Raw genomic sequence first — 144,179 nt, 5'->3', positions numbered from 1 at the left:
TAATACGGTATCCTTGCACAATTCCATGTAGGGTTTGTCCTGTGCAGGCTAGGTGTCTTATGTTGTTTATATCTGTGAATCAGTATGGACATGGACAGTTATTGCGAATAACATTTTTCATACTAAGGAAGTGTTGTACTGAAAGCATGTACTTGTGTGCCACTCATCAACTGGCCTAGCTGAGGCCTTGGCAAAGACTATGGCACTGGGACTGTTGCATGCAAGTGAGCCATTCGCACTTGTTGCTCCAGTGCAGGAATTGGTCAGCAGTGCCCATCCCCAGGAACCATGGTGAGTGCTACAGAAGTGCCATAGATATACACCCAAGTGTAACTGAGGTGAATTGCAGATATTTGCACTCGGGCTGGAGGCCAGGCTCTGAAATTATGTGAGGGGAGATGGCTCTCTGAGCCAGAGTTCCACCCGACCCATACATCTACCCTGCAATTTTTCACACCATAGCCTGTGCCCTGCGAGCCCAAGTCAACTGTATCAGGCCAGCTATGGCCATGCAGCACATCTTTTATTGCAGTGTAGATGTACTCTAAGGTTGGGTATAACACAGTCTGCCACATGGTACTGCCTTCGCAGCACATCAGTCATGGGATGTGGCCACCGGTTCAAATCCAGCCAGGCTTGGCAGTGAATAGCAGGCACTATTATTGAATGGCAGTTTGGTGTCTGTTGTTGGGGAGAGGGAGTCATTCCATTTCCTTTAAGACAAATATCTGGATCCCAAAAACATACCATGTGCCAGCCTTGGCTGGTGGTTTCAGTTTCAGATGGCACATGAGCTTCCTTCTTACCCTACAGCCATCTCTCTAGGTCAGGATTCAATGGGGCATGTGAGAATGTGTGTGTGGAGGAGGAGTTCAGTGCTGCTATACCTATCTGGTGAGTTAAAAAGAGCTTGTCGGTATCCGGGGCTGCCAATCTCAGTTCCTGTCACAAGAACCATGAGAATCCTTTTTTGAAAAAGTAAATTATCTTGGTCAAAGATGAGAGATTTATTTTCCCAGAGAGAGAGGAAGAGTGGGAATGACCTCCTCTTGGAAGGAAAAGTTAACGTACTTTGAATAACTTCATGGTACCCTGGCAGTAGGTGACTGCACTTCTTTGAAAGCTGAGCAAGTATTTGCCCAGGAGTGGAGCAGTAAACTGAGTTGCTCTTTCCTTCTCTAGAGAGAGTTGGCTGATGAATGATGGATGTACTATGTTGGTCTTGCAGCAGAGGGGGAAGGGGTAACACCAGCTTGAATCAATGGATATCTTTAAGGAAGAAAAATTAGAAAGTGCTGGATGTCTTTAAGGAAGATTGATGCGAAACGACGGCATGTCTCCCGGGCATGTTCTGAGTCAGGCAGACATCTTTCTCTGAGAGGACCAAACAATAAGCCACTTGATGTCTGCAAGTGAAGCTGGCGTTAAATCAGCCGAGGTGTCCTGGGGAGATTAGTGATGAATTACTCTGCAGAGTCAATAGGGATTATTTATGTGTCCAGAGGGGATAGAGGGAGGGAAGCTAAATACCGTATTAGAAGCTATTTGGTAATTGTTCAGCTTTAATGCCACTAGGAGAAGCCACAAGCAGTTGGGTCTCCTTGCTCCATCACCATGCGGGGAGGGATGGGCAAGGAGAAGAGGGTGGGATTCCTTCCACTGCTCTTTAGGTCCTTTTCCATCTGACCAAGGCTGGGGCAGGATTGACTGCAGGTTTGGGCACTGTCTGCACTGTAGACGAAGCCTATTGTAACTGAAGAAGAGAGTGCTGCATTCCCTTTTAAGTCACATGTCACCAGCTGGGTTTGCGGCCAAGATCTTTGTTGTCAGTGAAGATATATGAAGCAGAGAGGACGCAGCTGGAATTACACATGCCATTTGGAGTCTGGAGGACTGTGGCAGTTGGATAAATAATCTTTGGCTCTGGAGACTTGGTAAGAAAGTCACTGATGTTGGAGAATAGCTCTCCAATGCTGAGCTGTAATTTCTACAGTGTCACTTTCTGGGCCATAAATACACTTTTTAATTTGGTGTCTGTACCACATGCCAGAGAAACCTCTATTCAGTCTTGAATGGAAAGATTTTACGCATCTGCTTTAGGTTCCTGTTTAATCAGTTCACCTGTTTCTGTTTAAATGCAACACATCTGTTTCATGTTACTGTTGGAGATTTTCAGATCTATTACAGGGCTGATTGGGAGTTTCGAAAATATAACGAGAATTGTTTGATTAACAACCCTTTGTGCCAGTTGTTTAGCTGGCTTCTAACTGTGGGAATCCATGTTTGTGCTGTTGACATTTCAAGAGTTACAAGCAGTTCCTGCTCCAACAGAAAAATAAACCCCATTTTGATGAGTCCCTTCTATCAGATTTAATAGGATCTGTAATAGTCTGGGATGCCCACTTGCAGTCTTCATGACCCCATTACAGGCTTGCAAGTGACCAAGCTCAACTGCCTCCCTGCAGATGAGTGGGCAAGCTTTATGGCACTCTCTAATATGGACTGGGTCAACCAAGCCAGATATTTTCCTGCTCATGGTTGGGCACAGATGCATCCAAAAAATCAGTGTTTGTGTAGCTGTCTGTCATTTTGGGGCTCTCAAATATTTTTGAACAAAAGATGCATGAAGTGATTTTGATGCTGGTGAAAGGTGCCAGGTGGATGGAGTTGGAAACTGAAGCCTTTGCCAATGTACCTCAAACCTGTCTGTTCAGTTTTTGGCCCCTTGTTGAAACTGATGCCAATTGGAGAGGATGATCTACATAATGAATGCAATGTTTTTCCATATCCTCTGAGCCTGAATTGTTTCTAGTTTAGGTCAGGGTGAAAATCAGAGTAAAGACAAAGTTAGATTTCCATGAGAGAGGACGGTGTGCATGTCTCCTCTGTAACAGTCTGCAGGATCTCTGCCTCACAATAGGGCACCTACCTCCTGCAGAGAGCAGTCTCCTAGAAATGTAAAGGTGCAGTCCCAAGAAAAACAAAACCATAACATTTATGTAGCCACAATGTGTACGCATCTGCTAGGAAGTAGGCAGAGACTTACAAATCATTTCACATTAGGCTCTTCAGCCATCAGATTGTAACAGGTATTGATCACTAGCAAGTTCATAGACTCCCAGATTTTAAGACTGATAGATTTTGAAAGCAGGAGGAGTCAGAGCATTAGATCATCTAGTCTGATCTCTAGTTTAATTCAGGCCATAGAATTTCACCCAGTTCCCCCTGTGTTGAGTTGAGCTCGAGTCAACCTGGTAACCTAGAAGTAAAATGTTTTTTTCCAACCTTTCATTTCCAAGCATTTTAATCCTCTCATCTCTTCTAACTGTGGCTCAACTGTATGCCTTGTATGGAAATCTAGTTTTCTTACCTTTTGTGCTGGCAGTTCGCCCTGTGCACCATTTCTACTGTAGCTTCATTTCTAAAACAGACTGGGTGAATAGTTGGGAACAGCATAGCTGAAGCTAGTTAGGAGGCATAATTTTTAAAAAGCTTTTGAATGTCTGCTGATTCATATTTTAGTTCCCAGCTGTTTATTATATTGGGCAACGTTAAAATGATTTAAATTTCTCAGATTTAGTAATATTTCCTGTCTGTAAAAATAAAGCATTTACATTTGCTTTTGCATAGTTCCAAAAACGTGATCCCATCCAAATGGCAATAGCAGCATGATATGTTACTGTGATGTTTCTCAGCATTGAAGACAAAAACATTCTGCTGCATTCACCAACCCCATGACTCATTTATTTTTTATTTTTTTTCCCCCTGCTAAATGTTAAGTAATGCGTTGATTGGAGAAAGTCCACGGAGACTGAAGGCCTTTCTGCACAAAAGCTTCTCCTCCCACCTCCCATTTTGCCTTGCCTTGTCTGTAGGCTTCATTCCTGATGTAGAGACTTTCTTTGGGAGTAAGATGGCAGTTCTCTTTATGGTCCGTTCCATCTTGAAACAGCCAATGAGGATGTCAAATGTGGTGTGTGGACTTTGTAATGTGGACAGCTGTTCACGAAGAACTGGATTGTGGACCACCAAGCCCATTTCAGACAAGCCAGCTGGCAGCCATTAGATGGTAACAAGTTTTGATTGCTGCTGGTCTGCATTGGATTTGAACTGGTGACCTAGAGGTGAAAAGACTCTTTGATCAATTCACTGAGCCCTGCTTGTTTTGCTGTAACTGATTGCCTCATTAACTGCAGACCTCTAAAGAAGAGGGCAGAGGCTGGAGAGAGGATGATGATAATTTTACCACCTTGTCAGTCTGGCACAGGAGCTCCTATCTTGACGTGGCTAGCACTGCTGAGGGGTGTAACTCGCTACCTGCCTAAATTCATGATGTCAATTCCCTTTTCAGCTATGAACGCTGGCACAGTGAATTTCTCAAGCAAAACCAATACACTTGCGCAAAACAAATCTATTTCCTGATCCAGAAGGGGAAGGTTCAGCACTATTACTCAGTGGCCTTGGAGATGCTTTAATATTCCCAGACGTGAAGCTTAGGTTCATAGTTGGATTCAATGGTGTGTAGATTCAGGGTGTGAAGAGTAAAAGTGTTTGAAAAGGAAGGTGTCTGTGAGGAGGCAAGATAAAAGGAATTCTGATCTATGAGGAGCCAATTGTTGTTCTCCTCCTCCTGATTTTGATGTGACTTTGATTAGCTGAAGTGTGGGGGGATGATCTGCAAAGTCTTTGTACACCAGAATTGATTAGATCATCTTAACAAAGGTGACTGACTTCTTTAGATAAGCAAAGCAGAAGTGGAGGGGAAGAGTGTCATAGGAGGCCCTGTGTTGAAGCTGTCAGTGTGGCCTTTTATGTCTTGTGCTATCTGGGGGGTTTTGGTATTCCTCAAATTACTAATGGGGCAATATTAACACTATTGAAAGGTTAAAGCTGTCAAATGACGAAATCAGACGGGCGATCTTGAAGATGGATGAACAAGAAGACTTGGCCAAAGATATGCTGGAGCAGGTGAGAAGAATCACAATTACTTCATACAGGATAATTACGTCTAAGGATAATGGGCCAGTTTCTCCTCTTGGAGCAGCTCATTGGGCCCATTTAAGATCTAGGATAAGTGGATGCAGCTTTAGTAGGTCTGAATTTGGCCCTGAGACATAATTGTGCTCATGTAAAAGAGAATTTTGCCCAGTGTGCCAAATGCATCCTTGGTGTAACTCCACTGATTTAGATGGAGTCACACCTGGAAGAGTTTGGTTCAGTAAGTTTTTCTAGTACATTATAACTTCAGTTCTCTGATCTAGAGAATATGCTGTTATGACTTTTTATCAGTAATAGTTTTTCTTTCTCTTAATTTCTACTTTGCCTCTACTTCTGCTCTCCTGTTCAACCCACTTCTTTTCTCTTTTTTTTGTTTTGTTTTGTTTTGCTGGCTATTCTCCTTTACTTCATTTCTGGTTTAGTGATTAGAGCAGCAAACTGGAGACCTTTTGGGTCTATTACCAATTCTGCTGTTGGGTCACTCTTTGCCTGAGTTTTCCCATCTGTGAAACGGGGGTAATGATGCTTACCCATATTTGGACAGTGCTTAGAGATCCTTGCATTTAAAAGTGCAAAGTCTTCATTGTCTTATTATTTTTTATTATTCTGACCCCTCCATAAGAGATGGTCCCTTTTTGTGCTCGATCGTAATGTTTAATTGTATACACAAAATTTTACAAGCCTGTTCTCAGCTCCCCTGATGTGTCAGAGAGATTCAGCTGCTCTGCGTCTCAATATCAAATTGTTGGTTTCTTTAGATAAAATCTAAGATCAATGATAAAAAGCAGATCCGCTGCTTGGTGTTTCTCGCAGGCAATGTAGGCCGAGGTATGCATGTGCCAATATTTATAACCAGATTGAAGCACGACTCCCACCAGATATGTCAAAAATCTGTCAAAGTATGAGCTTTTAAGGTCAGCACATGAATAGCAGCCAGTGTCAGGCGCACAAACAATATCTAAGCCACTGTATATTGTTTCTGCAGAGCAGGGCAGGAGAGGAGAGGGATAGTTGGGGCTTTGTGTGGTACTGTAGGGTGAGTGGAATAGATAATCTCCACTTGGAGGGGCAGATTCTACACTCATTTACATCAGTGTAAATCTGCTGTGGGAGTGCAAGAAGTTCTTTCTAGATTTACACTGGTGTAACTGAGAGCAGAATTCAATCACTTGAGGGAAGCAGAGCTGCTCTGCCTCACTCTCTTGCATGCGGGTCTCACTCTCCATCTGCGTGGGTGTATCTCTCTCTCGCTGGATCCCTCATGCTTCTTTTTGATTTGCGTCTGTGGTTCTAGCTGCTGAAGTTTGTTCCTGAGAAGAGTGATATCGACCTGCTGGAGGAACATAAACACGAAATTGACCGCATGGCCCGGGCTGATCGATTCCTCTATGAAATGAGCAGGTCTGTGTAACATATGCTGAGAAAATGCCCTGGGGGATTCTTGGGAGTTGCTGTAATTGTGATAGAAAATGGATAATGTGACATGGATGGAAAACAATCAAGATATTGTGGGCCAGATTCTGCACTGAATTACACCCTGGGGCTCCCAGTCATCCACAACATGAAGACATTTCAAGTCATTATACAAGCATTTCTCGGTGGTAAGAACTCTCTCTGGGTGCCATTTAGGGAAAATCTCTGAATTGACGAGAACGTATTTGTTCCATCCATCCAACACTGTTCACATACACAGATGTTCATATCTGGCTTTCAGCTGCTGGATATCCTGGTTGGGACTCATCACACAGTCTTTTTCCATCTGTCTGTCACATTTTCTCCCTCCTCCACCCCCCCCCCCACTGGGATCTGTCCCTTTCCCTATCCCAATCTGACACCTCTCCTAGGTGGGACTCCTTTTCCATTTACCCCATTTGAAGTCTGCTATAAAAATGCATCTTTCTAAAAGAGACTGGAAACTAACCATATTTCATGGGCGACTGGTAGAAGTACAAAGCCTGTGTCCTTATGCCACACTCCTTGGTCTGAGTAATAGCACTTACGTTGACCGACAGGCATTGGGAGCAATAGGCCTTTATATGCTGCAGGCTGCATCAGTAATCCCACCTCTGGATCAGTTTTGTGTATAAAATGAACTGTGCCTGTGCTGAATCTGTGTTTGAGCATTGCCTCCATAGGTAGTCCAAGCTTCATGATGTCCCCCTGCTTCCCCTTATGTAGGATCGATCACTACCAGCAGCGGCTGCAGGCGTTATTCTTTAAGAAGAAGTTCCCAGAGAGGCTGGCAGAATGCAAGCCTAAAGTGGAAGGTATGACAAAGGCCTCTGCAGGGAGTCGATGAGGGGCAGGGAATGTCTGAGTGATTTACCCACATGCTGTGTGTGTGAAGAGTCAATCAGTACAAGGCAAGACCACCAGCTAACGTTGTCATTAAATGCGAAGGGTTCAATAAAGTTGTTACTGCAGAATATGTCCTAACTGCTGCCCTCCACGGAGTCCCCAATGCTGTGTGCTCTTTTTCTAAAGGCACACTTTCTTCACAGCCCCAACGCCTGTAATTCCCCATCAGGTGTGGCTGTAACAGCAGATACACACAGTCCCTGGTGCTCTTCTGTAAATGTACTCTTTTTGAGGAGGGGAAGATAGGATTCATTCAGGTATTTAAACTGCTCCTAGGCCCCCTTCTTGGATATTACAGTGAGCATCTTCCATTTAGCATTTTCAAATGACATTGCCCTGGTTGAGGCCGTGATTGGCCCCAAGATTGGACGCTTTGAGACTGGGGATGCCTGGGGCTGTCCTTTGGAATGCTTCGAGTCGGAGGATAAATGCCTCCAGAAAAGCTGCTGTGATGTAACCTGGGCTCAACTTTTACTTCTTTTCAAGCCATTCTTCTGGCCTCCAAAGAACTCACCCGCAGCAAGCGCTTGAAGCAGCTCTTGGAGGTTGTCCTGGCTTTTGGCAATTACATGAACAAGGGCCAAAGGGGAAGTGCATATGGCTTCAAAGTCTCCAGCCTGAACAAAATTGCAGACACCAAATCCAGCATAGACAGGTAGGCTTGAAAGTCCCTAAGTAAATGAAAGCTACCATGCTGCATCTTGCTTCCTGTGGTGACACACTGTAGAGAATTTCAAATGATGTTTTACCTTTACATTTCAATGATGCTTTCACTCTGCAGGAACCTAAAGTGCTTTAGACGCAATTAATACAGCACTGCAATTCTGTCACATCTTGGGTGGAACTCGTCAGCTGTTTACCTGCATACAGCAACGCTGCCTGTATTTAATGTTCCACAGCTAATTGAAACTGCTTAATATCCTTTCTTTTGCAAAAAGAGTCATGGAATCTTTAGCAGCCACAAGAAGCCAGGGCCACAATTTTACATCTCATCCAAAGTGCAGTCCCTCCGACAGTACAGCATGTCTCCTGCCACCATTCCGGGGCGTAGGTTCTGTACTGACTCCGAGGAAAGAGTGTCATCTACTGAATCAGTAACACCCTGCAGCACTTTAGGTTCTCCTTGGATGTCTCCCATGCAGGTATTTACTAGGCTGTACCCCCTTTCCCCCACCCCTTTACCGGGATCTGATGAGACAACAGTTCTGAGGGGAATGGCTTCAGGCTGTCACAGAATGAGTAACTGCCATAAGAAGTCACTTGGAATTGATCCCTATCTTAAAGACATTAAACCAATAAACCTGAACTTTGTTTTAACTACTGCTATGTGCTTCCTGTATACACATCCTGAGGTTACTCATCCCCTATGTAGCGACTGCCTAGATAGTTTTTTTCCTTTGGCCTGGATGAGCCTGAATTTCCATATCTAGAATGTCCTCTGCAGATCTTATGGCATCCCTAAGTCCCAGCTCCCTTTAGTTCTTGGAAGGAATGATTCTTGGGAGAATAGTCTCTTTTAAATGGTGATATTTTCATTTCATTAACAGAGTTGCTGATTCATTATGTGAAGTTCACCTCATTTGACGTACCAGATTCCATCACCAAACCCTTTGCAATGGCTGGCATTACCTCCACCATCTTTCCTTTCTCATCTGTGTCCTTTTCATTTTAGGAATATTACACTGTTGCACTACTTAATTATGATCTTTGAGAAGAACTACACAGATATCCTAGACATGCAGTCTGAGCTGCAGCATCTTCCGGAAGCAGCAAAAGTCAAGTAAGTCCAATGCTACTGTCAGTCTTGCATCTTGATTCAAAGTCCGTTGAGGTCAAAGGAAAAATTTCCATTGACTTCAGTGGGCTTTCAATCAGGCATTTAGTTGCTTATAGATTTGCTCTGCTGCTGTATTCCCAAGTAAGGACTAGCTCCTCAGCTGGTGTTAATTGCCTTGGTTCCAGTGACAGCCATGCTGACTTACACCAGCTGAGAATCTGCCTCAGTCATTTGTAAAATCATTGAGAGTTTTATGCAAACATGTCCTGCTTGAGACTCCTGAATTAGTCACTGTAACTGGACTGTTTGTAATTCACTGCTTATGCTGTGTGATTGGTAACCTACATTATATTATAATGTTCTATGCTGCTCCATGCTGGATAGTTGGAGGTTGTTTTAAAAAAACATAAAAAAACAAAACAAAATCCAGCAAATAAGTCCTGGGCTGTTTAAGCCATCTTCAAGATGGCCATTCAAACCTTTGTACAGACACATTTTTGCACAAGGGTTTGGGACACTTTCATTTTTCACTAAAGTTTTTGTACGAACAAAAAAGTTCCTGTGGATATTTGTGGAAAGCGAATAAAAAGGTTTCAACTACCTTCAAAACTATTTTGGAGTTTTTCCAAAGTACTGTTCCAGAATACCAGTGTGCAGTATTTGCCCAGCCATTGTTCCTTGTATGAAGAGCTGGCTTGGTCTGGTGCTCCTGCAGCCTGTGAAAAGCAAGGGAAAAATGAATGCAGGTTATAAAGAGAGAAGTTCTGTGCTCTAAGCTCTCACATAGACATTAATTAGCACCAGTACTGTGTTTTCAGATGTGGACACTTCTTCACTAAGGAATTGTTGAGAGTTTGAGAAACAATTGTTCACTCACTAGTAACCTGCAACCAATTTCTATCCAGTGATTTAGAGGTGACAGACTTCATCTCCTAGTGGTAATGAAAAGTACTCTGACTTTTGTATGCTAAGGAGATATCCGGTACAACACTACAGTTTAGGAGTTTGTTCGTGATCTTTAGGGTAAGATTGTGCTAACCTAGGATGTTAGCTCATATGAGTTCCTATGTGGTGAAAAAGTCAACAACAGTATTTAGGTAGTGCATGATAAAAGGATAGGTGAGTAATAAGTTTGTCCCTAATGGAATTCTGTAGTTAAGTGGGGGAGAAAATGGGTGTGAAACTGATTTCAGACCGTTGTTATGTGTGTGCTGAAGCTGAGCTCGCTGCCTGTGAATCATACAATTATTACACACCAGCCCTGTGGCTAGCACTCCATGCTAGAGTGCTGGGTTGAGTTCATGGGCCCGGTATCTTGCATCCTGTGACAGATGTTCTGAGTTTAACCCTTTTTCTCCTCTCCATAAATACCATGGGATCTTTAATCTGACCACAAGCAGTTAGGACCTGGGTTTTACATCACATACAAAAGGCAGCACAGAGCCTTTCCCCCAGTCCCCAGCATCTGGCATGGCTGGTGCCGGAGGCAGGATCCCAGACTGGATGGACCAGTGGTCTGTTCTGCTACAGCAGTTCCTGTATTCCTGTGTAACACTGCCCTTTTTGTTTTAACTGCTGCGTCTCTGTCTCCCTTGCAGCCTGATGGAGCTGGAGAAGGAAGTTAACAACATAAAGACTGGATTGAAAGCCGTTGAGGTTGTAAGTATGTCAAGATTTCCAAATCTCCACACTAAAAATGTTCCACTTGGGATCTGGGGTACTATATTTTCTACGAGAGAAGAAGGGGGCTTTTCTTTTCTCATTAAGCACAATGCGTTCGCCGGGAGAAATAAATAAAAGCTGGTCCTGCAAAGCTTCTGCTGATGATCCTAGCAGACTTCGGCCTTAACAAAAGGCTCGTTTGATCTTGGTCCGCAGAGCGAGACACAGTTTGACAAATGGCGCAGACACCAAAAAATGAAATAAACTTCTTTGCTTTGTGTGGAGGAATCACTGGTTGCTTCGCAGGTGTCTCACATGCCCCCCGGGGCAGGAGTAAACAGGTGGGGAATACACTAAATGTTAGGCAATTATAACCTGCCCCATCTGCCAGCAAGACAAGCAGCTGCCTGGCTGAGAGAAGAAAGACATGGACTAGATAAAGGGGACCCAGGATGAAATGTTACCCAGAGAAGTTGTAAGACAACATGCAATGGCATTTCTTCCCACTGTTGCTGAAAGTCTCCAAAGCTGGACTTCTGCTACCTTTGTTTCCTCAGCTGTTGGTTAACTTTTGCAGAACACTCTTGCAAAACAGATTAATGCATGGTGGTGTATTTGGATGAAGCAGCCCTCCGACCCAAGGTATTTACATCATAGGAGCTAAAGCTGAGGCACTAGTGTAATGATCCCTGGGTTCAGCTTTTTATGTCAGCACGTGGTTCCTCCACCTAGAAATCTCCAAAAAAAAATAAACAATACCTACCCACCATGAGGGCATTTGCAGAATGAGTATAATTCAGAAGGCACCTAACAAGTGGTATTCATTGAGGTGGCATATTTATTAAGGAATGGGGAGGGAAGGATAAGGAGCTTGGGATTTGGAGGTTAGATAGAGTATACTGCAAAAAAGAAATAAAGGAATAATTCAACAATAAACCCAAATTACATAGTTGCAAATAACTCTCCATCAACAAGGGTCACTTTGCAAGGAAATCAGTGTGATTTAACATGAGCATCTTCAAATTCCTTATGGAGAAACCTGAGAGAGAGGCCATCCCTTTCATTTCAACTTGTAGAATTCTGTAGGATGGTTCAAAAAAGCTGTATAAAGGATCCCATTCTATATTCATTTCTGTAGGTTTGTAGAGTAATTTCTATAGAACCCGGTTTTTCATCAAAGCTAGCTTTGGTATGTCTGCAGTCACACCTTCCTATTGCAGTGTAGACATGCCCTCTGTCATCCTGAAGCAGCATGGTGTAGTGGGAGGTGGTGTGGTCTGTTGGACTGAGTTTAGGGCTTGGAGCCAGGGACTCCTGTTTTTTAATCTTGGCTCTGCCACTGACTTTCTGTGTGGCCTTCAACAAGTCACTTAACTTCTCTACCCCCCATCTGTGAAATGAGGATTATAACTCTTACCTACCACAGGGTGTTCGGAGGGTTAGCTAGCTAATGTTTGCATTGAGCTTTAAACATGTAAAGTCCTGTGTAAGTGCCAAGTCTTATTGTTGTTATATCCTCTCTTGCCTAAGTTCATCTAACAGCTGCATGGCTGCATATACCCCCTTCCTTCTCCCTGGATTTGCAAGCCATGAATTCTACACTGACTGTGTCCTCTGCTGACTGTGGGACATGAGGGCAATCATGGCATTAAATAGAGGTAAAAGACAGCATTTGAGATGTTTGAAACACAATGAGACCCTTGCTCTGTTTAGCTGTCAGTGACCTTTTCAGTCCTGGTTATAGGTGTAATGCTGGTTGGCGCTAACTTCCCACCCTTTTGGTGCCCTGTTATCTTTAGGATAAGGCACTTGGCTTTGTTTTATAATATTTCAGTGTAATGCTAGTGGAAGGTGCCAGACTAGCATCCTGGAGACCTAATGTAGCCACTCAACCGGTGCAATAATCAGCCACAGAAGTGCAAGCTGCTCCCACACGACCTTGCCTGTGTGCCTTCACCCTGACCTGTAGAGACCCTCCATCTCTAGTCATGAGAGCAGAGCTCAGTCTCCATTGTCAATTCATTTTTTGGTCTCTGAATTGAGATTGCCAACAAAAGGGCTAACTGGTGGCAAGCAGGATGTCTGTGATTCGGACATCTCTCTGGTAAGAACTTGAATGAGACCCATCTCTTATTTCTTATACATCATCAAACAGCCTGCAGAGGGTAATAACTTTTAGCCTCTTTTTCACCTGGGCTGGATTTGAACTGGAGATGAGAGAGGAGGAGGAGGGCTCTGTGTCCTATTACTGGTCCCCAGAGCCATCCTACTAACTTCAGTGAGTCGTCATCAGTTCCTCCTGGATTAAAAGCATCAGACCCAGTGTGGATTATTGGGTCAGGAGGAAGCACTAGTAACAGTGGCTGCTGCTATGGGTGGGTGTTCGGAGGTCAGAAGCGCCCACAAAAGGACATGGGATTCATGGTTTGAAGGGAACCCCACATATGGCTGACTTAGGCAATTCCCTCCTTGAAATGCAGGCACCTACTTTGGTTTTCTGTTTGTGGGTTGTTTGCCCTCTTGTCCTTCCATCCGCTTCTCTTCTGCTTTCTCGTATGTGGACTTCTGGGGCAAAATCCCTTCCCATTCAGTCACCATTGCCCTCCACCCCTTGCATGATGCTTTCAGTGTGGGCTGCCCGCACCTTCCAGTCTCACTCTTTTCACATTTTTTGGCACTTAAAATGCAACACTAAAGCAACAATAGAAGATTATTGTCAGGTGTGGGGGAGAAGGTGCAACTTTTGATCACCTTCCAAAGCGTTCTCACCACAATCCTGGCTCCACTGGTTGAGAAGGTTCTTCAAGGCCCCATAAGAATAGACTAAAAATAATTTCACAGTCAGCTGCTCTTAAAGGTACTTAACCCTTCGCTTCCCCAGGTTTGTGGTGTGGTTTAAAAACAGGACACAGCCCTTTATTGTTCAATCCAGCTTTTGGAAATCACACATCTGAAGACACAGCCAACCACTGCTTATCCTGCAGGATACATTGGAGATTAAAATTTTAAACTTCAATTGGCATTTCTGGGCCTCCATCAATTAGCAGTCGTGGTGCTGAAAAGGTGCCCAAGGGAGGTGGTATGTGTATGCAAACTCTTGTGCTGAAGACTGGAGATTGGTTTCCATCCAGCTGAAGTGATGGCTCAGGTATCGGAAGGAGAGCTTTCATGTCTAAGCATGTGCATTTTGATCAAATACTCTATAATTAAAAGTTTTTCTTCTGACTGTGAAACCAGTACCCCAGCTTTATGGGAAATGCTTCCCTGCTTCTGACACTGAGTTCCGCTCCCCTTGCTATTGGTGACACAGGATATAGCTGGATTGATCACATCCTTTATCTATCCATCCAAGAAACATATATGGCCCCCATCACTGTAGTGCCTGACCACCTCACGATCTTTAATATATTTATCTTCTCAATACCCCTGGGAGGCAAGGAAGTGCTATTATCTCCATTTTACAGCTGGGGAATTAAGGCACAGAGACTTGCTCAAGGTCACACAGGGAAGCCTGTGGCAGAGCAGGAACTTAAATGAGGATCTCCCAAGTCCTAGGCTAGTGTTCTAACCAGTGGGCCAGCAAGTTTCCTCGATCATTCTTTTGAGCAGATTTTTTTAAACAAAATCCTTCACCTCTGATGATAGAAATACTGCAGTATCCCAGAGTAAAAGCCCAAATCCTGGCACCTCGGTTGTGTTTTGTAAAACTTTTAAAAATAAGACCAAGGCAAACACCTAAGACTGTATTTACTCTACCACATGGCCAGACAACTCCATGTCTGAACACTAACAAGGCTTTGCTCTTCCATAACGTCTTTAATACAAAGATCTCAAAGTATTTTGCAAATATTAATTGGGGACAAATGCTGACAAGCCTCAAAATGCCCCTGTGAGCTAGGGGCAATGCAGCCCTTCCTCGCTGCTGTAGAACCAGTGTGGTTCAGCAGCTCTCTGGAAGATCCTTTCTGCCATCAGCCCAGTTCCAGAACAGGGCAGCTTCCTGAAAGGCTTTCCCTGTGATGCACAGTACCACTGCCCTATTAAATAAATCAGCATTTACTTGTCATTACCACACAGTGTTATCTGAATTCCAGTTATTTCCCATTCTAAGTATAAGTGTGTAGTGTCTCAGCTGTGTGGCACTTAGATAATAAAGGTGTCCTAGAAATACAATAAATTAGATGGATAGTAAGGAACTCTTTTTTGTTACTATTGCAGGATCCAGCAAACAGCAAGTAAGATTTGCCTCCATCTCATGGAGAGTCTGCCTTTGAGTAGGTGAAAGCAGAGGTTGGGGTGGTTCTGAACTGTAGTTGCTGATGGGTATATTGGAGGAGAGATTGTGCTCTGTGTTAACCCAAACAACTGGACTTACCCAGCCCCATTCTTCTCACTGAGGAGCCATTGCTGGCTGCCATGCAACACTTCTGACTTCTTCTCTTCCAGGAACTGGACTACCAGAAGAGACGCATGCGGGAAGCAGGAGACAGGTTTGTGCCTGTCATGAGTGACTTCATCACTGTGGCCAGTTTCAGCTTCTCGGAGCTAGAAGACCTTCTGAACGAGGCTAAGGACAAGGTAGGAAGCCCCTGAATGTGCTTGACTGGAACCTGCACCTTTCAGCCAGCAGCTTTCAGACCCACCTTCTGTGGCTCATTACTGACTCTAACAGCTAGGAAGCTCATCTCTTCTGCTTCCTTAGGATCCTAATGAGTGGGCTAAGTGAGAGTAAGGGGGAAACTGTGTACCCTGTATTTCTCTGTATAAGAGGAGGGAGGGAAACCCCCTAACCAGCAGACACAGCTACTTCTTTCCTTCTCCCATGTTGTGTATCTTTTTCCCAGTGAAAAGTACCAGAATGGCAGCCCTGGGGACTGAAGTCCTCTACTCCCTAGAGGTGGGTCATGGCGGTAGCACTCAGGCATGGGTGAAGTCTAGGCTAGGCCTCAGGTTCTGGATGAATCTGGGGCAGAGTCTGAACCTTGCAAGCTCTTGAGAGATTTTGGCCATCTTCAGTCAATACCTTCTGGAGAACAGAAACCTGCCTCTGGAGCTGAAATGGAAGCAGCTGATTAAGATGCTGGGACACTAACGAGAGGAGGGTGAGGCAGGAGGCAACATCCTGACATTCAAAGAGTTTCAGATTAAAGGTGGTGATTTTGGTGTCTCTATCCTATTCACTGAATGGATACAACCCAGATCCCCACCGAGGTTCTGCCCATTAAATCTTTTTCTTCTCTAGAGCTTATTGATGAGGATGGTGTGTATGGGGGAAAATGGCAATGGTGGTTTTTGTGACACGGTGTTAGGAAATGCTGTTATTGGGAGTGCTGTCTTTTGGGTGACATCAGAAGCACAATCTCCCTTGGTTCTTAAAGATCCCACAACATGTTTTTTTCAAGAATAGGGTTGTTAGATCTGGTATCCTGGCAAAACTTAGCTAAATTCTGCTGATGTAACGGCGGGAGATATATACATCTGCAAGAAATGTTGGGATCCTTCATGTTGAAAAGTACCATAAATGTATCAATATTCAGTTGTTATTGTCATCAGCTCGCATTTGCTTCTTTGAAAAAATCTAGTAAGGGAAGTGTGGACCTCTGAAGAGGTGCCAGCTCTTTGCTGATGACTAAAAGCTGGCATTAATCCCTCCGTCTTCTGGTTGAATGAGAAAGAACATGTACGAAAAGCTCACAAGGATATCAAAATATTTAAAAGAGAACAAGTCCTAAAATAAACAGCATGTAACGGCAAAGCAGTCCTGGTTGGCTAGTATATTAAAAGCAGTTGGCTGTCCAAAGCGAACAAGTTATTTCCTTTGGACCAGTTCATTTCCATTGCTGGTGTCAGAAGCTTGCAGTGAGAAATGTGAGGGTTCAAGCTGAACTGTGAATAAAATATTAGTAACTGGGTTGCCAGGCCTCCTGGTTTTCAGAGGACAAGCATGATGCTGGAGGAGGATCAGGACAATACAGTGTCCTGTCACCATGCTGTGCCATAGCTCTGACGTAACATTTCATCACAATGGGGATGACTTGGCTTTTCAAAGTTGCGGCGTTTGCCTCACAGCACACACCACAGAAATCACAACAAGAGCTGGTTGGTTGTTATGGCAAAAATTGAACAAAAGTCCTCATTTGGCTCTGATAGCAAGGGAAGGATGACTTATGTTCCAGACCCTCCACTTCTGTTGTAGTATGGCTTCCCTAAGAGAACTCCTATTCTGTGGGGTATTTTGGACCTCTGGCTTTTATTCTTGTCTGGGATCAAAAAGCTGCAGAGGTACAAAAGAGTGAAGAAAAGAGCTGCTGGGGGAAGGCAAGAGGTAAGCAGACATTTCAACCATCAAGACGACTCTGGTTCAGTTTAGTATAAATTTTGAGTATGAGTTTGGGGTTGGTTTCTACAGTATCCAAACCATTTTACCTATCATTATAAAAATGTCCTTTGTCCTCCCCTCTTATAGCTGCTGTAGCACAGAAGAAGTACATTCAGTTTACAAGCACTGACTGGCACAAGGCGGTTTATCTTGGGGTCAATAATGGGTTAAACACACAAAATCATTCACTCTGAGGCACCAATATATTTCCTTGATCAGGCCAGGGCAGGAAAAAGGGGATCCTGTTGCTTTAAGGATAATTGGAGTGTCTCCCCACAGCCGGACCAATATGTCTGGAACTTGTTGCTCACGTTTTTTCACATTTGCCAACATAAAGCATTTAACAAGAGAAGTTTTATTTTAATGACTATAACATACTTAGGAAACCTCTCTCCCATTCCCTATTACCTTCTCCTAACACACCCCTACTATTCTTGAACATATGCCTTTCCAGCTTCTGCTGAACCTAGAGCTTTGGTTCTCCCACTGGCATTGAGCTGCCTTGGACTCTCTATCCTTACCAGTGCTGTGCTATTTCTCATGTTCACTTCTTTTTTTCCCTCTCTCTTCCTGCTCCTTTTTCAAAACGGGAAATTCTCAACAAAACAGATGTGCTTCCCAGAGCCCATAACAGCTCCCATACTCAATGGGCTCTCTGTGTTTGCTGAATCGTGAGCTCTGTCCCTGCCATGGAAACTGCTGCTACAACTGCCCAGCAAAAGTAGGACACAACACAGAGATCTCACTATTCTGTTCCTTTTGATTTCTAGAAATGAAATGGGGAGTGGGGGGAAAGACTTGAAAAAAAAATCCTAATAAGCCCTGGAAGAAATGGTCTGGCTCACTGATTTTAATAATGAAGTCCTGGTTTTAACAGCTGGGATTGAATAGCGTTCTAAATATAGTACTGGCTAATTGGTTGCCAGGAGTTAGGCAAAGCCATCTTTCCTGAGCTTGGATTTAAAACAATACAAAGTATCTTTTCAAACCTGAGAAGTGATTTTTAGGTGTCTTTAGTGCTGGCAAAATGTGCTCTGTATTTATTGAGATTTATATAAGAAGTCAGCTCTAAAAGAGTCCTACAAACCTTTGCTCCTCTCTGCTTCTCTAATATTCATTGATAAGAGACCACTCCAGTAGACAAATCAGCGGAGTGCCAACCAACAATGATCTAGTAGTAAAAGCTCCTACGGAAGTCTTACCATTTCCTCACTGCTAAGGGATACAAAGGGCCTTTCAGCCTGGCCTGGCCTGGAGGACAGTAGACTCAAGCTATTTGGGACTAAGGGCATGGAACGAGTTCCAAAGCTGAAGGTCCTTTGTGGAGAACATCCGACCTGCCGCCTTCAGTCTGCCGCTCAATACCTCCAGCACGGAATGGAGGGAGAAGCAGTCTCTCAGATAGATCCTCAACCAAACTAACACCTTAAATTTTACCCATAACATAGAAGATAGCCAACCAGAGCTGTCTATTTACCCATGGAATGGGTATAACACAGGTAGTGCAGCTTCCCCACCTCCTCCCACAGCCACACCAGTGCACCTCAGAGCCACCACATCTAGTGTTGGGAGAGGGAATTCAATCTCACATGGCCCACGCAGTCTTTGGCTTCTTGGCTTAGACAGACGACAACAAGACCAGTTGATGCCAATTATCCCAGTGAAGAAGTGATGTTTTAAATTTAAGGGCCAGAGTCTCAGACACTGGCGTCTCACTTTGCAAGTGAAATGCTGTAACCACTATCATCTGTGCATGCATAAAACAGATGCTCGGTTAAGATCAAGCTGAAAAGTTTACCCCAGCTCTCTTAATAGGTTCATTCAGAGTGCTGGGCACTGTTCTGTTGCTGGCTTTTTCACCTTCAGTGACCTATAACACCTGTGAGGGGTTGGTTTTTTTAAGGAAAATTCACAGATTTGATGAAGGGATTATATTTTCTGCCATTTCCTGTGTGCGCGGAGGGGGAGGGATTGAGAAAAATTCTATCCTAAAACTTATCACCAATTTTCACAAGTTTGATCCAGATGAAAAATTGCTTTCTTCATAGGAAAAACAGGATAAGAGTGAATGTCACCTGAGAAAACTGCCCTTCTTGGTTTTGTGGGAAAACAGTACAAATGCTGAGGCCAAATCAATGTAATTTTTTTCACAAGTTCTTCCCATGGTGTAAATTTTATTTTTCTACTTGCTAGGGATGACATTTACCCCATAAGGCCTCTGAACCACTAAAGTCCCACATAAGTGCTGACAATACACTGAAGTGAAACAATGGCATTGTATCTGTTCTCTGCACGTGGGTGAACTTCACTCTGTGTGTATAGTTTATAATAAATCTGTTTGTAAAACACTTTTTGGCTCATTCTGGAAGAAAGACACTATGTATATTTCAGACATGATCACTACCATAATGGTTAGAATTCACAAGCTGGGTCTGCAGCACAGAAACTGGAATAAATATAAAATCAACAGCAAGCATCCTGCTGCCTACAGTTGCCCAGTACAACAGCATAATAAAGACAAAGAAATAACCTTGGCAAGGTTAAGATGAAAGGGAGGTGGGAGCCTGTCCATTCTCAGTCTTTTTTTATGACTTGACGATGAAATGATACCTCAAGCAGGGGACTAATATTGAGCATCATTGAGATGGGAGGTCAGAATCCACGGGATGCCAGTAAATTTGACAAACATAGTAGCACTGTTCTGAAGAGCAGCAGAGGAAAGTGAAAATCCAGCTAAGATGATAGCCATTAATGGCAGAGAACTACAAGACGCACAGGGATACTTCAGTCCAAGTGGCAAAGACAGAATGTCCATTTCAAACACAAAAGTTGTCCTGTCGGTTTTTTGGAACTGGTTACTTCTGTCAGCTGCTGAGACTAATGGACTATTGGGAGAGTCAAGCTGGGGCACGTTCCAAGAGGCATGGACAGATTCCAAAGCTCGCCATCTCAAACAGAGCCATTTGGTAAATAAATTACCTACTCGACCTACACTAAATTAGAAATGCAGATGGCCCAGGACAAGTTATCTAATGTGTCAGAAATGCTCATGGTGTCTATACTGCATGAGCAGGGTTGCCATTGGCTACTATGGAGCTAGCTCAAATGTCCTTTATGATCAATAGGTTTCAAGGTGATGTAGTGTCTGGTCCAACCTCTGTGGAGATCGATGAGAGTCTTTCCCCTAACAGGCCCATAAAAGGCAGAGTAGCATTTAGTTGAACTGCCTTGCTGCAGAATTGGAGTCTTATTAGCAACAACTTTGGTATTGCTTGACTAGGGAAGTCCTTTAAGTTTTGCTCAGAGCAGGTGGTGTAATTCATTCTTCCCATTGCTAGTCCCTCAAGAATGGTTGGAGACTTCAGGATAATTCTCATTGTTGCTGGTTTTTCTCCTGTACATACATCACCCCGCCCCTACCCTCCATTCCTGCTGCTTCCAGTGGGGTCTCTGCAGCCCACTTGATGTTTCATTGGCGGGCACAGCTGCGAGCATGTGCTGCCGTCCCGTTTTCCATCTCCTTGTTGAAATAACTTTTTAAAATAAACAACTGTCTAAACCATTTGCTTTGGCAAAGAGAGGAATTCAGTGGAAAGTTTGGCAGGGGGAGGAGAGTTGGCAACAAGTTACAGACTTGCTATATCATGAGATGGAGGAGTGATAAGTTGTCGAAATGAATTTATTTTAATGAAAAATATATACCAGCCCATGTTGTTATCCTCTCTCCACCCAAAAACCCACATTTTCCATCTTGCTTTGCCCATATATCTTCCCCCAAATGCCTTAAGTAATAAGCAAGTTTCTATCCATGTTCCAGAGCCTGACATCACAGAATATCACAACATAATATAATGCTTAGTACTTACATAATTTTCATATGTGGATTTCAAAGCACTTTACGACAGAGTCTGCCATAAGTACCATTGTTCTCATGTCACAAAAGGAAGCTGAGCCAAAGAGGTTCATGGTATGTCTACAATGGAATAAAAGACCCATGGCTGGTCCAGGTTAGCTGACTTGAACTCACAGGTCCCAGAGCCCAAGCTCAAATCTCTACACCCCTGAACAGCCCCTTAGCCCCAGGCTGCTGACCTGGGCCAGCAGTGGGTGTTTAAATGCTGTGTAGTTGTACCCTAGCTGACCTGCCCAGGGTCACCAAAAGCATCAGTGGCAGAATCGGGAATACAACTCAGATGTTCCGATTCCCAGGGCAGTGGCCTGTCTTCTGGAGCATTCTGGCTCTGGTGGGTTCAGCCTGGTCAGCAATCTGATCAGTGATGTCTGGTCATGAGAGCTTGGGATGTAGTCCTAACCCCAAAGATGTCACTTGCAGCAGCATAGCACCTTCCTACACCAGAGGGGTGGGAGGAAGGGACCGAGTCAGAGAGAGAAGTACCACCTGCTGAATCACCAGTACTACTTCCTGCAGCATACTGTGGTTTCGGTGGAGGGCTCTCCTTCAAGTAATGGGCAGGGCTGATGCTACTTATGCTAGAAGCATTGACGAGATCATTAGAGGAAGTGATACAAGCTCAATCAATTTTATTTGTGTCCGTTTATTGAGAATGCAGCATTATGCCTATCAGGAACCCCACACTTACCTGCCACAAACAGGGCCCAAATGATGAAGGCTTGATGGCACCTCGGAGAATAGTTCACTATCCATGAGCGGAGAGGGCAGAAGGTTCATGGCAAACCTATCTTCAGGTCTCTGTGCCCACTGTAGAGGGTACTAAATGAAGGAACCACCTGTAGTCCAGAATAACCTCCTGGAGTGTCTCTGAGATGTGGACTGGAGTTGACACAAGGAGGCATGAAATACAGCAGGGCTGTCTCAGATGCTAGGGTGTGTGTAATTCACTATTTCAAATAAGATTAACGTGTCATTTCTTGGTAAGGCTAACAGCTCTTGTAAAGAATTGTGACAGCCCAGGAGCACACAGCAGGCTCAGCCTGAGGGCACACACATGCAGAGTAAATGGGCAGCCAGCCGGGGATAAGCCAGGCAATCAGAAATTTCCACTTCAACAAGGAGGCCTATTGAGTGGTAATCACCCACCACATGATCCCGACCATTTTACACTTCAAAGCTGCTTTTAAGGTAAAGGCTGTGGGAATGCATCACATGCTGCTCATGCACTGTAGGGTGGGCACTGGGAAAGTAATGTGTTTACAGTGGAGTGTCCTGGGTGGAGATGATAAGTTCTGAGAAGCACTTGTTGCAAAACCGATGCAGTTGATAAGCAGAGAAAGTACTAAAATAGAGGGGTGTGTTTAAAGGGTATGAAGACAACATGAGGTTTCCTTAGCATCCCAGCTTCAGTGACACTTGCATTTAGAGTAGTCTGCAGACATTAACTAACTAATCTTTGCAACTCCCATATGAAGTAGAGGATAGGGATCTACTATCCTCATGTAACACATGGGGAAACTGAAGTACAGACAGGAAAGTGACTAACAGGGGTAGTAAATTATTTTTTGTTAAGGTCCAAATTTTGTGGTCAAGGTATAGTCAAGGTCCAAACTCCAGAGAAGAAAATAATAAGTAAATAAGATTTTTGGGGTCCATTCAAAAGCATCTAGCAGTCTGGATTTGGCCCGTGGTCCGCCTAATGACTGCCGCTGGACTAGCAGAAAGTCATATTGGTGGCAGAGTTGGGTCTAGAATCCATTCTTCTGGTTCATATTCCTCTGCTCCTATCGCTTTTTCTGAGTGGGAACCAGAGAGAAAACATTTAATTAAATGAACCATAATTTTGTTTCATAGTTCATTTGTTACCTTTTGTATAATTGTAGCTTGTATGTTTCTACCTTTCATATTTCATTGCTTTACAGTAAGCGAACGTGGCATCATGAGGTGTCAGAGTGCATTCAAGACAGTCCTTCCTCAACATTACTTCAAAATCTAGAACCAGTTATATTTATAAGACTCTCCAATAGTTATTTTTCTTTGAGGGTATTGTGCCTCGAAGGAGACAGTGGAACTCTGTGACACCATTTAGTGGGCGGAGCAATGACCAGAGCATCCCTGCTGATGAAGCAAGAGTAGCTGGTGTATGGTAGCCGTTGGGCAAATGGCAGCAGGAGTGTAGAGCATGTGCATGCAGGTTCCCCCCTTTTGAGGGAATTAAGAATGGCACTTGGGAACTACACACGTTATATGCAGGCAGGATTCAAGAGGCCCAGGAAAGGGGGGACTAGGCAGTACTTACATACTCTGTGGGATTGCCCCCCCCACTGGTTTGAACCAGTTAGTGTTTGTGCACCATCTCACTCACCTTCCCAAAGTTCTATAATCCAGAGCAATGTTAAGATTCATTCAATTTCTGCACTGGTGCTCCCATCCCTATCTACAAGAACCTCTGTGACAAACACTGACCTTGGCTAGATGTAATGACTGCCCATTGTGTGGTGTTGCCAGGGACTAAACCCAGGATCTCCAGTGCTAAAAGCACAAGCTTCTGTCACTTGATCTAACAGAGCAACTCTTCCTGCTGGCAGCAGTAATAACCTCTTATCCTTTGTGATCTAGATACTAGTGAGAAGCTGTACAGAGTTGAGAATTTGGATTCTGGCCCACCTTTGAGTAAATAAGAGTCATTCTGGCAAATTTTGTGGGAGTTCAAAGGGCAGGAAATTGCCTAGAACAAGAGAGTGACTATTTTTGTGCATGTTTTGTGTGGGGAAGGAATGTCGCTGGTCTTGATTTGTGCCTTACTTTTTAGTTCGCTGCAAACCACGGCAATGAGTTAAATGGGAAAGGAATCCCTGACTAGGTCTGTCCCCCATCGTAGTAGAATGTTCTGGGCTCTTTGTTCTGTGCGTGATGGCAGCGTCTGTGCACTACAGAGGTCTCCTCTCTTTCTTCACCCCTCCCCCTGGCCTCCCTAGGCTGATTGGCCTCTAATGGTAAAAAGAGAAATTAAGCAAATGGATCTTCTTTTTCAGGTTCCATAGGGGCTGTCTCCACAACCTCTGGTGTCCCTGGGGAAGGGCTGGAGTCCCCCAAAAGATATAATGCTTACTCTGTACCGTAATTTTCTAAATATATATGTCCAGAGATGGAGGTTAAACTCAACACAACAGGCATCCATTGCCAGCCTGAATTTGCGCCCTGCAGTCTCTGATTCTCTTGTCATGCTCGCAACTTGTGCTGCTTGCAGCAAATTTTGTTTTATGTCAGCTACTCTGAATTTCTCTGTTGTTTGGGGGTTTTTTTTGCCAAAAAGCAACTGTTTAAAAGAACTAGACTATTGCTGCAAACTGCTTTGCACGAGCCTGGCAGGAAGAGCAAAGGAGAGGGAGTGTGGGGAGAATTGCAAAATTTCACAGGCAGTGTCAGAAACAAACTGTTCCTTCACCCATTTTTGTTAAGGGATTTCTTTCCTCTTCAATGTAGGTTGGGTGGTGGTGCTTATGCTGTTCCTCTCCCAATGTCAGTCCTACTGCAGTCATCGGAGTTGCAGGGGCTTCTGAGGCTGGATCCCAGAGTGTCTCGCTCATTTCCTGTTTGGGCTACAAACTGCACAGCTCCTGGTCTCTCTCTCTCATTCTGTAAAAACACTCAAGTGGGGAATGGGCAGCTGGATTGTCACCCCATGGACCAGTGCCGTCCTTACGATTTATGGTGCCCTAGGCGGGATTATTAAACTGGTGCCCCTGTGCCTGTCTTGCTCTTAGCAACACAAACATAAGCTTACAGTACTGGAAAACTTGCCACATGCATGTTGTTAAAACCAGTGTAACTTAATGAAGCACTCTGTAATGCTGATGGACTAGCACTAAAGAAGTAACACAATATAGAAAAAATTCTGATTTGACAGAATGATGCAAATAATATAATTTTTTTAATTTGTCAATATTTTATTGGAAATTGATATGAAGAGGTATTGAAACAAGGATTTGTTTTTAATTAAAAGCAATCTTTCTGGCTTTTTTGGCTGCAAAATCAGTAATAATGTCATCGTATGACAAAGACAAAGTGATGTCTTGTTCGGCTGCAAGAACAGCAAGACCAGTCAAGTGTTCCTGACTCCTTGTAGAGCGGAGATCGTTTTTAATGAGCTTTAGTTTTGAGAAACTCTGTTCTCCTGATGCTACTGTTACAGGAATTGTCAGTAGAATATGAGTGGCAACGTACACATTAGGATATATGTCAACAAGTTTGCTGGTATGAATAAACTGTACAGTGTCCATCATCAATTTTGTATGTGGCAGCATTGATGACAGTGTACTCAATTCTTCGTACAGTTCAAGTCCATTTAAATCAAAAAGATCGCTGTGCTTCAGGAGGTTCTCTAGGTCAGGGGTCCCCAACGTGGTGCCTGAGGGTGCCATGGTGCCCACAGGGGCCTCTCAGTGCACCTGTGTACTGGCCAGCGGATGAGCATCCGCCGAAGTGCCACTGAAATTCGGCAGCATTTCAGCAGCAACGCTACTTGCCGTCGACAAGCATCATCATCCAGAAGCGTCGCCGCTGAAATGCCACCAAATTTCTGCTGCATTTTGGCGGATGCTCGTCCACCGCCACGGTCCTTCGGCTGACACCCGCCAGATGAAAAAGGTTGGGGACCACTGCTCTAGGTTCTTGCACTTTGCCATTAGTTGCTCTTGTTTTCCTATTTCATTGAATTTAGTCCAGCTCAGCCCACCTACCAGCTGAGTAAATGGAACCCCAGGCCGACAGCGGGTTGAGTGGCTCAGGCAGGATCTCGGCTGCCGGCTTGCTCGGCCCGATGCCAGCCTGGGGTTCCTTGGGGGTCCCCAGGTCAGCAGTGGATACTGAGTGGGGCCAGAGGCCGGGACCCTAGGTGGCAATGGGGCAGCAGGCGGAACCCCAGAGCAGCGGCGGGCTGAGCCGCTAGGCCCACCGCTGCGTGCCATCAAAAATCAGCTTGCGTGCCACCTTTGACACGTGTGCCGTAGGTTGCCGATCCCTGCTCTATACACTAGTAAGGAGATGAGCATATTACAGTTGTTGGAGGGCTCTATTTAGCAGTAACAGGGATATAGGAAAGTCAGTCAACATTTTTTGTTTCTCTAATGAAAACTGGTACACTCCCTTCTCCATACCAAACTTGTCACAAATAATTGTCAACAACTTAATTTTCTGTTTTTGGGCTAAGATACTGATTTTAAAAAAAATGTTGAAATTGAATTCAGGATTGTTAGCAAACATTTTTGGCGAACAAATTTGTTAAATGACAATCTAAATGGAAACTCAGTACTGCTTTCATGCTTGGCTAATCCCCCAGCCTGCTGGTCCAACAGCTGCAGTAGAGGGGGAGATAGATGGAAAACTGCAGAACCCCAAAATCCACCTCTTTGGGGTGCAGAGTGGTAACAGGTCTAATCACATGCCAATGGGCACCACTGCCAGCACCCCGGACCATGGTGAATTAGCACAGCATCTGATCTCAGGGATGGGGCACCCATGGAGCCACAGCAGCTCATCCTGCCCTGCGCAGGTCCCCCCGGATGAGATGGATCACTGCCAGCCCGGGAGAGAGATGTACTCCCCAGCTAGAGTGACCAGATCCAGGTGTCCTGATTTTATAGGGCCAGTCCCGATATTTGGGCTTTTGTCTTATATAGGCGCCAAATACCCCCACCTAGGGTGACCAGACAGCAAATGTGAAAAATCAGGATGGGGGGTGGGGGGTAAATAGGAGCCTATATAAGAAAAAGACCCAAAAATCGGGACTGTCCTTATAAAATCGGGACACCTGGTCACCCTACAGGTGAGTTCCTTCCCCCCCCTTCCCAAAGACCCCAGCAGCCAATCCCCTCCCTCAGACTGTGTGACATTCGGCTCTCTCTAAGACCCAGCTGCCTCTCTTACATGCTCCACTGCTTCCCATCTGTGCACCCGGCAGAGCAGTGCCCCCAGACCTAATAGTGCCCTAGACGACTGCCTGTTCTGCCTATGGCTAAGGACGGCCCTGCCATGGACCAGGACTGTTGTCATTTGTATTAATAGGGTGTGCACCTGAAACACTCTGTAATGATCACATGCAGTGAATCTATAGCCTGCAAGAGTCATGGTGTGGTTTGACGGAGGTGTGTCTGTGGGGAGGGTATGAACATCTACACTGGGGGTGTGTGTAGATACGTATGTGTTGGCTGAGAGTGCCTATGGGTGCTAGTGTGTGCGTGGATCAGTGTTGGGAGCAAGAGTATCGTCGAGAGGGCGTATGGCTCTGTGTGAGTATCGGCAGCAGGGTACGTGGGTGCGTGTGAGTTTATGGCTGTGTCTGCGTGGATGAGTATGATGATGTGTGCGTGTACTGCTAATGGTGTGTCTGTGTCAGGGCTGCAGGGCTCATGACCCAGAGCCAGGCTTTGCTGTGACTTCACCACTGCCAGATCAAGGCTGCCCTGTTACTGAAGTCATGCCAGTTGGCAGCCTCCAAATGCTTCCTATAGGCTCAGCATTTGCCTTGTAAAATACAGGCCACTTCTGATGTTTCCGCTCTCTTTTAAGTCCGCCTGGGAAAGCTGGCTGCTTTCCTTACTCTCCTCTCCTGCCCTGTCTGTTTGCAGCCTGGTTTCTGACAGGCAACTGCTTTTATGTTTGCTCAGCGATCTCCACTGTGATGGATTACACCGCAAAAGGCCAATGATGGAACAGACCATCATGTTACGGCAAGAGTCCCTTAGCCCCAGCCATGTTATCAATTGACCCAGAGGGGAGAGGTGGGGGAGGAGGCTGATGTGATCAGGCACAGTTTAGCACTCATTCCCTCATTGGTTACAGTGATGTTGCTGAGGTGTGGCTGGACAGCTGCTCTCTGAAATGACTCTGTGGCCCTCAGGCACTGGGCATTGTTTTTTTTGACATGGGTGCTTAGCTGGTGCCCTCCAAATCTGCCTGCAAATGCCAACTGGCTAGTTAGGGGAGCATCTTCTTCAGGGTGAATTTAGGGGAGAGATCAAATGGGCTTTTCTTCGCTAGCAGGGGATTGCGGAGGTGATTTCCCATTGGCCACAAAAGAACCTGAAGAGGCTTGAGTGTGGTGCAAAGCCATCCCTAAGCTTTATCTCCTTGACCCCCTTGAACAGCCCCTCTAATTGCCATGCTCGTGTTCTGTTCTTTTCCCTGTCTGACAGTACGCCAAGGCGCTGAAGCATTTTGGAGAGAATGAGGGCAAGATGCAGCCAGATGAATTTTTTGGCATCTTCGACACCTTCCTGCAGTCGTTCACAGAGGCCAAACAAGATCTGGAGAATATGAGGAAGAAGAAAGAGGAGGAGGAGCGCAGGGCACGCATGGAGGCCATGGTGAGAACCTGGGGGAAGAGGCATGGGGGAGGGGATGCCTCTTTCCTTGTTCTCAAGAGAACAAGGCCAAGTGAGAGGATTTCCTTGCTCATGTTCCATCCCTGCCACTGCTTCAGACACCACCTCTCACTGTCTCCTTTGCTCCCGCAAGCCTGGCTCTCCTCCACCTGTCCCTCATTTCTCATCTCCTCTCCCGGCTGCCTGTCCTCCCACTCCCCCTCCTGCCAAAGTGCTCCTTGGCTGTGTGCTTTCCCTCCACTACAGACCTTGTTACTGACACAGCGTTCTCAGTCATCAGGGGAAACATCTGGTGGCTGCCTTGAAATCCCAGGGCTGACAAGAGGGGCTTCCAGCCCCCAGGGATCTTTTCTGCACTCTTCTCCCCCGAAAAGGTTGTGCTGCCCTGTCAAACCAGGGCATGCTGTCCCAGCCCCCAAGCTGCTTTCTTGACATCTGGGTGCCTCCCTCCCCACACCTGGAGGTTGCCATCTGGCTGTTGGGCTGCCTCCCCTGCACAGTCCTTCTTTAGGACTGATATTCCTGTTTTGAAGCACTTGGCACCAGATCTCCCTCAGTCCTGCCAATTGGGCTGCTTTCGTTCAGACTGGATTATCATTTGTTCTGTGCCTGTCCCCAGACAGTGTGTTGTGACACAGGAACACACTGGTGCCTGCCTTGCAGATACCAGCAGCCTTTCCCCCGGCTGCCCTTAATGCCTTGGTTACTCAGGCTGCCTTCAGCCCTGACAGGGCAGGAGAACGTGCATGCATCATTGATTCTCTTGTTGGAACTCTGCTGTGTGGGTCCCTGGGGGTTGGGGTGAACTAACCTCCCCTGTTCCTGAGGCCTGAGAACAGCTTAGCATTCTTCTACCTCCTTTTGTGCTGCCAGCACTTTAATTCCAGCAGCTACTGCGACCCAGGGCTTGCTTAGTAGGATTGCTGCTTTGAGCTTTTTTAATTATTATTTTTATTTATTTATGTTTAAACTACTCTGTTTGGCTTGGTTCAGAGGTGGAGGGGGGATTAAGGAGAAATCCCAGGACTTCAGCATCATCCTTAGAGTTGCTGTACGAGGGGATTTAAAATGCCAGTACTTGGCATCGATTTATTAGTGCTTAGTATTTAAAAGTGAAGTGGTTCATTGTTAAAGTGTGGATATTGTAAGTCACCAGCACTGAGATGCCTCAACAGCCTGGGATAGCAGAAGATCTGCAGGTCAGGGGTGTGGGGCATGGGCAGACCTATGTGTGGGGAGCCCAGGGCTGGGATAGCAGGGGGTGCTGCAGGCCAAGAGTGTGGGGCACTGAAAAAGCTGTGTGTGGTCAGAACTGGAATAGCAGGGGATGTTGCACATTGCAATTTAGGTTTATTTCCTGTGTAGGTTGGTGGAGGAGGGGTATGTTTCCCCATGTCCCGTATTCAAACTTGATGGGATCCTTCTTTCCAGAAAATCTTTCCCTGTTGTAACCCACTTTCCTGAATGCTTCCTATCAGCCACCGTGCTTCAGGGAAGAGGTAGTGCATAGGACCCCTTCACTGACTCAGAGAAGGGTTGTAGTTGATATGTGGAGGTGCATCTCCTGCATCCCAGGGGCTGACACAGAGAATGAGAGCATCACGGTTGGGTCTGTGCTTGTGGGACAGATCACCAGTCCTAACCCAAGGAGCCAGCCAGTGCAGGGAAGCTTAGATGGATGTTAGCGAGACAAACTCATATGGCCAAACTCCTTGCTGGTGTCACTCCAGGGAAGCAGGGCATCACCCAGGGAAGAACTCGCCTAGTAAACTTTAAAAATAAATAAATAAATAAAAATTGACTGTTCTTTTTCATCACTGTTGCTGTTAGTTGACTTTCTGCATCTTCAAGTTGGACAGTGCAATTTGGCTGGTCTTCTTCACTTTTTGTTTATAATTGGCATCTCTTTCTGTTGACTTTGTGTTCCCATCACTGTAAGAGACTGACTCCATCCTAATGCATATGATTTGATTGAATAACCACATTTCTATTCCTATTTGGGTTTATTAGCACATCCTGTGCTTAGTTTGGGGCCTAAGCTACATCTGTCTATACTCTCTCCTCTTTTCATCTATGGGCTGGACTGTAACCTTCCAACCTAGTCTGAATAAGGTGTAGCATGTAGCTGCCACTGCTCCAAGAGCAGGACATGAACCAAATTGTAACTCTGAGTTCGGTCTCTGCTTCTCCCTTGCTCCAGGAGGGAAGTATCTGCAGATTACTTGCTTCCCCCTTTAATGCTGAGTTCAATGCAGAGCTGGGACATTGGGGGGCAAGGAAGGGTAGACAAGGCTCCACCCACTCCTTACCCCCTGCACAGGAAAATAGAGGAGCAGCCCAGTATGGCTGCTATCCCCCACACAGGCTCAGGCATAGGATTTGAGGGGGTTTCTTATGCCTCCTTTCTCCTCCGTGTGCAGCAGGGCTCAGGACTGAGCCCCCCTCTGTAATCTAGCTTTCCACATTATGCCAATCACTGTAGTATATTAGTGCCTGCTTGACAACGTCCCTTAACAATACAATGTTCTGTCCAGCCCCAGCCAAGCCTAAATCCATGTGTCTTCCTCAACAGCTGAAAGAGCAGAGGGAGAAAGAGAGGCGACAAAAGAAAGCAAAGGCCGGCAGCATCTCTGAGGAGAGTGGGGAGTTCGACGACCTGGTGTCAGCCCTCAGGTCGGGCGAGGTCTTCGACAAAGACTTATCCAAGCTCAAGCGCAACCGTAAGCGTTCAGGGAACCAAGGCTTGGAGACGAGTCGGGAGCGTGCGGTGACCAAACTAAATTATTAACAACAAAAGGAAGGAGGGGACGTTAAAAGAAATAGAACAAACCCAAAGAAGATGATGACAAAGAACAAATGAAGAAAGATGAATGTGTGTGACAGCAATTGGCTGATGGTTGCCCCCAAGGTCTCCCCCAGCCCATAGCTAGAGATGTTACCTTTTCATGACCAACTTTCCTCCCGTCCCACACCTCCTCCATGCGCCTAATGTGGAATGGCTGTAAAAGTGCCTCTGTGGAGCCAGCAGGGTTTGTGACTGGGCCATTTGGATCGTTGGCTGATTTGCTTCTGGGAGTCTTGCCTCCAAGCTCAGCAAAGGCCTGTTGATGACAACAGAAATCACTTGGGCCTTGTGGACCACTCGGCAGCTGGGGGAAGATTGTTCGCTGTGTGCCAAAGTACAAACAAGTAGTGTTCTCCATCTGTTGAGACTAAGCAAGACCATTACATCTCAGGCTGGCTCTGAACAAACCTGACACCTTCTCGAGATCTGGAGCAACCTTCGGGAGTTTGCCATGGAGTTCCTTTCCAGAACTGGATTTATAAAGAGTCATTGATGAGAATCTGAAAAATGCTTTTGATCTCATGTACTGTGTATTTTTATTTGTGCTTTTGTGGCCTATAGTAGCCAAAGCAAATGACGCTCAGAGGGGAAGGATGGGGTTTGGAAATGAGATGGAATCCTGTCTCGAAATCCATAATCAGAATTGATGAAACCATTTACAAAACTTTTTTTTTTGAATTCTTTTTTTTTTGTTAAAGCCATTTTCTGGAACCTGTTGAAGCTTCTAGGGATGTTCTAGAACCTGAAAAGTTGGGAGAGAGTGAAATACATGTTCTAGAATGGGTGCTCTGCGTTGGAGTCTAGAAAATGAATCCACAGCCGATCGGGGCCAGATCCAGATGCTCTTAGAGCCTACTGCCATTGCCCAAGGGTAGGAGGGTAATAGCCACCTAGTGCTAATAATTTCACACTGCTTTTGCATCATTTTGTTAGTGCAACCCAGTGGAAATTGGGAACTGTATGGGATCATCACAAGGTCCTAAATAAAGATAGTTAAACGAGATCACTGACAATGGAAATGGGATATTTTTTTCCACTTGGTGCCAGCTACAACTTTATTGGAACGAACTAGAGCTTGCATCTAGGAAGTTGGCCTTCTCAGCAAACCCCTGTGGGAACCATAAAACATCATAATATGTGATGTCAAAGGACAGCCATGTTCCCCAGGGTCTTTTCTACTTGGAAGATGATGTTTGCAATGAAGGTGCCATAAACAAGACAGGAATTAATCAGGAGGACACAGATCTGAATGGGTCGAGGGCTTTGAAAATTAGTGTTTAATTAATAGGAATTTTTGTATTAAAAAATAAAAATGTAAAGCACACAGCCAAAAACAAACAAGCCAACAAGAAAGACACTGACTATTTTGTTGCTATGTCTGTTCACCTTCACGACTCTAGAAATGAGACTAACTTATGCAAGTTGTCACGGTTTCATTTGTCTTGTCTTCCTTAAGTGAACTTTTTGGTTATCTTTCCACGGAGAGAAAAAGGAGGAGAAAGAAAGTAGTATTCTGGATGTGATACTAGATGAGAGAAAGAGACCCATCTTCCACAAAATATGCATTAAAAAACAAACAGCAGGAAATCTTGTAGAATCTGGAGGAAGTCAGAAACAGATCAGTTCGTCACTTTAATTACTTGGCTTTATTTTTCTCCAAATGTCACTTAATCTCAGGCTCAGCATTGAGTCTGCAGGACAAAACTCCATGCCCCAGGCACACTGCCTGATCAGTATTATATTCAGACAACATCGGGGAAACACACTGTGGAGGTTCTCTGAACTCTTGGAAGGTTAAATAATTATGTAAACTATGGAGATAAGAAAAAAAGTTTAACTGTAATGTTTACTGTATTTTGAGTCTCCCACCCTAGAATTTCCCTATTGATGACATTCCAGACCACTGCACTTCTGCAGAATACTCATGGTGAAGAGTTGGTATCTTACAAGAGCTGCGTGCATTCTCCTTCAGTATTATTCCCTTCCCCCTTGAGGATTAGCAGTTAACAGAAATGTCCATTGTGGCAGACCCAGGCACCTTTTAGGAGAGAGATTTTGTATTTTCATACCGGGTTTTGAAAGTTTAAGGAAAAAAAACTTACATTTGTAAGCAATTTTTTAAAAACTCCAAAATAGATTTTTAAAAAATGTCTTTTTTTTTGTAAATTACATTCACAAGCTTCTTGCTGCCTCCGTACTAGATCAGTGCTCTGTTCCAACACTATTTTCTTAAAGCATGCCATATAACCCACCCTGTGAGAGCCATATGAGATTGTAATAGGTGCCAGATTGGTATACATTGAGTTTAGTGTTTGGTAGTCTCCAAATTCCAAGTCTGAGATTTTTAAGGATTATAAATATTGGGATTTTTTTAACCTGGTTTATCTTCCCTGGTTTTAGTGCTCACTCACTAATTCAGTTTAGTACCAAGGTCAGATTTCAGCCCTGGTGTAAACAGGTGTGACTCCATGGTTTCACTAGAGTTGTACCCTCTTGGCCCCCAGTCTAAGACTAATCCATTTTTGTAAGGAAAATTCAACAGGGGTTGAGATATCAAAGAGAACTCAGCTCAGGGGAAGAGCCTTGAATTTATGAGCTAACATCTCCCCACCCTGTACTTATCACCAGCAGGCTTGCGTTAGGCTTTCTGACACTAGTCACCTTGCACTGCCATGAATGTAGCAAAGGCAGAGAGGGGGAGGTTGTTACAAAGAAACCCACTGTCCATTGATCAGAATTGCACAGTCCAGCCCAAGATTTGCAGAGATCTCTGTGCGAGAGAGTCGAAGGGAGCCAGTGAAATCTTCCAACTCCCAGACGGATGCACAAAGCACATAGGGCTGTACCAGGCAGCTGTGGGCCATGCTCTGGATTTAGATTATTGTGACTGAAAAGCCTTCAGGAGCCCATAGATTGACTCTAGTTCCATTTTCTCAGCATCAAGTGTTTGAGTCTCTGATGCTTTTTTGCTTGAGTCTCTGATGCTGGATCAAAGTTGCTTTCTCAATCGTAAGGCATCTTCAGCATGGTCCCTATCTCTGATCACTTACCCCAGAGCAAAATGTTCTTGGGAGGAGGCCCCTGGTGAGGTCTTGGACACACTAGCGTTGAGTCATGAAGTTTGGCAGCATTTCCTACCACTGACAGGTGGCAACAGGGAGAAAGGCCCGTTAACATGTTTTCATGGGATGCAAATTGGCTGGCCACATGGGATGGAGAGCAGCTGGCCCTGCCCTGGAACTTACCTTCTTGCTGGGACCACATTCCATCTTGATTTTAGACGTAGGGGTGCTGTGACTCAGTGCGACTCCCTTGTGCCATTTAAACACAGCTCTCTGGAGAGCTGCTAACTGGCTAAGAAAGGAAAATGAAGGTTGTGCTGCCCTGCCTAATCTTTGTTCTCAAGTGAATGAGTTTGTTTTAGCAGGGTCTCACAATTCACAGGATACGGGCTGTAATCACTGACACAGTGACTGGTGCTTGCTGTGAGACCGTAAGAACCCGTAGGAGCTCCGTTCTGGGCTTTTGGTTGGTGGTTGTTTTTTCCCTTGGCTGAGTCTAGGAGCCAGCGTTTCCTAAGATTTGAAATAAAATGTCCATTTCCATTGAAGAAGAGGATACAATTGTTGGAATTGAAGGGGGAGAGAGAGAGAACAGTTAAATGAGAGGGCTCAGTTTGCAGTGCTTTCCCAACTTCCCATCTTCTCCAATCCCTGGGATCTGCTCCCCCATCTGAGACTTGCCCTGCAATGTCTTAGGGGCTCTGCTGCTTTTTCCCCCATCCCCTGTGCTCCTCTGTATCTTGGCTCAGCCCGGCCCTGCAGCATCCCAGGAGCTGTCCCATCTCCAGCTGCTCTGGTCCTAGCTTAGCCCTGCCAGTCCACACTAGCACTCCTGCCATTGCAAGCATCAGTGGAGTGCACCAAGCTACAGCTGTGGAAGAGTTTCCCTGAAACAGTCAGGGTAGGTGCAGGCTCAGTTTTTCCCTTGTGGGGACCCAATGGCATGTTCACCTTAAGGGGATCAGCTGCAATCACGGGAGTCCTGCACGTCTGTGGACCTGCCCTTGATCTCACAGCTCCCGGACTTGCTGATAGAGCCAAAATCTTCTCAGCCATTGCCTTGGTAACCTCCAAGTGCCTCTCTGCTGTCCAGGCCTTGCTCCACCCCACGCTGATACCTCCATGATCCTTCTGGGTAGGGATGTCTGTAGCATGCAGCTGGCCTTCTTAGCTTGTTGTGCATGGAAGGAAAATAGAGGAACAGCACTGGCATGGCTACAGACCTTCCTGTCTCCTACCATTCCATTCAGTCTCCTACAGGAGCTGCTCACACACAGCCCTGGGGTAGCATGTTGGCAGGTGGAAAGCAGCAGCCCACAGGAGGGCAGCTTTAAATATCGCCTCTTTCTTAGCTTAACAAAGGCACCTCCTGAAGCCTTCCCAGCAGCTCTTTGAGTACTTAAACCCTACGCCAGCAAGAAGGATTCAGCCACTTTCCTAAAGACCTTACTGCCAGCCCCAGAGGGATGCTGACAATGGGCCCACTATGCGCTAGCAAATCCCAGGGAAGGAAAGGCAATGGGAAACAGATCAGGAAGGCCAGGGCATGTGCAAGGTGCAGAAGACAAGCTCGCAGGAGAACCTATCCGGGGCAATTACCAATAGAGCTTGGATTTGGTTAATCCTAGAGTCATACTGGTGCAAACCTTGGCAGAGGCCTCAGGCAGTGAGAAGTTCCCCTACCAGGGAACTAGGTTACAGTGACGCAACATAGCTTCAACTTCTGCAGTGGGGCAGCTGTAAGGGGCCAGCCCGGCCCCAACAGTGGATAGGCTGAACAGACAGAGGTGTGTGCCAATTGTCACTCTCCTCAGCTTTTCCCACCAGCACAGCTCGTCTGGATCCGTGGCAGAGTTGTCAGCCCAACTGAGAGTAACATTGCCTGTCCCCCCTTGAGCCAAGTCCCTCTCCTGGAGTCTCACTGCTACAGAAGAGTGTATCTTCTATCTCCTTAAATCTGACCCCCAGGGTCCAAGTCCGCCCTTAATTATCTCCATGGAAGCCCATTATTGTTAAGAAGGTTGCCCCAGGGGGCCACAGAAAAGTTATTAGCACAAGTGCTCAGTCAAGTCGCTCCCTGGCTCGCTCTCTCTGGTCTGGGTCACAATTCTGAATTAGTCACATTTCCAGAGACCAGGACAATTGACATCAAAGCAGCTCCACAACATGGGAGCAGAAAGGCTAGTCCACATTCTGCAGCTGACTGAGGATCCAGGCACCAAATCCACACCCCGCCCCAGTGGCGGCAGCAGCAGGACTAGTGCTTAGTGGCTAGAGACTTCCCAAGGGGAAGATGACTTGGGTGTTCTTCAGAAGCATTTCTGTAATGTGCTCGGGGTGTCCGAGGAAGCAAGAGAGGTGGTGAGGGGCCTTGTGGGAAAGATACGAGGTGGTCATTTCTGTGACGGTCAGCCTCTTTGGAGGAATGTTTCCTCTCTCCAGGTGCGCTCGCACTCTGAGCTGGGTAGTGGAGGGGGAGGCGTGTGTCCGAAGTGTCTTTGAGGGAAATGGAGACGGGTTGTACAGTTCATGATGTACATGATGTATGCAGTTTTGTTTCTGGGTAATTTCTTTTTATTTTGGTTAAATGTTTTTAAAAAGAATTAAGGTTTTTAGGAAGCTCTAGGGGGAAGCTGTAAATCTGACACCTCTATTTATTTTGCCTTATTTTAGTTTGCTATGTTTGCATGTATGCACCGCACTACAGCAAAGACTATTGAGACTGTGCCAGGGCATTACACCAGCTAGCCGGTCTGCTTGGCAATTCCGGGCTGGGCTGCATGTCAGCAGTTGGAGGGGGCGGGGAGGGAGCGTTCCCTGGGGTTTTGTATCTCCACTGGCCCATGCCTCCCGAGCTTTTTCTTTTAGACCAATTACAGCTTTGTTACTTTCATACACATTGTGATTTTACTTTATCTGAATCCCGAGCAGTGGGCTAAAAGGTATTAGCACTCTCCTCAGACTCTGCCCACAATCCCCAGTTCTGCCCATCATCCCAGTGGAGCAGGATGCTTCTACAGAAGTGCTCAACACAGAACAATGTTGTCCTTTACATGATCATCATTAGGCTTCAGAGTTAACAAGTTGCTGAGACAAACAGAGACAGTCCTCACCACTCCGAGCTATCATTCCTCTCTGACTGCAGTCTCTTGGAGATAGCACTTTTTTTTTTTTCTTTTTTTTTTTTTTTTTTGCACATTGGGGAGATTTTCTTTACAACTGTAAGGGTTAGATTTTTTTTGTTGTTTAATGTAAGTTTAAATCCTGCACATACATCTCCCATGGATTGGCTCCACCCAACTACTGATCCCAATGGGCAGTTTGATTAAGGCTACTTAATCCTTATGGGATTTGTGGCAAAAACAAAGCTGTCCACATTTTGCTTAACATAGCACCTGTGAACTCGTAGGGCTACATGTGTTTGCCAGCGCAGAACAGGAGTATGGATTCTCTAATGGTGGTGTCTTTAAGATACTTCGGAGAGTCATAAAGCCCTTCACTATGTTGTTCTCATTCTTGGAGGAACATTCTATAGATCTTTACGGCCAGATTCTTCTGTTAGCAGGATAAATCCAGATCCGATGTGGTCAGGTCAGTCTGCCCTGGATTGACACCAATATAACTAGGATCAGCATCTGACTCCATTAGTTTGCTTTTGTGTTGCCTACAGCATGTTCCATAAATTCCATACAGTACATTGTTAGAAGGGCTTATCACCAGCCACAAGCCCTCTGTGCCCAGCTAATGTCCCCCCTTCTAACCGCCATCTGGAAAGGCTTCCGAAAAAAACATCACAGTGCTGAAAGGAAACGTCAGATGTTTCAGACCAGTGCTTGCTCCTGCTAGGACCTCATCTCAGCCAGCCGTCTCACTTCCTTGCATTAGGTTAACTTGAAATTTGCTGGCCACTTTTGGATTCCCCCACATGCTAAATTAGAAGGCACAGTGCTGCCTGCAGGAGCTGGGGAGAGGTCTGGTGCTGCTGTAATGCCTTAGTGTATCCTCATTTCTTGGTCAGTTTAAGACTATAAATGAATTAAATGTAAAAAACCTGTAGTGTCCTTTTTATCTGCACCTTTTTATAAGAATATACTGTAATACTTAAAAAAAAAAATTAAAGATATATTGCCCCCACTTTGTTGCAGTTAATTATTTTATGGTTTAATTTTCCATGTGTTTTTATTGGATGTCAGCTGGGCACATATGAGTGATAGGTGTGTGGGGGGTGGGGAGGATGTTCTCAGGAAGAATCCCAGTTTTGGCCCCGTCATGGGAGGCACTGTCTCTCCATGACCTTTCTTGGGCAAGAAGACATGATTGAGAACACTCTCTTTGGAGCCCAATGGTTACACAAGGTGTCCACTGCCCACTGTTGAGACAGTACAGCCTTGTTTTCTGTTACCCCTCCACTGCAGGGATTTCGGTGCTGGGAGCAAGCAACAAACCAGGACCAAAACTTACGCTTCTCACATGGCATTGCTGAGTACTAGCCGCCAGCCCAGCCCAATCCAGTCTCCTCTTTGGAGGATTGTTTTGTTGGTGGCCCTTTCAAAGACCTATCATGTTCTATCCTATACATGAGAGGGCAGAGAGTTAAAGGCCCAGAGCCACAAAGGTGCTGCAAGGCTGAATATTCCAACACTTCACTTCGCAGCACCTAGAAAATCACTGGAACAACACCAGGTGCCGCAAAAGCTGAATTAGGCACCAACCCTCTATAATGAACAGAGAGAAATAGGTGCCTGGGCCTACAGTACAGGGTTAGATCAACATAAGCTGCCTTTTGTTGACCTAGGTGTGGAAGTGTCTTCACTTCAATTTGGCTCCGACTGACGTAAGTGCCCCTCTACACTGATTTAGTAACACTGCTTCCCCGAGTGTTATAGAGTTATAGTCAATGCAGTTAGGTCAATGTGTGTCAGTGTAGACAGCGTTGCTTACATCAACATCAACTGTTACTGGCCTCCAGGAGCTGTCCCACAGTGCCTCACCCTGAGGATACAATCAATACAAGAGCTCCTGGTGAGCACGCACATCGCTGACACCAGGAGCCGAGCGTGCGTGCGTGCACACAAGCGATTTAATAACTGCAGTGGCCGTATGCCAATGTAAGTTCAGTCTATATCAGTTTGTAGCATAGTGTGGCAGTGCCTTCTCCCAGACCCTCCACAAACATAGTCACAGACCAACTGAAGTGCAGCACCCGTGTCCTTTTATTGTTTGTGTCCGTTCCCACCACCTATTATGTACAGCTATTTACAGAGACCAACACTCTGGGAGACTAACTTCCCAGCCAGCAAGGATCTAGAGCCCACACTCCTCCCTTTCCTGTCTCTCCCTGCTTCCTGTCTCTTAGCCAGATTTATGGGGCAGGCTGGCTACCCAGGCCTGCAGGTGGACCCACTCTGGTAATTAGGGCATGGCCCCTCAGCCAGCCCAACTATTATCCTTCTTCCCCTGGAACAGGGCTAACAGGGGCCTGGCTTGTTTCTCCTAGCCAGCACCCTTGTTACATGTAGACATGGCCTAAGACTAATATCCCCAAAAGCCAGTGCACAAGGTGAGGAGCTGCCTAAGCTAGCCAGTGGGAGATGCCGATAAGAAGGGTGTATCCTAAGGTCTGCCCCTCTTCTGGAGTTATGCACCCAAGTTCTTTCTTTTGAGAGTGAATTAGGCCTCTGTCTACCTCCACTCAAAACAGCTGGAGGAAGATGCGGTGTCACTATCTATCTTATAATTATTGGCCAGTGCTTAGAGTTTGTTCCTGGGGTGGAAGAGACTCAGGTTCTCCCTGTAAGAAGAGAAGGAAATGGAAAGGATTATGAACAGGAGTTTCCCACCTCTCAGGAGAGTGCTCGAACCCCTGAACTATGGGATACTCTGATGTGAGGCTCCCTCAGTCCCTCTGGTTGAAGCTGTTTCATTTTGGCTAACTAATAATTGGAGTAGGAGAACTGGACCTGGGATCTCCCTCCTCCACAGGACTATAGCGCTATTCTCCCTCAGGCCCAAGGCCTCTTCATTAGCTATCTGCAAAGGAACAGCTTCAACAGCAGAGACTGAGGGAGATGCTACCCCGACCCCCCCAAAATATCCCATAGCTCAGTGGTTCAAGCACTCACCTGAGAGGTGGGGGACCCCTGTTCAAACCCTTTCCCTCTTTCTGGCATAGAGGGGGGGAATTGGACAGGGGACTCCAACACAAATAGCCTAACTACAGGGCTCAAAGTTATAAGGTGAGTGGCGATGCTGCTGCTAGATTTTGAATGGGGTCTGATCTGTTGGATGTGCTATGAGCATTCCCCCTGGATTGGGCCCCACATCTGAGACAGGTGCTTCTCCTTCCCCCTGCCTCCCTTTGGGTATTGCCTTGGGGCTTAGGTTGAAGATAGGTGGCTGGGCACTTAAAGAAAGAAACCAGGGCACGTGCGCCCAGGCAGCCCCATTTACCCTGAAAATATAGGTGGCAGCTGAGTTTAGGTGCCTAGAGGGCTAAGTAAGAGCCAAGAGGGAGTTTTGTAGATCACAGTGGAGCTTAAAAACTGGCATTAGGGGCCTGAATACCTTTGTGGGGCTGGGCAAAAGATATTATGGGCAGAGTCCCTAAAGAGTGCTCTTCCCTTTACTCACCATGCCCAAAGCTAATCCTGCCTCAGAGAGCTCCCAAGCTGTCAGGCCACAGTCCCACCAACAGTCAGAAGATGGGGAAAGGAATACAAGGCTTATGATCCAGATCACAGGATCACTTGCTTAGCTAAGCATCATCTTGATGGCAATAACAAGGACAAGGGAGTGACCCCAGCTGAAAGGAAAGGGTCCTCACCAAGGGGGAGGAAGCTTTTCAGGATGGGGATGGGGAAGACTGTGAGGGCAAGAGGCACGGAGGAGGAGGAAGAGTGGCACAGCAGCAGGAGGGCAGAGGAAGAGACAAGCTGAATGGTGGGTACCTCAAGGAGGAAAGGGAGTGAAAGGGGGAATAGGTTGAAGATGCAGAAATGGAAACTTATGAGGCTGTTGCTTAGTCAGAGGCTACGGTCCTCTCACCCTGCAACACTGAAAGCCTCCCTGGGGTTTGAGGGGGGATCTAATTTGCATAAAAAATTGCATTACATGATTTCTCCCAATGAAATGCACACAGCTATCATCTGTCTGCACAGAAACCTCCCTTGCTCTGGGAGGCGGAATGGCTTGTTGGCTATGCTCATCCTTAAACTGCTCTGGGCTACATGGTAAGCCCCCTAGCTGCTTGTGTTTGGCTCCTTGGACCTGGTTGCATAACATAACACAGTACATTCCAACAGGAAACTTCAGGTGAGGTCCCAGGGCATTTCAAGCAACACAGGGACTGTTGGATCTGGTAGGCCCAGCGTTAACTCACTGCTATTGTCTCCTGCAGCTCTGCACCCACACTGCTGGAAGCAGTTAGGATAATGACCCAGGGCTCCAGGCCAGGAGCAATCAGGAGCTAACAATTTCCACCAGGGAGCTCTTTCTAGGCCTACTAGGAGGTAACAGGCTCAGGCAGTGTAGTTAGCAGGGAGCAGACTAGAGCATGCTCTCTGGGGGCTAGCATTTTATTTTCTGCTTGTTAAATGTTCTCTGGATTTCTGTGTTCAACTCATCCTGCCCTATCTGTTTTACAGCTGCAAGTATGCAGGAAAAAGACTCTTTCCCAAGGTCACCCTGGAAGTGAGTGGCAGAGGTGGGAACAGAACCCAGCTTCTCCGTCCCCATTCTCTAACAGCCAGGCAAGCTCTTTGCATAGTTAGAGCAAACCACATCTTTCTACTCAGAGGCCATCAAGCCTAGAAGGGCTTGTGTTCCAGCTGCTTTAATTAAGTGCAGCATTGTCCACATGACAGAAAAATAGAGACACAAATGTCCTGTTCCAACCGTGATTGTGGGCTGAAACTTTCTGATATCTGGTTTGAAAGGGAAAGGACCTGGCACAGGAGCATCTTCCAGCCTCTCCTCATGAAGTCCTGGTCTCTTCTCTCCATATCAGTGCAGGGATAGAGGCAAGTGCTTCTGCCCCACAGGAGCCATATACTAGAAATGAAATCAGACCCAGGCATGAGCTGTCCCAGTGGTTGGAGGGGAGGGGGTCTGTACACTAGCTGAAGGACACTGGAATCTGTGCTGCCTTTCGTTCTCCCTGCCTTTACCCCTGGCTTGCCCCTGAGTCGCAAGTGGATCTCTTATCCTCAAACAAGTAGAGGGTGGTATGGAAGTGGCTGGAAGAGACAGCCAAGTTTTTGGGAGTTGAGCTTGTGCCATGAAAGACCATGACTAATGGCTTTTTGAGGCTTGAACTGTGGTTTGAAGGCTGTTGTGCTAGATGACTTTTCTTGCTGCAGTAACCAATGGGCATTTTGAATTAGTTTTTTGCTGCCTAACTTTGAGATGTTTTTTCTTTGTTAGTCCCAGTTTGGGCAGAGTTCTATTGGAGATGGAGTTGCTGTCCCTTAGTGAGTCTTGGCTCAATCTCATCAGTGTCTTCCTAGAAGGTGGCAGCAGATGTGAAGGTTGGGCTCTCCTGTGGCGTTATGTGATTATTTGCTGGCACCCATGTTCTCGTTCTGGGTATCTGGGCTGCTTGTCACCCAATATCACAGCTGATGCCTCAGAGTTGGAGATCACTGACTAACTGGGTCTGTGCAGGGGATCCCACATGGGTTCTGTCTGGGCTGGAGCTTGGTTGGGGAAGGCATGTCTAGCACAACAAAGGACACAGGCATTGAAAACTTAAACATTACAGGAAAAGAGCAGAACATCTCTCTGGTGGATGTTGTGTTGGGGGGAACGATGGCCCACTACTTAGGGTGCCAGTTTGGGGGACTTGGGTTCTTTTCCACTCTCTGTCACAGACTGCCTGTGTGATCTTGGGAAAGTCACCTAATCTCTCTGTGCCTGTTACCTGTCTGTAAATTGGGGATAACAGCCCTGCCTCAGAGGGTGTTGTGAGAATAAACATAAAGACATGAGGTGCTCATACTACTGTCGTGGGGGCCATATAGGTACCTTAGAGCAGGTGTTCTCAGACTGGGGGTCATAACCTCTCAGGGAGTTGTGAGGTTTTTACATGCGGGCCTCAAGCCAGGAGCCCATGGGCAGAATTGGGGGGGGGCACAGGAGGGTATTGCCCCCTCAAACTGCCTGGCTCTGAGCAGTGTGAGGCAGCTGCTGCTCTGGCTGGTGCCATGGAGCGGGCAGCTGCAGCATTCCCCATCTCCTGCTGGTGCTCAGGGTTGCGTCTTCTCCTCAGTTCCCAGCCCCATGCAGCCAGTAAGAGCTGCTGGGATGGGTGGACCTGGCTTGGGGGCCATCAGAGCCTTTGGGAAGCTGTGACTGAGGAGGGCTCCCAGCACACAGTCCCTAGCTACCCCTCTCCCTGCATCCTGAGCTACCCCCAGCCCACACACAGCCCCTGCTGACCTTCTACCTGCCCCTAAGTTTACCTTCCCTGCCTGCACACAGCCCATAGCTACCTCTTCCCTGCACTCAGAGCTACCTCTCCCACCGCACACAGCCCTGAGCTAGCCCCTCCTTGCCCCACGCCCACTATGCCTGTGGGCTCCCCCGCCCCACCCCTGGTCCGGAGCCCGGATCATTCCTCTGACCGGGCCCTGGAGTGTTTATGGCATGTTGCGGGGGAGCTCAGAAAGGAGAAGGTTGAGAACCCCCTGCCCTACAGGCTGAAGCCCTCTCTGGTTTAAGTGTTTAATCTGCCATGTCCCTGTATGCACAGAACAGGCAGCAGCCCTGCAACCCTTCATACTGCTGCCCTGGGATGTGGCCTGTGTGGGGAGCTCGGCCTTTTAAACAGGGAAGAATTTAAGCACCATCTCACTGGCCCACATCCCTTGAATGAGGCCCCTCGGCCTTTGGGCTTGATTATACAATTCTTGGGTGGGATGGGCGAGGATCCCGTGTCCTGCTGCCCTGTGTTCAGGGCCTGTGGCTGGACATGGACACCAGAAGGAGACAGGCTATGCCCCTGTTTGAGAGTCACCATTATTGAAGTCACTATCTCCTAGTGTTTGCCTTAGGAGACCTTACATGTAATAGCAAGATCTGGGCTTGACCCACAGCTCGCCCTCCACCCCCCTCCCAAAACACCCTTTTATTTTCAGGGTTTCTTCCAGAAAGACAAGCCTGGCCTCTTCCTGCCTGTTTGGGGCCAGGTTTCTGCCTGGGGGGTTGTGTGTTCTGGATGTTGTTGTGTGGAACTAAAATTCAAACATCATAAATAATCCAGCCACGACACTGCCAGTTTTGTCGACACTGGCTTAGCCCCATTCCTAAGCCTGTTTGAAAGGAAACATCAAGCAGGCCCTCCAAAAGGGCTAGTCTTGCTGTGGTAAGGATAAATATTTGTGCTTCTCTCCCAGGGCCGATTTCCTCATGTGTTTAATTAACGAGAGGAAAGCTTAGCTCCAAAAGACCAGCTCCAAAAGCCCTTTTCAGCCATGATCAAAGGGTGCAACATAACATGAAGACAATGAGTTCCATCTCACTGCATCTCCTGCCTGGAGCTGAGGGACTGGAGGACCCCTTGCTGGGAGATGACACTGGTAGGGGGCCAGTGAGGGCTTGACTTGTGCACTGAGATCCCCATGCTACGGGGATCATTTACAGTCGCAGCTGCAGAAAGAGGAAAGCATGAAAAGGCTGCAGGTGACAGCAAAGATGTGAGACTTCTGGGTTTTCCAACCACACCTCACCTTGTGGGGTAAGGAAGTGGGGCTGCACACCAGCTGCTGACACCATCATCCTGGTGTACCCAAGGGAGCACAACCACTCCCCTTCCACTCCTGCCCTACAGGCCTCTGCTGCCACAGTCATTTGTAGCATTAAAGTTTCCGTGCTCTCTGTAGACCAGTAGCCAAAATAAGGTGACTCACTCACCAATACATGAGCTGGTCCAATTTCATCCAGCAGAGGGCACTCTTGTTCACATGCCTCACCATGCTAGCCTGTTGATTACAATTCCATCTATGGATTGCTGCTATTATTGAACAGCTGTGTTGTGTTAGTGCAGGAGTTAGGCAACCTATGGCACGTATGCCGAAGGCAACAGGCAAGCTGATTTTCTATGGCACTCACACTGCCTGAGTCCTGGCCACCAGTCCGGGGGTGGCAGGGGGAGGGAGGCTCTGCATTTTAATTTAATTTTAAATGAAGCTTCTTATACATTTTAAAAACCTTATTTACTTTACACACAACAATAGTTTAATTATATATTACAGACTTCTAGAAAGAGACCTTCTAAAAATGTTAAAATGTATTACTGGCACGTGAAACCTTAAATTAGAGTGAATGAATGAAGACTGGGGCTGGGCGCTCCACTTCTGAAAGGTTGCCGACCTCTGTGTTAGTGCCTAAAGCCCCTAAAGCTTGATAGGGGGCTATCAAGCGATTTCTCCTCTTGCTCTTTCTCACCTCAATCTTTTCTTCCCCTTTGTATGTGGCTAATCTTCATATTAATCAGAAAGAGATGTAGCTTTCAAGGGGCTGTTGCTATCTCCTTTAGCGCTGCTGCAGCAAATACAATGTGAAACAAGAAGTGCCTTGAGGACACTGGGTGAAAACTGCATCCTGAGTCATGCTGCAGCATCAAATGCATTTAGTGGCAGTCAGCATCTCCAAGTGCAAAGCAGCTGTTACTTTTTCACATATTACTGATGGATGAATCCTAGTGAGGGATGGTGGGATCAGAGCTGGTCCTGATTTTTTCTAATAGCTGTGACATCTAGCTATGTCCCCGAAGGCTGAAATTAACGCACAGGCTTTCTTGGGAAAACTGGAGCCTGATCCATGGAACGCTGATGGGTCCCCTTCCTTGAGTGTCTGTGAAGGCCCTGAGCCTGCATGGGCCTACAGCCATATGGAGAATTGGACCCTTGTGCTGAAACCAAAAATAAATAGTGACTAATTTAAAATGAATACAAGGAAATGCCACATTATTCAGCTGTGGGACTCATTGCTGCAGGATATTACTGAGGCAAATAATAAGCAATTGCCATGAAGGATTTGCTATTCATATGAATAAAACAGTATCTCTAAGTATACGAGCTAGGGGAAAAAATCACAGATAAACAAGCTAGGGCCAGGAAGAAATATACTTCACAGCATATTATTATCCAGGTGCATGATATATGAAGGACTTATGCTTTCCTGTGTGACATTGAGCAGGGGTCACACTGGAGTAGATGGCACATTAATATGGCAAATCCTATGCATTGTCTCATCCCTGCCAGGTTTTTAGGGATTATGTCAGTGAAAGCATCAGCCTGGGAAGGTGCGCATAGAGTTGCCATGAGGATCACTGGCATATATATGGATACAGGCAGTGAATTACATACACTACGCTAAAGCCCGTAACTTTGTGGATGTGCGTAGAAGAGGGTTGTGTCTGTCCAGAATCCTGATCCTTGTCCCTATAAAACTGAGAAAGACACAAGCATGTGGCTCACAATGGGTTTTGGGTGGTCCAAATAGCTTTGGCAACACCAGATTTGTCTGGGTAGCAGGGATTTCATTAGATAGGGGAGACCTGCTGTCGGTCTGTTAGGCACAGACTCTGGATAGGCAGCAGATGTTGGGTTTCTAGGGACAGACCCTATATTTCACTTTCCTTACGAATAACAAAGTTACTGCTCCCCACCAATCCTTGAAATGATGTCAGAGGGATAAGGGTGTCATCTGGCACTCCAGCTGTTTCCTGGAGTATTACTGTTCCCATCTCATTCCCACAGCCGTGCTCATACTTTTGGGCACTTCTTTGTCATTATGTAGCCTTGGGACAAGGAGTCAACATCCAATTGGCATCTCTCAGCAGTCCTGCTCCACCTCTTGGCAGCTTGCCTTGCAGTGTTATCAGCCAGAGAATGGGGGGTGACCTGTGGCTGTGACACAGGCTGTAAAAGTAACACCCACGTAGTGATAGGTCACATCAGCTTCAAACAGACCCAAGGAGCAGCCCTTGCCTGGGACCAGTCATGCTCTCATTGTGAGGGACGAAAATGGGACCCTACTGAAACCCCAGGACCATACGTGAGCTAAAGTTTCTTGGGAAAATAGTGCACCGACTTTGTGGGTGCTCTGGGGCTGGAGCACACACGGAAAAAAATTGGTGGGTGCTCAGCACCCACCTGCAGCTCCCCATGGTCCTGCTCCAGCTTGCCGCCTCCTCATCTACGAGCATGCTGCCGCGTCCTGCTTCTCCCTCTTTCCTCCCAGCGCTTGCGCCACGAAATAGCTGATTCATAGGGCAAGGAGGGAGCGGGGAGGAGGAGGAATGCTGCACACTGGGGGAAGAGGCGGGGCTGGGATGGGGATTTGGGGAAGGGATCCAATAGGGGCAGGGAGGGGGCGGCGTTAGGGTGGGGATTTTGGGGATGAGGTTGGAATGGGGGTGGGGAGGGGGTGGAGTCAGCACGGGGCCAGAGAAAGTTGGCGTCTGTGCGTTATGTACATCAATAGAGTGACTCTGTCGTGAATGTGGGAGTTAGGCACACACTGTCCCCAAAGGCAGGTTATTCAGTTGATTTCTCTCAAGCCTCCAGCACTAGCCACTGCTAAAAACAGGATACTGGACTAGATGACCACTTGTCTGATGGGATATGGCAAGTCTTATGTTTCCATTAGTCTGCTATAACTGTGCTTGCAATGTGGCCCAATCTGCCTCAGTGGGTGTCACATTGTGGTAAAATTCTCCCAGTGCACACACGGAACACTCCCATCCTTTATGGTGATCTCCTTCCTTCTTAGCTCCTCAGTTCCTTTTGAATCAGTGAAGATCTCCCGGGCCCTTGTGCCCCTGCCTGTGCACCTGCCCCCTGCCTGTGCGCTCTCCCCACCCCCAGCCTTTGGAGGGTCAAAGCTGCATCTGGAACCAAAGGGACTATGTAGTGTTTCACCACAAAAGCCACTCTCCAACTGTGCTGATATGAAGTTACAACTATAGCTGATTGTGGCAGTGGTCCTGGGGGGATTGCTCTGTCCCAGCATCTGAGTCTCGGCACTGGGAGCCACCAGCAGACATGTCCCAGCCTTGCAGTGGGGTCAAAAAGAGAAACTCCAAACTTACAATCTTAGCCTCTCTCCTAAACAAGATTCTTTCTTTGTTAAGCAATTGCCAACTCCCCATCAATCCCCTCAGCCAAGGTCAGGGGTGCTCGCCCAGCACAGCCCAAGCTTGCCATGTGGTGGGGGTGGGGAAGAGGACAGGGATTGGGTCTGACATTAAAGCAGCTTTACCCTTTACTTTTTAACCCACCCCAAAGCCCTAGGTCCAAACAACCTTAAGCAGCAGGAGATTGGACCCAGCTCAATCCTGTGTAGCTCGGACTCAGCTCTATTTAGGACAGAAATCACTATAATTATGGCTGAATGGACCAATGAACAAGCATCTCAAGCCCACACAAAGGGCAGAGCCCTTTCTGAGATGTCCATAAGGGGAATGGAATGCAGGGATTCCCTTAGTACCATTCTCTGCCTTTCTATAGCAACTCCCATCAGTCTTTCAAAGTGCTTTACAAACGTTATTTAAGCTCTGTAGGGCACACGTGGCTGTAGTATCTATGTACCTCACAAACAATAATGGACTAATCTCCACAGTGCCCCAAGGTATTATCCGCATTGAACAAATGGGGAATCGAGGCACAGAAATGTAGACTCAAATTTGCAATCATTTGTCCTCAGTATTTGGGTGCCCAAAGTATCCTGCTCAGGGCTTGATTCGTCCAAGGTGTTGAGCCCCTTCCGTGGTCGTTGGGAGCACTCTGAACTTCTGGAAATCACATCCTGGCTTTTGAAGGCCAAGCACCCAGGAAAATGAGGAACAGTCAGTGAGTAGCCGCCTTTGAAAATGCAGATTTAAGTGACTGTAAGGAACTCTGTGGCAGGGCGGAACTGCAGTCCAGTTCTGCTGGGTCTCAGGCCAGTGTCTGAACCATGGGGCTCTCCTGTCTCTTCCTGGCTGTCAATACACATCTTGCAGCGACTACAACCAATGAGGCTGGGGATACATGCACATCTCCTCTACTTCACAGCCCTGATTCACTCCCCGAGCAGGTCCAGCCTGTGCACTGAATGAGGCTGACAGGCAAAAAATAGCATGTGCTCAAATAGTTAATGACGCATCATAACGCGTATGCACAAAGTGACCAAATAAAGGTTGCACAGCAAGTGTTGCCTGGTATGTCCTATCTTCTGAGTGTTTCCCCTGCCCCCAGCCAGTTGGTTCCTTTTTAGACTCTTATTCTCTTTCCGCTGTTCTCCGCTCCCCACTTCTCAATCTCTCAGCTCACCTCCCCTACTCCCCGGCCCTCCCAACCACTCAATATCTCTGGCCTAGTTGCATAGTCTCCTTGCCACTGGATTGAGAACAGGCACTACAGCAGCCTCTAGTGGCTGGTAGTTGGAAGTACAGCTCCCCCGGAGAGAGAGACACACACACAGTGGAAGTGTAAGGATCCCATTATGTCATGCAGAAGTGTGCCAGGGCTTGTGTAAGTGCCACTGGAGACTCATAACAGAAGCTCTGGAGTTTTACCAGTAAGTTTTCCCCCTTCTGTGCATTTGTCTGGCAGAGGAAAATACAGCACGATCCCAATTGTCCAGTGCTAGGACGTGGGTGTGCGGGGAGTGGCGATCAAATTCCTTCCTGATCCCTGCACAGGTCAATGCCTGGTCTAAAACATGAAATCCCCTTGTCTGCAGTTGGCCATGAAGTTCTTGAACCAAACACTGCAGCAGTGAGGGAGGGCATGATGCCAGACGGTAAAATTGAGGATAAACAAAAGAGAAAAATAGACTGGCTCATTCTCATTGGCTAAACAGAAAAATGCCAAAAGTAAACAGATGGCATAAATGATGAAACATAAATAAAGATTTTCTAATAATTTTGCTAATACTCATCTTAGGGGGTGTTAGTAAAAGTGGAGGGATATTTAGGTTTTTTTTTTTAAAATTGTTAACCTGAAAGTCTCTTTGTAACGTAGATTAGCAAATTAAACTTTGCAACTAACAAGAGCTAGATGGAGCCTGCTTTAAGGAGACTTGTACTATGGACATAGGAACTACAGAGAAGCTTGGCTAGATTAGCTAGGAAACCAACGTCAGAAATGTGGCATGTCCCATTGAATTGCACATATGATTTTTCTTGATTGCACTAAAACGCTGGGTCATCCAGGGATTCATAAGTAACAGATCCATGGGGGACAAAGCCCTCAACTGGTCTGCTGAGAAAGAAGCAATTGCTTTATATGATCATCCTGTGTTGGTTTTGTTACAGCAAGTTAGGATGTTTCTGCTTTTGAGGATAGTACTAACCAAAGCCCAGCTTTCAAAAGAGCTGTCTTTCTAATATGTCTCAGCATTAGAGGGCACAGAGGGCTTTTCAATTGGGCTTGCCAATGGATTTCTGAGGAGGAAAAATATTTCAGAGGAGGAGGCAGCAATACTGCAAGCCTGCATCCCTGCTCGCTGAATGGGGCACTCTGACTTGCTCCCTCCCCATTCCAGCCAGCTGGGTTTAATTTTAGAAACACAGAGCTATCTTGGGTCATCTTTTTCCATGGAATGCAAGTATTTAAGTAAATAAATAACAGCTTTGTTGAGGTGGAATGGCTGCTGAAACCACACTGCGTAACACTCAGCAGTGAGGCAAGCCCTGGTTCGCTTGCATGTGGAACTACTTTATAGAGATACAGTGGCTGGAAGGCCTTTCTTTCCCTCTCCTTTCACAACCCCTGCCTGCCCCTGTCCACACATGCTCCCAAGCGTGTGTTCCTTAAATCCATAAATAACAGAATAACACCCTAGAAGGAGAGAAGTGGAAGATCAGGCCCTCCAGATGGAGTTCTCTGGGGGCAGATATGAAAATCCTTGGTTCACCTGAGATCCCATGGGTTGGCTCACTGCTAGTGCTGATGTTCTTGCTATGTTTCATATCCCAGAATGATACATTCTGGGACATCTCTGGTGGACTATCAAGATTATCCCAGGTAGTTTCTGTGGAATGTCCCCACTAGTCGGGTGGGTGAGGGCTTTCAGCATATATTCCTGTGCTTGGTTCTGTCTTTGTTTCAATGCACCGAATGTGCCTATCGATGCTTCTGTGTGTGTGTTGACAAATCACAATGCAATCCATCATCTGAGGAATGGGAGCCCCCTTCACCCAGCATGGAGCAAATAGAGGAGCTTTGCAACTCTCGCTTCATCAGATCAGCAGATCAGGTGAATTGCAGAGCATGTGGGTACTTTAAAGTGCTCAATCAGAGTGAGATCTAGAGGTCAACCCTCTGCCAAGAACACTGCAACCAGGCCTCCTACTTTCAAATCTGGGTCCTGTTAGCAGGGCCATTCTTAGGATTTATGGTGCCCTAGGTGGGATTATTAAACTGGTGCCCCTGTGCCTGTCTTGCTCTTAGCAACACAAACATAAGCTTAAACTAGTGGAAAACTTGCCACATGCATGTTATTAAAACCAGTTTAACTTAATGAAGCACACTGTAGTGCTGATGGACTAGCACTAAAGAAGTAGCACAATACAGAAAAAATTCTGATTTGACAGAAAGATGCAAATAATATAATTTTTTTAATTTGTCAAAATTTTATTGGAAATTTCTGTGAAGAGATATTGAAACAAGGATTTGTTTTTAATTAAAAGCAATCTTTCTGGCTTTTTTGGCTGCAAAATCAGTAATATTGTCATCCTATGACAAAGACAAAATGATGTCTTGTTCGACTGCAAGAACAGCAAGACCAGTCAAGTGTTCCTGACTCCTTGTAGAGCGGAGGTCGTTTTTAATGAGCTTTAGTTTTGAGAAACTCTGTTCTCCTTATGCTACTGTTACAGGAATTGTCAGTAGAATACAAGTGGCAACGTACACATTAGGATATATGTCAACAAGTTTGCTGGTATGAATAAACTATACAGTGTCCATCATCGATTTTGTATGTGGCAGCATTGATGACAGTATACTCAATTCTTCATACAGATCAAGTCTATTTAAATCAAAATGATGGCCTTGCTTTAAGAGGCTCTCTAGGTCAGGGGTCCCCAACGCGGTGCCCGAGAGTGCCATGGTGCCCACAGGGGCCTCTCAGTGCACCTGTGTACTGGCCGTTAGACAAACATCCGCCGAAATGCCACCGAAATTCAGCAGCAACGCCACTTGCCGCCAACAAGCAGCAGCATCCAGAGGCGTCGCCGCTGAAGTGCCGCTGAATTTCTGTGGCATTTTGGCGGATGCTCGTCCACTGCCACGGACCTTCGGCTGGCACCTGCCAGACGAAAAAGGTTGGGGACCACTGCTCTAGGTTCTTGCACTTTGTCATTAGTTGCTCTTGTTTTCCTATTTCATTGAATTTAGTCCAGCTCAGCCCACCTACCAGCTGAGTGAATGGAACCCCAGGCCGACAGTGGGTTGAGTGGCTCAAGCAGGATCTCAGCCGCCGGCCTGCTCAGCCCGCTGCCAGCCTGGGGTTCCTTGGGGGTCCCCAGACCAGCAGTGGGTGCTGAGTGGGGCCAGAGGCTGGGACCCCAGGTGGCAAGGGGCAGCATGCGGAACCCCAGAGCAGCAGTGGCCTGAGCTGCTCAGCCCGCCACTGCGTGCCATCAAAAATCAGCTTGCGTGCCACCTTTGACACGTGTGCCGTAGGTTGCCAATCCCTGCTCTATACACTAGTAAGGAGGTGAGCATATTACAGTTGTTGGAGGGCTCTATTTAGCAGTAACAGGGATATAGGAAAGTCAGTCAACCTTTTTTGTTTCTCTGATGAAAACTGGTCCACTCCCTTCTCCATACCAAACTTGTCACAAATAATTGTCAACAACTTAATTTTCTGTTTTTGGCTAAAATATTGATTTAAAAAAATATTGAAATTGAATTCAGGATTGTTAGCAAGCATTTTTGGCGAACAAATTTGTTAAATGACAATCTAAATGGCAACACAGTACTGCTTTCATGCTTGGCTCACCCCCCAGCCTGCTGATCCAACAGCTGCAGTAGACGGGGAGATAGGTGGAAAACTGCAGGACCCCAAAATCCACCTCTGGGGGTGCAAAGTGGCAACAGGTCTGATCACACACCAATGGGCACCACCGCCAGCACCCTGGACCATGGTGAAGTTAGCACAGCATCTGATCTCAGGGATGGGGCACCCATGGGGCCACAGCAGCTCATCCTGCCCTGCGCAGGTACCCCCGGATGAGATGGATCACTGCCAGCCCAGGAGAGAGACGTGCTCGCCAGCTAGAGTGACCAGATCCAGATGTCCTGATTTTATAGGGCCAGTCCCGATATTTGGGCCTTTGTCTTCTATAGGCACCAATTACCCCCACCTAGGGTGACCAGACAGCAAATGTGAAAAATCAGGATGGGAGGTGGAGGGGAATAGGAGCCTATATAAGAAAAAGACCCAAAAATTGGGACTGTCCCTATAAAATCGGGACATCTAGTCACCCTACAGGTGAGTTCCTTCCTCCCCCGCTTCCCAGAGACCCCAGCAGCCAATCCCCTCCCTCAAACTGTGCGGTTCTCTCTTGGACCCAGCAGCCTTGCTCTTACGTGCTCCACTGCTTCCCGTCTGTCCACCCGGCAGAGCAGTGCCCTCAGACCTAGTGGTTCCCTAGGTGGCTGCCTGTTCTGCCTATGGCTAAGGATGGCCCTGCCTGTTAGCTTGAGTGCCTCATGCCAGATGTTGGGACTGGATGACAGGGGATGGATCACTCAATAATTGCCCTGTTCTGTTCATTCTGTCTCAAGCATCTGAGATTGGCCACTGTTGGAAGACAGGATACTGTGCTAGACGGACCATTGGTCTGACCCAGTATGGCCATTCTTATGTTCTCATCTGATCTTATGTAGTTAAATAACCAATGGGCCAATTCAGCCCTGGAGTAAACTGGTAAAACTCCCATTGACCCATGGTGGAGCTAGATCAGGGCTGAATTTGGCCCCAAATCTCTATTTATGTGGAATAACACACTGCAAGCTGCATGCTTAGAGTAAGAGAACTTCATGGCTTGCAGGACTTCGACAGTCATGGTTAGACCTCCCTCTGTGCTATTCTTTACAATCAGTCATAGCCACACATCCTAGTCCAACCTGAAGCCAAAGATGAACTGCAGATCTCTTCCATCCCTCTTTCCCTGGTGTGGGGATATGGGAGATGATCATCTCTCACCTAGGCTTTGGGGCCACAGCTCTAGATGATTCAGGACAAAGGACAGCAACTGCCTCATGACCAGATGCTTTCCCAGGATGTGGCCCAGCCCTGCTGGTTTCATCCTGTTGTGCAGGGTCCTTAGAGAGACTCCTAAAGTTTACAGTATAGAAAAAGCCACGCAGAAATAACCAGGTGGGCAAGACTGCTGGCTATTCAGTCTGGTCCTGCTGTAGCACTGTGTATGTGATCCCCCGCACTGCAGCCACTTGGAAAACACTACCAATGGCTGAGATCTTGCATGTATCTTTACATCCACAGTGTCCTGCACAACAACATATGTCCTTTTCCATGGGACAGGCAGCTCCCAGGGCCGTCATGACACGCAGAGAGGTGCTTACACCATCCTCGCTCATGGCAGCATGATCAAGCCCTGGGAAGAGAGTCCCCAGGGACCTCTAGCATGGTCCAAATGTTTGTGTCTTGACAAACATCATGCAATGAGTTGCCCTTCGTGAAGCAGCTGGGCTGCTTCACGTGTCACTGTTCTCGCCTTTTAGTGTGAAGATTTCAAACTGGTATCTGAGCTCCCATTGCAAATACATTTCCTCTGCTATATCTTTTCTGATAGCCCAGAGCAGGATGGCTGCAAGCTATGAGGCCATTACTGAGCTGGTTTTTAGGGCCTAGCTGCAGCATCCAATCTGAAAAACAATGCCAGACACCCCTTGGCTTTGCTGGGGTTCTCGTCTTCCCCCTGCTGGCCCCGGCTATGTGCCTCTGGGACGGGCTCGTCTGTTTCTTGTCCTTCTACCTGACTTTGTTCTGTCTTTTGCTTGGCTTCCCGGGCTCCCCTTCCCTTCCCAGGCAACCAGTCCGCCCCCGCCCCCGCCTGCCTCAGTGTAAAGCATTTGGCTCCGGCTGAGGTGTTTTTCCAAGCGTGAGTGACATCTCCACCGTCTCCTCTCTTTTTCCCAGTGGGACTAAGCCAGCATTGCCCACGTTCCCTGTAAACCCAGAATGACGGAGGCCTTGGCCGCGGCTTGTCTTTTCCACTGAACCCAATTAAGTTTCAGTTTTGGCAGAATGGAGCCTCTCCAACTGCCAGCTGCAATAGGAGAAAACTAGGCTTCCAGGGCAGCAGAAATTATTCCCATCACTCGGCTTTGCTTTATTTTTTGGATTTGGCACAGAGGATGGCCCCAGGAATTGATCTGCACAAGCCCAGTGAGCCACACAGAGCTCTAGCATTTCTATACAGCATCACATGCAGGAAGGGAAAGGGCAGCTCATTGGAGGGTCAAGAGTGTGTGTGTGTGTGTGTGTGTGTGTGTGTGTGTGTGTGTGTGTGTGCGCGCGTGCGCACACACGCTTTCTTTAGAAGACGATAACTGAGGCTTGCATTAAAAATAGATTTCTGGAGTTCAGGACAAGAAAGTGGCATTAATGAAACATTAAAACTGCACAGTTGAAATCACACTGAAGACAAAGTTGCCTGCCAGGTCCTCAGCCGGTATAAATCTGCACATTGACATCAATGGAGTTATGCTACAGTTTACGCTGGCTAAGGTCCTGGCCTACGGCTCCACTGATAATGTTAATGCTGCGGCATTGCACGTGTTGTATATTTGACGGCATATCCTTTTCCAAACAGAATCCTAAATTAAGCCAACTCCCTTACCCTTTTCCACCCAAAAAGCCATGCAGTCAAGCTCCTCCTGGTGTTGGAACCTTAACCTTTGCTTCTCCTGGCTTTGCATCCTGTCAGTCATGTGCTCGGAAAGCTGTATTAACATGTGCTGGAGGGAGTGTTTGTATATGAAGAGGAAAAGAAAGATGTTTCTGGTTGTCCAAGGTATTAAGTATTTATTTACTAACTGTGGCTCTGGGGTTAAGTGGGCACCTGGAAATACGAGGATAATCCCTACTGGGCATGTGCAGTAAAACATCATCTTTGTTTCCTCTTCCATTTTACTTTTGCACACGGATCGTGAAGGAGCAGCATCGCGAGCGCCATTAATGGCTAGTTCCCTCAAGGGAGCTGAAAAAACTGCTTGTTAAACAGTAGTGAATGAAGCCTCACAAACTCATAGGGAGCGGGCATTGGCCTCGTGTCACTCATGGGGAAACCGAGGGTGTGTCTACACTGAACACTATGGCTGGGTCTGTGGGATCCAGGTGTGTGGACTCTGTTGCCAAACCTGTGCTTGAGCATCCCCACTGCATTGTAAAAGTGGGATTACAGTTGCTGGACCCAGGTATCTCAACCATGGTAACACTTCCGTACAGCACCACGCTGACCTTCCGACTCGGGTTTGTGGCTTGACCTTAAGGTTCCCAGGTGTCTGGTTTTCGATCGGAAAGCCCAGTCGAAAAGGGACCTTGGCAGCTCCGGTCAGCACCACTGATCAGGCTGTTAGAAGTCAGAGCGGTGGCACAGCAGGGTTAAGGCAGCCTCCCTCCCTGCTGTAGCTCCATGTGGTTCCTGGAAGCAGCAGCATGTCCCCTCTCCGGCTCCTACACAGCCAGGTAACTCTGCATGCTGCCCCCGCAGCTCCTATGGGCTGTGGTTCCTGGCCAAAGGGAACTGCGAAGCTGGCACTTGGGGTGGGGACAGCATGCGGAACCCCCTGCCCGCCCCTCCATGCTTCCAGGAGCTGCTTGAGGTAAGTGCTGCCCAGAGCCTGCACCCCGACACCCCCTCCTGTGCCCCCCCCGCCCCAGCTCTGAGGATGAGCCCACACCCCCTGCACCCTAAATCCCTCATCCCCGGTCCCACACCAGAGCCCTCACCCCCCTGTCCCAGTGCAGAGTCCCCTCCCACACCCTGAACCCCTCATTTCTGGCCCCACCCCCACCCCAGAGCCCATACCCCAACCCCCTGCCTCAGCCCAGAGTTCTCTCCAATACTCTGAACCCCTCGATTCCACCCTCTAGCCCAGAGTCCCCTCCTGCACCCCAAACCCCTCATCTCTGACCCCACCCAAGATCCTGCACCCCAACCACTGCCTCAGGCCGGAGTCCCCTTCTTCACCCTGAACTCCTCATTTCTGCCAACACCCCAGCCCCCTGAGCCAGCCTATGAAAATGAGCGAGTGAGGGTGGGGAGAGCGAGCATGCATCAGAGGGAAGAGGGATGAGGTGGGGGCGGGGCCTTGGAGAAGGGGCAGGGCCTCAGGAGGGGTGGGACAGGGGGCAGGGCAAGAGAGTTCAGTTTTGTGTGACTAGAAAGTTGGCAACCCTGCCTGACCTGTGTCTGCACAACAAAATGACTTGGGTTGGACCTGAGTCACAGTGAGACTCGAGCTGTCACCCACCCCCTGAGCAGGGTCCTAGGACCAGGGTCCTGAGTGTTTGCTGACCTGAATCAGACTAATTTGTATGTGGGCAGAAGGGGGGCTTGGGCTCAAACCTGAGTCAGAGTCCAGGCTTATTGTGCAGTATAGACATACCCAGAGCTCCAGTGAAATTAGGTGATTTGTCTATGGCCATGCAGAATGTCAGTGTCAACATAGAGCCAGAATGTGAATCCAGATCTGAGTTCCAGTCATATGTTTGATCAACTTCCTGCTCTAGCTTGTGTTAAGGTTTTATGAGAGCACACAAGAGCATCCTACAAGTACCAATGCCTCAAAACTCCAGTAGGTGGTGGTCTATCACTTACTCCAAACACTATGCTAGTGCAACTATAATCACCCTGTATCATTATCTGCCTTCTGCCCAGGTCCTCCGGGTAGCTTGTGCACACATCACTGAACTGAACTGTTTTAAATGTGGTGCTGCCAGCAGCAAGGGACAAATGGAGGTAGGTGTAGCGCATACATAACTCATCAGTTCAACTAAACCCCTTTGCTATCCCAGCCCTCTGCCTCTATGTAGGGCAGAGATTACCAGCTATGTCGTGGGTTTGCAGTGTGACAATGATAGATGCACCAAATCCACTTTCGTGGGTGACTTAAGTCCAAGCTTTGAACTAGAGTCTCCAGAAGTGGAAGGTTAGTGCTATAGCCTACTGCAACCAGTAATTCCTCCAGCTATTTTTATGTTCACTGAAACCTTAAGCCTCTCTTGGAACAAGGTCCGGTTAAGTGGAGCAAAGCAAAACTGTTTCCATTTAACTAATTAGCAAGCCTATTTCCTGGCCAAAATGCACACATCTGCAGCAGTTTCAAAACTGTCACAAGCCTGCATTACCATCGCTGAGCCAGACAAAGGGAGCCACAAGCTAGTTAAAGCCCAGTGGTGGGGTGGGGAGGAAAAGCCAGATTCTGCTCTTAATTAAAACCAAATCTGGAGTGAAACTTCATTGTCTGAAGTGGAGTTACTCCAGACTTGCACTGGTGTGATGGAGAGTGGAATTTTGCCCTAAATGGCTTATCAGAGCCAAGATTTTCAAAAGCTATTAGTGATTGTGGAGACCCAGCTTGAGCTATCTAAAAGGGGCATTATTTTGGGGGGAGAGGCAGGGGGGAGATCTCTACTCTAAAAGTCAGGCCCCTTTAAGGTGTCTCAAGTTAGGTATCCACAAACAATAGCCACTGATGAAAATCTTGGCCAGTGATTTACAGCTCTAAATGTCCATGTCAGCGTCCAGCTGGGAATGGTGGCTAGCTGGTTACCTGCCTCAAAGGACGAAGGCTCAACGAGTCCTGAACAGAGAATATCACACAACGTGAAACAGCAAAGACAAGCTAGGGGTAAATATGCTAGGGGACACCAAAGGCAATGCCACAAATCTTTTCCCATTTCCTGTGTCCACAGAAACATGGGTTACGAGGGCTGCCACGATTCACCAGTTCAGTGAGACTTAAGTGGCATGAAAAGCTAAATGTTGTTGAGATGTTAGGGGGGTGGGGGTGGGGTCAGACCCCTCAAGGTTCTCTGGTATGGCCTAGCCAGGATAGGAACACACATTTTGGGGGCAGCTGGATGGGGGTGATGCTGTGTCAATCTGTCAGCCTCTCAGAAACCTGGTCTTGGCTCATGAAGATTTCAGAAACATTTGTAAAAGGCCAACAGAGAAGGTGTCAGATTGACTGTAAAAGCCTCAGAATTCTGGGAGAATTGTGGGTACCAGAGGGCAGGAGAAGCCAAAATCACGAGACTTCCATACCTGCATTTCTGAATTTTACTCTGTGGTCCTCTTTTTGCTCCTTCTTAGGTTCGCTCAAGGGTGTGAGAATTGCCTCCTTCACAGGGCACCTTCTGCAGGAGGAGCCTTTAGGAGTAAAACTGTGGAATTCCCCTCATTACATTTTCCCCCAAGCCATTCTTGTGAGGGGGAGGAGGCAAAGAAGAGTCCCCTCCCGCTCCCCCCAAACCAGCAGGAGCACAACCCTCATATGCTCCACAGATCACCAACCATCTGCTGGTGGCACTGGACCATTTGTGTGGAGGCTTTGCCTCTTTGCACCAGCACTGGGGCCCCAGCCTTCAGGCAATGTGACTTGGATGAAGTCAGAGCTTCCCACTTTCAGGAGATGGTCCCAGAACCCCCTCAGGGGGAAGTTTCCTAGCAGAGGAATTCAGTGCAGAAGTTCCTACATCCTGAGGCTGTATTAACATTTGGGTGGATTTGTTGCTGGTGGCCCAGATGACAATGTGCACCTCTTCTGCCCTAGCTGCAGATTCTGAGGGGGTGTGTGTGTGCGTGTGTGGGGGCTCTCTGTGGTCTAGGGCAGTGGTGGGTAAGATTCCTTCATGGGACTCTTCCGTTTACATGTTTATCCTAGGGGAGTGATGGGGCATCTCTAGTAGTAAGCTTGGACTGGCTTTTCCCTTCACACGCTCAGTATCCTTATTTCTATTCAGGCCACGTTGCAATCACTTTGTGTTTGATGCTGAGACCAAGGCAGTTTGGGGTTTACTAGCTTCATTTAAGGCCAGGAACTTCACTCAGCCCTTTGTTTCAGCCCCATCCTCATTGTATGCCAGCAGGTCATTAATCAGCAGAGGAAGGAGACTGCACTGGGATCAGATGAGAAAGGAGACTAGGGGAGAGAGAGCAGGTGTTTACAGTTGTGAGTGAATTTAGTGCAGCTACAAAGGTGACAGAGGGCCAGCTCTGGAGCTTGAAGTCCTGTATTATCCCCCTCTGTGCAAAATCCCCATTGCCCTGCTGTGGATGGGACTCTGCTAAGCATCATCCCCTACTTTGGTCAACTTGATCCTGAGCCTCTCTTCTGAGACTGAGATGGATGTTTTTAGCACCATTTGTAAGGGCGATTGCTCTGATATGAGGCACCTGTGTATGTGGAAATGGACTAAGGCCAAACTTACTTCACATTGGGCCCCCAAAACTACATAGCAGTAATTTTTGAAACTATGGCTCTAAGGTGCATTATCAGTGAGCTGGAGGGGAATGGTTCTGTATCTCTTTCCCATAATTTTCTCTACCTGACCCAAGGTGCTGAGTCAAGGTTCTATTCCCCATGCATGCAGGACTTGCAGATATAACTCACCAAAGTCTGTAAGTTACTCACTTAACGTGTCTCCTTGTTTTCAAGCAGAACATCTCTTCCTTGCTTCTAGGGCAGCGTGGATGGAAAAGCGAACAAGGTGGAAGGCAAATCAATCTCTTTTCAACAGCAAATAGGAGGTTTGGGTGGGGTCTCTGTGCCAAACCTGCTAACACAGCCAGTTATTGACGCAGGATCACTTTAACTGAGTAGGAGGAGCGCCACATAACTGAGCAGGAACAGGTAATGAGAGCAGGGTGAGAATATGGAATGGTAACTGTGCAGCAGAACCCCAGCTACTAGCCAAGACTCAATGGGTGAGTATAACAGACAGACTGTGGGCAAGGAAAGGTGGAAGAAGTGAAATGATGAATGACTGAGGTTATAGTGCTAAGGTTATGTGATGCTCATTTTTGGCACATCCACTTAGACCTGGCTCAATTCTAAAGATTTTCGTAAATTGACATTTTCTTTTAAGCATCACCCAAGTAAGTTATATGGAGAAATTATCCATCTCTCCCCGTAGAAGGAATCACTGGCGATCACTGTCTGTCCATTGTACTAACTTGTAACGTGGCACGGGGCAAACTCGACCTGTTGAGCTAGAGAAAATTTAGAAGAGGCTGCTTCTCCTGAAGAGAGACCTCCTCACTGAAAACTTTAAAAGGGAGTTTAAGCTTAAACACTGACAATGTTTGTTCAAAAATAAACCTACACAAAGAGGCTCATTTCCATTTAATAATAGTCTTTATTAAAAAATGTATTGGAGCAAAATAAGCCTCTAAAATACTGACCTAGTTTACTTGTGCGTAATTGAGAACACACTTTGTGTGTTGGAGCAGGGGTACAAACATCACACACGCACTATTATCCAATGCCTTTTGGCAACACATTCTCAGAAAATAAATGGACACTCATGCTTAATTCAACATCTTATCTATATCAGAATAACTGCATAGTTCAAAGGCTTTGGTTATGTAACAAGAAAATGTTATGGCACCAACATAGAGCTGAGCTGTCAATTTGCCCCAACTATTCAGATAACCTTACAATCCCCACTTCCTCCTTATCCTAGATAAGGAAAATTAAAGTCTCTGTGGGGGTCCTGGCTTGTTAAATCAACTATTGCACCATAGCAGATTTTCAGAAGCCGAGGAGCCACGTGTCCAAATGCACCATTATCTCTGGTTTAAACCTTCTTCTCTCTCACTGAATACAACTCATCATTCCTCAACCCCTTGAATTAGGACAGGTGGTTGTTTTTAAAACCTCATACAAGAGGCTGTACTTTTTTTTTTTTTTTAAAGATGTAAATGTAGGTAGATAAAAAGTGCTTATGAAAGTAAGTGTCAACTTGGCTACAGCAAGCTAGGCAAAGGCAGAGTGTAGGTAGGTGTCCTTTCCCTATTTAGCTCAGTCAATTTGCTTCAGTCCTGATATGTAGAAATCACTCTACTTGGTTTTAAGGTTGCCTATCACCATGGTATCTAAGGCGAGATCCTCCTAGGATTTCAGCACCCAACTGCTACTGATGCCTGTGGGAGTTAGGTGCCTAAATTCTTTTGAGGATCAGGGCCAAAGTGTGGTATCTTAGCTTCCAAGCCTGATTCCCCTCCTCCTCCAGCTCTGCAAGAGGGAATCTTCTGTGTATTAACCAATATTCTTCTTAAACTAGCAGAGCTTCTCTGCCATGATGGCAAGTAATCAGTATGGTCTGATGTGATAATAGGACCTTGTGTGCAGAATTATGGTATTTGAGCACCCAGAGTGTTTGTATCTTTTCATTGCCTCAGTGCAGGATAAAAGAGCTCTTAGTCTGTTTGGTTTTCTTACAGTTACTATGAGATGTGACTAAGTACCTGAAATGCTTTTTGATAAATGACGCCCTTCATGCTGTATGGCAGGGATCGGTAACCTTTGGCACACAGCCCATCAGGGAAATCCACTGGTGGGCCGGGATGGTTTGTTTACCTGCAGCGGCCACAGGTTTGGCCAATGACATCTCCCACTAGCCACAGTTTGCTGTTCCAGGCCACTGGGGACTGCGGGAAGCGATGCAGTGCAGGTCAAGGAAGCGTTGTTGCTAATATTGGCCAGTGGTTCTCTACAAGGAAGACTTTTCCCCTTCATGTAGGTGTGTGGGCTCGAGAGAAGCAGGAAAGAAACTAGCCAGGAATTCAGCACCCATGCAGTAGCTGAAACCCAGTGCAACCTGTAAGGGTCTAGCTACATGGGGAGTGAGCATCCTAGCCCAGGTCTACAGCCTCATGCTAGTGCACAAAAACTAGCTGTGCAGACATCGCTTTGATGTTGCCACTTGGACTGGAGGTGAGGCTCTCAAGTGTACCTCAGGGTAGAACCTCCAAATTCCAACCTGAGCTGCAATGGTTACACAGCAATTTTTAGCCCACTAGCACAAGTCTGTCGAGCCACACTGGGAGGCTCACTCCCAGGTGCAGTGTAGACATACCCCTGAAGTACTTAGACTCCCAATTCATCGGTGACCACTTCTCTCTCATAGCTATGTAACTTATCCACCATTAAGGTGTGTTCAGGTAGAATATTCAGAGAGGTGCTAATTTAAGTAATCTTAAAAGTTTATATTGATCACACCTTTCAAACACACTTTGCTCTAGAAGTGTGTGCCAGTGTATTAAACCAACTTGTGCCATCTGGTTCACGGGATTCTCCTAAGCAGATCCAGTGGTGGAATTTGGAACTTAGTGGTCATGGCAACACTGCTATTACTGGGCTGTTGTGGATAATGGCTCAGCCATAGAAAAATATATATTTCAAACTCCTAGCTACACCTGAACACGTCGCATGGCTTAAAATGCACACAGTGACTCTACAGTGAACTCCAAAGTGCTTCCTTGGTGCTGGTGTGAGTTAGTAAGAAAAGGGATTGGAAAGCACACAGTGATGGGCAATCAGGTATATAGGAAAGGGGGAGAGGCAGTTAAAGGTTTAAATCTGACCCTGCTGTCCCAGTCTGCTGCACTAAACCTGAGCTAATCTCCTTTGAAGTGACTGGGATGTGCTTGATGTTGTCATGTATAGTCTCACTCCTGGATAAAATGTTTCTTGAAACACAACTTTAGGGAGCAAGTTGTACCAACAATGATCATCAATCATAAGGCAAAGGAAAGAATTCTTTCAAGTAACTTGAAAGCTCTAGTTTAATAGGAAAGCACGGTTAATAAAGCTGGTTTTAAAACTTCCTCTGTTGTGTGTATCAAAAGGGGAGGCAGCACTGGTATCTAAGGGACAGGAAATGTAAGCCCTAGGAGCACACCATAAATTAAAGACCAGGAACCCCTAACTTTGAGGTTTAGGTAAAGCTTTCAGGTTACTGTTTAAAACCAAAATACAGCAGTGGTGAGCAAGTTAAAACAAAGAGGGGTTAAGAGTATTTGGGGTAGGTTTTTTTTTAAACAACCTGTTACTATTGAAGTATTCCTCACACAGGACTGTATGATTTCATTTTTAAACACAAGGTTTATAAGCAAAAAGGCTTTTGGTCTGCCAAGACCTGAATTAGGGACTTCTGTGCGTCTCTCCAGCCATAGCACAGGGTGGCGCTAGCCTCTAAGATGGCAGAGAGAGCTAGAATCCCTGCTCTGCTGTAGGTGTTTGATCTCAACTGTAGCAGGAGAAACTCTCAAAACTTGAGTTCAAGATTCTAAAGGGAGAATTGTTTTTCAATTTAGACTGACAAATCAGTATATTTTACTGTGTCTATTCCCCTCCACTCCAAAAAACATGCAAAATTAACTCCTGCTTTTGCAGATCATCCTTCGCAAGGTGACCGTTTCAAGTGCTGAGTGTAACCAACACTAAATGTTTAAAAAGCATTACATCTGCCAGCCCCCTTGCCCAGGGTTCTCTGTTTGTCCACTGGCTTAGAGCTTTTAGGATGAATGAAAGTCATACTTCAAAGTTTTCCTAGTTCTCCTCATGGCAGAGAAACTTTCCTTTTTAAAAAAAGCAGAGGTCCTTGTCTAGCCTCAAGAGGTTCAGGCTTCAACAACCAAAAAAGCATAAGACTCTGCAACATCAAGGACTTCACTTTTAGAAGACTGATTTTTCAGACTGCTAAATGCCTATTCCAATTTCCCATCTCCTGGGTTGCTTTGACAAATATTGAAGGATTTCCTCCCTTTTCCTGGAGCAGAGTCAACACAGCAAAGGGATGTTTATGACCCTGTTTGCCAGAAGAATCACTGAGTTCAACAACAGCAGTATTATTGATGGAAGAGTTAGCTCAGGCTTCCTCTGCTGGCTGGATGCAAAGTCTATAGAAGAAGCAAGCATCAGACTAGGTTATCCCATGACATGCCCTTAGCAGGGGCTACAAAGAGTCACGGCAGGCAGGTGAATTAAAAAAAATAAATCAGAATCTGCTGGAGCTCAGGGGGAATCTCAGCTGGATTTCAAGTCCCAGAAATTAAGGGCCTGATTCTGCTAATGTTTTGAGGAGTTCTAGCCCTGACTTCTCTAAAGAGCAGAATGAGGCCCTTAGGCACAGCCCATAAACATGCTAGAGTACAAAAACATACAAAGTAGTTTAAACTGAGTCAATTATTTGATAGCCCATACTGGCTCTTTGGGGAAGCCTGTCATGGCTACCCAGTTCTGGTCATGTTTCCTGCTGGTTGCTCTGGAGTAGGGTAACACTGTAAGCTTTGATGTTCCTCTGCAGGCCATTGCTTCAAGACCCTGCAAGGAAGGAGGCCTATTGCCTTGTGGGAAGTGGCTTTGATGGACTGAGATTGATTCCGAATGCGCCTGTGGGCATGCAGGGACATCAAACGAGTTGGTTATAATGGCAGGCATGAGTGAACTACAGCAATGCAGTTCAAGGTGTGCAAATTACAGTTCCCCCTACTCCAGTAGCCCTCTGTATTCAGCATCATGCCCCTCAGTGAAATCAGGACTAGGCATAGGCTATTTGGTATCAACCAACCAACATCTAATTTTCCATTCATGGACACAAGCTCTGATCCCCTTGCTGTGGTACTGATCAGACCCATTTAGGACCCAAGCAGTTGTGAGGGGTGTGACTAGGTGACTTTGAGCTGAATAATTCCAGCTGATGGGCCTCTGTCCATTATTAAAATCTTTGCTCAATGGCCAGGACTCTAGAATGACTCCCCATTGTCTCCTTCTGAAGTTTCTTCCTAGTTTAAGTTTGGGGAGAAAGGAGCAATTCTTAAGCCACAGTCATTGATCAAAGATACAATAAACTACTCCTCACTGTGTTCCTTTGCCAAGTGAATTCAGTACTGATGAAGAGTACCTGACTAAGCACTGGATGGGTTACAGCAGCCAGGGCAGCTTCCCTGGCACCACCGGGCTGAAGGGACTCACTTTTGACCCATGGCCCCTCTGCTGAGATTACTGGCAAGGGTGCTAAGTTTCATGGTGGATGCAGGTAGAGATCTGCCCAGTGGGAGCTGAACTGAGGAGCACCCAGCAGTGAGATGGCCTGGCCGGTCAGAGACTCAGTCACATTCTTTTATAGGACACCTGCTGCTGCTTCCTCGGCCTGACTGCAGATATGGCACCAAAGCAGCCCACACCCTCAGTGCCCGCGTGGGGATGCTCCTGCTAAGTGCTAACCTCGCTGGAAGTCTCCCCTCTGCCCTCCCGTCTTGCTCACCAACTTCACCTCTTCGATGATTATGTCATGAGTGACTGCTTTGCACATGTCATACACAGTCAGGGCAGCAAGGCTGGCGGCTGTCAGCGCTTCCATCTCCACGCCTGTCTTACCCTGGCTGCGGCAGAGCGCCTGGATCACCACAGCCCATCTGCTCTCGTCCAGGCTCAGAGAGACGACCACCTGGCTCAGAGGGATGTGGTGGCACAGGGGGATCAGCTGGCTGGTCAGTTTGGCTCCCTGAATCCCTGCGATCTGGGCTACTGCCAGCACATCTCCTTTCTTCAGCTGGTTCTGCTGCACCATCCCAAATGCCTTCTCACCCAGGCGAACCACAGCACTGGCAACAGCAGTCCTTTCAGAATGGGGCTTCTTTCCAACATCTACCATGGCCGCCCGCCCCTCTTGATCAATGTGAGTCAGGCTGCTGGAGGGACCCCGTTCACTGACGCACAAGCCAGAACCTATGGCTTTGGAGTGAGATCCTGGGCCCTTTTCTTCTGATTGGTTTCCAGCTGCAGTCCCCGAGTGACTGTCCACAGCTGTGTGGCTGGTGTGCTGAATGGAAGGACTTCCTGTCCTAAGGCACTGTGTGTCCGAGCTAGAGCTCAGATGCTTTCGGAAGATGCAAACACTGTGTGCCTGAGTTTGCAGAATTTCTGCTGCAAGCCGCTGTTGCTTTGAGCGAGATCCTGGCAAGGCATGCTGTCCTGCAAACACATTTTTCTTAAATGCTTTTCCCATCTGCTTGGATAAACTTGCTCTTGGCGTTAGCCAGTGGCCAGGTCTGTGGCTCCATTGCTTTGAACTTGGAGAATTCTGCACGGCATCTTGCAGTAGTGGGGTCGACTTCAATGCTGCCTCTGAAGAGGATAAATAGAAATGAGACACAAGCTATTGCTACTAATTCGAAGGATAAGCTAAAATATATCTGAACTAGGATGCAGTCAGAACACTGCTCCCACTGCTTGAGAACAAGAAGCTGAGGAATTACCTGGACTTCATCTTTGGAAAAAAATAATTGGGGGAGGGGGCAGGGTCTACTGCCTTCTTCTTGTGACAGGGTGATTAAAAACATCTTCCTCAACAAATAAGAATGCCAGGCTCGTTTTTAAAAAACAATTTTTTTTTCACTTCCCTCTTTGCACTTTCCTGCCCTCCAGCTCTGGCTGCCGCTCTCACCTTTTCCAGCACACTATTTAAAGTAGGATCATTTCACTTTCCTGGTTTCTGCTCCTCGCTGCAGCCCTGGAGGTCAGCTGGGCCGACAAGCACCAGCTGCATTGCCTGCAAGTTCCTGGACAGGCTCCATGCTGGGAACCACCCTCACTGCTGCCAGTTCTTACCGAGTTAATGATGTGCATGGCCATTGAGGCTTAGTCACTGGGAGCTCAGATTCCCTCATTGACACCCACTTCCTCTGCCCTGGCCAGGACCTCTGCCAGCTTAATTTGGATCTTTATTTAAATCCACTGGGACATATCCCTTCTTGCCCCTCACACTAATCCCCCAACTTTGGCATTTCCACAGCATCTACTGCCAAGCTCCATGACAGAAGGAGCCTCTTACATACACAATGGAAGTGATTCACTTTATAATCCAAAGAGGCAAGTAGTGACAACCTGCTTTTTAAAAAGGAGATCTCCCCTATGCTCTTCATTATTCCTTTAAGCGATACAGAGGCTCAGGAGAGGTTTAGTGGATCACAGATCAGCAAACCCCTTCTGTAGCCCTTTGAAGCGGGACTCCTTTGGGAAACAGCAAGTTCAAGAGCTGTTCACAGAGGAGTCAGAGCAGCTCTCATGAGTGATACACACTGTGCTTTATTTTTCCTCAAGGGAAAGGCAAGGTCCCTACCTGCTTGTCCCAAGCCCAGCCCACACTGCAAACAGCCCCTCACCACACTGTACTGGGTCTATTGCCTTGGATTAGCAAAACCTTCGAACGGAAGATTCATGTCTATTTAACCTCTTCCCTGCTAAGCTCAACAGCCCTGCCATTCAGCTAGCTCTGGGAGCGACACTCTGAGCATCTTGGTTCAGAGCTAGAATTTAACTGTCTTTAGCTTTTAATCAAGACAAGGGGCTAACTTCAGCTATGGAGAAAGCAGAGGCAGCTCCCCTCTCACACTGGGGCTGAATTTGTTTGTACATCTGTGGTGTCACCGAGTGAGGGAGGGGCTAAAGGAAAGATTCTAACAGGTAATTAACTAGGAGTGGCGGGGGTCACCAAGAACTCATTCACTAGCACTAATCCAATTTTAAGAGAGAAACCTCATGAAATGGGATCTACCAGCTGCAGCCCATCTTGTAATGGATACGACACTAATGGTGCAACAGCGCAGACACAAAGCTTGTTTTCATATAGGTCTTGGGGCATCTTGAACCTTCATTTAAAAAAAAAAAAATCAAGAATTTAAGGTAAGTGAGACCTTCAGACCCCTTGCTGGCCTCAGCTCTGCAGGACTGAAGGTAAACTCATGCAGAGTGCCTGAACTGGGGCGGGGAGGCTTGGCTGTAAGTTAAGAGCTCAGTACCACAGGACTGAAGCTGCTCAGGAGTGGAGCATCAGTCAGTACAATTGGGAGGCACGTAAAACTTCTGTTTAACTGACAGTAGACGAGTTCAGAAGATGAGGGTGAGTGCGATGAGGCACGCTGCAATCATGCACTTTAGGGGTGCAGCACAAGCTGCCTCTTTTATATAAGTTTCCTTTAAATCCCACACAACGGTACCTCTGTCCTCACACATATTGTTCACGTAACACAAAAAGGCAGAACGAGACCATGAACTTTCAAGCCTATGATGGGTACAATGCACTAGTAACTCTCTACTGCTGTAGATCAGCAGTGTTTTGCTTGTACTTTATTAGTGAATCTGCAAAGCTAAACTTGGTTTCAGCACTGAAAAATTTCCAACTGACAGATAAGAGAAGGAATAAGGACTCTCCCATCACGAAGGTGAAGCTGGGAGGAGAACAGCCTCTTCTTAATATTTATATTAAGGAAAATAGTCATGGGACAGACCAAATTAAATAAAAGGGTGTCAAGGCTTAGGTAATTCAGAAAAGAAGATGGGTTTAGCTTGTTAGGCCAGCAAGAGAGATTAATCATTTCCATTGCATTAGATCTGGTTAAATGAATTCCATGTTCTCTCTACCTCCTGTCTGTTCGCATACTAGCTTTAATTGAACCCTGCAATTAAACACACAAATTAGGAAATCCCCCAATCTGCTTTCCATCTGTACCCATGGTCTGCACATCACATTGTGTCATCCTTGACTCAGCTCCGGTCCTAGAGACTGTACTGTTTATGCACAGAATGCCAGTAGTTACTTCTCAAGATGGGGAAGAACAGGACAGACTTCTGCTATCATTGCATGTAACCAGACTGCTATTCCAAAAGAAGCTGGATAAATCCCATCTCTGCATCCAGACCTCTCACCCTTCCTCCTCCAAATGCTATTTTAAAATTAAAAAGAAGCCCCACAGATAGCTTAATAAATGACAGTGGATGGGGGTCTAGTTTGGGAGGGACAATATAGTTTACTTTTCATCCCATTCGAAAACCCAGCTCACCCTTATTTTGCAGCCTGTGAGACTGCTATAATTGTACCTGTTTCCCCCTTTTCTGGAACGTAGTAGAGCAACTCTGGCAACAAAGCCAAAGAACCAAGCAAACCAGGAATTGCCTGCACAGTTCAAGCTGGTTCACCTACAAACGCCATATGGCAGAAGAAGCATGGTATCAAAGATATGAGAATTGGAAGACTTAAGTGAAACCTTTCTTCCAAGAGAAGGGCAAAAAAAAATATAAAAGCAAAAGCCCATATTAATACGATACTCCGCAGAATCCAGTTGCAGAGCGACCGAGTGGAGTTTACTAGAGTACTGATTAAAGGAACAGGTACTGCAAAAACAGCCGCAGCGGAGATTTGCAATTCTAAGGAATGTTACCTTCCCAACGATACAATTGTCTGTTCCCAGTCTAGGTACTTGCACTTGCCCATTCTTGCCAGCTTTGAGTTACCAAGTTATAATCACAATATGCATAATAGCTGATTTACTGCTTTGCTTGGAAGAGAAGAAGTGGGCTTGAAATAAAATGTTTTCCCCCTTGATATATCAGAGCTTCTTAGCAAGGAATAATGATACTTAGAGCACCTTCCATTCAAGGATCTTAAAATGCTTTTACAAATATTCACTAAGCAATCCACTCAACATCTTTCCACCCCTTCCTTATAAATGGAGGGAGATAGAGGCACGGAAAAGGCAAACCTACGTGGCCAGTGTCACATAAAAATCAGTAACAGCAATGAATAAAACCCAGGAGACTCAGTTCTTTATTCCGACCACTAGACTATTTCATTAGAGGAGTAAGTGGTTTGAAATCTGTTCTCTCTCTCTCTCCCACGCCCCCTTCTGAATTAGAGCTGATTTGTCATTGTGACAATGCCAGAGAACTCTGGGGCAAGCATTCTAGCCAAGGGTGGGTTTGAAAATACTGCCCCTGGGAAGACAAGGGAAAAAAAAATAATAATGCACTCTCTTTGGTCCCCCCCAGGCTTTAGTCCAAGGCATTAGGGACTCAGATATTCAGACACTATGGACAAGGCCGGTGCTTCCATTTAGGCGACCTAGGTGGTCGCCTATGGCACCAGGATTTGGGAGGGCAGCAATTCTGCGGCGGGGGGTCCTTCTGCGCTCTGGGTCATCGTCATCAATTCTGCGGTGGGTCCTTCACTCGCTCCAGGACCCGCCGCTGAAGTGCCCGAAGACCAGGAGCGTGGAAGGACCCCCCCAGCCGCAGAATTGCCACCAACGATCGGGAGCGCAGAAGGACCCGCCTAGGGTGCCAAAAACCCTGGCGCCGCTCCTGACTATGGATAGGGGTGCTATATAAGTACCCAACAGCCACAAGGCTGCAATTAGTAAGTGGTATTCTCACCCCATGGTTTATGCAAGTGAGTCCTCACACTATTAATTCAATTAAATGCCAGGTTTTTTAAACCCACTCGTCCAGATTCAGGGGACACGGGCGGTGAGGTGAAGCAGCAAGATTTTCCTTTGGTAGCTATGCCACAATACCTGAGATCAGGGATCCCAGTAGTGTGTCACCATCAAGGAATTCTACTCCAGCAATAGAGTGAAACCTGCATCCTTTAAGTTTAATGTTTATGCTGCAATTTGTTCAAGGTACCAAAATCTCAGCCAGATCCTGCTTTATAAGAAACACCCAGAAGTGCTGTAGTATCATTGTCGTGGTCTTGCTTAATGCAAAGGAAGCAAACAAGAGACATAGCAGCAAAGGCCTTAACATGCAACTTTGAAAGCCGAACACATTTTTTAAAAGTTCAAAATGGAAATTGACGACAGCCATATAAATGACCCATTCCACATATGGCAGGATGACAGGCTGAAGTTAATGGATGAGTCACCAATTCCCTCCCCGCACGCCCCTGTTTTCGTTGATAGACTTAAAAATGACCACATTTTTTAAAATCAGTTCATCTCTGCCCAAAGCAAAATAGAAATATATACAGCTTAGGAAAAAAACAACAACCAACAACAACTACCACCACCACCCAACCATTTCCACTCCCCAGAGATGTAAACCTAATAAAACCATGGTGTGTGTATTACGTACTGATTTGTCACCCACCGATCAGGATCATTGGCCGGTTCTTCATCTGGGAAATGTTAAACATGCCTAGAAATAAAATAATGTACATTAAAAAACACACTAGTAATTTTTACAACACACATTTTAAGTCATTTGTTTTCTTCTATTTATTTTCTTCTGCTGTCCCCCACCCCAACATTCCTAACCCACACACTAGAAAAAGGAGAGCCCCCCAAATTAATAAGAAAATACTAATTAACTCAGTAAAACGTAAAACATGGTCTGAGGACAATATGCAAGTGCCCAAGTACAGAGCTGCCATCCTACAGTGGAGCCTTTTCCCAGAAAGTCTCCTATAACCAGACTTACTCTCTGCATCTTACAGCAGTCAAATAATTCAGGCTGACTGGAGAAGGATGGTCCAGTGGTTACAGCACTAGCCTAAGACTTAGGATACCAAGGTTCGATTCCCTGCTCTGCCACTTCCTGTGTTATGTGAGCAAGTCACGTAGGCTCTCAGTGCCTCAATTCCCCGTCTATAAACATGAGGATAATAGTATTTCTATGGCCTCCGAAGGTTTGCAACAACAACTACATTAAAAGAGATTGAGAGACACTCAGTTACTATGGCGACAGGGGCTATTTAAATACCTTAGACATACTGTCATATTTCAGCAGCAGCAATGGTATTTCACCGTATAGGTGAATAGGTTACACAACACTGTATACCTCTCAATACACCTGCATACCTTCCAGTACAAGGCAGGCTAATATCAAGAGACCTCAAGATTGGTGGTATGGGGACTAATGATCTGGAGGCCGCAGGGAACATTGAGTTGGCATATGCTGATGACTTCAAATTGTTGTGAGTAGTAAAGAAAGCTAGGGAAAGACTCCAGATGGATGTACAGTTTAGATTTACTGGACAGCATGGTGGCAGACCCAATTGTGTTTGGGTAAGAGTTGTGCACAGTGAAAATTAGTCTACGCACATATATTGAGGAGTGCTGAATGTGTCAGATTTCTCCTAGGACATGAAGATGTCTGCTCAGCGCACAGAAGCCGCAGGGTAAGAAAAGCATCAGAGCGTCTGGGGACTGGAATGACAGAAATTGAAAAAACCTGGATTTACCCCTCGTTTGAGAGCGCACACTCAGCTTTGGTCACCTCACCTGCAGATAGATTTACTAGGTCCAGAGAAGGATAATGACAACGGTTAGGGATTTCAAAGAGAACTAAAGAGCCACTCAATAAAACTAATGGCAAGTGTACTTAGAACAAAAAGGGAAATACTTCCTCGCAGCATGGAGTCAGTGTCTAGAATTCACTGCGTAGGCGGTCAGAGTTCCATTCAGCAGCTGAATTTTTAAAGGCAGCTGGGCAAGATTTGTGAATAAAATCATTTGCAAGTATGCCAGCTGAGAGAAGAAGAATCCAGTCTCCAGCATCCGGGTGTAAATGCATCACAACAGGCGTGATGGAACCATTCCCTATCCCCAGGGCAGTGCTGCAGAGCCAGCTGTGTCTTAGTAGTTTCTCTCAGCTTGCTCTGAAGAATCAGTACTAGTCACAGTCAGAAACAAGAGCTTGGACTAGATGGATCAGCAGCCTAGCTCCGGTACTTGTGGTCTTCATTTAACTCTAATGAGAAAATGTGGATCTCTTAGAATGCTGCAGAGTGGAAAGGCAGGCAAGGGAAAAGGTTTGCGTCCATAACAACAAGAAAGTAGGTTGACTGAAAATTACAGGGTCGCCACTAGGGATGGTAATAACCAGACAGGAGAAGGGCCGGAGATAAAAGCTGCCAGAGACAGAAAGTGGTTCTCCTGAACTAAGGCCGAAGGCAGGAGAACAGCAAGAGAGGTTGCTGGCTGACTTCCCCAAGTTAGAGGGCTGAAGGCAGGAGCAGCAGCAGAGGTAGTTGCCTGCTGGCTCTGAGCCAAGGGCCACAGAGGACCGAAGGAGAGGAGAGCAGCAGATGGCTTTAGTCACGGGACTCTGAGGAACAATGAGAGGGCCAGAGGGAGTGAGGGATGCTCCCCTAGCAAGGCTGCGTGGAGAGGCCATGGGACTGCCTGCTGGGAAGAGCAGGGGTGCACCCCAGAAGGAAGTGTTGGGGTGCCTGCCCTACCAGAGGGACTGACAAGTAGCCTAGCTGTGACAGAAGATGAGGGTGACCAGATTTCCCAATTTTATAGGGATAGTCCTGATTTTTGCGTCTTTTTCTTATATAGGCTCCTATTACCCCCGACCCCTGTCCCGATTTTTCATATTTGCTGTCTGGTCACCCTACAGAAGACAGAGAGGTATCGTGCGAACAAGGAATGAGTGCACTAGAGTGATACGGATTGTGTTTTCGGACTATGGTTATGAACTATGTTGTAATCTACTGGCCACAAGCAGAGGTGTTGTTTAAGTAGAGCCTGAAGTGGAGAAGTTTGGATCACTCAAGAGGGAAACTGAGGTGAGGGGCCACTTGTAGGATTGCCTCAAGGCCACAAGGGGGCACCCAGAAGGAGGGCACTCAATTACAACCACACTCAGCATTCTATTTACAACCCCAGAAATCCACATGGTGGCTAGACAGCCTGGGTCCCAGCTCAGGAAGTGGGTAAGAAAGCTTCAGAAAAGAACCCAAATTTCAGAGTAACCATGGAACATTGAGACTGACCTGTCACCAGTTGCCTCGCTAAGACCAGTGGCAGATAATGCTCTTAATCAAGTGGGAACTTCAGAGTATCCTCTCCTGAGTCACTCTAATTCCACAAAATAGCTTTCCCCTCCCCGCTACCAGGTTTTGCGAATCATCCATCCTATTTTAGAAAAAGGGCAGTGTTTGTCCCAGCCCCTCATTATTACTTGTACGCAGTAAATGTACCGGCATGCTGTTTCTTTTTTCTGCCCACTGCTGCTCCTATAATTTGAACTAATTCATCCTCTGAAGCATCGGACCGTAGGTGATCCCTCAAGGACACTTCAGAGTTACCAAAAAGGCACACCTGCAATAAACCACGGGGAGGGGAGACAGTGAATAAAGCTAGCCAGAAAACACTATTCCTATTACAACCAATGTCAGCATCCTGGGCGAAAACTGAGCAAAGCATTCAAAAATACAAAGGCACAGTCACTTCCCAGCCATGCATCTGAGTCTCTGTAGGATATGACCCTGCTGTCTTCTCTGCATTGCTCCTTGCAGCTGTGAGGGTCTCTGAGTCAGCAGAGTAGGCAAGCTGTGCGACTCTATACCCTTACAAAACCTAAATGGGGAAGGCGGGGGGTGGGGGGGAGGCAGGGAAGAGCACAGGGCCTTTGAATGAATACATGAGACAAACCCTACAGTACCCAGATCTCCAAGCTCATTCTCAAGGATGAACATTTCTAATGTTCATTTCTAGTGCTGAACTGTGGCACAGAACAGAATTCCATGGGATGGGCTATAAACCTAGAAATTCACTGCAGTATTGGGTCTGGATGACTGACCACTGGATAACAAGATTCAGTGGCCTGCTGGGCTGCAATGCACAAAATTCAACCCAGAACAGGTCCAACGTCTGGGAGCCAAATGATGTTTTGCTGTGAACCCAATAGGATTCACTACTACAGCAGTTTACCTGAACATCAGGCAGCAAAAAAACAACCTGGTCTATGGGAGAGGAATTAGGAGAATAGTTCTGCTAAAGCCACGAGCTAGCCATTTACTTTAGGAGTATATAGAACTGAACCATCTGGGAACACAGCAGGGAGGCAGAGATGTCATGAGATTTTTTTCCTTCCTTCATCTCTCCTGCTGTTGTATGTCTTCTTGCACCATGGCTGGGCTGAGAGATGCCCCATCCCAGGGTTAAACCAGGAAGGAAGTATTCGAGCAGGAGACTTTTAAAAAAGTTCCACAGCTACTGCTTCTAGATTTTCAAGTGTATTACAATTGCTGAAAGTGCACACAAACTGATTTGATGCCAATACCAAGTTGCCATTCCTGTCATGGGATTACTTTGTTCTTGGGCAAGTTGCTTTAGTACAATTGTGGCACCTTCAGCTAACTTAGAGGACACCTACTCTTTGGTCAGCAAAGGGTGCTGAACATTGACAAATGGATCTCAACATACAAGTATTGGAAAGGTATATGGAAAAATGGGTAGTTTGGCCCTGTTATGGTCACTTCACTTTAATGGAAATATATTTATTTATATTTTAAATTTGCTATTGTCCCACTTAACATAAGATTGTTTGAAAGTAAAAATAAGGAATTTTATTCCTCCTGTTCACTTTCTGCATTTGAAATCAGTTGGTGTACAGTCAGGGTCACCGTGACCTCGGTACAGTCAGGGTCACTGATGTGTCAACATAGAGAACATTTTTTTTTAAAAACAGAGAAAGGAAAATCTGCACATATAAAAGATAGCAGGGGGACTCAGGAAGGCAGACTTGAAACTATTTTTTTTAAACTGACAAGATTTCACACTGACGTTCTTTTAAATCTGAGTGCTACACAACAGATCAATTCTTTGGCCATGGCTGACCACTCGCTTCCATTTCATCCCTCTTTAAATCTGACCCTCACTTTCCTTCCCCTCTCCTCTCCTCTACTGCCTCTTCCATCTCCAACACCGTTCCATTTAAGAGAAGTAATTCAACCCCCTATTTCAGCTCTAAGTCGGTGAAGGGCATCTTGTTTCATTGCCTACCTTCAGGTTCCCATCTGCAGTTATCCTCAGCCGATTGCAGGATCCACAGAAGTGCTCTGACATGGAGGTAATAAAGCTGATCTGCCCCTGAAAATCTGGTACCTTGTAAGCCTGAAGCAGCCCCGAGACAGAAGAATAGATCAGGGTAGATACATGATATCTACATGTTTTAAATGTATTTGTAATTTAAATTAGGTACATGTTTCTTTTGAAAAAATAAACTTAGTTAAAATTAAATTTGAAATGACAACAACCTGTGTTAAGGCCTAAACTTATTTTATATTACAATGATTTAAACAAACAAAAGCATTGCAGCAATGACTGCTCCTTGACTGTTAATGAGTCTAAGGGGTGCCTGTTTTGGTTTTCTTTTTTCTTTTTTTTTTTTTTTTTTTTTTACACCTCTGCCCTGATATAACACAAATGCGGATATAACGCGGTAAAGCAGTGCTCCGGGGAGGGTGGGGGGGCTGCGCGCTCCGGCAGATCAAAGCCAGTTCAATATAACGTGGTTTCACCTACAACGCGGTAAAATTTTTGGCTCCCGAGGACAGCGTTATATCGAGGTAGAGGTGTATATACTGAATCAAGGGAGATTAAGACCTGTCACCTCTAGATCCCAGGTTTAAATCAAGACTAAAATAGGAATAAAGATATGGCTAGAGAATACAGGTTTAGTATTCCTCATACCTTGGAAACTCCTATGAGCGACACAACCAGGACCCTCTCTCTGGATAGCCCCCAAGATAAGCCCCAACATGTCTACCCCACTGACACTTACACCTGACAGACAAGTACCAGTAATTGGTAGGTGCCTGGTATTTCCATGGGTAAAGTAAATGACTGTTGCTCACCATGGCTGTGTGCATGCAGTTTCATCAAGCACCTTGAGATCATTACATACGTGACTATGCAGCATTACGCCACATGCTAATCCTCTTTGCTCCAGCCATTCCAAATACAAGTTCTTGTGCACTTTGCTGAAGCACTGGGTCTCCCTTCATAGTGTTCTTAGCCTGCACCCACCTTGGCTGTGCTGGAGGCCTCGCAGGGCAGCTTCTCCAAGTCAGGCCATCTCTGCCTGACTGTATCCAGCATCTCCTTATAGCTCACCATCTTCCTGAAATTCCACTTGTTGCCTAGGTTTTAAATCAGCACAAATTTAGCCACCAGGAGTGTTTAAAATAGGAAAGAACAGAAAGTCCTTGTACCTGGATTTCAATTGCCCCTTTCAACACCCAAACTGTGAGGACCTGTATTGACTCTTATAATTGATTGTTCCAGCAATCCTTGACTCCTTGGGTAAGAGGATGCAATGAACAGTGAACCAACCTGGACTTGTCAGGAAGGGCAAGAGTCTGTAGAGAGACAATCAGACCAACTGTCTGTCGATGAAGTGGCAACTTGGGTCCTAGCCAGTAGCTCTGCGTCCGCTAGCTCTGGTGCAGATTTGCGGCGTCTGCCCTTGTTCCGGCACAGTTTAATGCAGAAGCTGAAGATAAATTATTCCAACATGGAACAGCTTGGGGGAGATGGCCCCAATTTTCCGAAAATGGGAATGGAAGGGGGAGATGGAGGGCCTTTCTGGAAAGAGTTAGCAGGAAAAGTGCACCCCAGTAAAGAGCAATTTTGATATCGTGAGCACTGCACTTTCTTTCTGGAGCATGAGAAGCAAAGAGCCTAGAATCCGGGGTTCCTGAAGAGCACCATGGGTATGTCTAAACAGCAAACAAAAACCCATGGCTGGCCCATGCCAGCCAGTTTGGGTTCATGGGGCTCAGGCTGCAGGATTGTTTCATTGCTGTGTAGACATCTGGGCTCGGGCTGGAGACTGAGCTCTGGAACCCTCCCACCCGGTAGTGTCCTAGAGCCTGGGCTCCAGCCCGAGCCCAGAAGCCTACACAGCAGCAAAACAGCCCTGCAGCCCAAACTGGCTGACACTGGCCAGCCACAGGTTTTATTTTGCTGTATACACGCACCCCATGTCTCAGCTCACTATAAGCAGAACCACCCACTCCATGGACAGGTACCGTGATAGAAAACAGATGTGAGGAGGGAACTAAGGAAGTTTCCCAGGTGAAGCATGGCTTATAACGGTTACACTATTCCGTTTCCATGAGATTTCCCTCACAGGAAAGGCATCTCCAATATACAACAAGCCAGCCCCTCCTCCAGCCCCTGCCCATTGCAGGGCACCCAACCTCCCACCCACTACACGCGGACCTGCCATCCACCTGTCCTGCATCCTTGGACACAGCACTGAAAACTACAGTGGCTACTTTACACAAAGCTTCTCTTAGGTTTAAAATAGGGGTTCAGGCACTCTTCAGGAGACAGTCAATGCGATCAGGTTTCAGAAAAGAAGCCCAAGTAGCAAAGACTTGTCAGCCAGAGTCACTCCCCCCCAAGAGAAGGCAAAACTGCACAGGTAGTTACAGACCAAGGGTACTCACCGTCGAAGGGCATGTATTCAATGAACCGCACGTCGAGCGGCTGGTTCTTCGTGAGCGCCACGAAGTCCAACAGCTCATCCTCATTGAGGCCTCTCATCACTACACAGTTCACCTGGAGGGAGAGAAGGAGCCTGTGCCCATTGTGCAGACAGCCTGGTATTCCCATGTAAGATCTCTGTACCCTGAGGCTCTGAATGAAAAATGGCTGAGTCAGCTACACAAGGTGAAGCGGTGGGATCACCTTTATGTCCTGGGAAGGTCCTGCAATGCTATTAGAAAATGTCTTTCATATTTACAAAAATTGCCAACCTTTGAAGGAAAAAAAACAATCCTCAAAAAGGCAAAGTATCAAGTCAGACTAAAACACAGGGTTCGAGGGCACTACGCACCAAATTATCTTACCTTAACAGGATTGTACCCCAGTTCAACGGCTTTGTTGATTCCTTCCATTACCTTATGAAAGCCTAAAATGGAACAAGAATTAAGTCAGCAAGTATCAGACAAAAAGATGGCAGAGATAAAACAGCTTGGTCCAACAGATGGTACTGAAGTCAAGAGACGTTTGTTCTGTCTCGAACTCTGCAGACTTAGTGTGACCTTGGGCAAGTCACTTGAGGCCAGATTTTTGAAGATATTTGGGTGCTCAAACAATGCAGAGTTGCTTAATGGTTTGCGGCACCCTTGCTTTTTTTGGCACCCAATACCTTCAAAAATCTGGCCCTTAACTTCTCTGTGCTTCAGCTTTGCCCATCACTACCCCTAGTCTCACCAACGTGGCAGAGCATCTATAAAAAGTGCTCCCAGATTTAAGGGGGAAATCCCCCCCCACTAAATAATTGCTAAAAAGAGGTCATCAGGAGAGGTATCTGTTGCATTTTTGCCTCTGCTAAGACTGCAGCACGTCACTTTCTGTAAGTTGACCACTCTGCAACAAGCTGCTAAATGAATCAAAAAATGGACAAAAATGCCAAAATTCCCAGCTTGCCTCTGACCACAGATTTTTATCGGTTCCTGGAAAAGCTAATGGCTTTGACTTTGGTTTAAAGGGGACAGGTGACTTTTCATGGCATCCTCATTTTATGAATCATTTGACCCATCAGTTTGATGGGCACACTGAAAGAGAGCTTTTATAAAACCAGTTCAGCTTGGCGTTTGACCTTCCGGAAAGGATGAGACAAGAATCAGAAACTGCAGTGACCTCATCAAGAGAAGGGCTTAGCCTCATCCTCTCATATTGCATCTCCACCCCATCTCCCACCTCCAGACAGTGGGTCCACTCAATACTTATTCTTCCTAATTGCCAAGCAGCTAGACAATTCATGAGTCCAAGGGCCTTGGACAAATCTGAACTCCCTTCCCATTCTCCCTACAGCCCCACCCCAAGTGATAATCCAGTTTCTTTGTTAAAGTTAGGAAGAGAACTAGCAGCAAAAAGTTGTTCCCTGCTGTGAACAGGTGGCCACAACGTGAATCGTTGCCAGTCTAGTTCCTAGGGGACACGTGTTGACATCAAAAACCATCATCAAAATAAGCACCAAGTGTCCCTCCACGTGCCCACTGGCAGTCCAAGCAGTGGTCCCACAGAAGAGGAGTTCATACACACTAAGTATTGTAAGCTCTTTGGGGCAAGGCCTTATTTTTGTTCTGGGTTTGAACAACGTCCAGCACAATGGGGTCCTGGTCTGTTGGATTGAGAAGTGCCCTGCACCCCGTGAATGCTACTGGAAATAAGCAGGTGCCTTTCTGTCTCCAGGGCTGCCCATCCAGTCCCTTTCTCCAGTACTCAATACACAAAGAATGTCACCAACAAGATCAGGGAGCTTTAACCCATCTTCTCCCTGGCTAGTTCAGACTGGGCACACCAAACGGGGTGCACAGGAGGGAAGCAGAGGATGCCAATCCTACTGATCTTTTCTGACCCACAACTGCAGCTCCTTTAATGCCAGTCCTGCAAAACAGAGGGATGAAAGAGGGTGTAAGGGTGAAGAGCACAGGGCTAATAAACTGAAGAACTGATGCAAACATCAGCTGCTTGAATTCAGAACCCGTTTGCTTTCTTCTCCTCACAAGAGTGTTTGCTTTGCTGGCACCTAGGAAGCCCATGACATCAACAGTGGCTTTCATTCTCATTAAGTGAGCTGCAGACTAAACATGGCAGGGGAGATCATAACACGCTCCTGTAAACATGTCCCAGAGTCACGAACAGGGACTGGGAAGCCCAGCAACCTCTCGGAAGGACTGAACGGAGAGGGGATAGTGTGACTTCGGCAATGCCAAAATGGGATCCTTAACTGAACCCCCAGAGGCCAGTCATCAAAACACAGCCCCAAGCAGCAGATCAGACACCAGGCACGCCCGAGTCCAGGCACGCTTGGGCGCAGCCAGGTAAGGGTGATCTGAGCAGGGTTACAGCGTGATGTGTAAACAACTGTCCTTCTCAATTCCTCCTCTTATTCCAGCCACACACACTCAGTCCCTCAGACCCTCCGAAGCAGGGTCCTATCCAGGCAAATGCGTATGCTCACAACCCCTTTGGATTGGTCTCAGCTGGGATTCCACCTCCCAGATTTCATCCCTGCAGGAGAAGTAGTTTGAAGGCACAAGTTCAAGGGTGCGATTGTGGGAGGCTGTCATCGCATCGCCTCCAGGGGCAATCTGAAAAAGCAAATCAGGTTGTCAACTCATTTTAACTGTCAGCATCGAAGTGCAGGTATTCTCCACTGGCTCATTCCATAGGGCACGGAGAGCAGGAAGGAGCTGAGACACCACGTTCCTCATTTTCATGCATCTAAGTTACTTATGTGGCCCCTGTTGTTGAAGTAGCAGAGCATCTCACAATCTTTAGTGCATTTATCCTCCATATCTGTGAGGTAGGGCTGTACTATTATTTCCATTTTCCCGAAAGGGAACGGAAGGCCCAGATAGACTAAGGCCCAGATCCTCAAAAGAAATGGGAGTTTGGTGTCTAAATACCTTTGAGGATCTTGGCCTAAGTGACTTTCCCAAGGTCACACAGGAAATCTATGGCAGACCAGGTCTCCTGAGTCACACGTCAACATCCCAACCACTGCACCATCCTCTCTCCCTCCCTAATGTAGGAGTTTATTCCTGAGACTCCGGCATCACCACTGTAAAAGTTCCTAGGCAAAAGGATTACTAAGCCTTGGAAAAACCTCTAAACCTATAGAACCAGAACCCTTTCTCTGGATATCTCCCCCAAAATAAGCCCTAAAGTGTCTGCCTCACTGTGCTTTCACATTATAACTGGACTCATCCCTATGGTGAACTCTTCCATTCACTATAAAACTTGGTCTAAAATCATGCAAAAAGAACTTTTTTTTTTTCCCCAAATGGATGAAACTAAAAAGTTACCCACTTTTGGAGTTATTGGTTTCACCCTATATCTCCTTCACCCAAAGTCTTAGAAAACTAGTAACTTTAATAAAATGTATTAAAAAGGAAGGTAAGAGTAAAAACCCTGGGGATTTCCCCATCTCTCCCCTGCACCTTTGGGCTCAGCAGCACTCTACAGATTCCCTTTCTGTGGTTAAAAGACTTTTTTCCCAGAACATATATAATTAAGCCTTTCCCTCAACAAGTTTTAGTGAGATGTAGTTTATAAGCAGCACACTGCTAATGACTCCCAATCAGGTATCCAGAGCTGCTGCCATGTAATTCAGGAAGCTGCAGGATCAGATATGTCCCTTCAATAGCAGAGAAGGAACACTTTTCCCACAAGTGCCTGAAACTGGCTAGTCTTTAAGTGCAGGTAGCGAAAAGCAAAGAGTGGACAGGACTCCCAACTGTGCCCTAGTACAGCCAGGTATTTTCCTGCATTATCTACCATGAAGCGACCACACCAATGACATTGCTTCTCTAACTTTCTCATCCAGGGAATGTTCATTTTTGTGAGATCTGTATCCAAACACAGTGAATTTCCCCATCATGAGCCAGATTAACCAAACAAGTATCCAGGGAAAGCGAGAGACCACGTTTCCTCACCTGTCAGACACAGATCATGCCACGCTCTAGGTTTATTCTGGATGGGGAACACAGTGAAACTTCAGCTCCATGGCCGAATGCTCAGTAGGTTATAGTCCCCTTTCTGTAGCCCTGCAGAGTTTTAAATAGCTTGTTCTTGACTTTAGTGGTACTGCAGCACCATCTAGTGGCTAAGGGGAGACATTGTCTCCGTGCACCTATGTGGACTGCCTAGCTTAGACACTGAGGTGGGGTCTTTTGCATTCAAAAATATAAGGGCGTGAAGATGAATTTCATGGCGGGGGGGGGGGGGGTGGGGGGGAAGGGAGGAAAAATCTACCAAACCTGAACATTTCGATTGAACTTCATGTTGAGCATTAAGGTTAATGTAAAGGGAACTTTTAACATATCATAACAATCACATTTTGTATTTGTTGTTGTCCTAGGTCTCTGAAATTTACATTTGGATTCACTAGCTAGGAAAAGAGTGATAGGACTCATACTCCCTTATCAGTGACCTCAGGCTCTGTTTATGCAGCTTAACAAGTACTGGATGGATAGCAGTACTAACTACACACATATAAAACCAACACAGAATGATAGACATGTAGGATTGGAAGGGACCTCAATAGGTCATCAAGTGCAGTCCCCTATGTTGAGGAAAGACTAAGTATGATTTAGAGTTTCTAGACCATCTCTGACAGGTGTTGGTCTAACCTGTTTTTAAAAGCAGCAAAGAATCCTGTGGCAACTTATAGACTAACAGACATTTTGGAGCACGAGCTTTCGTGGGTGAATACCCACTTCCTCAGATGCCAATGATGGAGATTCCACAACCTCCTTATGTAATTTGTCCCAGAGCTTAGCAACCACTATAGTTAGGAAGTTTTTCCCAATGTCTAACCTAAATCTTCCTTGCTGCAATTTAAGCCCATTGCTTCTTCTCCTGTCCTCAGCAGATAAAGAGAACAGTTTATCACCTTCCTCTTACAATATTTTATGTACTTGAAAACTGTTATCAAGATCCCTCTCAGCCTTCTCTTCTGCAGACTAAAACCCAATTTTTTCAATCTTTCCTCATGGATCATGTTTTCTAGACCTTTAATCATTTTTGTTGCTCTCCTCTGACTTTCTCCAATTTGTCCACATCTTTCCTGAAGTGTGGTGCCCAGAAATGGACACAATCAGTCAGCACTGATTAAGGCCTCAGCTGGAGTAAAGAATTACTTCTCATGGCTTGCTTACAATACTCCTGCTAATACATCCCAGAATAAGTTTTGCTTTTTTTTGCAACAGAGTTACGTTTGTGACTTATATTTAGTTTGTGATCCACTATAACTTTCAGAACCTTTTCTGCTGTGCCGCTACAGGATTTCAAGTGTACTAAAGTGAGATATATCACATCTACTCCCGCCCCCCACATCCACAAGGTTTGTTAGACTGTCAAAAAAGTTATTAGGTTGGTTTGACATGATTTGTTCTTGACAAATCCGTGTTGACAGTCATTTATCACCTTATTATCTTCTAGGTGTTTACAAACTGATTGATTATTTGCTCCATTATCTTTCCAGGTACAGAAGTTAAGCTGACTGGTCTATAATTCCCTGGGTTGTCCTTATTCCCCTTTTTACAGATAGGTACTCTACTTGTCCTTTTCCAGTCCCTCTGGGATCACTCCCATCCTCTACAAATTCTCAAAGATATCGGCTAATAATGGCTCTGAGATCTCTTCAGCCAGTTCCCTGAGTATTTTAGGATGTATTTCATCAGACCTTGCTGACTTTAAGACATTTAATTTGTCTAAGAAAATTCTTAACTTATTTCCCTATTTTAGCCTCAGATCCTACCCCATTCACACTGATGTTCCCTTTGCTAACATTTTTGGTGAAAATGAACAAAAAAGGCATTTAACACTTTGGCCATTGCTGCATTTTCTGTTGCCTTTCCCTCCTTGTTGGGTAACAGACCTAACTCTGTTCTTGATCTTCCTCTTGCTTCTAAAGTTTTTGAAAAATGTTTTTGTTACCCTTTATATCCCTAGCTAGTTTAATCTCATCTTGTGGCTGGGCCTTTCGATTTGTGTCTCTACATGCTTGCGTCTTTTGTTTCGTTTAAAAATATTGATCCTTTGTAATGTGACCTAGTTTCCACTTTTGTATGACTTTTTAAAAAAAGTTTCAGGTCATTGAAGATCTCCTGGTTAAGTCAGGGTGGTCTCTTACCCTACTCTTTATCTTTCCTCCACTATGGGATAGTTTTCTCTTGTGCCCATAATGTCTCACTACACATTTAAGCCTGCCTCAGGTATGACCAGGGGAGACCACTTCTACTGCTGACAGCAAGTTTCAGTCTTTGTGGTCTATTTAGTCCTTGACTTCTCTGCTGGAAATGCCAACAAAGTTCCAAATAGTGCCAGTTCTGAAGCTACATTTCAATGCAGGGTATTTGTCCACTAGGAACTGGACTGAACCATTAACTCATTTCACAGGCCACCAGAACTTATCTTAAGGAGTCAATAGAAGCAGTACAGTAAACCATATGGGGACATTTTAAATTGGTTGCTGAAGACACAAGATTGCCCATTTGATGGGTCCTTAAGCAGGATTCACTGCAGGAAGTGTGTGGAAGGGCTTGTACTCCAAGGAAAACAAATATTTATAGAGTTGAAGAACAAACGACAGCATGAGAAGCAGAGCTGGTGAATCACAGGCAAATCATGAACCAACCTGGCATACAGTGAATATATTCTGTATTCGTCATCATCCAGTATTTGGGAATAATAGGTTCTGAAGCTGAGAGTCACAAATGGGTTTCAATGACTAATAACCATCTTCTTTTTCTTTATGGTTAAACTGGCCAGGAGCAGGAGCAGGGGCTGTCACAAAACTCTTGTCAGTTGTAACATGTGGTTATGGCAAGGAGTAGGTTAACCACCTCTGATCTCAATGAATTATTTTCAATTTTTGTGGGTGGCAGGGGAACAATGTGGCAGCCATTCATGCCTTCATTTGATTATTAATGGTGGACAATTGGTTCTGTTCCCGGCTGAAAATGCTGAACAGGAGAACAGTGTAGAGCTGAGAATTGACAAATGTAGTTATGAAACCTCCTACCTCAAGCTGTTATTCACCCGTTCTCATGAAAAGGGGTTTTACATGTGAAAGAAGGCTGAGAAGAAGGGAAAAGGGCCAGCGATCAAGCTCAAGCCAAGTGTAGATATTTTAGGCTCGTCTTAAGGAAAGAATTTCACTTCTCTCCCAATAAAAGTTTGAGAGGGACTGGATGAACAAACAGGGACATAAAAAGATAGGCAATGTCATCCTATAACCAGTGAGATGTTATTTGAATTTCTGTACCTTTCCTCCGGACGATGAATTCAAATTTGGCCGGAACCAGAGTATCCAAGCTGATGTTAATGGCATCCAGCCCCGCCTCCTTCAGCCGTGGCAGCAGCCTAGCTAAATTGATCCCGTTGGTTGTGACAGCAATGGTTTGTAGCCCTTCTAGCTTGTACAGCTGACCTAGGAAACAGCAGGGAAAAGGAGAGCATTTAATGACCAGAGTTCAACCACAAGATGCACAGGAATTGCTAGAGAACATTCTAGATCACTAGGGAAAGGAGAAAGTTATTTTCACATGAATGCAGCCAAGAGCCCAAATCCCTCCATACACCAAGGCCCTTCACCCACTTACCAATTCATTAGATAAAATAGTCAGAGAGGGGAGCTCACCCTTTACCAAATGGGCTCTGCTGACAACCAGCACATTTCTGTACCTCATTGTCTTTGGAGCGGCACATACTAGATTAAATAGACTACAGCACAAGCCAGCCTCAAATGGTACTAAAGGAGCTAAAATGAGGCAAGCAACAACGATTCCAAGAACTTCATCAAAACGCTCTGGATATAGATTAACTGCTCTCTATATTACAGCAAATGAGTGCTTGAATGTTGAAGAAAGCCCCATGGACTCATTTAACCTGGCCTGTCTCCCAGCTGTCCAGTTTCGAAAGCTGAATTCCAACGCTAATGGGTCAGTCGCTAACCACCGCTTTCTTGCGGCCCTGACTGGAGCCAGATACTGAACTACTTGTACTTACATAGCACCTTTTGTCCTAAAGGCTCTACACACCATAGCATATCATTCGCTGAAAATTGGTTCACTCACCACTGAAACACAACCACATCTCAGGGGAGAAAGTGGCAGCTACTTTAACAGCTCAAAGCAACATTATACAAGCAACTTAAGATAGCTAGCAAAGCATGCTGTAGTCACCAAAACTGTACAGGGAATTTAAGGAGGCAAAGAGACACTCAGACAGTACAGCTTAAAGACTGAAATCTTCAAAGTTCATCCTTACTATTAATACAAGCATTACTAAGTGGAGTGATCAAACAGTGCTAATGCAAGACCCAGAAGGGGAAAACTATTAAAACACACAAAAAGGAAAGATTAGATTAACATCCGAAATTCAAGTCTCAGAAACAGCAATGTTCCCCAAAAATGGATGTGTAAAAATACTTGCAGGGTCTTGAGACACGGCTAATCTCTAATTTAGAGCTACACAGTTCCAACGTTAGCACCAGTCCTAGGAGCTTCATGGCGACCATTGGGTAGCTCCAAGTGTCTACTGTAAAAAGGCTGCCACATGGGTGAGGAAGCAGAGGTGCTAATTTCAACTGCTCCTAACCAGGAAGGGGTAGAACACTACCCATTGCCTCACTTGATGAGGTTTAGTATCCAACCTGCCCCTCAACCTGAATGTTAAGAGGCTTTTCCCAAACTTGGCAATGCTGTCCCCCCAGTGGGGCTCACATAACACCGAAACCAGCCTGAAACATCTGCACAGCTGAGTTAAATGCAGAACGTTGTTATTGGCAATTTGGCAGAAAAGTTACTATGACATTAGAAATTGAATTCCCTGTAGTACTCCAGTTTCTTCTTCTCTCCTGAGACTTCCTTTCACTCCCTCTCTTTATAGTGGGTTTTTCACACCTTATAGCGTGTTTAGAGTTTGTTTGAAACACTAGAACTATTGTATAGCGAAGTCATCTGCTTACCCTGCACAGAGAAAGTCTTGCTAAGCAGAGAATTTACCTAACTGGGATTGCAACCTGAAAATGGTGATGCACTGGAATCACTTGGGATTGCCATCTGTTTCACTACAACCCAATTCACTGTGTGTGGTTTCTACTATATTTAAGATATGTCGTTTTGATTAGTAAAAGTGTTCAGCTTATACCTCTCCAAAAAACATCCTTTTCTCGTCTCCTTAAAGTGCAGGTCTGCAAAAAAAGTGACTGTGTAAAAGTGGCATCTTATTTAATAGATTTAGTCCCTTTGGCTGTGTCTATCTTAGACTCTTTCTGGAAGTCTCCCACCCATTGCGTTATCAATAGAGGGAGCGTTAGTGTGGATAGGGTGTGGGCATTTTTATCACCATGGCATCTAACCCTGCTTGGAGCAGTTCTACTCAAAGCATAGTGGTAAAAGAGCAGGTGGCCACCTGGTCGCCAGGTACTCAAGCACTCCCAACACTGCTACTTCCAATGGAACTACACCTTTAGTGCTCCTCAGATTGTTTACTGCCGACAAGTCCTATCTGTATTTGGATACACATCTGCCTATTTAAGGTGCAAAAATGAAATGTTACCTGCCTTATACATCTGTTAGCTCCAGGAGTGAGCACTAGCTTCTATTTTGGTTCCTCATGGAACTAGCGTGCTAACAATGGAATGTAGCTGTGGCAATGCAAGTGGAGGGAGGGGTTATCTGGCCTGCGTACATACCTAGTGTCTCTGATGGGCATTCACTCGGGGCCTCTAGCTGCTCCTGCCCCTTGTGAGGCTGCGACCACGTTCGATTTTGAGTGCGTTAGCTCGATGAGACCTAGTATGAGTATGTATCATCGAGCTGGGAATAATAAATATCTCCCGCTTGAGCTGTAGACATACCTTCGCGCGCCTCCCTTAGGGTATTTGGGGCTGGAATTGCGGCTTAGAAGACGTATGGCCAGTACTGTGAGTGCTGGAAGCAGAGGGACAACGGCGATGTTCTTTAAGAACCAACTTTCTCTTCACTTTCCTTTCTGGATGTCTCAAACCTTCCCCATACACCAGGAGTGAGCTACTAGAGAAGGGGTGGCCACTGATGGCCCCGGTCATGGTTGCCAGCAGTTGTGGGAAAAGCACTAGCTAGCACCACAATCCATTTGCCAGTAGGGGAATATGCTGTGCTTCCAGCCTGGGAGAAGAGGGTACATCAACGTAACTGTTTTTCTTGCCCATCAGCTGTCCTCAGAACACACATCCTAGAATCACAGAATATCAGGGTTGGAAGGGACCTCAGGGGATCATTTAGTCCAACCCCCTGCTCAAAGCAGGACCAAATCCCAACTAAATCATCCCAGCCAGGGCTTTGTCAAGCCTGACCTTAAAAACCTCGAAGGAAGGAGATTCCACCACCTCCTTAAGTAACCCATTCCAGTGCTTCACCACCCTCCTAGTGAAAAAGTTTTTTCCTAATATCCAACCTAAACCTCCCCCACTGCAACTTGAGACAATTACTCCTTGTTCTGTCATCTGATGCCACTGAGAACAGTCTAGATCCATCCTCTTTGGAACCCTCTTTCAGGTAGCTGAAAGCAGCTATCAAATCCCCCCTCATTCTTCTCTTTTGCAGACTAGACATCCCAGTTCCCTCAGCCTCTCCTCATAAGTCATGTGCTCCAGCCCCCTAATCATTTTTGTTACCCTCTGCTGGACTCTTTCCAATTTTTCCACATCCTTCTTGTAGTGTGGGGCCCAAAACTGAACACAGTGCTCCAGATGAGGCCTCACCTATGTTGAATAGAGGGGAATGATCACGTCCCTCAAATCTGCTGGCAATGCCCCATCTTATACAGCCCAAAATGCTGTTAGCCTTCTTGGCAACAAGGGCACACTATTGACTCATATCCAGCTTCTTGACCACTGTAACCCTTAGGTCCTTTTCTGCAGAACTGCTGCCTAGCCATTTGGTCCCTAGTCTGTAGCAGTGCATGGGATTCTTCCTTCTTAAGTGCATGACTTTGCACTTGTTCTTGTTGAACCTCATCAGGTTTCTTTTGGCCCAATTCTTTAACTTGTTTAGGTCCCTCTGTATGCTATCCCTACCTCCAGCGTATCTACCACTCCTCCCAGTTTAGTATCATCTGCAAACTTGCTGAGGGTGCCGTCCACACCATCCTCCAGATCATTAATGAAGATATTGAACAAAACTGGCCCAGGACCGACCCTTGGGGCACTCCGCTTGATACTGGCTGTCAACTAGACATGGAGCCATTGATCAACCACCAAACTTCCAGCAACAGAGAAATGACAGAACTCACTACAGATGTCACTGCTGGAAAGATTAGTAAGTACAGGTTTAAGCAGAGTCCAATCAGACTTTCATGCTGCAGCCTGAACCGGACAGACTCCAGCACTGAACTATGATGGCACCAGCTGAATTTAGCCAATTAGGGCAGAATGTGGTTCTTATCAGTGCCTCTTTCTTTGTGTAATGAATACACAACTAGACAATTCACTGGAGACTCTAATGAAGGGCATGATATTACAAAGAGTAGTAAACAGACTGGACAGAATCCAGAGATCAGAAATTGGAGATGGGAGAACTAATTCTTAGTGTCTGTAGTTATTCACCACGACCAGCTACTATCCTTGCTTGCTTGTTTATTTGTGCAGGCTAAGCAGTGAAACATTTGCAGCTATCTTGTGTCATGCTGCACTGCTTGACCGATAAACTCAGTAGCGATTAGAGAGAGATTAAGGCTGTAATCACTTCAGCAAAAAAAAAAAAAAAAACAAAAAAAAACAAACACAAAAACAAAAAAACCCCAGCAGCTAAATGCATACAAATAAAGCCAAATGGCCAAATGGAATGGGAAAGAAGATCAGACTACCTAACTCAGTAGTCTGAGGGGGAAGTGCAGCATTTAGCATTAAATTTAAACAAACAAACAAACAAACAAAAAAACAAAAAAAACCACAAGTATCAGAGGGGTAGCCGTGTTAGTCTGGATCTGCAAAAGCAGCAAAGAGTCCTGTGGCACCTTTTAGACTAACAGACATTTTGGAGCATGAGCTTTTGTGGGTGAATACCCACTTCCTCAGATGCACAAAAAAAACAACACTTTTACATTTGTTGCCCCTTCGTGGTCAGAATATTCTCTCTGAAAATGGCATATTCTCTTTCAATGGCTCCCTACCCTCCTACTGATAAGTCAAAAGGTGCTATTTCCTAGCAAAACTCATCTAATATCTAATAACAAAACAAAACAAAGAACCGCTCTAAGTTCTTTCTACCTCAAGGCAAAGGTCATAGTTGGTTTTCAGCCACTGGATGGGAAGACCACCAGTATTAAAAGATAATGCAACCGAGACATAGTTGATTTGGCTCTGGAAGACTAAATTGTTTGGAAAACATTCAGTTGCACTGAATAATGCATTCATTTGTCTGCAAAGTGCCAGGCACTCTTATGGGGCTCTGTAAATAAGGCAATTCTTTATTTCGCAAATACTCCGACCATAACCCCATACAGTCCTCAGCATCAGCTTGGAGATCCTCGGGGGAAAATATAAGTAAAAAAGGCTGCACAAACCTCTTAGCAGCTTAAAGAAAAATCCCTCCGTTCTTTCCCCTCAACAGTATTTTAAAAGGTGCTTCTAACAAATCGGAATCCAGAACAGTCCTTTGGAGTACCTTGCATATTTGGATACCAGCACGCTCCAGGACAGCAACCACCAGATCAAAGTGCATGCCTGCTAAATTTAATCAGGGTTGCTTGGGGGATGGGAGGGGGGTAGTTGGAGCCCCACAAGCCCTGGCCTGGTGGCAGTCCGGGTCTTCGGCGGCATTTCGGCAGTGGGGGGCCCTTCAGTCGCTGCGGGTTTTTGGCTGCATTTCGGCGGCGGGGGACCCTTCAGTGCTGCTGAAGACACGGAGCGACTGAAGGGCCCCCTACCGCCGAAATGTCACCGAAGACTCGGACCGCCGCTGGGTGAGTACAAGCGCCGCAGCTCCCTCGCTTTGCCTCAGGCCCCCTGAATCCTCTGGGCGGCCCTGAATTTAATTGTTGCTGCAGTCAGCTAAAGGAGGTGGGAAGAGGAGAGGGTCTACACAAGCGCATATTTATATATATATGTACTAATACAGTTCAAACTATTAATATAAACAGCCTTGTAAATGTCACTAAGACCTGCCCAGACTAATTGCATTATTTCTAGAAATATCAAGGTATTTCAAGAGGAAATGGCTATTAAAAAAGCCAAAGACAAATAAGCAAAACAAGGAGCAGACTAAACATGAGACATTAACAAAATGCGATAATGCCAGGGTTCCTATTCAATTTGTTTTATATAAATAAAGGGAAGAAGAGACAAAGGTTCTGTTTTCAATGAGACCCATAAAAATCATTGCTTAAGAGAAGTATAATTGTTTGATGACTCAAAATTGGTTTGTTTTTTGGACAAATCTTATTGCAAGGATCCTGCTATTAGCCAACAGAGCTTCAAGCACAGGCCCTCTTGGGCAAGTTCCCTCCTGTTCTGGGTTTTGATAACAAAACACCCAATACTCCACATTGCACCAACTCCTGCACCAGGGTACCCTGGGATGTCACACTGACTAAAGGAAGTTTTAGTGTTATGGATGTCTGTCCACTAGGAACAGAGCTGAGACACCACTCCCTTCTTCCACAAGCTAATTTCGCAGGTCTGGTCTACGCTAGGATTTTACATCTCAGTGGTGTGAAAAATCCACACCCTGGAAAGAAGTAATTATGCCATCCTAACCCCCAGTGAGAACAGAGCTAGGAAGAGAGCTACTGCCTCTTGGGGAGGGGATTACCTACGCTGATTACCTACCTACCTACACTGGTGGGAGAATTCCTCCCCTTGGCATAGGTAAGGTCTACACTGAAGTGCTACAGCATTTTAAGTGTAGACATACTGACAGAGGGATTGTCTACATAACCTGCAGGATTGACAGGCAGTGATCGATCCAGCAGGGGTCCATTTATCGCGTCTAGTCTAAATGCAATAAATCAACCGCCAAGCGCTCTCCCGTTGACTCCGGTACTCCACCAGAGCGAGAGGCATGGGCGGAGTCGAAGGGAGAGCATCAGCCGTCGACTCACAGCAGTGAAGACACCGTGGTGAGTAGATCTAAGTACGATGACTTCAGCAACGTTATTCATGTAGCTGAAGTTGCGTAATTTAGATTGATCCCCCACCCACAATGTAGACCAGGCCAGAGACCACTCAACAGCCAGCCAGTAAAAAACACTGTATGTGATACAAGTCCTGTCCCTCCCCAGCCTGGCTGGGACTTGCAGTTAAGGAACCTCCCTTACACACACACACACACACACACACACACACACACACACCTCTCTCTCTCCCTTGACTGGGGCACTCCTAGCAGCGAGAGGAAAATCAGATTTCATGGGGAAGGGCTTATTTCACAGACCATGACACTTTCACAGCTGTGAAATTGGTAAAGCCTTATCTATACCCCATTTACTAGACACATCAGGAACTTGTGCTCAAGAGCAGGCAAAAGGACACGACACAACCTGCAGTAAGCTGTAGTTGCTGACTCATGGTGTATGTGAGTTTCTAAATAATCTGAGGAGTTGCAGCAGGCCTGTAGATAAAGAAGAAATTAAAGAACCTAGTTTCCCACACTGGCTTCAAGCCATATTATTGCACGGGGGAAAAAAAGAAGTGCAGACCCAGCGTCTTAGCAGAATGTGCTACTGATTATTCTTCTATCCCTTACAGACTTCAAGAGTTTTACCATTAGCAGATATATTACACTTTATATAGAGAGAACATGTATTCAGTGAAAACGAAGCTCAATTCAGAGCACCAATATTGCCAAAACACCTAAGCACTGCACGCTGCTTCAGGAAAGCGTCTCAGGGAGGTGAGTCGTGTCTAGGACTTGCAAGGTGCCTTAAAGTAGAGTGAGACACAAAAAGGCTTTAAAAATCCAAAATAATTAGGAATGTTTTCATAGGTTCAATTAAGAAATAATGTAAATATTTCCCTGCAATGATGCAAACAAACCAACACTGCACTAACACATGAAACCCAAAAAGTGAATTAACTAACGAGAGAAAGTGAAATGGACCAAACTGGTTTCATTGTCCAGTATGAACGAAGAACACCATCAATGATTAAACACAGATTATTAAAAATAGCAGAATTCAGAAATGTGAACCATGTCTAACAGGTAAAGGAATATTATAAATGACCATCTTGCAAAGACCACTTTAAGATACTCATTCCAAATTTATGTCTGCAGGACATGATTTATGCTTCAGTTAAAAGGGCAATAATTGGAATTTAAACCCCCTTAAAGACAGACATTTATCTAACACTGGTCACTGGTGATTTTACACAGTTGTGTTCTATTACATTCAGATTATTACAGGGTTTCGATTTCTAATCACACTGGAGTTAAGTGAATAGTTCTCCAGTAATTTGTGAAACATTTCCTTATTTATTGCAATTAACAACAAGACTACAGATTAGGAGTTTATTGACTAACTAAATGCAAGGCTTTCCCACGTATGTGTCCAACGACTTACAAAAGATGAGTTATTTTTCAGCACCGCTGAACAGTTAAACTGTTTTCAAACTGTCACAGCACACAATGCTCCATACAGGAAAATGCAGCCTGGTACTAAGATGCATATCATTTACAAGCAGCAGCAAACAGTAAACATTTCCAAATAAATGTACAGTGGGGAAAGTTTATGTACCCATAATTTCGTATTGCTGAAGTAGAACGCTGGCAGTATTTGCATCCCAGAGATGGCTGTAGTGCTAAAGTTTATATCACGTGTGGTCATGAAAACACCCAAACATATATACTTGCCAAACTATGATGTACTAATACATTTCAAACTATTAATACAAACATCCTTGTAAATGTCACTAAGACCTGCCCAGATTAGTTGCATTATTTCTACAAATATCAAGGTATTTCAAACAAGTAAAATAAGAAGTAGGTAGACTAAACATAAGGCATTAACAAAATATGTGATAACGCCAGAGTTGCTATTAAATTTTTATTTCCACTTGTTTCAGAAAACGTGCAGAACTCACTTGTGAGTTAAATGCAGCCATCTCAGATTCATGGCAATAAAGATTTTATAGCCCAAATACATATTTTTTCTTCTATCACACACATTTATTTGGCTCATTAAGCTACAGTAAAACTAGCCAATTGCTTAATCCATTTAGCAAAGTACCTGCAGCTCCCATTTCAAAAAAAAAAAAAAAAAAATCAGCAAAAAATACTGAATACAGGAATTCTCTAGTACTCAGAGAATTTTATTAAGAGTTACATCAAAGCAGAACTACTGAACATGAACAACTTCTTCCTGACTTCAGCCATATTTTTATGCCAATTGATCACAAAGGCTCCCACCCTCACCTTCCCCTTCAACAAAATGTTTCCTTCACTGAATCCTGCCTTCCACTCAAAGGCTAGGGAGTGCAGACAAGACAGCTGAAAACCGAAACTCCACTCAGTGATGCACTGCCAAGAAAGAACATCCGAGCCAGACATATTAAGCTACTGGAAACAAAACCAGACTTGTTGCTTGTTTTTTACTCCCCACACAATCAGCACTCTCATTTTACTAGAGCAGAGACTCCACCCCAGAAGCAGAGGCCGCTCTAGTTATAGGTCAATCAATGTCAGATTTTTGGGAGAACTGGTGTGAATTGCGGAGCACTCTAACTGCCCTGGGGAGACCCTGCTGGCGCAAACTACATTGATGTAGTCTATTTGGTCAGGCAAGATGCTGGGTCAGGCAAGCTGCTTGGAGAGGCCCGTTCGCATGTGCACTACATGAGTGCCAAATCTGACGGTGGGAAGCCTCCCATCTCACTAGACTAGGCAGGTAAGTGTGTGTGTTGGTTGGGGGGGGGGTGCGGGCAGTTGGTACCTGCTCCTAGCAAGGGGGTGCACAGTGGAGGTGGTAAGAGTGAACTGGGGGCACCCCGCCTCCTGCAGGCACTCAGCCCCTACCCCCCCACAATCCCCCTGCCTTTCCCAGACACTCATTACCCCAAACCTCCTCCCATACACCTAACCCACTGCCCAGTCCCCAGCTCCCCTGCCTCTCAAACCAGAGTCCCTCCCAACCCCTTGCTGCCTCCCCGCACTGCAAGTCCCAGGAGAAAAGGATCCTCCAACTCTAATGGAAAGTGCCCCAGCTGCCACCTCCTCAGCCCTGCAGTACAGGCTCTCTGGACCAGGGGCAACATACTGAAGTTTTGCCTTGGGCGGCAGATTGTCTTGAGCAGCCTCTGCCCAGAAGAGCTAAATCACAAAACTGAGTATATCCAAGTTGTGAACAATGGAGACCTGAAAAGTCTATTTGCCTTCGTCTGTAGGACTAGGTCACTTCCGCATCGACAACTCTGTTCTCAAACTGCTGCAGTAATGGTGCCTCTGGCACGTCCCCTTGGAAGTCTGCAGAAAACACAGCAGTGGACCTGTCTTGCCTCAGTGAAAGCTCCCTCCATTGTCAATTACAAGCCCTTTATTTTGGGGACCGTGTCTTCAGGTGCCACACACATGCACAGTAAGTTACACGACAACCTATAAGAAGAAAAAAAATGCATATGTGTAGGCCCCTGAATTCTCTAGGTTTTCAAGTCACCCTAGGATAACAAGCCACACAAATACAATGCCCAAAGCTCCAATGAGTTAGTCCAATAGTACAATCATTGAACACCCAGTACCATTAACACAATAGCCACAACCTGCCCCTGACATGAACCAAAATGATCACACAGGTTCACAGATCAACTATAGCAGGCGAAGTGCACAGGCAGAAAGCCTGAGTGCAGACCACATTCTGAATCCATCCTCCAGCAGCACAGACAGCTCTTACAGGATTACGCCACAAATGGATGCAAAATGAGCCTTCTACCCCTCCACTACCAAGGCCAGCACAGCTATTTTGCATAGTGAACTGGCTAATCAATCCAGGCTGCATAGCCCAAATATCTGACAAGCATCAACCACAGGGAAGAGTAGTCAGTTTATTTTGCTGATAAGATAAATTGAAAATGTATGGAGCACTTTGGGACAAATGAAACTCCACTCAAACCAGACTCTATTACCCACCCTGACACAGTTTGGCCCCATCACACACAACAAACTTAAGAAGCCCCACTAAATGTTAGAGCCACAACCCATGAAATGGATCCATGCCCTGCCTGGCTGATAAAAGCCAGCGAAGAACAACTATGCCCACTCAATGGAAATAATCAATGTCTCCTTCAGACAAGCACACCTACAAAACTCTTTGAAAAATGCAATAGTTTGCCCTATCCTTAAGAAGCCATCACTGGACCTTGAAGATCTCCCCTACAACCATCCGGTCTAGAGCCTCCTCTAACTAGACAAAATAACTGAAGGAGCAATAACCACCAAGCTCAAACAACGACACATGACATCGGCCAACATCCTGGATGCCTCACAATCAGGGCCTAGCACAGAGACAGTTCCATTGGCACTAAATGACATTATGGCCATGGACACGAGACTTCCATGTTCACGCTGCTTGACCTTTTTGGCTGCCATTGACACAGAGGACCACTTACTAACCCAGCTACATGATGTAGCAGGAGTAGGTGGCCCAAGCCTACAGTGATTCCATTCATTCCTCTCCAACAGACTGAGTGGCAATAGGTAACTGCCCCCGCCTGCCTCCAACGGCACTCACGTGCAGAGTCCCATGGGGATCCATACTATTCCCTCTGTTATTGTTAATATCTACACAAGCCCACTGGGATTTAGTTTGCTGAGCCCAGGGGGTCTGACAATGGTGTGCCCATTGCACTCAACTATATATCTCATTCTCAAGTGATGCAACCACTGTCACTAACAAGATGTCAGAATGTCTTTGGAGAAAAAGGAGAAAAAAAAAGTCAGCTCCTGGATGAAGTGCAGCTGGTTTGAGCTGAATCAAGGCAAGACGGATACAACACTGGTCAGAAAGGGGAAATGCACTGAAGAACTAGCAGAGATAGTGTCTCAACCTGCCACTGAAGGCATACAGCTCCCATTTGTCAGACAGGCACAAATACGGTTCTCAGATCATGGTAGGGAACATTCCCTCCAAATATAGCCCGCATGCCATGCTGCTCAATTTGATTAGGCCGAGACATCTTTGTGCTGCATGATTTGTGGCACTGCTAAAGAAGGATAAAACCAGACCAGCAACTTACCCACAATATCAACCACGTCAGGTCGGATGAGTGGTTCTCCACCAGTCAATCGGATCTTGTCCACACCTTCCTTCACAAAGAGCCTGGCGAGGGTGATTATCTCCTGGGTAGTGAGCAGCTCTGATTTAGGGGTCAGTTGAACTCCCTCCTCTGGCATACAGTACTGACCTGAATGAGCAATCAAGAAATACGTGGGCAAATGGAAGGATTAGCAAAAAGAGTCGGATCAGCTCAAGGAACCAACGCTGCATTTGGCTACACTTTGCATGGCAATTATAGGCAATTACTAACTGTTTTGCCTTTCAGACGTACAGGTAGCATGAACAAACAAGCCCAGGGACACTGCTGCTGGCTTAATCCCCAAAACAACTTTACACCTACTTGACAGGTCTGTAAATCAAATTTGCCACTTAAGTCTGGAGGGAGGCAAAAGTATTGGTGTCATCAAATCTGTATTTTTTCACCCACAGAGTTTTAGTTTAAATTTTTTGCCCAGCTCTAGCTCCTACAGGTGGACCTCCATATCCTGTGCAGTACATGAAGCTTACTGGGACATGGAGGGGCAAGAAACAGACAGACTTACATCTGAGGTTACATTTCTCAGTCAGGGAGATCCGCAGGTAGTTGTGCCGACGGCCAAAGCTGTCAGTCAGGAAAGCAGAGAAAGGGGCAGCATGTTCAGTTAGGAAACCTTTTCTTCTTGTGCTTGGCAATTCCTGAGGAGAAAAAGCAATAAAACAAATGGCAGCTGTTTTCGCCTTCAATACACCGTACAAATGTTAACTGAGTCTAAACTTCACAGGGAAATTATCATCCACATTTTACAGAAGGGGAAAACAGAGGTACACAGAAGCCAAGTGATTTTGACCAAGACCAAAGTGAGTCTCAGTGGAATAGCTGAGGAGTTCCAGGGGTTTCCCGACTCTCATCTCCTGCTGCATATTTAAAATAGAGGTGGAAGAACCATATAAAATTAGCCATTTTGTGTAGCAGTTGCTATAGGCCTTGTAGCAGGCCGGTGTGGCTCCCCTCCTGCCCAGGAGAGGACGAGCCGTGCCGGATGCCTGAGTGGGCGGGGCTACAGGGCAGTAAGCCCGCCCCTCAGAGGGTCAGGCGGTGACCCGGAAGCACAAAAGCCGGCCATCAGAGATCAGTCAGAGCCCAGCCACCGCCGGGAGCAGACCTACCACAGGGAGCTCGGGACCAGGGCACTTGCCCTGACTGGGCAGAGCTTCTGTGCGCCCGCAACTGGGAGGAGCCACCAGAGCTTCCCCGTCCCTGTTGTTACCCCGAGCAAGCCTGGCCGGATTTCCCGGAGGAGCTGCCGGACCTACCACCCAGCCCCGGCCAGGAGGAGCCCATGCTGTTGGACTTCCTGGGAGTTGACACCACGGACCAGGGGGGAATTGGAAGTAGCCCGGGGGCAGCCGACCCCAGTCAGGCTGCAGATTGACCTGAGCCTATGTCAGTGTGTTGCGGTCAGGATCCCTACTGACCGTCAGCCGTGATAGCCACTACTAGGGCACCGGGCTGGAACGCAGTGGAGTGGGGAGGCCTATGTTCCCCCTGCACCCTTCCAAGGGTGGCAGACTCCCCCTCTCCCTGGCCTGAGGAGGCCATCAAGGCTAGTTGTTTGCTCAGCCCCTCCTGAAGGGCCTAAGCCCGGAACTGAGTGTTGCCCTGCCCTGAGCTTTATTCCTAATTGACTGTGTCTTGCCGCTCAGCCCTGAGACAGAGGGCCTGCGCTTATAATTGACTGTGTATTGTTGCTCAGCCCTGCAACAGAGAGCCTGAGCCCAAGTGACTGTGCATTGTCGCCCAGCCCTGAAGCAGAGGGCCGGACCTGACCACGTGTAGCGGGCCGGTGTGGCTCCCCTACGCCCTCAGGGAGGGTCGAGCCCCGGTCGCACACCTCTACAGGCCTGCTCTGCAAAATATTTTGCACGGACAGCTTGATTCTTGAAATTTGTAAAGACAGACGGAAAGATATACACCCAAAATAGTCATCCAGAGGCCCTCATTGTGGTCCTCAAATTGATCAACCTGGGCATGATCCTTCCAGGCATTTTGCTGCCTAGCAGAAGAACTAAAAGTTAGAAGTGACACTACATCGCTAGCCTTCTGCTTGTGAAAGTTCAAGTACAAGGCAAAAGGCCCTGTTCAACATAAGAACAAATTGGGCCACTCTGAATGCCCTTTAAATCTGTTGGCAACAGCTGTATTTAGAATTGTGTTAGAAGCCTTGTGCTGTGGACATGGCTTGGTTAACATGATTCCCAGCTGAAAGGCCCCGTGTAACTAGTCAGGGAGGCAGTGCTAAAACCCCTAATAGTAATATGACAGTGTTTTAAACAAGGCTATAACTAACACAGTGCTGTTCTCTTCTCTTTTGTGTGCCTAAAAAGTAATAGAAGCATAACACATTTGGGAATGTTACAACCTGGAGTAACTAGTATCTGAAACCCTGGCTTTATGTTCCTGCATGTGTGCGGATACAAAATTTGTATCTGCATCCTATCTCTGAGCTGCAAAAATGGTCTGCGGACATCTGCAGATTTGCAGGGCTCTATGCATATGTAATTAAAGGAAGTAAAACACCAGGAAGGGCAGAGGGTCAGAGAACTGTACAACAGAGGTCGAACATGGGCAGAGCTAAGAAGAGACTCCCCTGCCTGGGTGGGATAGGCCAATCTAAGTTTCAAACAAGTGCTGCTCAAGACACAAACCGTATCAAGCAGCAGCTAACAAAGATGGAAAGCGGGAAAAAAAGAACAACCACCACCGAGGGTTGTGCCAAACCCTCTAGGATTGCCTGAAGCCTTCAGGAATTAAAGATTAATCTTTAGTTAAAGATTATATCAGGTGATGAAACCTCCAGGAATATGTCTAACCAAAACTAGCAAACCTACGCAATGTTTAGTGCACTAGGGTTAAAGTTGAGCAGCAGCCCCAGGGCCACTGCTTTGCTTACTGGGCCATGAAGAGAAGCTGATCCTTGATTAAAAACATCTTAGATATAAATAATTCTGCATCTCATCCCTTTCACAGAGGGGTGCTGGTAGGAAATCATGCTGTCAGCTGCTTCTGGCTTCCTACTCAGAGTCATAACCCTTGCTTATAACCTGACCATCTTTACAGCAGGGGACAAGGATTCCGCTCTGGAGATCAACTACAGACCCTTGGTCCAGCAAAATGTCCCTAAGAATAAAGAATGGGGGAGTATTAGAGAGTTAAAGGAAAGTCTGTCTTTTACCTATTTCCAAGTAAGGAAATTGCAACCACTGATCTTCTGAGTGGGTTACCCCTATCTCTTAACTACTTGGGGAACAAACCCAGACTTGTTTGTGAATGCGGATTAAGACTTCAGAAAATCTCTCCAGAAATATTTATTTTAAAAGCAGAGAGAGTGCCAACATCTAAATTAACACATTAAAGTGTTAGAACAGATCGGTCCCAGAGCAAACTAATTAAGAAAGAGCTATTTGCCAAAAACGTTGCTTCTGCTGATGCCTGCAGGTTCAACATATGCTGTGTGAAAGACTAGAATGCCTTCTCTAAGAGGCTCAAACTACACTGTATGCCTCAGAAATGCAAGCATGCTTTCCATCATCTAGATTATATGGCTGGATTCTAAAATATTATACCAGCACAAATCTGGACACTGCTAAAATCAGTGGAGTTCCCTGAGATATGCACCAGTGTAAATGAGAGCATGTTGTGTTGTACAGGCTTCAGAAGTCTGTGGGATTCCCTCTTCACTTCACAATAACGCAATATCCGCATTAATTTTATTTCTGAATCTCTCAATTTTTTAAATCCATTAATGGCGCCTGTCAAGCTTGTACCTGGTTCTTTCCCCAGCCCACATCTCCACTCTGCCAAGTTTAAACACACCTTTGAGTGGGAGTAAAACTATATAAAAGAGCTTCCCACCCATATTCCCTGTGGCCATTCTCCACTTCTCCCTCCTCCACCTTCTATCCCATGGTCTATCATATCATCGAAGCCTCTGGATAAAGAAATAGCTACTGTGAAAAAATTTGAAAACAAAACCACAATTTGACACAAAGGAACTGAGATCCATGGTCTGCTATTAACATGGAGGTTTGAAACTGAGGTTTGAGACCCTGAAGAAAAAGACATGGTAACCGCAGCCAGTTAGCTCCCTGCCTTTGGGCTAATCCCCAACCACTTCCCATGTGAGCCTACTCCTAAGCAGCATGCTGCAGTATATTAGCAAGTCTGGATATACATCTGCCTTAAAAAGCTTTTTATACTTTTAAAGACTGAACAAGCACGCTCTGATGAACCCCAAAGCTGAAGTCTTAGATGCACTGAAACACAAGATACACATTTTCAAGTAGTTTTTTCATCTCACTCTACTCCCAGCTCTGCCACTAACCTATGGGGTGGTTGGGCAAGTTATTTAACCCCACTGTACTTCCACTTCCCCACCTGTAAAACAGGGATAATACTAGAATCATTTTTATAAGGGTTTTCACAGGCTCAAATGAAAGGAGCTTTATAATTACCAAGTGTTTGAGGTTTTTTTAAAAATACCTGTATGCTTTTATCTGGTGGTGGATGCTCACATTTCTCCATTGATATTAATGGAATTATATTAAGATTTTATGGAGACCAATTGAATAATTATGATTGACACTAAGCAGTCACCGCAGTGGGGGAGGGTTAGGTTGGATATTAGGAAAAATTTTCACTAGGAGGGTGGTGAAGCACTAGAATGGGTTACCTAGGGAGGTGGTGGAATCGCCATGCTTAGAGGTTTTTAAGGCCTGGCTTGACAAAGCCCTGGCTGGGATGATTTAGTTGGGGATTGGTCCTGCTTTGAGCAGGGGGTTGGACTAGATGACCTCCTGAGATTCCTTCCAACCCTGATATTCTTTGATTCTAAATGGAATGAAATAAGGTTAGAATAATGGGATGAGATGTATGAGATGCAGTGGATATGGTTCTTAGAAATGCAATGCATTTTGTTTCCATTAATGCTCTTCAGACACAACATCATAAAATCATTTAAGGAGACAGACTGTGTTAGCAAGTTAAAGAAAAAGGAATATTTTAAGTCCTGTGACTACAGTGGCCAGTTCCAGTCATTCTAGCTATCCTTGTTAGGTTATAAAGGGTAAGGGGTTAAAGGTTAAATGTTAAGATCTGACTGTAAACCTCAGACATTAAATGAGCAACTGGACTCTAGGGCTGCATGATGTGGAGGATATGGAGAGGATGAGAGAACAAGCCATGTGACAGATGTTAGTCCCATCACTCAATGCACTACTGGAAGCTGCTCAGATACTGGGTTGATGAGCATGGTATAAGAACCTATACAGAAGAGCTGTCCAAAGTTGCTCCTGAAAGTGCTTCAGAACTGCTCTGCCCGCACAGGTTGGATGCCAGGGGGTCAAGTGTAGAGGTATACTGGTGAAGCGAGGATGCACAGCCCTGCCCAGGTTATGTCTGGCCAGGGTGGATTTAAAAAAAAATTAAAACAATCAATGAGTAAAAAATTTAATTGTTTTTGATAAAAGGTTTTTTCCTCAAAAAGCATATCTAAAGATAGTTTTAATTAAGATATATTATAGCTCAAAGATATCTCATCATGGAATAGGGATTATAATTCTATAGCATGAGACAATATATTCATGAAATGTTTAAGAAAAGTTTTGTAAATGAGTTCCAATAGTTTATGGATTAGGGATCCAATCTTATGGAATTCCACAGGCTTCTGTACAGATTATTTAGGTTAATTTTTTTTATCTACCCAATGGGACTCAGTCTAGAAGATACCATCAGAAATGCTTAGTTTTGCAGTTCTCAAACTGTGGATTTGTGTCTCCAGAGGTAATGTGCTTGTTAACAGCAAAAATGTTTAAAATAAAGAAATAAATATATAGAGGTGAGAAATAACAGACCTCAACTCTACTGTCCCTCTGCAAATTTGTGTACACAGAGTCTCTCTTACCTCTCTCTAAAAGTGGAAAGTTTCAAAAAGTTCAGTGAATAAAAAAGACTGTTGGGAGAGGAATAGATCTGGACAAAGGTGGAGAAGTCTGGAGATAAATGTGAGAACCAAGGGACATATGCTTGTTTTGTTAAAATATTATGTTTGCTGTTGAAGAAAAAAATCCAGAATATTTAACATTGTTGATTTAGTTAAATAAAACAATTTAAATGTCTGTCTGGTGCTGTTCTCCTCCTAATATAGCATGGCAAGAAAATCCTCCAAATATTAATGAATAACCCAGGGGTTGGCAACCTTTCAGAAGTGGTGTGCCAAGTCTTCGTTTACTCCCTTTAAGGTTTCGTGTGCCAGTAATACATTTTAATGTTTTTCAGAAGGTCTCTCTCTAGAAATCTCTATTATATAACTAAACTATTATTGTATTGTAAAATAAACAAGGTTTTCAAAATGTTTAAGAAGCTTCATTAAATTAAAATGTTGATTTTACGCCGCCAGCCCCCTCAGCTCACTGCTGGTCTGGGGTTCTGTTTACCTAGGCCAGCAGCAGGCTGAGTGGGGCCTGTGGCCAGTACTCCGGCAGGCAGCAGCATGCCATTAAAAATCGGCTTGCATGCCGTCTTTGGCACGCGTGCCATAGGTTGCCAACCCCTGGATTAACTTGTTGAATTGGAGACAGTTCATCTCCCAATGACTTCATAAATATCTGCTTCAATTACCTTTGGTAAATGAAATAACCAAACAATCATTCATTTTCTGATATAGCTGTAAAACTAATCTGAAAAGTATTCAAAATAAATCACTGTTTAAAAACGTAAAGCATGTACCTTCTAAAAATGAAACCTACATCTATCTGAGTTGTGAAGAATATGTATTAAGGTTACAACAACCAACAAGAATGCACTTTTATGTAGAAAACCATGATTAAATCGAGTCTTCCTGGCTAGTGATTTAAATCAAATCCACCTTGTGCCCGGCTGTAGCCAGCAGCATTAGGTCACTCCATAGTTTAAACAAGGAAACCCTAGCACTATTTTTAGAGATATTTACAATATTTTTCCATACTCTAGATACAGCTGTTTATTTCCAAGAAGTTTTCTGGAGATTTTCTGTGTGCTACTCCTGGGGGTGGAAGACAGGTAGGAGATGCACTCCCTGAACAGATCAGCCAGGCAGAGTAGGGCATGTGGGATGGAACAGGGTGCAGCCAGACAGCAGAACAGTGGGAGGTGCAGAGGTGACATCTAATAGCTGAGGCCATTATGAGTCATTGACAGCTGTTCTAACAATGCAATCTTTAAAAAAAAAAAAAAAAAAAAAAAAAAGGGAGCAGAAAGATAATCCTTTTGTAGGAACATAATCTTCCCAGAGACCATTGTTCAATTTACTTCAGCTCTCCACCTGCAGAGATCTTGTAATCAAATGGCAAAAGTCCAGAAGACTTTCAATACAACTTGGCCAGTGGACTGGTAAGATCTGAAAAGAGGCACGAAGCATAAGTGTCTGCTTACATGAAGTGGCCCATTAGCCCTATTTGGGTACATCTACAGTGCAATTATATTAAAAAAAAATAAAAATTCACCACACTGAGCCTCAGATCCCAGGTCAGTCGAGTCAGCCTCCCAGCTCAGGCTCAGGCTCAGGCCGCAGGGCTAAAATTTGCAGTGTTGACATCTGGGCTCGGGCTGGAGCCCAGGCTTGTTGACTCACCCCACTCTCCAGGTTTCAGGGCTCAGGCTTGAGCCCAGGCTCAGAAACTTGGTGAGGGGTGCGGGTCTCCGAGCCCAGGCTCCAACCCAAAGGTCTACACAGACATTTTTAGTCTCGCAGCCTGTGCCCAAATTAGCCGACCTAGGCCAGCTGCAACTGTGTCATAGGTCTTTTATTGCAATGTGGACATACGCTGAGTTACCAGTCCTCCTGCTTTCGGTCATCCATTTTCAGCAGGCAGAATGAAATCTAGGTCTGCTTCTGTCTGAAGTGTACTTACTACACTAAAAAGGATGCCAGATAAAGGCCATGGCTACACTAGAGAGTTGCAGCGCTGGTGAGGGGGTTACAGCGCTGCAACTTAGGATGTGGCCACACTTGCAAAACACGGCCAGCGCTGCAACTCCCTGGTTGCAGCGCTGGCTGTACACCCGGTCAAGCCTCGGGTGTAGGGATTCCAGCGCTGGTCAGCAAGTGTGGACGCCCACCAGCGCTTTTATTGACCTCCGGGGTATAAGGAGGTATCCCAGAATTCCTGTCCACAACAAACCGGAAGAAAGGGAGAGCTCGGAGTTCAGCCAAACTGCTTATTTAAAAAACAAACACAGCTCCTGTTTGCTGAGCGAGCGGAGGCAGGCAGGGGAATTACTTTGGAATGTTCACAGCTGTTTGCTTGAAGAGAGAAACAGCACGCTCACACGGCAGAGGGGGAGGGGGAAGTCCATGTTGAGCAGATGCTTATCTTGTCTGCCGGCTATTTAGGAGTACATAATTTGCATTTAGTGAATGAGAGAGGGGTGGGGGAAGGGAGTCAGAACTTTTAAAATGATTGAAGGTAGGCACTGTGTGTCTTCCAGTCCTTAGAACTTGCAAGGCAGGGAGCTGAGAACAGTGTCAACTCCAAAAATCCATTCTCTCTGTCTCCTCCACGCTCCCTGTCACATTCCACCCCACCCCCCTCTTTTGAAAAGCACGTTGCAGCCACTTGAATGCTGGGATAGCTGCCCACAATGCACCACTCCCAACAGCGCTGCAAATGCTGCAAATGTGGCCATACTGCAGCGCTGGCAGCTGTCAGTGTGGCCACACTGCAGCGCTGGCCCTACACAGCTGTACGAACACAGCTGTAACTACCAGCGCTGCAGAACTGTAAGTGTAGCCATGGCCTCAGTTTGAACAACAGAACAGTATCGGGTGTCAATATAGGACCCTGGCCCTCTCTGTTTGCATTTACCAGCAGGTAAAACTGATAACTACAGACACTCATCAACACACAGCCAAGCTCTCAGTTCGGACCCTATACATGATTCATCCATCATAACTACTAAGAAGGCTTCCAGTTGAGCAGGCAGTGGAGTAAATCTACCTTTAACTCCCAGGGGGTAGTGCAGATAGACCACACGCTGTGTCTGCCAGTTCTGTGTAACCTTGTTGACATTAGGGAGTGCTTCACCAGGCCTGCACCTACCAGAGATAAAAGAACCACCATTAGCTCTGGTGGTAATTTCTGGTAAAAAAATTCCCTAATGTAGACAAAGTATAAGTAAGAGAGCACACAGCCAAGTTTATAGACTTTGCTCATCCCTCAGCTAACTTTGTGGTTGTTTTACATCCTTTGTTTTACATATTAGCAGATAACCAGCAACTTTGCCTATTATAAATGTGAAAGTGGCACTCTGTCTTCAAGGACATGGTCCCAATGTACAGCAAAACCTGCCAAGAGCAACCATTCATGGGAGTTCGCAGAAGTGGATGCTTGTAAGAGGTGGTCTCTTCAAATGTATGGTATTGCCACCCTTACTTCTCTGCTGCTGACGGCAGCACTGCCTTCCGAGCTGGGTGCCTGGCCAGCAGCCACTGTTCTCTGGCCGCCCAGTTCTGAAGGCAGCTGGAGAGCAGTGGCTGCTGGCTGGGTACAAAGCTCTGAAGGGATTAAGAAAATGTCACTGGTTGCAGATGACAGGAGGTCGCTCTTCACAGTTTCTTCACATTTAAATTATAGGGGGGAAAGTTCCATGGCCTCTGCAAGTACTCACTTGTGACTGGTGGGCTCTCTTCAGAGGTGGTCGCTAAAGCAGGTTTTACTGTAGTTTTATAAATCTTTTAGCTATTTAAATATACTTTTTGAAATAAAGATCTGCTTCCTTAATTGGATTTTTCTTCAGTTGCATAAAACTGTTTGTTATTGTAATGTGGCTCGAGTGCTAGAAGCTGCTCCACCACAAGCATGCAAAAGCTAGTGTTACACAAGGTTATGAAAGATTTCATTCACTTTAAAGGGGTCAGAGAGGAAAGCTTACTACCCAGGGCTTTCCCCAGTGAAAGAATGACTCCAATTGTCCCGCTCCCTCTGCCCAAGTGATGCAAACTGAGAGATTCACCACTAACTCATGTCATATGGATCGGCAGACTCATGTTGATATGGTCCCTTTAAAAGTATTGTTGGAAATAATTAATAATCTTTGCTTGGTGTGTAGCAAATAGGCTTGTGTAAAATAACCGACATGTTTTCATCCTGACTACTAGAAGTTCCTATTCATTAGCTTGTTGTCATAACCTTATACCCGGATACAGTTTAGGGGATTGATAATGGGAAGAGTCATAAGAACGGCCATTCTGGGTCAGACCCAAATGTCCATCTAGCCCAGTATCCTGTCTTCTGACAGTGGCTATTGCCAGGTGCCTCAGAGGGAATAAACAGAACGGGTAATCATCAAGTGATCCATCCTTAACTGCTTAGGTTTCTAGGTCAAATCCAGCCTAGGCTGGTGCTGACAGCAAGTTCCCACTAACTAATGGTTGTTCATAGACATGCGAGATGAGCTTGGTAGTTCTCTTTCCAATTTCTAGTGGGACGGTTGTCTATATTACCAAAAAACACACCTCTTCAGTTAGCACTCACTGGCACAGATCAATAGCCTCAGTAGGAAGGCCAAGGATTAAATGGCTATGGACTCTGAACTATTTTCATCCTACCTGAAGGATCAGTTGAGGCACACTGATAGAGAGGAGCTGGGGAAGCCTGCTCTGCTACTGACTGTAGTGCTATCTGATCTGTGAACAAAGGACTTCAGACTCCTGGGCTGTCAATCTGACACTTTATATTAGATGTTTAGAAGTTAGAAGATCATACTGAATATTTAAAAAAAAAATATTAAACAGCTATTCCTGTAACTCTCTGTGACAGGGTGTCAAGCCTCTGGATGTGTATAATATATATAACTAGAGATATACCTATCTCCTAGAACTGGAAGGGACCTTGAAAGGTCATCAAGTCCAGCTCCCTGCCTTCACTAGCAAGTCCAAGTACTGATTTTTGCCCAGATCCCTAAGTGGCCCCCTCAAGGATTGAATTCACAACTCTGGGTGTAGCAGGCCAATGCTCAAACCACTGAGCTATCCCTCCCCGCAGTTAATCAGATTAATTTTTCCACAAATATCAAAAAATTTGAAGTTATCACCAGAAATATTAACACCCATTAAAAATATCACAAAATGGCCTAGAGTAGGGTTCTCAAACTTCATTGCACCACGACCCCCTTATGACAACAAAAATTACTACATGACCCCAGGAGCAGGGACTGAAGCCTGGGCCTGTTTGAGCCCCGCCATCCTGGAGGGCAAAGCCCGAGCCCCTCTCCCCCAGGTGGAAGAGGCACAAAGCCAAAGCTCAAGGGGATCAGCCCCAGACAGGGGGCCTGTAACCTGAGCCCTGTCGTCCAAGGCTGAAGCCCTTTGACATTCTTCACTTTACTTTCCAGAGACTATAAAGATATAACAGACTTCTCTGAGACGCTAACAAAAAACTATCAAGCGTTTGGTCTTGATAAATCACTAAATAGGCATTTGTAGAGAATTTTGCTGGGGGTGAAGAAACAAGCATGACTGGTCTAAAAAAAGCCATCCAAACCCAGAGGGAGCAAGGCTACAGAGCAGCATAGGGGCAGGGCTTACACCATCATGCTGTATGTGGGGGCAGCGCTTGGTCCAAGGAAAAAAAAAAAAAAGCCCAGAGAAAAATGGCCCCCAAATTAAGTGTAAAACCCCACAGGCTGCAAGTAAGTAAAAAATGCCACCCAGTCTTTAAAAGGTAAGCCCAAATATCTCTTAATTTGAGCTACTTAGGCAACTCGATGGTGGGCCTGTCTAATGCCTTGGCTACACTCACACTTTACAGCGCTGCAACTGGGGTGTGAAAAAACACCCCCCTGAGCGCTGCAAGATACAGCGCTGTAAAGCGTCCGTGTAATCAGGGCAGCAGCGCTGGGAGCGCGGCTCCCAGCGCTGCACGCTACACCCGTAAGGGATGTGGTTTACATGCAGCGCTGGGAGAGCTCTCTCCCAGCGCTGCCGCTCTGAATACACTCACACTTCAAAGCGCTGCCGCGGCAGCGCTTTGAAATTCCAAATGTAGCCATACCCTAAGATGCAGCAGTGTGGCCTGCTGTATGCTACAGCCTCACCCAACACATCTCTCCCACTTTCAGCCTTTCCCCAAACACTTGTCTTCATTCCTCATGGAACAAGGAAAGGAATACCCAGATCTGCAACATGTATTGTGTGCGGAACATCTCATTTCGGTGACACAAGTAGGTAGTATTCAGGGGATAAACATCTCCTTCCTCATTTAGGTGGATGGCAGAAAGGAGCCCCATATTCAAACCCTACCGAGGGGCATGCCAAGTGGCAAACGTTATCATATTTAGAATATCTGCATAATTTACAGCAAGCAGCATCTGATTCTGGTGACCCATCTGAGTGCTTATTTTGTGGAAGGAACTTGCCTTTGACCCCTATAAAGGAGAGAGAAGAAAGGGGGATACAGAACTCCATTTTACATGGCATAACTGACATTGATTGGCTGCTTAAGTCACATGGCGACTCAGATGACATTTTAGATCACAATACAACTGTCACCACCATACACATAAGAGTCAGAGATCTACCCACCAGATATCTCAAGTACTTTCCCCTTATTGCAAAAAAAGGTGACTGACAATATTCTGCTCTGAAACCTACAAAGCAGCGTTTAAAAGAGCAAGAATCAGAGGGGTAGCCGTGTTAGTCTGGATCTGTAAAAGCAGCAAAGAATCCTGTGGCACCTTATAGACTAACAGACGTTTTGGAGCATGAGCTTTCGTGGGTGAATACCCACTTCCTCAGATGCATGTAATGGAAATTTCCAGGGGCAGGTATATATATGCTAGCAAGCAAGCTAGAGATAACGAGGTCAATTCAATCAGGGAGGATGAGGCCCTGTTCTAGCAGTTGAGGTGTGAAAACCAAGAGAGGAGAAACTGGTTCTGTAATTGGCAAGCCGTTCACAGTCTTTGTTCAATCCTGAGCTGATGGTGTCAAATCTGCAGATGAACTGAAGCTCAGCAGTTTCTCTTTGAAGTCTGGTCCTGAAGTTTTTTTGCTGCAGGATGGCCACCTTAAGGTCTGCTATAGTGTGGCCAGGGAGGTTGAAGTGCTCTCCTACAGGTTTTTGTATATTGCCATTCCTAATGTCTGATTTGTGTCCATTTATCCTGGACAGTCTATACGGAAAAGGATAAATGGACACAAATCAGACATTAGGAATGGCAATATACAAAAACCTGTAGGAGAGCACTTCAACCTCCCTGGCCACACTATAGCAGACCTTAAGGTGGCCATCCTGCAGCAAAAAAACTTCAGGACCAGACTTCAAAGAGAAACTGCTGAGCTTCAGTTCATCTGCAAATTTGACACCATCAGCTCAGGATTGAACAAAGACTGTGAATGGCTTGCCAATTACAGAACCAGTTTCTCCTCTCTTGGTTTTCACACCTCAACTGCTAGAACAGGGCCTCATCCTCCCTGATTGAACTGACCTCGTTATCTCTAGCTTGCTTGCTAGCATATATATACCTGCCCCTGGAAATTTCCATTACATGCATCTGAGGAAGTGGGTATTCACCCACGAAAGCTCATGCTCCAAAACGTCTGTTAGTCTATAAGGTGCCACAGGATTCTTTGCTGCTTTTAAAAGAGCAAGGTATTCCTGATGGAGCAATTTTAAAATTGCTCAGTCTCTAGGACAGCAATTTTAGACTTAAAGCTCTGCTTGTGGTCACATAGTAGACTTTTTAAATTATGTGAACCATCAAAAACCTAACAACCATTTTTCTAAATTGAGCCAGTTTTACTGACATGTAAGTTGTTTACTGTCAGTTTGATTTCTTGTAAAAAGTATTAAATTCACTGTCAATTTAAAAATATTACTGACTTCCAGAAACCAGCACCAGAACCTAGTCCCAGTCTGTTGTTTGCTTGTTAAGGGGCTGCCCTGTGAGCGAATGTAATCAATAAATCATGTAAAACTTGTGATTATTCTGTATGTCAAGTCCTATTTTGCAGAAGTGTGCCAGACACTTACACTCTGCATGCTCTTTTGTGTCCTTCCACCCCCAGTTTGGCACTGAGGAGGTGGAATTAATTTTTTGAGGCATTTAACAGTTAAATTGGGAGCAGCCTAGTTAGGACAATGTTTTTGCTGCGGAAATTCAGTTTCAAGTAAGCTGTGCAAAATGAACAGCCAGCCTTCCTACTAGGAAGTCCACATGACCTCTTGGGTTACATCCAGTTGATCATCAGAGGACCATTTTCAACAAAGATGGCCACTTCTGGCATTTACAGATAATGTGCTTTTGAAGAGCGTACAGTATACTCAGAACAGATAAGTATTATTATTACAATTGAGACAAAAAACAGCTTGTAATAGGGGGAGAGGAGGTATTTTTGCTTAAAGTTAACACATCCACGTTGAACATTTTAAAGTGCACAGAATTCCTTACTACTAACATGGCAGATTATAAACACTGAAAGAATTTTTAAAAAAATCTAATTTACTTTTCACAACATATACCATTTAACTATCGGGTTTTTTCCTCACCTTGGACAACTGAAAAACTATTCAGTTTCACTACTGCTTTCAGTTAATTCCAGCTCCAATGCTAGGATATTATAGTCGCAATTACTTTACAGGAATATTTAAACAGAAATCAGAAAATGCTGAATGAAACCAAATTTAAAGCAGTAGTACATTACTAAACACAACACTTAAATCTGGAGCTTAATCTATGTGACATTACTTCCAATTATAAAACATTACTTGTACAGCAGTTTTAAGAAGTCACCCTTTACACAAGGATGTACCTTTTGAATAAACTCACACTTACGATAATAGTGAACATTTTTTTTTAAAAAATAGATAAGATTAGAGGGATACGGTTTTCACCTTCGTTTCCAGTTGTGAACTGTCATGTGGCACTGTTCTCCCCCATTAGCCAGCTGCCACATTCCAGTCCAGATGTGGTTACCTTTCACTGGTGAGACCAAGGATTTCTGTACACAATATTTCTGTAAAGCACTTTAGGATCTCTCAGTGGGAAAAAAGGGTGCTATCTAAAACCAAGATCATCAGTGTTCAAACAGTAGTTGCACATCTCAGTATTAACAGGAGCGCCTTTAACAGATTTATAAAAAATTATCTACAGTCCACCCATTTTTTCTTTCTTTCTTCTAGAAAACTTCTCCCTCAAAGTAGCTGACTGTGCAACTCAGCTTTCCAAGAAAGACAGATTTAGCATCCTGCAGCTCACCCTGACAGGCATTTTCACACGGCTACCTCCTCTATCCTGATGTTGAAAGTCTCCTGGCATATTCGGTAAGAGCAAGTGGTTGTGCAAGTATCTTGTTTCAAAGTCCTCACCTGCCTGCTGCTCAGCTGTTGCCATCCCCCCCCTTCGTCCCAGAGGTGGCCTTGTGCCAGTGTTAATTGCTCCGTAAAGTATGATCCCCCATTTCTCCCTCAGCACCCCCAAAAGGTAGATAACCCCTAGCCGCCAAATGACCCTCTTCCTTGGCATCCTCCCTGTATAACCACTGCCCCATTATTCCCTATGCATATTATCCCCAGGGGCTTGCACCCACCTGATCCTTAAATCCAACCACCCTCTGGCCCCCTCTCCCTAGCTAACTCCCATCCCACCAGCCCCCTCCCAATTCCCCCCATTTAACTCCCTCCTCCCCAGCTGCCTCCCACAACCTCTCTACTGAGCCAGACACCTGTCCGCCTACGTGACTCCCCCGGGGCTCCCATTAACGCCCCAGGCTGCTGCCCCCCACTCACGTGAGCCGGGGCGGGGGCAGCCACCAGCGCTTGCTGCTGCTGCTGCCGCACAGGAGTCCCGGAGCTGCAGCTCCTGCCAGGCCGGGCACGCAGGGGCCCCCGCAGGAGACACCCGCGAACCCCCTGCGCCACTGCCATAAGCCCTGGCTGAGCCCGTCCCGCGCGTAGACAGCACCTGCGCGGAACCCCAGGCTACTTCTGCCCGGGACAACAGCAGCTGCCGCCGGCCTGAGTCACGTGGGGGGAAGAGGCCCAGCCAGCCAATCGCAGTGTGGGGACGGCTGAGGACGCCGTGCCGCATGCTGGGAGTTGTAGTTCCTCGCGTGCTTCGGGGTCGCAGGTGGTTCCAGACTGAATCCACAGGAAAGGATCGCTGTGTAGCTAGCTGTCAGGCGAGGATTAATCCTAGACGCCCGGCTCAGGCAGCCCACCAGGTCCTTGATCTCCTTACGCCTGCTGCTACAGTTAACAGAGGAGTGGTTTGGGGCACTTTTCATGTGTGTGTGTTTTAATTAAATTACAAACAGTGACATGCAAAGGCAAAAGAGAACTGGGGCTGGGACATTTGGTCTTGCTCATGCGATCACATCCTCCAACTCAGATCTAATGGCAGGAAAAAGGCCTTTGTTTACTTTTTCATGATATCAAGATAATGCCTGAAGGAAGTACAGTTTCAGGTTTTGCCTGCTGGAAGACTGTGAACAAACAGAGAACTGGCAGGGATTTTGACATCAGAAGTACCATCACAAAATGGACAACAAGATTTTTATTCGGATTGTTTAAAAAAATTTTTTTTTGCTAATTCCTGGTTAGCTCAAGTGTATGAGAAACAGTTGCAAGAAAATATATTTTTGTTAAAGATTCAAAGTCTTCAAAAGAACTGAGAAATCTCCCAGACCATTTCTCTGGGTCCTCCAAGGAGTTCTCTAGCAAAAACAGGGGAAACAAAATTTTACATACTCAGTACTTCTAAATTAAAAAAACCAAAACTTTCATGTTTGAGACTGACAGATAATTATGCTTCCATTTCGCTTTACAGAGCACACAAAAGCACACATTTGGGCCAATTGATGGCAGCATTCTGGTTCAATTGATGATAATATGCTGGTACCTTTCATTCCTATTTTTGTTTTTCTTTAATATAATGTTGCACCACAGACATTTTGTTTATATGCAAAAATTGAACAGTAAGTCTCTACCGACTGTGGGCCAAATCCTGTTTTCAGTTATCAGAAGCTTAAACCCCTATCATCTGAGCTAAAAAAGCAACACGATTAGTTATGATTAAGCAGCCAGCTGTTATAGTCACTGTTCAATTAAGCAAACAAATATTTTCAATAATAAAGATAATGTTTAATTAAAACATAAACTGCTTGATGTTGTGTGCAACTGCAAAAAGGTAAATGAGCAAGTTATGGCTTGCCTAATCACCAGCAGTTTTATGAATTCTTTCCATGATGCCTCTGTTTTCCTCTCCCTTATGGTGACTCTTCCCCTACAGTCAACGGTTTGATTTTTTCTTAACTACAAACACCTACGCAGGTGCTAAACTATACTTACATTGATTTTGATGGGACTGTGCATATTAGAAAAGTTAAGCATATGTATTAATGTTTGCAGGATTAAGGCCTTAGACCCTGTCTGCATGGAAAAGTATTTCCTGTTATACAAGTATAGTCTTACTACATAACCCCCTATGAGTATTCTTATTCTGAGATGTGTATCTTTTTTCAGTCTAGCTTAAGCTCCTTCCCAAACAACAGTCAAACAAAAAGAAAAAAAGCCCTTCTGGAACAAGAGTGTTTACAGACGGATTATACCAGTACAAAATATATTAGCTCAAAAATCACACCTAGCTTATACCAAATAGACTATTCTGGGTAGCCAGGGCCTCAGACAGACTGTTTTCCTTGTGTTTTTCAACAGCTTTCCAAATGCGCAGCACTCAGTAAGGAATTGAAGGTGTGAGGTTTGCATCTTCATCCCACGATGCTGTGTTATGTTGCGCCTTCACATTGTAACCACAAGTTATTATGTCTTGATACAATATCATGTCACTGCAAGGCATGATATTGATCCATTTACTGCAGGATGAATAGTCAATCCTTAACATTCAGGACAGTTGCCTTATTTCAACAGATGGGAATCCTTGTAGAAATCTTTCTATATCACCAGGCTTTCAGTTATAGGAACAGCTGTGTGGTGTGTGTGACTTACCTCCTGCATCTACTCATTCTAGAGCCTTGACCCAAGGAACGTGATTCTTGTTTCAGTTCTCACCTACCCTCTTTTTATTTACTTATTTCTTTTGTTCTGAGTTTTGGCTGAATTCTTATTTAATCTATTAATCACAGTGCAGAACTCAGCAAAGCAATTTCTGGTTGCAAATTCACAGATGAATTACACTCTCGGTACACTGAGACATTTTGCACTTTGCACTGTGCTATCCAGATAAATCAATGTGTTAGCCAAGATGCATTACAGCCCACATGAACATTTGAAGGGCAGAGTCCATGGATCAATGTACTTTATAAGCCCTTACGAGAAAATACAAGAAAAGGTTGGCTGGTCCTGGTCCTGTTATCTTTTTCCATACATAATAAGTAAACAAAATTATTTAAATCTGAGTATGTTTATTAAATTAAGAGAACAACAAAATAAGAAAGAATGAATATAAAGTCTCCAGGAGAGAGGACAGTGTTTGTCTACATCTGGATAGTGTCTCCTCTGGCAGTCAGCATTATGGTCTGAGTACAGAATGGCTGCTGAATTCTGCACACTTAGAAACTGCTTAGCAATCAAATGTGGAGTATACAGACAACAAAAACATTGCAGTATCACAGTTTAATAACACCCCACTATGGTGTCTCTGGATCTAAAACAGCATAGGATAATGTTCACATGGCAAAGAAATGGGTGACTGATATTCATGGAGATCCAGCTATGTTACTTTCCTTCCAGTTGTCCCCTTTACACATTCAGCTTCTGTTTTTTGTTTGTTTGTTTTCCCCACCAAGCATAATGCTTGGACTCCAGCAACACCTAAAGCATCTGTAGCCTGTCTGTCCAGCTTCTACATGCTACAGGAAACCACAGCAGTTAGAGATGGAACAGACACTCTGACTATTGCAAGGGTAGAACACAGTAGAGGACACATCAGATATTAAACTGGACCTGTAACCTGCCAGCAACTTCAACAATCCCTTAAAGAAACAATGTCACTTTATTAGAGATTCAATATCAAGCACTGGCTCATATGTAAAATATGACTAGATTGCTTATGACACTTCAATGTTATACGTGGATTTCATAGCATTCTTCACTGCGAAGCACACCCCAGAGTTACTGTTCTGATCTACACTACAGGTGCAGTAGAGTTAATTGGCATCAGCGTAGAAAGTACTAAAGAACTGGTCTTTTGTAATTATAGTCTGCTTCCTCCACTTGAGAAAGGTGTGATAGCCTTTCTGGGGGCCTTTCTTTTGCAGCAGGCACAGGGATAATGTCTGCTGTTCTCTAAGTACCATAGAGAGTCACAAAAGCACATTTCAGCAGAGGACATGGGTGGGGTAGGATTTTGCAAGACCCACCCATTATCTTCTTTTGGAGCTCGGGTGGGGGGAAGCTCACAGCCCTCTCCCCCTCCCCCTCATCTCCTCTGCCCCTTCCCTTTATTCCTGTATTGTTTTCCTGCTGAGCTCCTCTTTGGGCCTGAATCTCCTCTCACTTACACCGGGGTAAGTCAAGAATAACTCTGCTACACTCAAAGTTATGCTGGTATAAAGCCAATGTAAATGAGAGGGAAATCATACTCTCATTGCAATAGCCCAGAGGTCAGCAACCTCTGGCACACAGCTTGCCAGGGTAAGCACTCTGGCAGGCCGGGCCATATTGTTTACCTGCCACGTCAGCAGGTTCAACCAACCATGGCTCCCACTGGCCGCGGTTCGCCGTCCCAGGCCAATGGGGGTGGCGGGAAGCCGCAGCCAGCACATCCCTAGCCCAAGCCACTTCTTGCCACCCCCATTGGCCCGGGACGGCGAACTGCGGCCAGTGAGAGCCATGGTCCGCTGAATCTGCCGATGCGGCAGGTAAACAAACTGGCCCGGCCCACCAGGGTGCTTGCCCTGGTGGGCCGCATGCCAGAGGTTGCCGACCCCTGCAATAGCCATTGAATGTCAATGAATCCCACTACCATCCAACACCCTGAAATGGAAACTACCTTTGCTTTTGCCCATCTTCATACAGCCACTCTACAAAGTGGGAATGAGACAGAGGGTGAGAGACAACAGAAAGGATAGAGGAGAGAAATGAGGGAGACAAAACAAGGCCAGGAACTTTCCTACCTGGACTAGGCTTCTCATTTATGCAGAACCATTTCCTTCTTTTCCAGGTTAGCTCCCTGGAAAGGGCACAAGAAGGCCCCTTTGTCACTGATAACAACATGATGATCCGTATAGGGTCCCAGTTCAGCGCTATCTGCACCTTTAACCTCTCTCAGTCTTACTGAGTGCATCCTCTCCAGGTGATAAGCCCTGTGCCTTCACCTCTCTGGGGTGAAATTCCATGAATCTCCCACTCTTTAGAGGTGTGTGGATGAGGTGCAGCATCCCATGTACTAATGGTGATTGCTCAGCGGACCCAACTGAATTTGGGTGTCCTGCAAGACTTCCTTTCGGGAACAGAGAGACATACAACTGATTTTTTTCAAAGTGTCTCTCTCTCCCCTGAGCGCCAGGGGTTCAGTTTTATCCACTCCAAAGTTCTTTGCTGTAGTTTACTGCCTGGATTTTCCCTGCTTTGTACCAAGTCAGTGGTGTTGAACTCAGCATGGTCAGAGGTAAGTTTCAAAGGGATTGACATCTGCTTTCTCCTTTTCTATATCTGCAAATGGGGAATATCAAGAGTTATTGTCCATTTTCTGGCCTATCCACTGTCCACTATTGTTGGAAATAACTCCTTGTAACTATAGGCACAACCACGCAATAACAAACAGCCAGACATACCACATTTTATAAAATATTACAGACAGCTTTCACATCCTTTGACTAGAGATGACCATGTAAGTAAATTATAATATCCCTTCCTCACACCCCACATCACAATGCCTCCGCAGTACCATTTTGGCATTCACCAGGCCTGCAAAAATTGGAAAAGTCCAAGGTCTGAATAAAGTCTTATCTACACCACAAATTGTAACTGTGTTGTAACTGACTTGTAGTAGGAAGAGAGCCTGAAACATAAGCCCTTGTATCAGAGCCCTGCTATGAGGCAGGACCTGCTCACAGAATCTGGCAAGAACAGGGCTGATATTGCAAAAACACACATCCCTAAGAAGTGCTAAGTACAGAGTACTCATACAAACACATCTCGATATCAAGTGGTACCAGAACACCCCAATATCAAGGATGGTACAAAAACATTCCCCAAGAATAACAGAAACACACTGACCCCACCTATAAGATAAGGTCAGGATGACAGCACATAATAAAAATGTTTTAATTGAACCAACATCTACAAGGTAATGACTAGCCATGTCAGGGGGCAGTGACTAACTATGTCAGAGGCAGTTCTAACTGGTTTGTATCAGGGTATAAAATGTATCTCAGAGGGAATATCTTTGTCCAACCGAGGGGGGAATGGAAAGTCCTGCCACTCACTAAGCTGCGTCCATTGTCATGGGCATTAGGCTACGTCTACACTACAGCATAAAATCGAAATTACTCAAACCGGTTTTATAAAACCGATATTATAAAATCGATTTTATGCGTCCACACTAGGGCACATTAATTCGGTGGTGTACGTCCATGGTCCCAGGCTACCATCGATTTCTGGAGCGGTGCACTCTGGGTAGCTACATTAAAGGAATGAGACCAATAACTTCGATTTCCATCCACACTAACCCTAAATCGATATAGTAATATTGATTTTAGAGTTACTCCTCTCGTTGGGGAGGAGTACAGAAATTGATTTTAAGAGCCCTTAAAATCGATTTAAAGTGCCTTGTAGTGTGGACGGGTACAGAGTTAAATCGATTTAACGCTGTTTAAATCGATTTAACTGTGTAGTGTGGACCAGGCCTTTGTATCCTTGTAGAGTCTGCCTGGTGCTATTACTGTGCTTTGTCAACAATAAACATGGCCTGGTGTCTTCGTACCTTAACAGATTTTGTGGTCATTGGATGTTCGCTCGAGGTCTGTTGTGCCAGCTGATTGTGCAGAGCTGGGGCAGCACACAGGGAGAACACACACATGAAGCCAAACATCTAACCACACGACTTACCAAATTGATTGCATTTATAGTATAGGCAAGCAGTGGTTTGTTTTCGTGTGCTTTCCTTGTTTAGAGGGTGTTTCAGTGAAACAAGACCACCTTTCAAACTACCTGTTAAAGCACTTGCAGTTCCCCTCTCAGGGCAGCTGAAATTGTAACATACCAAATCCAGAAAGTTACTCAGTATTCAAAGTATTTTTAAAAAGTGTTAAAAGGTTGCAAAAGGAAAAAGAACCAAAAAATCAGGGCATTTCTATGGACTGCTGGCAGCTTTGGTTTTTGCAGATATTTATAGCAAAAGGGAAGATTTTTGCAGATGCTGAAAGACACTGAAAGACACTTCTGCATTTCAGCATTCCACATCCTGTTCCCTCTTGCTCACTCCAGCCTCAGTTTTAATAAATCATAAAAAGGAACTGTGATCAGCCCAGTCAAATATTGCTGATTTTGGGCAATCAGGTCTTACAAAAGAATGCTAGCAAAAGAGCTTTTTGCCAGTTGATTCTATGCTCTTTCTCTGCTCCTCCTGCCACCCTCCTTCTGAACAGTTTCTGAGCTACACTTCCAAACATGATGGACAAACTATAATGTCTAGTTAAAGTTCTTTGTGTTTCCAACCAGGGACTCAATTCTCTACTCCCTTGCACCTTGTACAGGCATAAACACCAATGCAAAATGGGTCTCAAGACACTGCTATTCTAAAGTCATAGCATTTTACATCTCCTTTGCATTCGCTTTTCACAAATACAGTATAGCAAATGACTAAATACACTGCAAGGCCATGGAGAATCAGGCCTCAAGGCATTAGAGACAGAGTCATGGCTGAGGGTACGTCTACACTGCAATGTAAGCCCAGGGTTAGTGGGACTTGGGTCAATTGACCCTTGTTAGGGGATCATGGCCTTGAGCGTCTACATTGTATCTAAACCCTAAGTTAAGACTTTTTTAACCTGTGCTCAACCTAGGGCTCTGGTGTTCACACTGCAGTGAGCAGCCCAGAGTCAAAGTAACCATATTCCATGGTCCCTAGCATCCCCTACCCCGAAATGTGGCCACTCAAGCCCTAGGACCGTGGTGCATTCTGGGAAAACTTTACTACCCTCCCTGCATATTACGAAGAAGCAGCTTGATTTGTAAAAAGGCTTGATGGGTTCGCTCTCCATTGCAAACCCAGGAGGCTTCTGATAGTGTGCTTGCGGGTCCATGATTCTATGAATCTATGATCAGAAGAGAATGGGTTAATGCTGACCTGAGCTGCGGCTGTTCTTCAAGAGGAGGATGGGGAGGCCTGTTTAGAATAGAATAGATTGCCGATTCAACAGAGTGGATTGCAGGCAACTGAGGAAGTTGTTCCATGGAATTGTCAGATACTTCCAGCTGACTCCTGGGACCTGGAGCAACATTGCAAAGCAATAGGGCTCAGATCCTGGGTCCTGGCTTGAGCTTGGACCCTCCAGCCCTGCAGGTCCTGGGGACCCTGGCTCTGAGCACCAGATTAGTGCAATTGCAGTTTAGATACAAGAGGGGTTAGCTTTGAGCATGGGCACAAGCTTACACTGCAGCATAGACATACCCTAAGAACCAGAAATCGCTGAGGCCTGACTTTGACGGTCTCTTTCTGACGTCAGGCAAGTCACTGAGAGTCTATCTACATTGCAGTTAAAACCCCACGCTGTCCCATGCCAGCTGACTCAGGCTCATGGGGCTTAGGCTAAGGGGCTGTTTAATTGTGGGGGAGACATTCTGGCGTGGGCTGTAGCCCAAGTTCTGGGACCCTCCCACCTTGCAGGGTCCTAGAGCCTGGGCTCCAGCCTGAGCCCACATGTCTACACCACAATTAAACAGCCCCTTTGCCTGAGTCGGGGCCAGCCACGGGTTTTTAATTGTGGTGCTGACGTACCCATAGTGCAACATTTTTAAAAGTTCCACTACTGATTTGGCTGCCAAACTTGAGAGACCTTAGGTTTGTTTTACAGGGTAGCTGAGATCCCGCAGCTCCCATTGACTTCAGTTGTAACTGGTCACACCTGGGAGCTGGCTAACTGCCTGGCCTTTGAAACTCTTTGTGCTGCAGGTACTTGAGAATGGGTTATTAATTTCACAAAAGAGGAAAGCACATAGGGCACTTCCCTATCACTACAGGCAACTTTTGCCTAGACCTATATTTCCTTTGGACTAGGGCACCATAGGGTAATTAGAAGTCCATGGCAAGGTAAGGTACAAGCCACTGGAATCTGGTTTATCACCCAATTATTTTAGTTTTAAAACCTTATAAATGTGAAACTAAGAATAATGAAAATTAGTCTTAAATAAATTGGGCCCAATCCAGCCATTGACTTGAATGTTGGTACACTGGAGATTTGTTATATCCATTACCTAAAAATTTCCTGAGCAAATACCAATAGCTATCACTTTTCACTTTCAAAACACTATCACATAGCAGCTCACAGTGCCCTGAGAAGCAAATATCGTTAGCCCCATTTTATGGTTGTGGAGAGTAAGTGGTTTGTCCAAAGGCACAAGTCAGGCGGTGAAAAACTACCTTGTGGCATCAACTCTGGGAAAAGTGAGCATACCAGGCAGCTGCTTAAAAGGCTCATCACCCTCCTGTTTTTCTAACATCCCCTTCCATTTCAGAAATCTAGTTGCATATCCCTGAGATCAACATTATAAGAATTCTCTCAGCAAAACAAATTTGAGCTGAATGGTTTTTGTGTTGCTGTTGTTTACTTCTTTGCTTCTTTCTGGGCACGGGGAGAACAACTTTATCTCCGTGAAATCTCCCTGCTTCAAAAGGTATTTGCTAGCAGCTAGTGTTTGGCAGCCCTGGCCTGTCAGTCTGCATCTCAGTCTCGCTGTGTGTCCTTCATCTCTCTGAGTGTGATGTTTTTGCATGCAATTCATGTGGAAGGGAAGGTCCGGCTGAGCTCTGCTGTCACATACACTGTGGCAGGGAAGGAGGGAATGAGGGGAGAGTATAGAAGGGGAAGGGAAAAGGAGACATTTATTTTCTTTTGGTGTCAGCCATCAGTTTACAAAGCTGCTGTTGAAGCCAATCAGAACAATCAAAAAGCCCAGAGCTGACCACCCTGGAACTTTGATGTATCTGACACCCAGATCAGATTAGTGCCATTCATCCTCAAATATTCTAGAGCTCTCTACACAGGGATCACACCACCTGCAGAACTGCAGCCACCTCTGGGATGGAACGTGGCAGCTGTTTAACAGGGCTCAACAGTCCTATTTAAGGAAATGAAGAAAAATATTGTATACAGTTCAAACCCAGAGTCACTTCAGGCAGACAGGACAAAGTTACTATGAGGTAGTGCCCGGACTTCCAAGTTGAGGTCAATATAGTTAAATGATAGCATTTCTGTTTGATTGATTCTTTTTTTTAAAAAAAGCATAGAAAACTACATTCAACGCTCTCCCCTAACTTCAACCCCTCCAAAAAACAAACAACCCCCCTATGTTAAAGAATATTAACATTGCAAAATCAAATACTCCAAAATTAGTAAATGGCAGAATTAAAATTGTCCATATGTGGTCCCCTTGCACATATACACCTCTCCACTCCTCTTACCCCTCTCATCCTTCCCTCTGCTTCTCCTGTCTCCCACCTTTTGCCCACCTCTGCCTCTGTTCTCCTTTCCTGGCTCCTACTCCTAATCTTCTCCTACAAGCATGTTTCCAGTTCCAAATGAGGCTTCTAATATTCCTTGGGGGTGCTCAACCCCCGTTCAGCCCTAGATGCCACCCCAACTCCACTCCTTCTCCCAGGCTCCCGCCCCACCTCTTCCCACCCCCACTTTGCCCCTACCCCGCTTCTTCCCCACTCTGTTCTGCCCCTTCCCCCGAGCATTCCCAATCCTCCGCTCCTCCTACTCCCTCCCAGTGCCTCATGCATGCTGCGGCATGAAGGAGGCGCTGGGAGGGAGGGGGAGGAGTTGATCTGCAGGGCTGCAGGCAGGCAGGAGTGGGGGGGAAGATGGGGAGTTTGGCTGTCGGTGCGTGCTAAGCTGGAACTCCCAAGGAGTCGGTGCCTATGAAATAAGATGTGTGGTTGACCGGCCAGTTCGTAACTCTGGTGTTCGTAACTCTGAGGTTCTACTGTGCCATATTTGTGTGGCAGTGACATGATATTTTTTAATTTACGGTCCCCCTGCTTTAATAATTAGACAGACTCCCTACCAGAGCAGGGCCCAGAACATAGATTTCATAACTCTCAGTTCTCTGTATTAGGAAAATGATCTAAATGCCTTCCAAACAGTATCTTCTTTTGCTTACATACAATAAGACTCCTGCAGAAGCCTCCTCTGTATGGAGGTGTCAAGGTATTTTTCCCACTTTGAACTTTAGCGTCCGGAAAGTGGGGACCTGCATGTACCCTTCTAAGCTTAATTCCTAGCTTAGATCTGATAGCGCTGTCACCAACCTGAAATTCCAGTGTCTGGTACACTCCCTGTCCCCTAAAACCTTCCCTGGGGGACCCAAGACCCAAACCCCTTGGGTCTTAAAACAGAGAGAAATAAACCATTCCCCCTCTTTCCCCCTCCCAGACTTTCCCCCCCCGGGTTACCCTGAGAGATACACTGATCCAAACTCCTTGGATCTTAAAACAGAGAGAAATTAACCTTCCCCCCACCTCCTTTCCCCCCACCAATCCCCTGGTGAGTTCAGACCCAATCCCCTTGGGTCTTAAACAAGGGGAAAAAATCAGTCAGGTTCTTAAAAAAGAAAGCTTTTAATTAAAGAAAGAAAAAAAGTAAAAATTATCTCTGTAAAATTAGGATGGAAAATGTTTATAGGGTCTTCAGCTTATATAGACTAGAGGGACTCCCTCCCCCCTAGCCTAAGATACAAGTTATAGCAAACAAAGGTAAAATATCCTTCCAGCAAAATATACATTTGCAAGTTAAGAGAACAAACATAAGACTAATTCGCCTTTTCTAGCTAGTACTTACTATTTTGAACATGAGAGACTGTTTTAGAAAGATTGGAGAAAGATCTGGTTGCACGTCTGGTCCCTCTTAGCCCCAGGAGCGAACAATGAACAAAACAAACAGCACAAACAAAGACTTCCCTCCACCAAGATTTGAAAGTATCTTGTCCCCCGATTGGTCCTCTGGCCAGGTGTCAGCCAGGTTCACTGAGCTTCTTAACCCTTTACAGGTAAAAGAGACATTAACCCTTAACTATCTGTTTATGACAGGAGGCCTACTAGCTGCTGTAACACAGAAGCTCTGAGGGAGGTCACCTGCTGGCCCCTCTGTTGATTTGACTCTCGAGCATTTTACTGGCCTGAGGAACAGTGGAGAGATCAGAGGTGGAACCTTCACAGCTGATTAGACATATGCTGTCAGGAATGAGCAACTGCAGGTATGAGAAAGAATTAAGTCAGCTGCAGAGGAGGTGTCTACTTGCAGTGACACTTACAGCAGATTGTATCTGTCATCACATGACAAACCACACGTCTTTACCTTTTATTTTTATAGTTTGCCAGTGAATTTGGTACTCAGGAAAGAGAGAACTAAAGGCAGTGGCTTGAGGAAGGCAAAGAGACATCCAGACAGATTTTGATCTCAGTTATTGTTTGTTTTACAGCAATGCCTAGAGGCCCCAATTCAGCAACGTACTTCAATACTAAACTTTACACATGAGGAGTCCTATTGGTTTCAACACGACTTCTCCCTTGCTTTTAAAGTTAGGGATGTGCTCTATACCTTGCTACATAAGGTCCTGAGTTTGAGGCCCCATTGTGCTAGGAACTGAATAAACACATAGTCCTTTCCCTGAAGAGAGTACAGTCTAAATAGACAAGGTGGACAAAGGGGTGGGAATGGAAACAGACACAAAGAGGAAAAATGATTTACCAAAGGTCACACAGCAGGTCAGTGGTATAGCTGGAAATAGAACCCACGTATCCTGAGCCTTCAGCCAGCATCCTAGCCACAGAGTTACTCTGGATTCACCCTGGAGTAAACATGTTCTAGATTTGGTAGTGCCCAATTCACCATTGTCTTGCCCTGCACCTGATGCCACAATTTGCTGTCACTTTGCACTAAGGTCATGAGGTGCAAGGCAACCCTGCATTGAGCTTTATGGCTCCAATCCTGCTCCTGTTAGTGGAACGTTTCGGTACTGGCCTTAGTGGAAGCAGGATCTGCCCAAATTCTCTCTGTACCCTTGACTGGACAACTGACGCCACGGCTTCAGAAAATTTGAAAAAAGACTTTGCACAGTCCAGGTGGCAGATTGTGGGCATTGACAATCAGAAGGTGCAAAAAGCTGATTCTGAAAATGGATTTTGATGCGACGTGAAGAAAAAACAAAACGAAAGCCACCCAGCCCCACCACCTTGTTGTAATTCTAGCATTCTATGCAGCCTGGCTCTACCCAGCGCCCCAGATGATAACAAGTCCTGAGGCTGAAGCACAGCTTTAAAGTACTGTCTCACTCACTGCTAGCACCTCTCTGTCTGTTCTTCACATTGTCACATTCTCCAACACGTCTGTGTACGTGTGTGTAAAAAGGAAGAGACATTTAGGAGTTTAGAATCCATCATTGCAAGGCAGTGGGAGAGAGCTTTGTCTAATGGAATGGATACAGGCCACAGAGCTAGGCAGCTTGAGTTCTTTAACTTCTTCTAGTACAACTGCTCACCCACTGTGTACCTGACGCAAGAAACTTTTTGTCTGTAAGCCTCGTTCCTCTCCTACCTTCAGTCTAATTAGCTTTTGGGGGCAGTGGCTAGGTACAGTGTCCAGTACAGTGGGGTCTTTATGCACTACTGTTATATGAGTAATAATAAGCAGAAGCACCAATGAGCTTTTGTAATAACAGGATGTGCTGAAAGAGTGCATTCGCTGGTTGGTGTCTGCTACTTATGCTGACAGGGGTCGGCAGCAGAGAAGTGGTGTCTCCACAATTGACACCGGGTATTGTTGTTGTCAAACTGCACCGTTTTCCAGACACAACCATGTGTGCTCAGTTTTGGTTTGGGTTCTGCACATTGGCGCTATTTGGAGCTGGGGACAGGATGGTAGGGCTGTCAGCTCACCTGCAGCTGGAAGGCGACACCTGCAAACTCACTATCCAAAATATTCTCAGCAGGAACTGAGCTCTAGCCGCTATCCTAAGAGGAATAGGTTGGAGATGGGAAAGGGAGACAATATCAAGGGCAAGGGATAGAGGAGAGAGAGGGCCAGAGATGAGGTTGAGAGAAAATGATTGGAAAAGATTGGGGTAGAGGGGGGAAACAAGAGAGTTTCCTTTAATCAACATTTTGAATCTGTCATTTAAGGGGGAGGAAGGGGAGGAAGGGGAGTGGCTGGTGTTAGCAGTGACAAAATTGGAAGGACCCAGGCCCATGCTCCTGCAGATGCGCCTCCCATTTTCTCCGTTGAAGAACCGAGAAGTATGGGATGTGCAGCCTATGTCCTCCTCCATGCTGAGACACTGTGAAAAGGAGGGATACGATTTCAGAGCACAGTTCATCATCTGTTCAGGCTTGAAAAGGGTTTTTCCTAATGGCCTCACTCTTGACATTTCCCACAGGATGGAAATTTTGAATTTGGCTCAGTTCTGTCCATAACGGACACATCAGCACTATGGGATAAGACCTTTGTACTACCCTGTCCATGTATCCTGATAGCAAAGGCTAGTACTAGATGAGTCAAAGGAAGATATAAACTCCCCATAATGCAGCCAGCCAGCTGGGCATTGGTTTATGGGCCTGATCCAAAGCCCATTAAAGGCAGGAAAAGATTCTTATTTACTTCAGTGAGCTTTGGATCAGGCCCCATGTATATAGCATGATAAGTGGAACTGGAGACAGAAAGCTAGGTTTCAGGATGGACCTAGTTTGATGTGGTGCTACAGGCTCAGGAATGCAAGCTGGGGACTGCCACTATGACCCAAACAGCACCTCAGAGCAGAACGCTGGTCTCTCAGCATGCTTAATAAAGATCTCTTTCCTACAACTCTGCCTGCCACATCACTTACTAACTGAACACCGTGTGACGGGAGGGATAGGAGGAAATCCTTCTTGAACATTGTGGCAATCACGTTCTAGGTCTGAAGCATGAGATTTGAGGTGCTGGGATCATGGCCTCTCTTCCTCTCACTTTCTTTTCCTTCTGGTTCCAATAAATCCTGAAATAAATGTTCTGAATCCCAAAATGACAGAAGTGTGTGAGGGAGCTAATGACACTGTGGAAAAGCACATTTCTAACTGTGAGTGAGTTGTCATTTCAACCTCTCTGCACTGACTTTGATGATGACATGGTGAGAAAAGGTCCTATTGTTTATAGGTCTCTCTCTAAGTGATTTTGTGTCATGACTGAAGTGAACCCTCACCGCTGTCCGCAGAAGGAGAAGGAAAGTGACATGCCTGAAATATCATCTTTAAGGAAAAAAACCTCTCTGAACTGCACCCCAAATGCACATACAGAAAGCATAACTGTCAAATTTCCATTGTTCCACCAAATACAGTAATATCTTCTTTGGTGAAATGATCAGTCACTCATAAAGACGTTTAGTGAGCGTTGCCTCTGCTCTGATGCCCTGTTTCTAACTGTATCCTGGGCTACTGAGTTCATGCAATATCCATTTTGTAAATGTCAAGATTTCACATCTCCTATGCTGGTTTGTGGGAAGTGTATTAAGTGCATCTAAGGTTCTCTGTGTCTGCACTGTTGTGTCTCCAACATCCTTAGTATATTACTAGCCTTTCTCTCCTTGTAGCTGATTGTACTTTTGAATTTGCATATGTCTGTATGTTGTGTTCTCACTTCAAATACTTCACAGCTATTTTCTTGATAAGGGGAGGGGAGAATCAAAGGCAGTAGCTCAGCACACACGATCAGCCTTATAATGTTAAATTAGTGTATGTAGCGAGCTCATGAACAACCCTATGATAATAAATGAGTGTACATAACTGAGCACTCAGGACTAACTCTACAATAACATATCTGTGTCATCAGCAGAAAACTCAAAAACAAGCCTACAATAACAAAGCCAGCGTATGCAGCCCAGTACTAGAATAGTAGGGGGAGCTGTAGGTCAGATTAGAGGTAAATGGATACAGCTAGTATGGGAGCCACCTGCACCTCTAGCTAATGGTATTAGCTCTCTGTTTTTCAGGTGCTAAATTAACTCCCGGGGCGGGTTTTTTTAGTTAAAAAGAAAATCAAGTATTTACAGCTAGATGGAGCCATTGACCTATCAATCCCAACAAAAAAATCTGTTATGTTCTAATCAAGGGACCTTCATTCCAGATTTCATTCCATGCAGGGTGTGGGGAAATTTTTAAAAACACCATAATAGAGGCTGGCACTATAAATATACCCCAAATTTAAAAAAAAGTAGCAGACCCCTCCAACCCACCCAAAATGCCACCATGGCTAAACAACAGAGTAAAAGAGGCAGTTTGAGACAAAACAAACAAACAAACAAAAAACCAAAAACCCTCAACTTTTAAAAATTGGGAATCAAATCTTACTGAGGAAAATAGAAAGGAACAATCTCTGGCAAACCAAGTGGAAAAGTATAATTAGTCAGGCCAAAAAAGAATTAGAAGATTAACTAGCAAAAGACACAAAAACTAACAGTAACTTTTTAAAGTATATCAGAAGCAGGAAGCCTGACAAACAGTGGGGCCACTGGATGATTGAGATGCTCAAGGAAGACAAGGCCTTTGAGGAGCAGCTAATTGAATTCTCTGTATCGGTCTTCACTACAGAGGATGTAGGGGAGATTCCCACACCTGAACCATTGTTTTTAGGTGACAAATCTGAGGAACTGTCCCAGATTGAGGGGTAAATAGAGGAGGTTTTGGAACAAATTGATAAACTGAACAGTAATAAGTTGACAGGACCAGATGGCATTCACCCAAGAGTTCTGAAGAAACTCAAGTATGAAACTAGAACTAGGGCTTGTCTTTAGGCACCAGAGCAGCTGCACTGCTATAGCACTTTAGTGAAGATGTTCCTGTGCTGACAGGAGAGCTTCTCCCATTGGTGTAGTTAATCCACCTCCCCAAGAGGCAGTAGCTATGTTGATGAGAGAAGCTCTTCCATTTTCATAGCACTGTCTACACAGGGGTTAGGTTGATATAACTACATTGCTCAGGGGGTGTGGATTTTTCATACCTCTGAGTGACGTAGTTTTACCAATGTAGGTCTATAGCATAGACCTGGCCCTACTAACTGTGGTATGTAACCTACTGCTTAAATCAGCCTCTGCACCAAATGACTGGTGGATAGTTAATAGAATGCTGATTTTTAGAAAAGGCTCCTCAGGCAATCCTGGCAACTAAAGTCCAGTAAGACTAATTTCAATACCAGACAAACTGGTTGAAACTGCAGTAAAGAACAGACTTATCAGACACATAGAGGAATACAATACACTGGGGAACAGCTGATATGGCTTTTGTAAAGGGAAATCATACCTCACCAATCTACTAGAATTCTTTGAAGGTAACAGCAAACGTGGATAAGAGTGATCCAGTCGATATAGTGTACCTGGACTTTCAGAAAGCCTTTGACAAGGTCCCTCATCAAAGGCTCTTAAACAAAAGAAGTAGTTGTGGGATAAGAGGGAAGGTCCTTTTATAGATCAGTAATGGTTAAAAAATAGGAAAACAAAGGGTAGGAATAAATGGTCAGTTTTTACAGTAGAGAGAGGTAAGGGTACCCAAAGAATTTGTACTGGGATCAGTGCTGTTCAATATATTAAAAAATCATCTGGAAAAAGGGTAAACAGTGAGATGGCAAAGTTTACAGATGATATTAAATTACTCAAGATAGTTAAATCTAAAGCTGACTGCGAAGAGTTACAAAAGGATCTCACAAAACTGGGTGCCTGGGCAAGAAAATGACAGATGAAATTCAATGTTGATAAATGCAAAGCACTGCATATTGGAAAACATAATCCCAACTATACATACAAAATGGGACGTAAATTGACTGTTACCACTCAAGAAAGAGATCTTGGAGTCATTGCGGATAGTTCTCTGACAACATCTGCTCAAGGTGCAGTGGCTGTCAAAAAAGATAACAGACTGCTAGGAACCATTAGGAAAGGGATAGATAATAAGACAGAAAATATCATAATGTCACTAAATAAATCCATAATACTTCCATACCTTGAATACTGCATGAAGTTTTGGTTGCCTGATCTCAAAAAAGATATATTAGAATTGGAAAAGGTACAGAGAAGGGCAACAGAAATGATTATGGATATGGAACAGCTTCCATATGAGGAGAGATTTTAAAAGACTGGGGCTGTTCAGCTTAGAAAAGAGACAACTAAGACGGGATGTGATAGAGGCCTATAAAATCATGAATGGTGTGGAAAAAGTGAACAGGGAAATGCCATTTACCCCTTCACATAATGCAAGAACCAGGGGTCACCCAATGAAATTAAGAGGCAGCAGGTTTAAAACAAACAAAAGGAAGAACTTCTTCACACCGTGCATGGTCAACCTGGGGAACTCATTGCCAAGGGATGTTGTGAAGGCCAAAAGTATAGCTGACTTCAAAAAAGAATTAGATACATTCATGGAGGATAGGCTATTAGCCAAGTTGGTCAGGAACACAAACCCCGTGCTTTGGGTGTCCTAAACCTCTGACTGCCAGAAGCTGGGACTCGACAATGCAGGGGTGAATCACTCAATAATTGCCCTGTTCTGTTCATTCCCTCTGAAGCATCTGGTACCGGCCAGTTGGCAGATAGGATACAGGGGTAGCTGCACCATTGGTCTAACCCAGAATGGCCTTTCTTATGTTCTTAGATGTGTGCACTGGGCTTAGATCTGTGGCTTTGCCCTTAATAGCAATACTAGTTACCCAGTTCTAGAGCTACTGTTCTATCACTCCTCTGATCCCTCCAAAAGAAAAGAAGAAAGACCAAGTAAAAAAGGAGAAAATATTGTGCCCTGAAATTCCCCAGAGCAATCTCATTTAGCTTGAGAAAAACCGTAAGATGCTACATGCATAAAGCTTGGCCATCAGGTGGAGTGTCTTGCTACCCATCCTGAAATACACAGGACTGTCTCCGTTGGAGTCTTTCCTATGTTCTGTAACAACAATCTGGATTTCCACGCAGGGCTTAAATTCTCAAAGAGTATTTCCCAGGCCTTCCTCATGAGGCACTGGGGCTGAGGGCTTCAGCCCCATGGGAGGTGCTGGGGCTTGGGGCTTCAGCTCCTCAGGAGGTGGGCTCTCGGCTTCTGCCCTGGTTTAACAATCTTTACAGGAGCTCCATTCCGCACAGCTCTGGCTGAATTTAAGCCCTATTTCCAGGTTTATTTTAGGTGTCTTTACTTGAGCACACAACAATATGATGCAACTGCCATTGTGTACTGATGCACTGTCACAGGGTGATTACATTTGCATCACTCACAATGCAGTATCACAAATTTTGACTTGGAAAAATAAAATCTAAAAAGTGGAAACCCTATTACTATAAGACTGATTTTGATATAGAGATAGTTTCAGTCCTAACTTTGAGGCTACATCCTTCCCATCAGTGAGTTCTCCAGTGCTAAGAGAAGCTGAATTTTGTTCAGGTCTGGAAATAATTCATTTCGTTAATGAATCATAGTGAGCGTGAATCCTTTACAGACTGTTTTATCTTTTAGATAACTTTGTTCCAAACCGTGGCAATTGACTGCTGAGAATGTGTGCATGTATTATGTCCTCTTAAGCATTTATCTGGCTGACAGTCTGGAAAATGCCAGTGTTCAAAGTGTTAATTATGTCGGAGAGTTATATGAAGATGAACAGAGGTATATAGAGCTCCCATGAGATATGCTTAGAAAAAGGCATGAGAAAGATAGGCCCATCTGTTTTGATCAAAACTTCTAATGTACACTTATGAGACAAGTCAAGGCAAGAAACCCAAAATAGGCAGCTAATGGATGACATAATATATCACTAGGTATTTTTAATGACTCTGTCATACTGTGTTGGGGTTCTAGTAAGTGGCACCATAAATCCCAAGAGTAAAGCTTGAATTGCCAGAATGTCAGGATGGAATTGCAATCTTAATTTATGTACATTTTTGTGGTGCATTATCCAACACTGTTACACATGAGAGAGATCCTTGTTCATGCTAGGCTTTAAAAGGTAATGCAATGAATTGTTATATTTCTTTTATTTATTTCCTCAAAAATCAATCATACCAAGATCTGGAACAAAATTATCCAGTCAGATCACCTATGCAAATGTGTACATCCAGACTGGCTGCAGGAAATTCCATGGCCGTGCTTGATCTTATTAGAATAAGTAAAGAATAGGTGTTTTGGGTTTTTAACTTCATCTTTAGCCTAGCTAGCTTTTGGTGTGAGCCTCTCAGATCTCAAAAGTTAAGCAGTGGTGGGCTAGGGCTGTACTTGTGTGGATAACTTTTAAAGAGCATCTAGGCCCTGTAAGATATGGTGCTGATGATTCAGTAGGTGTCAGGTCTCCCTCTGAGTTAGCACTGACAATGTGAAATACCAGACTGTGGGAGGTGCTATTTTTGTTTTTAAAATCCAACATCAGTAATGTAATGTTTATATTGCAGAAGCGCTCATGGGCCTCATTGTGCTATATGAATACGTATAAAAACTGGGGCCTTCTCTCAAAACAGCTTACAGTCTAAAGCAAAGGTCATAATGTCTTGTGGTCATCAAAGAAGCTATAGCATTTGTCATAAGAGCAGGTATGTTAGTCATGATGTCCTGGCTGACTTCCAACTTTCTGAAGCAGATAGATTGATAATATGGAGATACCTAAGGCGGTGCTCCATGTCACATCCAGAAATAAATAAATAAAAATGTTATGCTGAATGTATATTAGGTCAGGAGGGATCTGTGCTACAGAAATGGAGATTCTGGTAGCCATTGACAGCTGGAAACAGGAAGGAAGGTTAGGGTCCTTTGAACTTTTCTGCTGGCTCTGCCCTACTGTTACAGATGTTCTGGATCCAAAGGAGGAATGATACTTAGACTGTTAGCAGTCAGTTGTTTTATTTCTGGTTTTACCAATAATACAAACAAACAAAACACCCTCTTTCCCCTCTCCCCCTAAAAAATACTACCACCTTCTTCATTTTCTCTCCTGCATGAGAGATACTAAAGACAGACCAACTCAAAATACATGATGACCATGACACTGCTATACTAGTGATGACTGTGGTATAAAGGCCAGACAGACTGTAGAGATGACCTCCAGGCTCTTTCTTATTGAAATGTAGCACCATCTCCTTATTCTGAGCTGTGCTACATTTGAAAATGGCAGCTAAGAAGAGGGTAGGTCAATAGTGGAAAAGCTAATGCTTACCTTAAATAAATGAATGCAAGGCATTTGGGAGAAGCTAGATGAACAGGTGCCCAAATTATATAGCTGTGGGGCTATGAGTAGGGAGGAACGGATAGAACTGATGTGTCCAAATCACAGAGCTTTCATAACTTTCTCTACGTAAATTAAAGTATGGCAGTTACTTTGTTCCTTCACTTACGTATACATCCTTTCCTTTCTTAGGATCTGTAGCCCCATCCTACCCTTCCCAACATGCCATGGAACCATAGAAAGGAGAGATTTATTATCACTGGTCATCCAGTTTATAGTGTGGAAATAATGATGATTGGCACATCTCTTTTTTTCAGGAGGTGTGAACTTAGATCTCAGGGTTAGAGGAGCTGTTGTGTTTGTTTTGTGTTCCAGGTTTTTATTTGTTTCCCATTGACATATTTCTTTCTTACAGCAATCTTTGCAGTGGAAATATGTACAGAGCAACGGCATGGAAAATTGTTACTTATTGCTTATCTGTACTGTGTCTTGTTTATTTGTATGCTTTTCCCAGTCAAAACTCCTTGAACATAAATGAATGACTAGTGCCATGATAAACTCCATTATCCTTATCACATGGAACTTGAAAAGGACAATCAGATGACAAGCTGAAGGCGGTAATGAGAAAGGCTTCTGCTAGTACTGCTACTCCCTGCCAAGAAATACCCTCTTATGGTACTTGCTGTAATGCTGTAGCTCATTGCCCACTTGCACATTATTATTGCTCAGTGACAACCAAATCCTGCAGTCCTTGCTCTGGCAAAATGTATACTGACTTCTGTGGGAGTGTGACCTGATTAAGGACTGTGTAGGAACGAAAGGATCTGGGCTCAGATCTCAAAAGTATTTAGGTGCCTAACTCCCACTGATTTCATGCAGCACTGTAACTCCTTGCCCAATAGCACTGCAAGGCATAATACACTGTTACTCAGTTTGACCACTTCCCCGTATTACCACATGGCCAGATTTTGGGTTTGCCAGTTATTTCCATCAGTTACTGATGGCTTTTTATAATGTAATTGCTTTGGATTGCCACTTGCACGCTGTCCAGAGAGTGCTCTATGTCTGTACATATGTAAAGAGCGCATCGCTGTCAGGCGATTTACAACACAGAATACAAAGTGTACAGTGCTCACTTTATATTTATTTCTCATTACAAATATTTGCACTGTAAAAAACAAAAGAAATAGTATTTTTCCATTCACCTAATACAAGTACTGTAGTGCAATCTCTTTTCCATGAAAGTTGAACTTATGAATGTAGAATTATGTACAAAACACTGCATTCAAAAATAAAAAATGTACAACTTTAGAGCAGGGCTAGGCAACCTGTGGCACAAGTGCCGAAGGCGGCACGCGAGCTGATTTTCAGTGGCACTTCACAGTGCCTGGGTCCTGGCCACTGGTCCGGGGAGGGGCTCTGCATATTAATTTAATTTTAAATAAAGCTTCTTAAACATTTTTAAAACCTTATTTACTTTACATACAACAATAGTTTAGTTCTATATTATAGACTTATAGAAAGAGACCTTCAAAAAACGTTAAAATGTATTACTGGCACGCGAAACCTTAAATTAGAGTGAATAAATGAAGATTCGGCACACCACTTCTGAAAGGTTGCCGACCCCTGCTTTAAAGCTTACAAGTCCACTCAGTCCTACTTCAGCCAATCGCTCAGACAAACAAGTTTGGTAACAATTTGCAGGAGATAATGCTGCCCACTTCTTGTTTACAGTGTCACCTGAAAGTGAGAACAGGCGTTCACATGGCACTGTTGTAGCTGACTTTGCAAGACATTTACGTACCAGATATGCTAAAGATTCACATGTCCCTTCATGCTTCAATCACCATTCCAAGGGACATGCATATGGGTTCTGCTCGATAACTATCCAAAGCAGAATGGACCAACACATGTTCATTTTCATCATCTGAGTCAGATTACACCAGCAGAAGGTTGATTTTCTTTTTTGATGTTTCGGGTTCTGTGGTTTCCACATCTGAGTGTTGCTCTTTTAAGACTTCTGAAAGCATGCTCCACACTTCGTCCCTCTCAGATTTTGGAGGGCACTTCAGATTCTTAAACCTTGGGTCGAGTGCAGTAGCTATTTTTAGAAATCTCACATTGGTACCTTCTTTGCTTTTTGTCAAATCTGCTGTGAAAGTGTTCTTAAAACAAACATGAGCTGGGTCATCATCCGATACTGCTATACCATGAAATATATGGCAGAATGCAGGTAAGACAGAACAGGAGACATACAATTCTGCCCCAAGGAGTTCACTCACAAATTTAATTAATGCATTATTTTTTTAACAAGCATCATCAGCATGGAAACATGTCCTCTTGAATGGTGGCTGAAGCATAAAGAGGCAAAAAAAACTGAGGAACCACCTGATCAGCATCCTATACAGCAAACAGGAAAACATCAAAAAAGAGCTCTCCAACCTGGAGACTCTCATTAATAACCAAACTTCTATACAAACGGACTTCACTAGAATAAGACAGGAGATCTACATTACTCACTTCACCTCTCTTCAAAGGAAAAAGGACTGTAAGCTGTCTAAACTCCTACCTGCCACATGGGGCCACAACAGTGGTACCCCTAACCCACCCAGCAATACCGTCAATCTATCCAACTACACACTCAGCCCAGAAGAAAAGTCTGTCCTATCTCGGGGACTCTCTTTATGCCTTGCCACCCCCACCAACATGATACAGTTCTGTGGCGATCTGGAAGCCTACTTTCGCCGTCTCCGACTCAAAGAATACTTCCAGGACAACACTGAACAGTGCACTGATACACGGGTGCCCTCCCACCAACAGCACAAGAAAAAGAACTCCACATGGACTCCTCCTGAGGGTCGAAATGACAGCCTGGACCTATACATTGAATGCTTCCGCCGGCGTGCACAGGCAGAAATCGTGGAACAACAACATCGCTTGCCTCACAACCTAAGTCGTGCAGAATGCAATGCCATCCACAGCCTCAGAAACCACCCTGACATTATCATCAAAGAGGCTGATAAAGGAGGTGCTGTTGTCATCATGAACAGGTCTGACTATCAAAAGGAGGCAGCCAGACAACTCTTCAATACCAAATTCTACAGGCCACTTCCCTCAGATCCCACTGAGGAATACACTAAGAAACTACAGCATCTACTCAGGACACTCCCTACACTAACACCAGAAGAAATCAACATACCCCTAGAGCCCCGACCAGGGTTATTCTATCTACTACCCAAGATCCACAAACCCGGAAATCCTGGACGCCCCATCATCTCGGGCATTGGCACTCTCACTGAAGGACTGTCTGGATATATGGACTCTCTACTCAGACCCTATGCCACCAGCACTCCCAGCTATCTCCGCGACACCACTGATTTCCTGAGGAAACTACAATGCATTGGTGACCTCCCAGAAAACACCATCCTAGCCACCATGGATGTAGAGGCTCTCTACACAAACATCCCACACACAGATGGAATACAAGCTGTCAGGAACACTATCCCTGATGATGCCACAGCACAACTGGCTGCTGAGCTCTGTGCCTTTATACTTACACACAACTATTTCAAATTTGATGACAATATATATCTCCAGATCAGTGGCACTGCTATGGGCACCCGCATGGCCCCACAATATACCAATATCTTCATGGCCGACCTGGAACAACGCTTCCTCAACTCTCGTCCACTCACACCCCTTCTCTATCTACGCTACATTGATGACATCTTCATCATCTGGACCCATGGGAAGGAGACTCTGGAAAAATTCCACCATGATTTCAACAGCTTCCACCCTACCATCAACCTCAGCCTGGACCAATCTACACGGGAGGTCCACTTTCTTGACACCACGGTGCAAATAAGTGATGGTCACATTAACACCACCCTATATCGAAAACCCACCGACCGCTATGCCTACCTTCATGCCTCCAGCTTCCATCCCGGGCACATCACACGATCCATTGTCTACAGCCAAGCACTGAGGTACAACCGCATCTGCTCTAACCCCTCAGACAGAGACCAACACTTACAAAATCTCCACCAAGTATTCTCAAAACTACAATACCCGCACGAGGAAATAAAGAAACAGATCAACAGAGCCAGACGTGTACCCAGAAGCCTCCTACTGCAAGACAAACCCAAGAGAGAAACCAACAGGACTCCACTGGCCATCACATACAGTCCCCAGCTAAAACCCCTCCAACGCATCATCAAGGATCTACAACCCATCCTGGACAATGATCCCACACTTTCACAGGCCTTGGGTGGCAGGCAAATCCTTGCCCACAGACAACCTGCCAACCTGAAACATATTCTCACCAGTAACTGCACACCACACCATAATAACTCTAGCTCAGGAACCAATCCATGCAACAAACCTCGATGCCAACTCTGCCCACATATCTACACCAGCGACACCATCACAGGACCTAACCAGATCAGCCACACCATCACTGGTTCATTCACCTGCACATCCACCAATGTAATATACGCCATCATATGCCAGCAATGCCCCTCTGCTATGTACATCGGCCAAACTGGACAGTCTCTACGGAAAAGGATAAATGGACACAAATTAGACATTAGGAATGGCAATATACAAAAACCTGTAGGAGAGCACTTCAACCTCCCTGGCCACACTATAGCAGACCTTAAGGTGGCCATCCTGCAGCAAAAAAACTTTAGGACCAGACTTCAAAGAGAAACTGCTGAGCTTCAGTTCATCTGCAAATTTGACACCATCAGCTCAGGATTGAACAAAGACTGTGAATGGCTTGCCAATTACAGAACCAGTTTCTCCTCTCTTGGTTTTCACACCTCAACTGCTAGAACAGGGCCTCATCCTCCCTGATTGAACTGACCTCGTTATCTCTAGCTTGCTTGCTAGCACACATATATATACCTGCCCCTGGATATTTCCATTACATGCATCTGAGGAAGTGAGTATTCACCCACGAAAGCTCATGCTCCAAAACGTCTGTTAGTCTATAAGGTGCCACAGGATTCTTTGCTGCTGAGGCATATGAATGTTTAGCATATCTGGGACATAAATACCTTGCAACGCTAGCTACAAAAATGCTATGCGAACGCTTGTTCTCACTTTCAGGTGACGTAAATAAGAAGCAGGCAGCGGTATCTCCCGTAAATGTAAACAAACTTGTTCATCTTAGTGATTGGCTGAACAAGAAGTAGGACTGAGTGGACTTGTAGGTCTAAAGGTTTACTTTTGAGTGCTGTTATGTAACAAAAATAATCTGCATTTGTAAGTTTCACTTTCATGATAAAGAGATTGCACTACAGTACTTGTATGAGGTGACTTGAAAAATACTATTTCTTTTGTTTATCATTTTTACAGTGCAAATATTTGTAATAAAAATAGTATAAAGTGAGCACTGTACACTTTGTATTCTGTGCTGTAATAGAAATCAATACACTTAAAAATGTAGAAAAACTTCCAAAATATTTAATAAATTACAATTGGTATTCTATTGTATAACAGTGTGATCAATCATGATTACTTTTTTTGAGTTAATTGCGTGAGCTAACTGCGATTAATCGACAGCCTTAGTAAAGAGTTAAAACAAAGTTGCCAGTATATGGCACACAAGAATATGTAACATTGCTGATGGATTTTGTAGGACCAGTAACTTTTGTTGTTGTTACCGTGCATTGCAAAAGACTTCCCTTCTGTGGCTCTTTACATCAGCTTTTAATATGGTATCGGAAGTAAAAGAGTTTTTATTCCTTTATTTTTTGTGGCAACTGACCCAAGGCACTGAGCCACTTTGGCTGTGAGCTCCCTGCCACAATGCAGATGCAGGGGGATATCTGAAAACTGGAGATTCTTCAAGGCCTCATGGTTTTATGGATATCGGGAACTTGCACATGTCTTTGTGACAGTTAATTACTCTTTGGATTATTGGGAAATAGAGCCCTTAAATACAAGAGCAGCCTGTGACACGGAATGCTGTCAAGCTCCTGGCATGGAGTTTTCCTGACATGGAGTTCCAGAGACTGTTCTTGCAGGTAATGAACCTCACTAGGTAATGAACCTCACTACGCATGCTAGTTGAGAAACTTCACAGTTTACAGAATCAGTAGAATCTGAACATATCACAGCAGCAAAGAATCCTGTGGTACCTTATAGACTAACAGACGTTTTGGAGCATGAGCTTTCGTGGGTGAATACCCACTTCCTCAGATGCATGTAATGGAAATATCCAGGGGCAGGTATATATGTAACCCTTCTGCCCCTCTGAGCTGGCAGCAACAAGGGCCGGGTTCAGTATCCAGGGGTTCTGTTTCAATAACCCAATGCCAAACCAGCTCGAGCCCCCACCCAGTGACCTGGGAAAATCTTACACACACCCCTAGGTGCCTCAAAGAGGCAATGCTTCCTCTCTCGCAAGCACAGAGTCTCGGTGTAGCAGAAAAGGTTTAATACATGAGATAAACAACAAACACTAAATTGGGAAAAACACCTCAACTAGAGTTCTTAGACCAAACCGTGAGCAAAGACCCACCCCAGGAAATTGGGCTGTGTCCTCTTTCCTGGGCTCTTGAGTCCAGCAACCCCCAAATCACCCACAGTCCCAAAAGTCCCACAATCCCAAAAGTCTCTGTCCTGGGTCAGTGCAGCCCCAAAGTTCGAGAGTCTATCTGCAGAGGTTCCCCCCCTCCCAGCCTGGTAGAAAGGGGCACCTTACGTGGTCCGGGGCCAACTGCCCTGCCTCTCCATGGGTTCTGCTCCCGCCTTCTCCACGAACTGCTCCGCTTTACCAGCCGCTCCACTCTGCTCCTCCAGCCGTCCTCAGAAACTGCTCTGCTCCGCCAGCTGCTCTGCTCCACCAGCTGTCCTGTGAGCTGCTCCAGTTGTCCCTGCAAACTGCTCGGCTCTGCTCACTCTGTGGGCCGCTCCACCTGTCTCACAGCTACTCCGCTCTGCCAGCCGCTCCGCTGCCACCAGCTGTCCCGTGATCCGCTCCAGCCGTCCCCACAAACTGCTCCACTCCACCAGCAGCTCTGTTCCACAGTATAGCTTTGGGCTCCCCACTAGTTAGCACAGTACTCAGTGCTCTCAGCTCAGTGATTTTAGCTTTTTAGTGATTTTCAGCTCGTAGTGATTCCAGCTCATAGTAGGGGAGCCCCAGTGCTAGTGCACCATTAGCCCAAAGTGATTTCAGCTCAGTAACCTGTATTTAAATTCTTAAGGTAATAAAAAATATCAACTCTGACATTCCACAGTGGAGAGAGGAGGGGCTAGAACTGGTGCTTCTGGCTCCACAAGGAGACTACACCACCAGACACAGATACCTATCCCCCAGCCTCTCTCAATTCTCTGGGTTTTGGAACCCATGTCCCTTGTCTAGCAAGTACCACCCAACTGAGGGTGAGCAATTTGTCACCAAGCAGTCCCACAGCTTGGCAGTCTGGGATAGGGTAGGCGGGCCTATGCAAATACACTCTCTGAAATTCTTTCCGCCAGATGTCAGTGTAGAGCTTATCCTGACTCTGCTTACATATATATGCTAGCGAGCAAGCTAGAGATAACGAGGTCAGTTCAATCAGGGAGGATGAGGCCCTGTTCTAGCAGTTGAGGTGTGAAAACCAAGAGAGGTGAAACTGGTTCTGTAATTGGCAAGCCATTCACAGTCTTTGTTCAATCCTGAGCTGATGGTGTCAAATTTGCAGATGAACTGAAGCTCAGCAGTTTCTCTTTGAAGTCTGGTCCTAAAGTTTTTTTGCTGCAGGATGGCCACCTTAAGGTCTGCTATAGTGTGGCCAGGGAGGTTGAAGTGCTCTCCTACAGGTTTTTGTATATTGCCATTCCTAATGTCTGATTTGTGTCCATTTATCCTTTTCCGTAGAGACTGTCCAGTTTGGCCGATGTACATAGCAGAGGGGCATTGCTGGCATATGATGGCGTATATTACATTGGTGGATGTGCAGGTGAATGAACCAGTGATGGTGTGGCTGATCTGGTTAGGTCCTGTGATGGTGTCGCTGGCGTAGATATGTGGGCAGAGTTGGCATCGAGGTTTGTTGCATGGATTGGTTCTTGAGCTAGAGTTATTATGGTGCGATGAGCAGTTACTGGTGAGAATATGTTTCAGGTTGGCAGGTTGTCTTTGGGCAAGGACTGGCCTGCCACTCAAGGCCTGTGAAAGTGTGGGATCATTGTCCAGGATGGGTTGTAGATCCTTGATGATGCGTTGGAGGGGTTTTAGCTGGGGGCTGTATGTGATGGCCAGTGGAGTCCTGTTGGTTTCTTTCTTGGGTTTGTCTTGCAGTAGGAGGCTTCTGGGTACACGTCTGGCTCTGTTGATCTGTTTCCTTATTTCCTCATGCGGGTATTGTAGTTTTGAGAATGCTTGGTGGAGATTTTGTAGGTGTTGGTCTCTGTCTGAGGGGTTAGAGCAGATGCGGTTGTACCTCAGTGCTTGGCTGTAGACAATGGATCGTGTGATGTGCCCGGGATGGAAGCTGGAGGCATGAAGGTAGGCATAGCGGTCGGTGGGTTTTCGATATAGGGTGGTGTTAATGTGACCATCACTTATTTCCAATTACAGAACCAGTTTCTCCTCTCTTGGTTTTCACACCTCAACTGCTAGAACAGGGCCTCATCCTCCCTGATTGAACTGACCTCGTTATCTCTAGCTTGCTTGCTAGCATATATATACCTGCCCCTGGATATTTCCATTACATGCATCTGAGGAAGTGGGTATTCGCCCACGAAAGCTCATGCTCCAAAACGTCTGTTAGTCTATAAGGTGCCACAGGATTCTTTGCTGCTTTTACAGATCCAGACTAACACGGCTACCCCTCTGATACTGAACATATCACAGGCTCTCTGCACTGTGGCCAGTCTAATAGCAAAAGAGAAGCCGCTGTCAAAACTGGCAAGAAACTATTTAGAAAAGGCAAACTAAGATAACAAAGACCGTGAACTGCATTACTGGACTAGAGAAATACACTAAAAAAAGGCACAGGCAGGAGCCCTGTACAGCAC

At 45.5% G+C, this 144,179-nt stretch overlaps 2 protein-coding genes across 6 annotated transcripts in view; one reads left to right on the top strand and one right to left on the bottom strand.

Annotated features, from left to right (window-relative positions):
- The window catches only part of DAAM2 (dishevelled associated activator of morphogenesis 2), a 278,539-nt gene extending 241,184 nt beyond the window's left edge, over window positions 1-37,355 (top strand). For all 5 annotated transcript variants that reach the window (XM_050948442.1, XM_050948443.1, XM_050948438.1 and 2 more), the window contains 9 exons: window positions 4,884-4,968; window positions 6,293-6,399; window positions 7,177-7,265; window positions 7,843-8,011; window positions 9,029-9,136; window positions 10,732-10,792; window positions 15,242-15,373; window positions 28,284-28,454; window positions 31,045-37,355. In XM_050948442.1, coding sequence (XP_050804399.1) covers window positions 4,884-4,968; window positions 6,293-6,399; window positions 7,177-7,265; window positions 7,843-8,011; window positions 9,029-9,136; window positions 10,732-10,792; window positions 15,242-15,373; window positions 28,284-28,454; window positions 31,045-31,260 — 1,138 coding nt within the window. In that variant the 3' untranslated portion in view covers window positions 31,261-37,355. The remainder of the gene's footprint in view (window positions 1-4,883; window positions 4,969-6,292; window positions 6,400-7,176; window positions 7,266-7,842; window positions 8,012-9,028; window positions 9,137-10,731; window positions 10,793-15,241; window positions 15,374-28,283; window positions 28,455-31,044) is intronic.
- Window positions 37,356-61,743: 24,388 nt separating this feature from the next.
- On the bottom strand, window positions 61,744-114,639 carry MOCS1 (molybdenum cofactor synthesis 1). Its single transcript, XM_050948527.1, is given in 14 exon segments — window positions 61,744-67,540; window positions 68,970-69,015; window positions 69,017-69,063; window positions 72,338-72,385; window positions 75,177-75,297; window positions 76,984-77,094; window positions 78,010-78,122; window positions 79,437-79,548; window positions 79,839-79,900; window positions 86,774-86,938; window positions 98,717-98,884; window positions 99,300-99,432; window positions 107,770-107,867; window positions 114,559-114,639. Coding segments are annotated over 13 exon segments (2,106 nt in total). The 5' UTR covers window positions 107,842-107,867; window positions 114,559-114,639; the 3' UTR covers window positions 61,744-66,632.
- Between the last annotated feature and the right edge of the window lie 29,540 nt (window positions 114,640-144,179).

Source organism: Gopherus flavomarginatus, chromosome 4, assembly GCF_025201925.1.
Source record: "Gopherus flavomarginatus isolate rGopFla2 chromosome 4, rGopFla2.mat.asm, whole genome shotgun sequence".
Classification (NCBI taxonomy): Eukaryota; Metazoa; Chordata; order Testudines; family Testudinidae; genus Gopherus; species Gopherus flavomarginatus.
This window is presented reverse-complemented; position numbering and strand designations above follow the sequence as displayed.